Source organism: Gossypium hirsutum, chromosome A07, assembly GCF_007990345.1.
Source record: "Gossypium hirsutum isolate 1008001.06 chromosome A07, Gossypium_hirsutum_v2.1, whole genome shotgun sequence".
Lineage (NCBI taxonomy): Eukaryota > Viridiplantae > Streptophyta > Magnoliopsida > Malvales > Malvaceae > Gossypium > Gossypium hirsutum.
In genome coordinates, this window is record NC_053430.1 from 3,663,841 (window position 1) to 3,772,472 (window position 108,632).

General features: G+C 33.3%; 6 protein-coding genes and 3 long non-coding RNA genes across 12 annotated transcripts; 6 read left to right on the forward strand and 3 right to left on the reverse strand.

The window, feature by feature from the left end:
* The first annotated feature begins 27,246 nt into the window (after positions 1 to 27,246).
* Positions 27,247 to 30,715, forward strand: LOC107958571 (vesicle-associated membrane protein 711). The gene is made up of 4 exons (XM_016894381.2): positions 27,247 to 28,686; positions 29,486 to 29,676; positions 30,027 to 30,190; positions 30,332 to 30,715. The coding sequence occupies exons 1-4, from the start codon at positions 28,470 to 28,472 to the stop codon at positions 30,420 to 30,422; spliced, it is 663 nt and encodes a 220-aa protein (XP_016749870.1). The 5' UTR covers positions 27,247 to 28,469; the 3' UTR covers positions 30,423 to 30,715.
* A 5,497-nt stretch (positions 30,716 to 36,212) lies between these two features.
* Positions 36,213 to 39,085, forward strand: LOC107956583 (ACT domain-containing protein ACR2). Its single transcript, XM_016892194.2, has 8 exons — positions 36,213 to 36,462; positions 36,552 to 36,620; positions 36,723 to 36,774; positions 36,843 to 36,957; positions 37,040 to 37,107; positions 37,502 to 38,185; positions 38,269 to 38,373; positions 38,511 to 39,085. The coding sequence occupies exons 2-8, from the start codon at positions 36,553 to 36,555 to the stop codon at positions 38,883 to 38,885; spliced, it is 1,467 nt and encodes a 488-aa protein (XP_016747683.2). The 5' UTR covers positions 36,213 to 36,462; position 36,552; the 3' UTR covers positions 38,886 to 39,085.
* A 9,661-nt stretch (positions 39,086 to 48,746) lies between these two features.
* LOC107944654 (uncharacterized vacuolar membrane protein YML018C) lies at positions 48,747 to 52,659 on the forward strand. Its single transcript, XM_016878459.2, has 8 exons — positions 48,747 to 49,187; positions 50,093 to 50,482; positions 50,703 to 50,914; positions 51,575 to 51,645; positions 51,738 to 51,839; positions 51,983 to 52,100; positions 52,198 to 52,333; positions 52,432 to 52,659. Exons 1-8 carry the CDS (start codon positions 49,107 to 49,109, stop codon positions 52,492 to 52,494), a joined length of 1,173 nt encoding a protein of 390 aa, XP_016733948.1. The 5' UTR covers positions 48,747 to 49,106; the 3' UTR covers positions 52,495 to 52,659.
* Positions 52,660 to 54,752: 2,093 nt separating this feature from the next.
* On the reverse strand, positions 54,753 to 61,109 carry LOC121231977 (uncharacterized). Its single transcript, XR_005930207.1, has 2 exons — positions 59,809 to 61,109; positions 54,753 to 59,489 (listed from the first exon to the last, which is right to left on the reverse strand). It is a non-coding gene; the product is annotated as an uncharacterized lncRNA (long non-coding RNA).
* A 231-nt stretch (positions 61,110 to 61,340) lies between these two features.
* LOC121231978 (ER membrane protein complex subunit 7 homolog) lies at positions 61,341 to 64,004 on the forward strand. The gene is made up of 7 exons (XM_041117225.1): positions 61,341 to 61,499; positions 61,758 to 61,804; positions 62,301 to 62,409; positions 62,696 to 62,759; positions 62,857 to 62,973; positions 63,066 to 63,174; positions 63,581 to 64,004. Exons 1-7 carry the CDS (start codon positions 61,435 to 61,437, stop codon positions 63,670 to 63,672), a joined length of 603 nt encoding a protein of 200 aa, XP_040973159.1. The 5' UTR covers positions 61,341 to 61,434; the 3' UTR covers positions 63,673 to 64,004.
* A 701-nt stretch (positions 64,005 to 64,705) lies between these two features.
* Positions 64,706 to 65,736, reverse strand: LOC121231979 (uncharacterized). 2 transcript variants are annotated; one of them, XR_005930208.1, is made up of 2 exons: positions 65,334 to 65,736; positions 64,706 to 65,065 (listed from the first exon to the last, which is right to left on the reverse strand). It is a non-coding gene; the product is annotated as an uncharacterized lncRNA (long non-coding RNA). The 2 variants fall into 2 exon arrangements; XR_005930209.1 differs by having other exon boundaries at positions 64,821 to 65,076; positions 65,334 to 65,418.
* Positions 65,076 to 67,589, forward strand: LOC121231980 (uncharacterized). The gene is made up of 3 exons (XR_005930210.1): positions 65,076 to 65,209; positions 67,099 to 67,343; positions 67,459 to 67,589. It is a non-coding gene; the product is annotated as an uncharacterized lncRNA (long non-coding RNA).
* A 607-nt stretch (positions 67,590 to 68,196) lies between these two features.
* LOC107953763 (glutamic acid-rich protein) lies at positions 68,197 to 70,055 on the reverse strand. Its single transcript, XM_016889162.2, has 3 exons — positions 69,607 to 70,055; positions 68,838 to 68,896; positions 68,197 to 68,754 (listed from the first exon to the last, which is right to left on the reverse strand). The coding sequence occupies exons 1-3, from the start codon at positions 69,724 to 69,726 to the stop codon at positions 68,400 to 68,402; spliced, it is 534 nt and encodes a 177-aa protein (XP_016744651.2). The 5' UTR covers positions 69,727 to 70,055; the 3' UTR covers positions 68,197 to 68,399.
* Positions 70,056 to 88,871: 18,816 nt separating this feature from the next.
* On the forward strand, positions 88,872 to 104,628 carry LOC121231981 (uncharacterized). Of its 3 annotated transcripts, XM_041117227.1 has the most exons (22): positions 88,872 to 89,072; positions 89,278 to 89,423; positions 90,191 to 90,854; positions 90,948 to 91,036; positions 91,144 to 91,242; positions 91,792 to 91,940; positions 92,083 to 92,209; positions 95,852 to 96,128; positions 96,251 to 97,288; positions 97,387 to 97,501; positions 97,784 to 99,591; positions 100,438 to 100,576; positions 100,707 to 100,827; positions 100,902 to 100,985; positions 101,170 to 101,616; positions 101,898 to 101,993; positions 102,342 to 102,506; positions 102,597 to 102,776; positions 103,030 to 103,143; positions 103,222 to 103,404; positions 103,747 to 103,791; positions 104,149 to 104,628. In XM_041117227.1, the coding sequence occupies exons 2-22, from the start codon at positions 89,331 to 89,333 to the stop codon at positions 104,281 to 104,283; spliced, it is 6,168 nt and encodes a 2,055-aa protein (XP_040973161.1). In that variant the 5' UTR covers positions 88,872 to 89,072; positions 89,278 to 89,330; the 3' UTR covers positions 104,284 to 104,628. The 3 variants fall into 3 exon arrangements, with proteins under 3 accessions (XP_040973161.1, XP_040973162.1, XP_040973163.1); XM_041117228.1 differs by lacking the exon at positions 88,872 to 89,072 and having other exon boundaries at positions 89,080 to 89,423; positions 92,086 to 92,209; XM_041117229.1 differs by lacking the exons at positions 88,872 to 89,072; positions 89,278 to 89,423; positions 90,948 to 91,036 and having other exon boundaries at positions 90,702 to 90,854; positions 91,077 to 91,242.
* Positions 104,629 to 108,632: the final 4,004 nt, after the last annotated feature.

Consider the following 108,632-nt stretch of genomic DNA (forward strand, 5'->3'; position numbering starts at 1 on the left):
AACTCACCTCTCGCAATATGAGTTGATTTTTGAAACAGAAATTGAAAATACCTCACGTCTTGAGGCTCAACTCACCTCTCGCAATATGAGTTGATTTTTTGAAAAAAAATTGAAAATACCTAAAGTCCGACTCAACCTCTCGCAATATGAGTTGATTTTGAAAATTGAAATACCTCGCGTGTCTGAGGCTCAACTCACCTTCGCAATATGAGTTGATTTTTTGAAAAAAAATTTAAAAATACCTCATGTCGAGGCTCAACTCATCTCGCAATATGAGTTGATTTTTGAAAAAAGAAATTAAAAGGTTCAACTCACCTCTCGCAATATGAGTTGATTTTAAAAAAGAAAATTGAAATACCTCGGCGTGCCCCGAGGCTCAACTCATTCTCGCAATATGAGTTGATTTTTTTAAAACAGAAATTGAAATTACCTCACGTGTACTCACCTCTAGCAATATGATTGATTTTGAAAAACAAAAATTAAAAGCTTAACTCACCTCTTTGCAATTTAAATGCCTTGTCATGCCTAATGAGTTATGCAGTAGCTCCTAAGCATATTGGTGTAATTCTTCGCAACAGATTTTGAGGATCTGCGTCATAGGCTTTGAATCTCCACCTTCCTCTTGGCCTCATACCATGTCTTCGAGCTTTCACGAGTAATCGACGTTTCTCAGATATCACTTTGCCCTGTTAACTGTTCTGCTTTAGATCTTGCTTATCAAATTTACGGGTATGCTGACATTTCTTTGTTTAGGTATGTCATTCACTATTATCATAATAAACACATAATGAGATGCATGAAAATGGTCAGGTAGGGACACAAAGGATATTCATATTCTTTATTCAAGTGTGCAAACAAAAAAGTTAACAATGAGAGTAAAAATGTAAAAAGAAAGAAAAGGTCGTATTCAACGGATACAAATGCTCTAGATATTCAACACATGAACTCTTCCACGTTCCCAATCAATAATCTTTCGAGCATGGTTCTTCGTAGAAATTTCGAGCTTTCAGAAGTGTTCAAATACTGTAGTCTCATACTTGACCTATCGTTCGACCCCAGGTTTGTTTCATTAGGACGCCTCTCGGTTTCATCCTAATCTTTTGTACTAATCAAGACGCCTTTTCGGGTTTTCGTCCTTTTTTTTTTAAGATGCCTTTCGGTTTCATCTAAGCATAATATTTCTTCACCGCATCGAATTCACGGATTCGGTAACTCTTCCATCCATCTCGGTAAGGATTAAAGCTCCTCCTGAGAATGCCTTTTTACAACGTATGGTCCTTCCCAATTTGGTGCCCATTTTCCTCGCAGGTCTTTTGTATTGGGAGAATCTTTCTCAGAACAGTTCTCCTTCATGGAACTCTCTTGGTGTACCTTCTTGTCATGGCTGCGATCATTCTCTTTTGGTAATTGCCATGACAAATTGCCCTTAGACGTTTTTTTCAATGAGGTTCAATGATCATATCGAGCTCGAACCCATTCTTCTTAACTTGATTCCATCAATACTCGCAGAGAGGGGATCTCAACCTCGATAGGTAGCACAGCTTCCATTCCATAGACTAGAGAGAAAGGAGTTGCTCCCGTAGATGTTCGCACAAATGTGCGATATGCAAACAAAGCAAATGGAAGTTTCTCGTGCCAATCTTTATATGTCTCAATCATTTCCCAATGATCCTCTTAATGTTCTTGTTAGCGCTTCAACAGCCCGTTCATCTTTGGCGATAGGGCGAGGAATTATGATGCTTTATTTGGAACTACTCGACACTTCTTTCATCATCTTATTATTCAGATTCGTGGCATTATCTGAGATGATTCTTTCAGGCAAACCATATCGGCAAATGATTTCCTTTTTCAAAAACTTGCACACTGCAGTCTTCGTCACATTGGCAAACGAAGCGCTTCAATCCATTTTGTGAAGTAATCGATAACCACAAAAATGAATCGATGTCCATTTGAAGCTTTGGAGAAATTGGCCCTATGACATCCATGCCCCACATAGAAAAAGGCCACGGAGAAGTCATGACATGAAGGGGTGAAGGGGCTACATGAATTTTATCGCCGTAGATTTGACATTTGTGGCATTTCTAGCAAAATTGATGCAGTCACTTTCATTGTCAGCCAATAATAACCGATCTCATGATCTTCTGGCCATATTGAAACCATTGGCATGCGTTCCCAAATTCCCTCATGGACCTCTTCAAGTATTTTTCTGGTTTCAACATCATCCACACATCTCAAAAGCATCTGATCCTTTCCTCTTTTATACAGGATATCCCATCAAGAAAAATCCGCTGCATTCTTCTAATTGTTCTTTTATCGTTCTCATTGCTTGTTCGGATACTTTGATTCTTGATATATTCTAAAATATCATGGAACCAAGGCCGTCCGTCTACTTCTTTCTCAATGCTACAACAGTGTGCAGGGACTCGTATATGCTCATTTTGAGGGGCATTATTTCTGCTTCTCTACTTGCTTTGAACATTGAAGCCAAAGTGGCTAGGGCATCAGCCGTTGGTTCTCTTCTCGTGGGAAGTAATGAAAAGTTATTTCTTGAATTCCTTGATCAATCCAGCCACTAAATCGCTGTACTTAATCAATTTTGAGTCCCTCACTTCCCATTCTCCACGGATTTGGTAAATTACTAGGGCTGAGTCCCCGTACACCTCCAAGATCTCGATGTTTCATTCGATAGCTGGACGAAGCCCCATGATACAGGCCTCATATTCTGCGATATTATTGGTACAGAAGAAGTTCAGTCTTGCAGTGAACGGATACTGATTCCCGTCTGGTGATACCAGGATTGCTCCAATTTCATGCCCTAAAGCATTTGACGCACCATCAAAGCACATCTTCCATGACTTCTCTTTTGATGACTCGGATTTTATTTTGTGATGCACATTAAGTCTTCGTCTGGGAAATCGAATCTTAAAGGCTCATATTCCTCTGTCGTTCGAGTTGCTAAGAAGTCAGCTATTGCGCTCCCTTTTATCGACTTCTGACTTACATAGGCAATGTCATATTCCGAAAGGAGGATCTGCCATCGTGCCATTCTTCCTGATAGTGCCGGCGATTCCATCATGTATTTTATTGGGTCCAGCTTTGAAATTAGCCATGTCGTGTGATACAACATATATTGTCTGAGTCTCCGAGCTACCCAAACCAGAGCGCAACAATATTTCTCAATGGACGAATATTTTGCCTCATATTCAGTGAACTTTTGCTGAGGTAGTAGATCGCCTTTCTTTTCTCCCTGACTCATCATGTTGCCCCAGTACGCAACCCATGAGTTTTCAAACACGGTCAGGTACAAAATTAAGGGTTTTCTAGGGTCGGTGGTACTAGCACAGGTGGATTAGACAGATACCGTTTTATCTTATCGAAGGCCACTTGGCACTCCTCGTTCCATTCTCTCGGGTTATGTTTTCGAAGGAGTCGAAAAATTGGGTCGCATTGGTTGGTAAGTTGAGCAATGAATCGAGCAATGTAATTCAACCTCCTTAAAAATCCCTGACTTCCTTTGTGTGCGCGGGGGAGGTAATTCTTGGATGGCTTTTATTTTATCTAGATCAACTTCGATACCTCTTTCACTAACAATGAAGCCTAGCAATTTTCCAGAGGTAGCCCGAATGTACATTTGGCTGGATTAAGCTTTAGCTGAAACTTTCTCAGCCTTTCGAACAACTTCTTGAGGTTCATCACATGTTCTTCTTCTCCTCGAGATTTAGCAATCATATCATCGACGTAGACCTCTATTTCCTTATGCATCATGTCATGGAATAATGTCACCATAGCCCTCTGATATGTTGCCCCAGCATTTTTAACCCGAATGGCATCACCTGTAGCAGAACGTTCCCACATTGTTATGAAGGTAGTTTTCTCCATATCCTCAGGGGCCATCTTGATCTGATTATACCCCGAGAATCCATCCATGAAAGAAAACAATGAATGTTTTGCTGTGTTGTCCACCAACGTGTCAATATGTGGCAAGGGAAAATTATCTTTTGGGCTTGCTCGATTCAGGTCACGGTAATCCACGCACATTCGTACTTTTCCATCTTTCTTTGGTACCGGGACTATGTTAGCCACCCATTCTGGATATTTGGAGGCTTGTAGGAAGCTAGCGTCAAATTGCTTCTTGACTTCCTCTTTTATTTTCAACAGCATTTCGGGCCTCATCCGTCTTAATTTTTGCTAGATGGGCTTGCATTCTGGCTTTAATGGGAGCTTATGGACCACTAAATCTTCATCTAGCCCTGGCATGTCCTGGTATGACCACGCGAAAACATCTTTGTATTCGCGGAGTAAAGTGATCAAACTATGCCTGGTACTTTCTGCAATAGAAGTCCCAATATTCACTTCTTGTTTCCTCTTTTCAGTGCCCAAATTTATTGTTTCCACAGATTCTTCACGAGGCAGAACCTGTTTATCCTCTTGTTCCACCATTCTTAACAATTCAGGAGACGAGACATAATCTTCAGCATTTTCTTCGACTTCAAATTCTCCTAAGCAAACAGCCTTCTCAAAATCAATTTCAAGATTCGTAACGGGCTTATTCATGTCGTCAATATCTGAGCACCTGAAAGTTGAATGGAAAAAGGAAGCTATAGGGGGACATCCAAGTATTGGAAACAACAAACAAATGTTATGTCATGGCAATGAGGCAAATGTAAGGATAGGCTATGAAATGAGAAAATGATTATGAAATTAGTGATAATGCGAAAAATCGTGACAAAATGCATCTTTATTGATATTCATTTAAACGATAAAGAGCGAATGCAAACTCTTACAAAAGAATTCTATTATATCTAAGGACACAATAGAAGGTTGATGTTTAGCGTTACTCTGAAGGCTTATAAACTACAAGAAGCTCATCAGCAATCCAATTGTTCAACATGAAACCAGGAGGGCAAGGGCGTATCCTCGAGACATCTTTACTGGCACCAGCTTCATTGTCAATGACATTTATACTGACATTCTGAAAATCCCTTTCAATTAATCCCAGCATGTTTCGTGGATCATCTTGTCCAGGGTACATCATTCCCGCAGATGTAAATGTTTTTGACAAAGGAGGGTACTCTATTGGTTCCCATTCTGGTTCTCGGCCCAAAGTTCTTGCAATTCTTCTCTCTTGATCCTTCTTCCATTGTCTTCTTCTTTGGCGCATGTCAGGCTGGAACCCCAAACTGTATCGGGCCTTGTGGTGCATTGGCTTTAAAGCCCTCAGTATTCCTTGCAGATGTCTCCCTAAACCTCTTCTCGCACGAGCTCCCTTCCTACGGTCAACTTGACACCCATTCTGGTATTTCTCGACAGTTTTGGCATCGGAATTCTATTTTCCTCAGCGACGAAAATGGCATTGATGAATTCAAGGGATCGAAAGGAACATTCCACTGCGTCCTTGCTTACTTCCAGGTATGGCGTATCAGCAGAGATAGATGCGACGATGTCTTCTTCGCCCTCGACTGTGACCAAACAGCCATCCATGATGAATTTCACCTTTTGATGGAGGGATGATGGGACTGCTCCAGCAGAATGAATCCAAGGTCTTCCCAAAAGGCAGTTATAAGAGGGTGTAATGTCCATGACTTGGAATTCGACCTCATAGATGTAGGGGCCCACTTCCAAAGGGATTTCGATCTTTCCTATGACTTCGCGCTTCGTCCCGTCGAATGCCCTTACCATGGAATGACAGGGCTTTAAGTAGGACAAATCCATCGGTATTCTGGAAAGTGTAGCCAATGGCATAACATTTATCGCTGACCCATTATCGATGAGTACGTTCGGTATTATGTAGCCCTTGCAGCGGGTCGTGATATGCAGCTTTCACCGAGCCTCTACCGTTTGGCGGTATCTCATCATCACTAAAAGAGATGAAGTTGTCCGTATTCAGATTGTTTACCCACCTATCAAGCTTTTCGACAGATGTGTTGCTGGCCACGTAAGCTTGATTTAACACCTTCAATAAAGCGTTCCGGTGTGGCTCTGAATTTAATAGTAGAGATAGAACTGATATTCGTGCTGGCTGCTTGCTCAATTATTCCACCACACTATATTCGCTGTGCTTAATAAATTTCAAGAATTCTTGAGCTTCTTCCTCATTCACAGGCTTTTTAGTTTCTTGCACGGGTGGAATTTCTTGCTCGACTTCGACCTCGTACATCACTGCTTTCCCTTTTTGCTTCGAGTCGCTACTTTTCTTTACCGGTTCAATTTCTTTAGAATAGCATCGTCCACTTCGAGTAAAATGACCTACCTCCCCAACATCTTCAATTATGGCTTTGGACTTTTCAACTTCCGGTGTAACGATATTAACACCATATCTCCACGGTACTGTTTTGTTGTCCTTATACGGGAAAGGAGATGGTACTTCAATTACCATCTGTGGTTTCAATGGCTCTCTCATCGCGTCGTAATAAATTACCAACGGTCGATCAGCACTATAAGGGGGCCCTGATGATTGGCTATCAGAGACGCATACTTCTCTTTCGTTGGCATCTTCACTCTTGTTAAGGACCTTGATCTCCTTATTATCCATCCGGTCTTGAAGTAACCTTTTAAAGTCCTCACATGACTAAATGACATGTCCTACAATCCCATGAAAATTGCAAAAACTTTGACCTTCTTCTCCAAAAACTCTATCAGAGTGATAGAGCAATCATTTCTTAACCAATATCTCCCAGATTTTCTGCAGAGGCGTCCTTATTTCTGCCACACATCTTCTGACCTTCCATTCATCCTCTTTCCCCATTGTGCTCACATTTCCTTCGGTATGGTTAGGGAACGGGTTCCCCGTGGCGTTACTAGCACTATCGAATCGTAAGATACCTGCGTCAATGAGTCCTTGAACTCTCCTTTTGAAAGCGAGACAGTTCTCAGTAGAGTGCCCTGGGTTCCCTGCATGGTATGCACAACTAGCGTTTGGATCGTACCACTTTGGGTATGGAGGTTTAAGGGGTGCCATGTAATGGGGAGAAATTAGCTGTTTTTCTAAAAGTTTTGGGTACAATTCCCCATACGACACAGGGATGGGGGTAAGTTACGGTCTTTCGGGATTATGCCTTGATTGGCTTTGGGCAGGTACCGTGTTTTGTGGGAAAGTGGTGACGGGTCTTTGGTTGTTCGTGGCGTATACGGGGTAGGACGGATGTGGTGCTTGGTAGTAAGGGGTTTGAGGGGGATAATAGGAATTCAGGGGTGGATAATTTCGAGGTCGGGGTTGGTTAGGATACGAATTGGGAATGTAACGACTCCCAGTTCCCACCATGTGGGCTTCTGGCTCTTTCTTCCTTAAGGGTGCTGCTTTTCTTGAGCCTTCTGATCCTTCCATTCTACCGCTCTTGACGGCATTCTCTATGAGTTCACCGGATATTACAATATTCGCGAAATCTTTCGTGGCACTTCCCACTAATTTGTCATAAAACGGTGCCTTTAAAGTATTGATAAAGAGAACGGTTATCTCCGTTTTTGTTAGTGAGGGTTCCACTTGAGCTGAGACGTTTCTCCATCTCTGCGCATACTGTCTAAAGGTCTCTGATGGCTTTTTCTCCATCATTTGCAAGGTCATACGGTCTGGCACCATATCCGATACATGCTTGTACTGTTCGCAAAATGCTGACGCCAAGTCCTTCCAGGATCGAATCTTTTCTCTACTAAGTTGATTGTACCACCGAAGAGCTGACCCTGTTAAACTATCTTGAAAGCAATGTATGAGTAGTTTATCCTCGTTCACATAACCAGTCATTTTCCGACAGAACATAATGAGATGTACTTTCGGGCACCTTGTCCCATCATACTTATCAAAATCAGGCACTTTGAACTTCGGAGGCAAATTTAGGTCAGGTACCAAACTGAGTTCCTTGGCACCTAGTGCGGAGAAGACTTCAGTACCTTCTATTGCTTTGAGTCTTTCCTCTAGACTCCTATATTTTGCGTCATGGTTATCCAATTTCAACTTGGCTACCTCTACTGGGTCATCCAGATCTGGAACTAGTGGATTAGCAGAAGTAGCCCCTGGGTTCGATGCTAACATTCCTTGCCCCAAATTAGTGGGTGGAGCAGGTGGCATAGGTCGATGTTCCAAGCCAGTGGGTTCCTCTTGAGTATACCCTCTTTATATTGTACATGCGGGCGGTGGAGTGAATCCCGGGGGATAGAGTGGATCTTGATCGTGGTGAATTCTTGACCGAGGTTCCATAACATCGGGGTTCTGCATGGGCCATTTTCCTTTGACCAAAGTTGTCATCATCTCCATCATTTTAGCCATCTGATCTCTTTGCTCGAGAGATTCCTCTCGAGATCCCACCATTAGGTCTCTCGTCTCTTGTTGCGATTTGGCCAGTTGCTCTTGTAATTCCTTTTGAGCCCTTTCCATCCTTTCAATTCTCTCATTGAATTCATTCTCCATTACTCTAGCTTGTCGGCGCGTTTTATACGGATGACGTGGTTCCAGTCTTGAAGTCTTGCAACTGCGAATTGTACGTTTTAACCTCAGCGAACGAGTATGGGATATGCAATGAATGTATTGATGCATGAATGAATGCATGAATGTCAAATGAATGTCAGTTATGAATGAAATGCAAGAAATTGGTGTTGATTTCAAGATAGCCCCATATTTAGGCATTCCATTTATCAACATAGTCTATTACACAAAGTTCTCACTTTTTCAACAGTTACACAAATTTCCTAGCCACATTGCCTTGTTTCTTCACTTGCTCTAAAAACTCTGATATGCTCGATCTTTGGCTCGGAGGGAATTGGCAACTGAGAACTTCGGCTTCATCTAATAATTGAACAACTTGCATAGCCGCTTTACGAATTTCATTGATCAAGAAGTCAAGTTGCATTTCTTTTTCTTTGAGGGTTCCTTCATACGCGTGAATGTCCCTATCGTACTGCTCACTCTTTTCTTCTAGAACCTTCAAGAGGTTATCTAATTGTTGTTGACGAGATTGCAGCATATTTTCTAGATCTCGTGTTTTCCTTTTTAATTCTTGATGTTCAGACTGACTATTCGCCAATTTTGCAGCCACTATTTCATACTCGGCGTTCTTCCTTCTTAACTCTATCACAACGCGCAGCCTTTTCCTCCTCTTTCTTTGCTTTTCCCTTCCAAAACTCCATTCCTCCCTTGATATTACTAATTTCTTCCTTCCATTCTGCTGTCGACTTGCCCAACCCGCTATTCTTTATAGTGTTTCTTAATTTCTTGTTTTCCAAATAAAGGTCCCTTAAGTCGTTTCTCACAATCTCGGCTTCTCTTTGTACTTTTTCAGTCCTGGACCTTTCAACCTGAACTTCAATCTTCAGTTGATAGTTTTCTTCTTGAAGGGCACTAAGGTCCCAAGACATCTTGGCCTTTTCTCGTTCGAATTCTTGTCTTGCCATTTCTAGCTCAGACGGCGTTTCCTCCGAGAAAGGATTCTGGATGGTGTAGTTTGTTGATGAGATTTGCTGACTATTTACCCGTTGCTTCCTCCATATGTCGTAATATTGGGTAAGGGTATCAGCATACAAAGCTAATTCCATGAAATGAATTTCCTTCCAATACTTTGCAGTGTCTCGGACTCTCTTCATATATCCTTCACCCGCGAAAGTGAACTCGAACTGTGCTAATCCTCCAGTTGCGGGGAGGAATTGTCGCGAAGAAAACTGCCTTTGGACTAATAGCGGAGCATATCCAACTCCTCTCCATAACCCGAGTAAAGGTACCCAATCTTGGCTTCCACATTTGTATAGCAGAACTGAAGGACGGATCCAGGGTGCTCTCCATGTTATATTCTCGGTGCGAAGATTCTGAAAAACTGATACCCAATGTTGCTCGGTGACTTCCTTCAGCCATTCTTTATTGAGGTAAGCTTCTAGCGGGGAGAATGTTTTAGAAAACATATGGAACGGAGTGCGCTCTACCTTCCAGAAGTGACTCAAAATCCAAACATTGAGCAATTGCGCGCATCCGATAAATCGTCCCTCCCCTTTTCTTCGACAACTATTCAGGGACCTGAAGGTCTCGGCTAGGATGGTCGGGACAGGGTTGATTCTTTGTTTTAACCTTTCGAAGAAATCAACTACTGCAACTTCGAGATGTCCGAGAACTTTTGGGAAAATGACCAAACCGTAAATAGCCAAAGTGAATAGATTTACCCTTTTCAGCATGTTGGGATGGTTCAGAGCCAAATCTCGTAGGGAGGTCCATGGAATGCAAATGGTTTCATTCTTCTTATTTATCTGTTTTTCGGCCCATGCATCAGTCATGTCTGTCAGTCTCACTAACTTTTTCTTGAAGGTCATCGGCTTAGGCTCCTTCACATATATTTTGCCGAATTGTACATTGTCGATGCGGAGTAAAGCAGCATACTCTTCTATGGTTGGAGTCATGTCTTATTGATTGAAGGTGAAACACTGATAAGCTGGGTCCCAGAATCGAACCATGGCTTGAATCAACTGTTCGTCTACACGGATGGTGATCAGGTGAGCTATATCCCCATACCTCTCAGTGAAAATGTCTCTAGTGTCTGAATCCCACTGATTCCAAATTCGAACCAAATCCTCAAGGTTATTTTGGCGAACATTTACAGTTATATGTTCGGGCAAATTGGCAATACGCCCTTCCACTAGACTATCCCCCTTTTCTTTCTGAATTTTTAGAGACCAGTCCCGAACCACGGCACTTTTCTCGGTTATTTGTGTAATTGACTCCTCCATCAGAAACCCGTTTTTTGGCAACCAACTTTTAATCAACACCTTCTTAATATGATGCCTATGATGCATGATGAAAATAAAAGTAAAAACAAACAAACTTGGTTAGTAAACACGATAAATATAATTTGCAAAACAAATTAAACTACCCAATCCAATTATTTTGCATAAACAGTGTAAATGAAAGGCAAAAGGCATTTTCCCGTGTACTTATTTTGGTGACTATAAGCGGACAGAGGTTCGGCATGGCTCTAGTTAGGTGGCTCGTATGGTTCATTATATGCGGTTTTGGTTCTAGATAGGTACTCGAATTGCCCGTACTATCATCTGCTAAGATTAACACGGAGCCTCGGTCATAGCCTATCACAGGCTCACGAGTTCAATTCGAGGGGTTACATTTACTTATGCCTATGCGGAGGGACAAGTTAACTCACGAAAGCATAAGTCATATGTAACCCGAAAGTATTCACTAGCCTGTGCGGAGGGACGAGTTAACTCACGAAGGCGTAGCGTTTACTTTCACTTAAACGGACAGAGCCCGGGTAGAGAGCTCATGTTATGCGAAAATGCAAGTACACGGTGTGTGGGGAACAACTCATAAACCTTTACGTTTCACTTAAAGAAACTAAACCAAAATTAAAACCATAAAAATTGAAACACTGAAAAACAACCAAATAAGCAAGTTAGAAGAAATATTTACAGCACGATACAAATGCATGAATTTTGAAAATGATATTTTTGGATCATGACCAAATATTTACTTTGAACAAGGAAATTTGAAAATTTTGACAAAATGTGTTTAATTCCAGACACGACTCTCAACAAGGTGGTCCCCAGTGGAGTCGCCAGCTGTAGCGACGTAAAAATTTTGGTTTGGGGTCGCTAAATTGTGGTGATTTATTAGGAAATTGGAAATTGAAATTTGGTTTTAAAATAAACCGGGAGTCGCCACCGATCCTTTTTCCTAGGTGTGATCGGACACCTAATAAATTTATTTTTAAAACAAAAGAAGGCCGAGTTTAGGTCTACGTTAAAATCAGAGACAAAGTAGGGCTCGGGAGTCAGTTACGCGCGAGGAAGGTATTAGCACCCTCGCGACGCCCAAAATTGGTATCTTTTAAACATGTGTTGTCTTAATTTTCAAGAAGGCTAGTTCAATTTAAATTCCAATCGTGATCCGATTTAAAAGACGAGAACTTTCAATTTTTGATTTTTGAGAAGGATATACCGTTTTAACACGAGCCGACAAATTCCATCCAACATAGCGATGAAATTTACGACTTAATGTTAAATCGATATATTGCCTCGATTAGTAATTAAAACATAAAAGATATTCATGAAATAAGAATAAATCAAAGAAGCAAACAATGACATTATCAATGAAAAATGTTAACATAATACTAGAGCAGTAGCAAAACAGTAATAATAATATTTAAAAGAGAAATAAAACCAAACATGAATAAATATAAAGTACATTTAGTAATAATAATATAAGGTAACATATAAATATGCGAAAATATAATATGTGACATATATACATGATGTATGAAAATATAATGCCTAATAGACATATATGTGCAATATTACTAAATATATACGTACTAGATACAAGTACACATAGTATAATTGAACATATACAATAATATTAGGAATACTATGGACAAGGAAAATACACTTATACTAATAATAGTAAAAGATGTATGTACACCAAATAATAATATAATAAGTAGCAATAGGGAAAATAATAAATACAAAATCAATAATACGACATACACAAATGATACAAATAAGGAAGGTATATATATACGTATGATAAAATAAATGTATTAAAATTAATAACAAATACAATATGGGTAAAAATAACTATATACATGATATATACGTAATGTGGTACTAAGAAAATATATATATACAATATAATATTTAAAAATATATACATAAGATGGTATAGAAATATGTACTTGGAAATGTATAAGAACTATATATAAATACTATATGTAAAATATATTAAAATAGAGACATAATATACGTAGATAAATATATATATATATAAAACAAATATGTGTAATATAATTTTAGGATATATGCGTAAATGTATATATATTTAAAGAATGCATAGGTGATATACAAATATATTAACAAGATAATGATATTAAACCCTTAATAATACTAAATAACATATACAGGTTAGTATTAAGTAGAATAACAACAATAAAATACTAAAAATATAATAATAATAACATTAATAGAATATATTAGTATAAATAAAATTAAAATTAAAATAAAATAATGAGGAAAAGTAAAAAAGGATGAAAATCGAAATAAAAAAAGGTTAGGGGCAATTTTAAAAAGAAATATATAAAAGAGAAGGACCAAAATTAAAACAATAACGAAGTTATGGGGTCAATTTAAAAAGGAAATAAAGAGGAGGGACTTAATTACAACACGCGCGTAACTAGGAGGGTCAAAAGCACAATAAATCCAGATGTTAAAACGCTGCGCAGCGTGGGGGACCAGAACGAAATCGGGGCAAAACAGCAGGGCCGAATTTAAAATATAAAAAACTTGATTATAAAACGTTGAAAAAGCGGAGGGGCCAACTGCGCAAATAGCCCCTCCCTTAAAAAACACGCGGATCCCCTGGTCGGACGGGTCGGGTCGACCCGACCAGCATCAAAACAGCGTCGTTTTCTGCTTTAAAGGGGGGTCCAAAACGGTGCGTTTTGGACCCCTATATAAGCCAAATTTTTTTGTTTTTTTTTATTTGAAACAGAAGAAAGAAAAAAAAGACAGAAGAGGAGGGAGAGAAAAGAGGGAACGGGGAAAGAAGAGAGGAGAGGGGGGAGCTCCGGCCATGGGGGCCGGTCACCGAGCGGCCACCGGAGGCTCGCCGGTGCCGGCGTGCGGTGGCCGGAAAGGTAATTTTTTTTTATTTTTTTTGTTATTTATTCTTGGTCTTAGAATATATAGATTTTAGGTTTATATTAATTTAAAAAATGTATAGATATGTATATGGAAATCGAAAGAAAATGGATGAAAAAAGGTAACCTTTTCCGTTTGCCTTTCCTTTTTTCTCCGAATGCTTGCTATCTCAGTACTGAGATCTATGTATTTTTTTCTAAATTCTAGCTTCTGTTTTTTGTATTCAAATGCCGAAAAAACAAAAAAAAAACCCAAGAAAAACCCCCTTCCTTCCTTTACAAATTTTCCCTTTAGGCTTTATAGCCGAATGTTTCAAAGCAGAGTACAAAAAATATTGTTTCTTCCATTCGCTACTGCTCTGTTGCTGCTGTTGTTGTGTCTCGTTTTGCAGGCGGTGTCAGACGCATGGAGGAGAAGGGCATGCGCGGGGTGTGGTGGTGGTAGTGCGCAAGGTGGCCCATGGTTGGCCTAGCGTGCGGCGGCTGGAGGCTTGGGGAGCTGCTAAGGTTTCCCGATTCTGGTCTTGGGCTAGGGATTTGGTATTGGTTTGGGCTTGTTTTGTTTAATGGGCTTATTGGGTTAGGGGTTTTTGGATTAGGGCAGGTTAGTTTAGGCTATTGGGCTAATAGTATTTGGGTTTGTAAAAGTGTGAATGGGTTTGGGTTTTAAGGGGTTTAGTGTTTTGTAAATGGAGTTTTAATTTGTAAATGAGATTGGGCCGAAATTGGCCTAGTACAGACCTCTTTAAGTTTTCATAAAAGGGCGCAAAATAAATACCTAAAAATAATATCTTCACCGGTCGAAGAGACTACAAAGCTCACAATAAGGAAATTGGTATTAATTATGTAACTACAAAGCTCCCATATTTTAATATAATCTTTTTAAAATATCAGTTAATTGCAGGTTTTATCTTTATTTTTCCTCTATGCTAAGGGCGAAGCCAGAATAATTTTTTAGGGGTAAATATATTTTTAATTTTTTATAGTCTATATCTTTATAATTTTTAAAATATTAAATCAAAATTTTATAATTTTAGAGTGACAAAACGTAATTTTACCTTTACTAATTTAAAATTTTTAAAAAATTTAAAGGCCTAAATAACAATTTTCCATTTTAGGAGCTGGAGCCTTTGTCAACCCCTAGATTCCCCTCCGCTCTATGCTATAAAAGTTTTTTTTGTTTAGATATTGGTTTCCTTTGTTACTTTATATATTATTTAGAATTAGTTTAAAATAATTTTAATTAATTTAATTTGTTTTAATTATCAAAATATATTTAAATTTAATAATTAAAAATGCTTAATATTTAATTTAATTATTTAAATTTTAAATTAATATAAATTTATTAACTTTTATATTATATTAAAAAGAATATTTTTGAGTAATAAATTAAATATTGAACATACGATAGAAAATGAATTTTTAAAATGAGATGTAAAAATATTTAATGTGTAAAAGATATATTATAAAAAATTTCCTTGGAGATGTGTCTATATTAATAGTGTTATAAATATTTTATTATTATACAACTGAATTTTTTTTAGGATAAGAAATTTGGTAAATATCAAGACTCTAATGTTTATTAGAAATAGAATTTTATATTTTTTATATCCATAAATGTAGGTTTTGGAAAAGTATTGTAAATATGCTATTAATTAATAAAAATACGTATTTCCTTTTGCTCTCATATTTCTTGTTCTTTTACTTTTTTTATTATTTATTCCGTAACATGTTATCAACCCGATTCTTTTCTAAACTTTCTACTTAAATTGGTTCCCATAACTCAAACAACATTTTTGGAAGAAAAAAAATGTCTAAACTCATCAGACAAAATTTTGAAAACAAAAAATATTTTCTTAGCCAACTTAGGTCCCTTTCGGATGAACATTTACTTTCAGTACGGTACGTTTAACTTTCTTTTTGTCTCACGTTATAATATCGCTATAATATTTAATTCCATCACTACAATTATTTTTACACTAACAACAATCAAATGTACTACCCATCCAAAAGCTTTCATCCTTTTCCCTCAACAAACCACCTACCCTACAAACATTTGAGATTTATCCTCAAGTATTTATATAAATGATTGCTGCCAGAATAGAAAAGAATTTTGAACTTGCCAAAAGCAGAAATTGAACCTGTGTCCTATTAAACCTTTTCATTGTCTTCAACTATTCAATCATTCTAAACTTATAATCCATATGCCCCGAGACATTTACAAAAAAGTTTAGATCAGATCATATTTTTATATTTGAGGATGGAAGATTATATTTATTTTTCGCCATCTTAGATGCAAGATGCGGGGATTTGTAAGTAGGTTCTTTTAATATTTTATATTTCGATTTATTTTAATTTTATTTTGTGATTAACTATGATTTATTTGATTATTTTATTTTATTTTTATCTTTTCGAGAACGGTGAAAATTTTAATTTCAACATTGATTGCAGTTTTTGATCTTAAATTTTATCGACTAAGTTTAAATTGATAATGAGCTTCAACATATTTCATAAGGTTTATTAACGAGCCTTTATAGTATATTATTTTCAAATAGCTTTTTAATCTTGTATAATATTTGAAAAAAAATCTAAATATTATTTTCTTATTTAATATTTTAAAAGAATGAATTTTGGTAGAATATATTAATACCATGTTTGTTTATATTTGAGTACATATTCTTTTCTTATCAAATATTCTTTGTTTAAAAATATATATATATTGATTCTCGACTTAAATGTAAGTTTTTGTTATTTTGATTCTTTTTAAATAAAAAATCTATTGGAATGTTTAGAAATCTGGCCTACTAAATTTGTTGCATTCCACGGAGTGAATGTAAGCATAAAAAAAAATTTGGACGTAATAAGTGGCATGATAATAACCACTAGGAGTAGAAACATAGTAATAAATAAGAGAACAATGAGAATTTTTAAAATAACCTTTCAAAGGATAGAGATAATTTATGTTATCAATATTATATGAAATATCATTGGTCGCATACCCTGCTGTATGCCCAAATATTTTGTAATAATGAATACTATCATTACAAAATGAAAACATTTATCTTATTTAGTACTGAAACAAACTAATAATAATACTATATTTGATAGTACAAAATTAGCTGAAAGCTCCTGAAGAACTAATATATCAATATCTGAAATATCAAAATTTGTGATGGTTTATACATTTGTTTTAAAAGATATTCACTGTAGTGGATTTCATATTGATATTGTGGATGAGGAAAAGATTATATTCAGTATGAATCACTTTTGTTATGAATATTTAGCTTTTTTATTCTGAAAAGTATAAAGAAAGATTCGGTTATTGAATTATATTTATCACTCTTGTTATTAAATTGAATTTGTTGTGATTATCTCTGTGGTCTTCCTTAGTCATCATCTCATGAAGGGTCAAAAGCAGAGTATTTGACTATGAAAAATCCACTTGAATTATGGAATAATTTAAAAGAAATATATGAGTAATGAAAAATGATAATTCTATTTAAATCTCGTTATGATTGGATGCATCTGAAGTTGCAAGATTTTAAAACTATAAGTGAGGATAACTCTAGTGTTTAGGGTGATTTCTCATATAAAATTATGTGAGAATAATCTTACTAATGAGATCTTGTTAGAGAAAACATTTTCAACTCTTCATGCTTCAAATATGCCCCCGTAGTAGAAATATTGTGAAAAATGTTTTAAAATTTTTCTACTATCATGTTTACATGTGGTCGAATAAATAACAAGCTATTAAATAAAAAATAATAAAGCACGTCTCATTGAATCTACTCTATTCTCTTAAGAGAATATTGCAATACATAATAAATTCGAAAGACATAATCTTGGATGTGAATGTGGTAAGTTGCTCTATAATAATAAAAAGTGATAGTTATAATAATTATTCTCACCACCAGAAATGAAAAAATGAAGATAATAGGAAGATTGATAATAAGATTGATGTTGAAATTCAAAGTAATAGTTTCATTCTATATTACGACTTTAATTGTTGTGCATTTATGAAATGATTATGAACTTTGCTTAATTTTGCACATATATCTATGCAAAGGAAATATTCATTTGTGCAAATTTTAAAAATTGATATATTTTATTTGCAACAAATGCATGTGGTTTAGGCCATGATTTTAATTGATTGAGTTTAATGTTTTATATTTGGATGCTTCAAAGACTTATTAATTCGGTATTTTATTCAATACAGTGTTGTATATCTATCTATATGGTTAAATCACATGCGATGGTAGACTAGAAGTATACTTTAGTATTGTTGAATCACATCCACACTAAACTTTAAAGTTTACTAGTACAAATATATTAATTAGTTGGCATGGCCGATTAGATCATCCCGTCAATAATGACGCGATAAAATGAGAATTTACATGAAAATTTTTCATTTTTCAGGTGTTGCTTCTTCTCAAATAATATGAATTATTAAAACAATATCACTAACAAAAGTTGAGATTGAATCTCTTGTATTTTTTAAAGAAATAATGAATATTTTAAAATAATTTTAGTAAATGCATGTTGAAGAAGTAGAATTATCATCGGTCTCTGTGAATTCAACTCTACTTAATTTTATTTACAAGTTTATTTATAAAATGAAAAATTTTGTTTTTAGGTTTTGAAAATTTATAAAAAATTAAATTAATGTGAATATATCTTAATCATATATATATACATAGAATTAGGTTTCGTCCTCTACTTTTGGTGATAGTTCTCAGTAAAATAAGGTGGTGGTAAAAGGATAATAGGCATATTGGGTGGCTGTGGATTGAGACATGTGAACCATTTGAACCAAGGTATCTAAGGAACATATCTTCTTTTGCTTGCTTAAGGACCTAAGGACCATATCTAAGCACCAGTTCAACAACAACCTTTTTTTCCCTTTTATTATTCCTTTTTTTTTTCCTGAATGTGAATTTCTGATCCATAATACACTAACCTTCTCTTATATTCTATCGTCCAAATAAATAAAGCAAGAAAATGAATTTTTTTTTTTGTGAGGACCCAAACCATTTTACGTTAGTGGTGGTGCCTTCTTCTAAGCTGATCAATGTGAAGCCATTTTCAGACCCACGACTGTTAGATAACCAATGTATGTATGTATGTCGTATACGTACATGGATTCCACAATATTTATGGTATAATATGTCGTATACGTACATGGATTCCACAATCTTTATGGTATAATTATTCTTTAGGCCCTTATAGATTTTAAATTAAAAAGTAATTTAATCCATGTTAATTTCTAAAATGAGAAAATAAATATATCAATGTTAATTGTTTCTATTAATAGATGATCATGTCAAATTGTAATATATGATAGTGTGGAATTATGGTTGGTTGGTTTTTAAAAAACTAAAATAAGTTAATAAAATATAGGATTCAAAATTTTTCAAAAAGTTATTTTGAAAAATTCAGTAAAATTTTCCAAATATTTAAAAAAATTCAAAATAAAAAAATTGGATTTTCCAAATTTTTATTAAAAATTATGTTCAATAAGAATTCATCAAAAAAATATTTTTTTACATTTTATTGTAATTGGTATAATATCACTTTTAAATTTGAATAACAATCAAAAATATTTTTGTCTAAATATAAAAAATTAAATAAAAGAAATAATTTTTTAAATAAAGGATATTACAAAAAAAGAAAAATTTATAAATAGTTAAAATTTCAAACGTTTCAAAAAAAAAATTGAATTTTCAATTTTTTATTTCTATCAAAATTTTAATTACTTTAATAATTTTTAATATCTTTTTTTCAAAAACTTTATTCTTCTTTCTTCTTTTTTTGTCATTTTATAAAATTTCTATATATTGATTTTTTAATAAAATTTAAAAATGATATTATACTCTTTACATAAAATTTATCAAAAATCTTTCTTACATGGAATTTTAATGAATATGATTTATTGTTCTTTTAAATTTTTAAAGAATATAAATTTCATGTATTGTTATATTCCTCCATCCTTGAGACACGTGCCAACAGACCAAGCATCGTTGATCTTCTATTGACCTCGCTTGAGAAACTGTTTCTCTTAACCATCCACCTTGAAAAGTTTAATGTTGCAACAATGATCACAAAGTGCGTCCCTAATGCCCTAGCCATTCAAGTTTTTATGTTTGAAACCACCCATCAATTTCTCCCGTTTCACATCATTAGCAACCCTCAAGAGAAATTGTCACAGTTGTATAAGATAGTCCATTGCTTCACAGAGGGTGACTAGATGGACATGGATTAAGTTCAACCTTCAATTCTTGCAACCCATGTCTTAATTTTCCAAGCAATCATCCCCGCCGCACCAATACCAAGCTATTCCACATCAATATCAACCCCAGCATGGGACTCGTCCTCAAATAGGTGATGAACGGTTCTAGCAGTATAACCCCCTACAGCAAAGGGGTAGGTAGACGATTAATACTATAGGATCCCCAGTAGAGTCGCCCAATTCAACACCATCAGGATAGAGCCCTATATAATCGTCACCATTATAATGGCCAAATTTTCAGTGATACTGGAAAATACAGTTTCGGAATTTCATTTTTATAAATCGAGTCTGTAAATATTAAAAATAAATATTTACAGAGATAATATAAAAATATATTAAAGATTGGTCGAGTAATTTCGTCGAATTTATAATTAATTAAGCCACAGAGACTAAATTGTAAAGTCCAATTGCTAAAGATTTTTAATTGACAAAATAATTTAAGGATTCAAATAGCAATTAACTAAAGGTCCTAAAATAATAATTAAACCAATAATTAATGAATGTTAGTGGGAGATGATGGCCATCTCCAATTGAAGTTAAAATGGTGATTATGTTAATTAATTAAGAAAATAAGTTAATTAAGCCTTAAATTATCATCTAAATAGGTGGATGAGTGGAAGGAAAGAGAAAAATTATCAGCATTTCTTCCTCGCATGGTCGAATGCTCATAAGAAAGAAAAGGAGAAAAATCCTTCAAAGCTTTTGATATTCGGCTAAGCAGTCACATTAGCTATTTTAGACCATTAAAACAAAATCAAGAACTGTAACGCCCCTAACCCGAATCCGTCACCGGAATAGAGTTACGGAACATTACCGGAGTTACCGATTCATTTATCAGATATTTCATTAATCCGATATTTTTTTTTCCACGTTTAAGTCTCGTATTCAAGTCATCCGGATCTTTATAAAGAAATTTGATCGTCGTTTTCATTTATTTCATGTTATAATACATTCAACTAATGCTCTAAACAAAATTATCATTTCAACCCTAAACTTTTAATTAATGACGATTTCATCCTTAGGTTAAAATAAAATAAAATTATTGCAATTTAATCCTTATTTCCAGCCGTTATTCTCACACAAATTGGTAACAATCTATGAATTCTATAAAATGTCAGAATTTTCCATAATTTCAACACTTTTCAATATAATCCTTAAAACATGTTTTTCCCTGATCTTGAGCTAAATTAATAATTTCATTCAATTTTGTAATTTAAATAATAAAATAATCCATTTCATGCAAATTGTTTCATTTCTAACATTTTTTTTGCAAAATTGCCCATAAAATTTTACTTTTATTCAATTTAGTCCATGAGCCTAAAACATACAAATTAGCCATGCTAGCTGAATATTCATACATATTTTCCTCGTCCTCCTCTCCATTCCACATCCTTAATTTATATAACATGCAACAAGTAACATTATCAATAATTTCACTATTTACTCATGTATATTCAAAACTGTCCATTTGCGTCATAGTCACTAAATTATTTATATCTTAAGCTACAGAACTCAAAATTAAGATCCGCTAATTTTCCCTGAAACTATCCTTACTTATCTTATTACCATAAAATTTTCAGAATTTTTTGTTAAGCCAATAAGTACAGTTTATTCTTTAAAGTTGCCCCTATTCTGCTGTCTGACAGTTCCGACCCTTCTTCACTAAGAATTAATTATCTCATCGTACGAGATTCGGATGATGTTCCCACTTATTTCTATTGAAAATAGACTCTTTAAGGATTTTAAACATATAAATTTAATCCCTTTTATTTTTCTCCAATTTTTGATGATTTTCCAAAGTCAGAACGGGGGAACCCGAAATCATTCTGACATTGTCTCACAAAACTTATTATATCTCATGATTTACAATTCCATTGCTTACACCGTTTCTTCTATAAGAAACTAGACTCAATAAGCTTTAATTTCATATCTTATTCATCCTATAATTAGATTTATACAATTTTTGGAGATTTTTAAAAGTTAGACTATTGCTGCTGTCCAAAACTGTTTTAGTGCAAAATGTTGATTTTTATTTTGCCCCAAATTTCACAGTTCATACAATTCAGTCCTTACTTAATTAACCCCTCAATTAAACTAATTTTCTCAATTAATACTTTTCCTGGACATTATAAGTTATTTCATAACTATTGAAATTTAGAATTTCCACATAAAACTCTAACTTCAAACTCTTTTACAATTTAGGTCCCAAACATTCACTTTCTATTCAATTCTTTCAATAAAATCAGCATATAAACAATTTAAAGTTCTAATTATATATAAAATCATCATATAATTCCAGCACATATTCATAGAAACTTTCAATTTCTTTCATAGAATTAAGAACTAATGAATTCAACAAATGGACCTAGTTGTAAAAGTCACAAAAACACAAAAATTTCAAGAAATAATCAAGAATTGAACTTACTTGCAGTAAAAATATGAAAAACCAGCTTAAGGGAACTCTTCCATGGTGTTTTTGCTGATGAGAATGCAGAAAAATAAAGAGAAATCTAGATAATTCCACTTTAGTCCTAGCTTTATTAAGTAAATTTTGCAATTTTCCAATTTTGCCCTTATTTTCTTGGTGATTTCATGCTCTTGCCGTCCAGCCCAAATAGACCTTGGGTCTATTTGCCTTTTAAACCCTCTTTCTTTTATCATTTAAGCTATTTAATCATTTCCCACAATTTTGCATTTGATACAATTTAGTCCTTTTTGTTCAATTAGCTATCAGTACTTTAAAATTTCTTGACGAAACTTTAATACTAACTTAAAAACACTCCATAAATATTTATAAAAATATTTATGACTTGATTTAAAATTTCCGAGGTCTCGATACCTCGTTTTCAATTCTAATTATTTTAATATATATATTTTGTACATTTCAGTATTTCAAAATTTTTCCTAACTTCACATTTAACTTATACTCACTAAATTAATAATATTTCCTACTCATTTGTCGGATTTAGTGATCTCGAATCACTGTTCTGACACCACTGAAAATTAGGCTGTTACAAGAACCGTCTCCGGTGTTAGGGATGGAAAATCAAAGTACGGTATTAAAATCTGTCTTATGATGTACCCACCATAATATCGGAAAAAGTTTTTTCGCCTTCCTATTAAAGAAAAAACATCAAAAGAGTGGGTGGCGTTTAATTTTTTTGTCTCGCGTTTATAACATTTAATTTTACCGTCATTATTATTTTACATTAATCGTAAATAAACGCATCATCCATCTAAAAAAATCTTAAATATGCAACAAACACGTTATTCACATAAAACAGATGAAAAATGATACAGATGATGTAGTGTCACTGATTCATACAATCATTTCCCTAAATTACAAATGCATAAATAAAAAAATTAAGATATTCTATAACTTCCATGAAAGTTTTAGAAATTAAAAGGTTATCGATATAATTGTTTGGGGTTTTAGAAATTAAAAACTCATTCATATAATTATTTGAAGTCAATTTCAATAAAATCGAGATTATATTATTATCATAATACTAAATCCTGAACTACTTAATTAAGCCTCTATTTCAATTGAATTAAAGTTACAAAATTTATTAAAGGATGTCTTGGTTTGAAAACTTTAAATTTCAATTTCAACTATATTCATCACTAGAAAAACTAAATGCATTGATAAAACTAAAAAAGAGATTGTAGTGATAACAAAGATGAGAGAATAGTAACAATAAATATAAGAGAATATAAGAAAAGATGGGATGGAAACTTATGTATGTTGTTTATTTATAGGATTTTAACTATCATAAATTACAAATACATAAATAAGAAAATTAAGGTATTCCATAATTTTCATGAGAGTTTTAGGAATTGAAAGTTCATCGGCATAATTGTTTGAAATTTTAAAAATTGAAAGGTAATCCACATAATTTTTTGGGTTATGAAAATTGAAAGAACATTCACATGTGAAATATTTACAATATTTCTCTAGAATGTCTATCATTGAAATGTGTCTTATTAAAATTTTATTAGTTAAAACTATGTGGGATAAAAACCTTATAAATGAAAGAGAGCACATAATTTCTCACTACAAGCTGAGTCATTAAAAACTTTTACTAGGAAAACTCAATGGAACAAAACATTGACTAAAAGAAATGAGTATAACATTGTTTTAAACTCTCCCTAATGGCAACATCACATTACATCTTTGAGTCGACGAGTTTCGACATTGTATACCAGCCTTTCAAATGTTGTAGTTGGCGATGGCCTTTAATTGAGTTATTAATGTTGTATTATCTATTGAAAATTTTGAGAGATTTCAAAAGAACCAAATCCAAATTCTTAAAGAAAGATATTGAGATTTGTTTATAAGTCATTATACTTCATTTAGCTAGTAAGAACTAAGTTGAGGGGTATAGTTGCACATTAGGCCCAAAATACTAGTCTATATAAAGGTAACTTTATTATTCACAGGTCATTATTTTGATTTAATACAACTTTTTGAAATTTTGATGTAATTAACTAGTCCTACACTTCAAAAGTCTTCCCCTAGTTCCTGCAGCTTGTTGATAATCCGGAGTGCATCTCCTTCCAACAAATTCTTCGATACCTAGTTTGTAGAGTAGATTCAAGAGCCTTTTTTTTTTCTTTGCTGTCAAAGCCTCTGCTGACTCGAGGTTAGTGACCGTCCCATGCTTAACAAGTGCGCAAGCCAACACAAATCCATTACAGTCTCTTATCAAAATGCCGCCTCCACCAGCTTTTAGTTCACCATCAAAACTCCCATCGAAGTTCGCTTGAACGAAGTCCGGAGGAGGAGGCTTCCATTTTTGCATAGTAGAAGCCTATTTAAGCGCTGACCAATAGCTATTCACTTTTCTAAATTTATCCCAGTAGCTTTTGATGGAGTTCATTAGATTACCGACCGTTTGCTTCTTTAAACCATTAATCTCCTTGTTCCTTACATTCCATAAACCCCCAATCCATCATAAAAGAAGATGGAATTGCTCCTTGTCAATGCAGTTGGTCGTTGATTCCAGCCAATCCACGCCATTACTGGTTTCAGATTCCATAACCTCGGTAGGGAACCTACAAGCTAGCAATGCTAACTTAGCATTACTACAGTCCTTCAAAGCAAGCATCTCACGTTTACAGCTAGTGTCTGGACTATTTAAACGTCTCGCAATATTAGAAGTCGTAGGTAGAATGTCACAACAAAGACTCCAAGCAAAGTGACACACTCTCGGCAGTAAGGAGGACTTCCAGATTTTCTTATATGGGCCAAATCTCGAAATTCTTTCAGCCATGGCTCTATAAGCACCTTTAACGGAGTATCTACCATTACTACTTGGATGCCAAATTAGTTTATTCTCTCCATTACCATCAAAAAGCTTAATATTAAGAATTGCTTTGGCTTCATCCATGCAAAATCAAGGATTTTGGGGATTGAGAAAATTAGGGTAATTAATTTAGGCGGGTATATTAAAAGGGTTTGCGATTCCTTACATAGACGATTTCAATTACTATGGGGGGTTTTGCTATTTTTGCATCCATTGTTAAATTATATTTTATTATTTTTATTGGTTAAATTAATTTACTTAAAATTTAAGTTTCAGACTTATATATTTCAAGTAAATTCAAGATATGAAATATTTTCATTCCAAGGAAAATTAATTTTTCATCTTTCCTTTATTTTGTTTTGAATTATCAAATTTTGAAAATTTTTCAACAATTTCACATACCATCGTTTCTTTTTATTTATTTATGTTTATGCTTTCATCTATAACAAAGTTAAGTTGTCAAAAAATTTCTCAAGTTTTTAGGAGTTTCTTCCCTTTGAGAGCTTTTTTTGATACAATATTAAATGTGAAGTGAGGATCACACGATTTAAATTTGAATTAAACAAGTGTCAAGACTAGAGGCGAAATCAATAAAAAATTTTAAGGAGAGCTAAAATTAAATTGTAATTTTTACTATAGCAAAAATATAATTTCATCATTTTAATAATTTATATATTTATAATTTTTAAATGATTAAATCAAATTTTTATATTTTTAGGGAAGGTCAATGTGTAATTTTATCTTTATTAATTTAAAATTTTAAAAATTTTAAAAGACCTAAATAAAATTTTTTTTATTTTAGACAGATTGAGCCTTACCAGCCCTCTAATTTCACCTCTAATTAAGATAACACTATATAAACGTTTTTATATTATAATAATAATAATAATAATAATAATAATAATAATAATAAGGAACAAAGAAGTAAAAAAAGTCAATCTAAATTGAACATTAATGGGAATCAATATATAAAGTATAACTTTACACCCATGAGTGTCGAGTTCTTAAGTCAAACTTGTCAACTAACATTCTCTTTCATTATCCCCTCCTTGATCTCAAATAAATTCTCCTTAATCTCAAATAAATTCAATAATGAAAAACTTATACTAACACATACAAGTGTCGAGTTACTCCTCCAAAATATAAAATGTACTTTAGAAAATCTCTCTCTAAACCTATTTTAATAAATAATACTGAAATCTACAATGCTAAAATAAATAAATAAAACCCTAATTTTTAATTTTTTAATTATAGAGATAAAATTTAAAATTATATATGAATTTTGATCAAATATGCAATGCTATACATAAATTATGATTTTGTGCAATTTTACACATGAAAATTTGATTTGATTCTATTTTCACAAATTATTGAAATAATTATCGATATAACATCATTTTATGTATATATATTGTATACATAAATAATTATATTTATCTAATATGAAAAAAAGTGATATTTTTATTTCTTTAAATATATATATTTGAATCACAATTAAAATTTTATATATCTATTTGAACCACAATTAAAATTTTATGTATGTAATTACACCAAATCGATTCGATTAATTAATTTAATTTTAATCGAAATTTAAACACTTTAATGTTACCTATATTATTTAACATTATTTTAACCTTAAAAACATGCTTTTAAAAAGTCAAAAGCAACAAGGAGGGCCCTTACTCTGAAGATTAGACACCATAGTATGGTCACATATATTTAGATTGGAGCACTTCAATCAGCCTAGGCCCAACCTTCAGTTTAAATAGAGTGTGAATTTGACAACCCGACCACCCACCCTTTTATCTTGTTTAAATGATGACAATAGGAATGAGTAAGGTTTCCACGCTTAACATCTGTTTTTTGATAATTTAGCCATTTCAGTCTGCAACTCTTTCCACTTCTCCTCAACCCTAAGCCATAATAGCAGAAATACTAAGAAACATCTTATTAACATGTATATAGTTCAACTTAATAGATTCTATTTTCATCTGATGAATGATTGGTGATTTCGAGTTTAAGTTATCTGCTCGTTTTGCAGGTAAATTTTACTGGCCTTCGCCATGGAGAGCTATATAATGAATTAGGAGAGCCTTCCTCTATAGACCAAATTCCTCTTCAACATGGCTTTTTAGATTTTTTTTTAAATAATTTTTATCTAAAAATATTTTCCTTTTTTTTTTTACTTTTAGAATTAGAATTAAATTCACAATTTTTGTAAATTATTTGAGGTTAAATTTATTGATTTTTTTAGAATTAGAACTAATGATCAAATTTGTAAAACATTGAGAGTTAAAGTTTTTTTTAAAAAATAAATTTATTAATTCATTCAATAAATGGAATTATATAATTCAGAGAAAAATTCATTAAATTAGTTAAATTTTTAGATTTAAGATCAAAGTGATGAAATTTGTAAATTATTTCAGGATGACTTAAATTTTAAATTTTGAAAACGTTGGCGTTGAAATTGAAAGTTTTTGAGTTTTTAAGTTTAGTGACCAAAATAGAATGTACCCAAAAGTTGGGTGACCACCCCGGGAATTTACCCTTAATTTTATATGTTATTGTATAATTTAGAAAGGACAATAAAAGAAAGACAGGCGAAGAAAACAAATAATAAAGCGCCAAACGTGGGTTATTTCCTTCTCGTTGAAAAACCGAATCAGTCAAGTCAGTCTCCGTTTTCACCTTTTCTTTTTTCCGCCAAAAATTACAGCTTCAATTATTCAATGTAAAACCTTTACCCCAGCCCCCCACTTTAAACATATACTTTTAAAATTTTAATTTTTTATTTTAAAAACCAAAATCCAATTAATTTTTGTTAATTTTAAATATATATTATTAATTAAATTTTAATTTAAAATTAAGACTTTAAATATCATATATTCAAATTTTAAAAAAAAATATATCAAATGTTATCAATTAAATTTTAATTTTTAAATTAAATATATAAAAGTTAATTTTAAAAAATCAGTATTGGAGGCATATTTTAAACCTAAATTTTATCAGCCAGCTAATTAATTCGAAGTTTGAAAGACAACGAAAAAGAAAGCTTTTTTTATTATTTCTTTTAAGTTTTTTTAGGATTATCTAATTCCTAACAGCTCAATCATTATCAAAATCAATCAATTAAAAATAAAAAAAATAAGAATAAGAATAAGCAAGGAAGGAAGGAAGTTCATTCTTAGGTAGGAGGAGAAGAGCAGCTAGCTTGAAAAGAGCCGCTGTCTTTTTGATATATCAGCCAAGGTTTTGAATTTTTAGATGGCGATACTATACGCGCTGGTTGCGCGTGGATCGGTGGTGCTGGCGGAGTTTACGGCGGCGTCTACGAACGCTAGCGCGATTGCCAGGCAGATTCTAGAGAAAATACCTGGAGAAAACGACTCTCACGTTTCGTATTCACAAGATCGGTACATCTTCCACGTCAAACGCACCGATGGACTCACCGTTCTTTGTATGGCTGACGAAAGTGCCGGAAGTATGTCAATAACCTATCTCACTTCTTCTTTTTTTTTTCTAATGGAAATTATTGTGAAAGTTAGTTTCCATTCTTTTCTACTGAAAGTGAAGCTATATTAGATTGATGCGATGCGCTTGTGTTTCAGTTTCAATTACTTTTCTAAGTACTATTTGTTTGTTTCAAGTTCTGAAATAAAGGGAAATTGGAGATAAATACTATGTAATTCAGAAGAAAGTGAAGTTTAATGCTTGGTTGACGATCTAGGGTTTGATTTGAAGTTCAAAAGTGCAATCTAAATTTTCTAGAAGTTGAAAATTGGTAAAAAAAAAAAAACGGATTTTTCCTCCTGATCATGTCTTTTCAGCAATAATAGCAATGGATAATGCTATGTTCCAAGCAATTGTTGCTCATCTTCTGATTTTGAAGGATCCCTTCTGGTGTTTATTGCTGAGTTGCAAACAGAATATTTATGTTCTTCAGAACAGTCTTATGATTTTCTACTAATCATATGGAGAATTTTAGCTAGAATTTGTTTTGGTTTGTAAGCTAAGTTACTTAAACTGCTGTGAGTGCTGAATACAGATATATTCAAATTTTCTGTACTTTTCTTTTTATGTATTTGGAGTCTCATATCCCCTCATGTCTGGATATGACTTGGAACTAGTGTTCTAGTAAGTCAAGAAAATGAAAAGTCAGAGAAACATGGTTTGCGAGTGCTTTTCCATTTTTTCTCTTCTTGCTAAGAAATCTATGGTCCAAACTTTTCTGATAATAAATTGTTTGAATATGGCGGATGTGTTTATTTTATCTTTTGCAGGGCGCATTCCTTTTGCATTTCTTGAAGACATTCATCAGAGATTTGTGAGGACTTATGGCCGAGCTGTCTTTTCAGCCCTTCCTTATGGCATGAATGATGAATTTTCAAGGGTTTTGAGTCAACAAATGGAATACTACTCGAGTGACCCTAATGCTGATAGGATAAATCGACTAAAAGGTGAAATGAGTCAGGTAGGTTTTAAATTCTTTGAAGCTGGTTATCAATTCTTTTATTTCTAGATTCTCATTAAAAGGTTCTTTTTCGTGTTCAATCCGAGAACAGTGGTGTTCATTTGAATGCACAAGGATGAACTTTTACCTACTTCAAGGATTAACTATATTGTTGTTTGCATCACATGGAATATCAATTTTCCTTTTTGATCTCTATTACAGACCATTTAACATGTCACATTTAAGGTGATCCTTAGATTTAATTGTCACCTGCAGTTATTGCCTTTTCAATCAAGGGCATTCAACTTACATGTTTTGTTTTCTTTTTCTTTTGAGACCATGCTCTCATGATGTTTATTGTATTCTAATAGGTGAGAAACGTAATGATAGAGAATATTGATAAAGTTTTGGAGAGAGGTGATCGGTTAGAATTGCTGGTTGACAAAACTGCCAACATGCAAGGAAATACCTTTCGCTTCCGAAAGCAAACTCGCCGTTTTAGAAACACAGTATGGTGGAGAAACGTCAAACTTACGTATGCTTTCTGAACCATTTAACCTCACTTTTTTATGTCTACATGAACAGTTAGCATTCTTTGTAAATTTGCTCCTGGAAATAGAAGAGGTACTAGGATTAGATGAATTTATATCTCACTAACTTGCTTTGCACATTGCAGGGTTGCTCTAATAATCCTCCTCCTAATAATTATTTATGTTGTGCTGGCTTTTGTTTGCCGTGGGATCACACTACCTTCATGCCTAAAATGAGGTCAAGAGCTTGAGATTCAAACTCCTTCGGTACTTGCCCCCTTTCCTCTTGCTTATAGTTTTATTTGTTTGTTTTTAGTTATATATAATATTTATATTGAGTTGAGTTGAGTTGATTTTATTGTTTATTTATTCAATGTGAAGAGCTAGAAATGTTATGCTTGTTCCTGTGTTACCATGTTTCTTTAGGAATTCGAAATTGTTTGGTTTTGTTTTGAAGACATGGCTTGATTACTCGAACTTTATGGTGTGTGTGTGTTTACTTTTGGGTTAAAAGTCTATATTTTTCTTCATTGCTACTCCTGTTTTGTATGTTTTTGAAGTTTTTTTAGTTATACAAACAACATTAGACTGATGTGCAAGTTGTTTACAAATGTTTATGCGAACTCAACTGCTTGTTATCAAGGTATGCCCTTTGGTTACATGCATTACAAACATCATGGGAGCTCACTCAAAAAAGCTGTAGATTGTAAAAATGCAACAAGTTTGATATTTAAATTTTGACTTGTCCCTTTATTTTTCTTCATGATCTTTAAACATCCTTTCTCATGAAAGGGCAGCCGCGGTTTTTCAAATTATGAAAATGAATTATGAAATTACATGTCCAAGGGGTAAATGTGGTGTTTCTCAAAGTTTGACCGTCTCAAAGCTTCAAGCTTACCTGCAATCAATGATCAGTTGAATTAAAAAGGCTGTCTTGTTGACTAAATGGAGTGGCAAAAATATTTGAATTCAAGTTTTTTGTTGACATCAGCTTTGGTTTTGATTCCTAGATAATTCTTTACCCTCACCCTTTATATATTAAGGTTGTCTCCCTCCTTACAGAAATAACTTGTTTGAAAAGAGCTTCCCTAAACCAAACATTCTTCCTTGTATATAAGGACCTTGGCAAAAGTGTTATGGAGGTTCCTATACTATGAATCAGATTATATTTTGTTCTTTCTACTCCAAAAATAGATAAATTAATCTTTATATATTAGGTCAAAGTGCAAATTGGTTCTTTCTATTAAAATTTTCATCTATTTGTACTGTTAAAAATTGGCATGATTGACAGAATAACCGGACAAAGACATTTTACGTATAATATGTATTTTATGCCAACGTTCGTGAACCAATTTGTAATAATAGAAATGGAAGAAAATTTTAACAAAATGATTAGTTTACTTTTTGAATTTTTCTTATATTTCTAGAAGAATAATGCAATCTGACTTTTATTCAATAAATTTTAAGCGAGTACATTGAGACTCACAAGCTTTTAAGTGTTCCAAACAATAAACTGGGTTATACACATGAATGCCATTGGTCCGTCGGTCGACATGCCTGCGCTTGAAATCTTTACACTATTGGAGGTAGTATATATCGTGAGGGGATTTCTTTGATGTTAATCAAGAACAATCACCTCGAATTTACATCGTGTTTTCTGTTCAAAATGCACTGCAGCTTCCCTCAGGTGTTTCATGCGAAGAGCTAAACCATACTTATTTAAAAATTCCTTGAAATGGATTCAAGCTATCGTTATCTTGAATAGGAGTGATCATTCCACTGGAAAATGCATCCTATTAAGTAAACCAGAACCTTTTGAAAACCAACCTTAATGTAATTCATATTCTTTTAATTTCATTAAATTTTTTTATTACTAGCACATTCAATCTAATTTTGTGAAAGTGGATTTATTATGCAGATCTGATTTATTTTCTAAACAAAATTAGTTCTGGGTCACTTGCCAATTTTAAGTCAATTTTTTCATGAGAATTAATTAAAGTGGCTGAATTTATTAATACTAGATGTTCAATAATGTAATTTGATTAAACTAAAGGTTCAAATTGATACTAAATTAAGTAATCTAAAATGTAGGTTGCTCGACAACTTTGTTCTACTTCTTTTAATTTCTTCGGATCCTTCATTGCATGATTTACTACAAACAGAAACAATGACGAGCCGTAAGAAAAACCTCTGATACAGCAATTTGCAATGTTTTGCACTGATCTGTAACATTAACTTGTGGTGGGCTTCGTAGCTTGAATTTAAGCAATGCTCTACAAGTTATTAATGGACACGGAAGCCATTCAAATGAACAATGTCAAAGACAGAAGGAAAGTATTTTTGTAATAAATGTTAATCTTTAGTCACATATTGGACTTGTACAGTGAATGAGGGCTGAAATATGTAATAAGCATTTCCATTTCAACAACCATATCGGAAGCATATTCTTGACTAAGCAGATTCTTTAAATAATAGTTGGATTGCATTTTACTTTTCCTCTCATATTTCTTTTATATGAGATGAAAAATTGATATGATTTAGAGCTTATCCATTAAAAATGAAATGAATATACTTAAATTTGCTTCGACCAACTCAAGGATGCATTCCCTGCTTATTTTCGAATCTAACTTTGAATGATCTTACGATACATTTACAGCTGTAAAGGTGTGCAAATTGATATATTTACGAATTTTAAATATATGTTTCCTCTGTATATAAGATGTTTGGGTCTTCCAATTGCAACTGTCACCGAATTTTAAAAATTTAGTTGAATAAAAATTTTATATAGATTTGAGAACTTTATAACCCACTGACTCCTTGATTCTTCTAATTACAACCTTTTTCTTTAGAAATAATTGATGAATTGAGAACTACCCAGGAAATTCAACTTCAACATTTCATGGCTATATTTTGAAACATCATGCCAATAAATCATGAAGTTTAGGGTCTGATTATAGCTTGGGGATTGATATATAAGAAGATGGCGACTCAGTGGGATAACAATCGTGGGATTGTCTTCCGACTAAATATCACTGTGAGTTTCGACTACACTTGGACTTCTCGATCCAAATTAAATACCACCAACTTGACCTTTGATCATGGTGGAATTTGACCTGCGGTCCGCAAATTTTCACTTATTCTATTTCTATTTCTATGGTCCGTTAGTCAGTAATGTGGGTTGGCTTAGATTACTTAGTGTTGCGCGCCTAGGAGGGCAGTGCGCTTTGGGATGCGGAGGAGCTATTTTCGCCCAGCCCCCTAACCTAATGCGGCACCGGGTTCGGACCGCAGGGAACCGTAGCATGGGGGGACGTCTAATCCTTTTGTCGCCGCAAGGCTGGCTAATCGTACGCAGCAGGCTCGAAGACCTCTGGTTCTGGAAGGCACATGAGTCCGAACGCTATGTTGAATGTGCGACCGACACTACACTACGTAGGTACCTGTGCAGGTGAGGCGTCGGCCGGTCCTAGAAACGGCGGCAGCGGCGGGAGGAGTTAACGACCGGACATGCTGCAACCTAGGGATCACCAGGCAGCTCTTTCGCTTTATAGGGATTGGGGGGCATAGCACAATTCCTTTTGGAGGAGGGTTGGTTTGCCTGGGTGACTGATCCTTCGGGGAAGTCTATCATGCAATCAAAAGAATTAATCTTTTTGAGAAATCGATGTCTTACTCCATTACTTTGAAGGAACAAAACAAGAGAACAATAGCCTGACAAATGGTTCGGTCCGATTCGGGTGCCGTTTAGGCAAGATCCGAATCGAACCCATCATTGATTTGAGATATTGATAGGGTGAATACCCGGTCTATTCAATGCTAGGCATAATGAGTATAAGGACCTCAAAAATGCTCTTTTCGTCCTATGAATCTTAAGGTGTATGAAGTTTCATGTTTGATTTTTTAATCAGGATGGTAGAGACTCCATTTAACTTAGGTTGATCTAGGCCAGAAGCAGACCTACGTCAAGATAACCCTTCCCCTTTAGGAAGATCAATCTTGGCTTGGCGAGTGGCAAAATACTACCCCCTTCCTCCTAATGCTTAAGGTGCCTGTGTACGAGGCTGTTATGTCATTCTGGAGAGTAGTAATAAAGTGTTATTGATTCTATTTTCTTCCGATCTACGAATATGCTCTACACCATTTGTTGATGCTAAGATGGAGGGTTTGATACCATCTCGGCGTAGGCAAAACGACTTAAGAGTGCTAATGGTTTGACAAAAACCGCAGGATGGTTCCAATTCAAATTAGATAAAATATTTAAAAGATTTATATTTGATTTAGCCATGGGCGAAGCCAGTACGAATGAAATTTTAATTTTTTATAGTCTATATCTTTATCATTTTTAAAGGATTAAATCCAATTTTTATAATTTTAAGAGGTCAAAATGTAATTTTACCTTTACTAATTTAAAGTTTTAAAAAAATTAGAGAGCCTAAATGATAATTTTTTATTTTAGGGGGGTCGGGCCCCATGCCAGCCCCCCTTAAAATTGCCTCTGGATTTACCGATAATCTTCTATAATTCCACACACGATCACTCGTAAAATTATATTATGTCATATCATTAAAAATGAAGTTAAGGGGGTCAAGATTCATATAATTAAATCAAAATTGTATCATTTTAAAAGCTAAAATGTAATTTTACGATATATTAAAATATAAATTTATAACTTTTGAAGGGATTAAAACATAAATCTCCTATTTTAAGGGGTCAAGACTCTTAGTTACTCCAGGCATCGGGCTCACCAAAAATTTTTCAAATTCGAATGTAAAATTGACATCAACCGATATATCATTTATGATTCAATGAATAATAAATTGACTTAATTCACAATTTGGCCCCTAAAGTATACTTGTTTTCCCACTTTGATATTTAAACTTTTTTTGTCCCAATTTGATATCTAAAGTACACTCAATTTCTCAATTTGGTACCTAAAGTATGCTTCCATTATATTTTGTAGTCCATTTTTTGGAAGAGTCAATTTGCGTCTTTATGTAAAAAATATATATATATTTTCTTTTATTAAATATATATACACATTTAAAAATATAAAAAATTAAATAAATATATAAAACTTGATAAAAATATTTATAAAATCTAGAAAGAAATATAATTTATGAAAATAAAATTTACAAAAAATATAATAATTGAAAAGAAATTAGTTGAAACTAATAATATTATTACAAAACATGTAAAAAAATTGTAAAAAAACAATAAAAAGGTCTAAAAATATTTTTTATATAATTATAAAGCTCTAAAAAGGTAGTTAAATTTCAAGTTTTTTTTTTTTGCAATTACTTGAAATATAAATACATTGTTTTTAAATTTTTTATAACAATATTCATTTTTATATATTATTTTGATTTTTTAAAATTTAAAATTATATATTTTAGAATTTAAAAAAAATCTATTTTTAAATTTTTTTATATATTATATTTAATCTTTTTAATTTTTAATCAATATAATATATAATACTAAAAAATTTTAAAAATAACATGTGATATGTTCTAATAGCAACACGTTGATAATCGACAATGGATCAAATTTAAAAGTGCTTTTAATATTTAAATATTTAATGTTACACTTTTCTATTTTTATTTTTTAAAAGTGCTTTTAATATTTAAATATTTAATGTTACACTTTTCTATTTTTATTTTAAATAAATTTAATTATTACGTTACTTTTTCTTTATTAACCAAAAACGCTTTTTCATTAGTTAAAATTACCTACAAATTTTTTTAAAATATATATATTAACTATAAAATAACTATATATATATATACTTAAATGCTAAATCGTGAATTAAGATATTAAATTCTAACATTCCCTAATTGAGATTCCAATAAGATGGTGTTAAAACCACCAATGCATTTGACTTTCGTACGTGTCCCTTCTCAGACACACCCTTTTCCACAAAGCATTCATTCAAACCAATCTCCTCCACTCGGTTTTAAGGTTTCCACATTGTTTCTATTTAACCTAAGCTACTAATACCATAAGCCAATCACCACCCTCATAATAATAAAAACCCAACCCCTATTTCTCCTCCCTTCTATTTGGAACACCGAAGCTGTCTTTTCTCTCTTCTCGTGGTGTTCTTCTTCCTTGTTTCTTCTTCAAAGAGAAAGAGACAAGACAAAAAGAAAAAAGAAAAAAAAGACTGAAAGAAATCACCTTCGGTTCCTCTTCTCTGACCATCTGCGCCATTACTGGGTTGGTTTATCAGCTTGGTTTTTTTTTCCCTTTTCCACTGTCATTTATAAACTACATTTGTACTGTAAGTTGTTCTTGCTTTTCTTACAAGTTTGTTTGTTTGTTTGTGTCGACTGTTGTTTTTAGTTGTATATTTTTTTGATAAATTTGCAGCATGATGGTTTGTTGGCCTTACTTTGATCCTGAATTTGATAATCTCCCAGAGAAAATATATGGTCCCCCGTAAGCAATCTATACCTTTAATATAACCACTTTTACACTATTATTTGACTTATGGCCATCTTATGAACCTATATATATATATATACCTTGGCTGCCTTTCAGATGTAGAGTTTGCATTGACAATGACAGCATGGAGGAATGCACGGTGATAAAGGTAAGCATGCATGCATGCATGCATGCATGTATGTATGTATGTATTGTGATTATGGATGGTATGTGCAGGTAGATAGCGTGAACAAGCAAGGGATCCTCCTGGAAGTGGTGCAGGTGTTGACAAATATTAATCTTACCATCTTAAAAAGTTACATTTCCTCTGACGCTGGATGGTTCATGGATGGTATACATATATTAATCCTCTCACTGATTTAATTCATTTATACAATATATTGGGGGCTTATTTTGGTGTCTTTTATTTGCAGTCTTTCATGTTAAAGATGAGCACGGCGACAAAATCAGAGATCAAAATGTAATTAACTATATCCAGCAGGTGAATATGGAAGGAGTTCGATGCCTGCATGTTTATTAATTATTTCATAGGATTAATTCCAATAAACGTCCCTAAACTATAACTGAGATTTTAATTTGGTCCCAAACATCAAAATGTTCTAATTGACCTCGAAATATCATTATTGTATCAATGAGGTACTTCCGTCAGCCTAGTCAACAGTTTGCTAATTAAACTTTCTTTTAATGTTACATCTAAGTTGTTCTTATAATATAGTAGGTACACCCAAACTAACATCTAGGTTGATGGAAGAAATTTATTAGTACAATACTGATTATTTTAAAATTTTAATTATAACGAAGTTTAGGACTAATTTGAAAGGGCATGTATGCATGCTACCTAAAGAGAGTTTTCACTTAAAATTTTAATGACACAGGCCATAGGTACAGTTAGAGAGATCGAAAACACGGTGAAGGCCATGACCTATCGCAATGACGTATTCAACTCCGATCAACTGAGCGAGCACACCGCTATAGAAATGAAAGGAACCGATCGACCGGGTCTATTTTCGGAGATATCAGCAGCCTTAGCTGATCTCCACTGTAACATTGTCGAGGCACATGCATGGAGCCACAATGCTCGTTTGGCTTGCGTGGCCTACATTTCCGATCAATCCACCGACACCCCGATCGACGATCCCCACCGCCTTGCCACCATCGAGGGCCACCTCACCACTGTACTACGAGCCACAACTACACCTACCCAAAGTGAGTCGGAAATAGCCAGCCCACAAGAAGTCAAGACAGCTGAGTTTGGTGAAGGGACCAATATGACCGATGTGGAACGCAGGTTACACCAACTTATGCTATCAGCAGGTGATTTCCATAGGCCAGAATTTGTGGCAATGACGCCGCCACCATCACCAAGATCAGACGGTGATGAAGAAGGAAGAAAAACGGTTGTATCAATTGAGAACTGTCACGAAAAATGGTACTCCATCGTCAGCATTGAATGTAAAGATAGACCCAGGCTCATGTTTGATACAGTGTGTACGTTTACTGATATGCAATACGTGATTTTCCATGCATCAATCAGTTCCCGCGATGGCAGATCCTTGCAGGTATATTAATAGTTTTCTCTTCAACTTTTGCTTCATTTCTTTTAAACTCTCTTATTTGCATTACCATTTGTTATGAAATAAAGGAATACTTCATAAGACATGTAGACGGAAACGCTTTGAGTTCTGAAAGTGAGAAAGAGAAGGTTATAAAATGCTTGGAAGCAGCTATTGAGCGACGGGTTTGCGAGGTATAATGCTACAATCTTTTATTTTTGGTATAATCTGCCTCCAACTTTAAAATGATTTTTTTATAAAGTTTGGGACCAAAAAAGTAATTATGCATTTATTTTATTATTTTCTCTGATGGCAAATGAATCATAATCAGGGGGTTCGACTAGAACTGAGTGCAGAGAATCGGGTCGGGTTATTGTCGGACATAACTCGGGTTCTAAGGGAAAACGGCCTGAGTGTAGTAAGAGCAGATGTGAAAACCCAAGGAGAAAAGGCAGTGAATGCTTTCTACTTGAAAGACATTTTGGGGAATGAAGTCGACACAAATGTGGTGGAGTTGGTGAAGAAAGAGATGGACGACGTTATAGACTTTGAAGTGAAGAACGATGGTGGGGGTGGCAGCAGCAGTCAGCAAGGTTGGTGCCTGTCAAGCTCGCCACCGCAAAGGTCGCCGGGACTCTTCTCTCTTGGAGACGTTCTTAAGTCTCAAATCCAACGCTTTTCTCATAATTTTATCCCTACCAATTAGTGAAGTTCGTTTAAATAAAATCACTTGGATGGAGGGAGAGGGATTGTAAATAAAAAAATAAAAAAACAGGGTTCGTTTGTGAATAACCATAGAAATCGCTCCTAGGAATATGTAAATATATAAAGCTAAGGATTCAAATTTGTACATATAACATATGAAATGCTGTGTATAAAAATAAACTTTTATTTTTTTGGGTTAAAAAAATTCAGTAAAAAATCTTTTTAATCCCTTTCAATTTTGATATCAATTTTGATATCGAGTAAATTTGTCCCTATAAAAAAATCGAAGCAATTTAATTCATGTTAATTTTTAAGGTGAGTAACTAAAGACAACTAATCACTGTGTTAATGTCTTCAATTAATTACACATAATTTTGATTGATATAATAATAAAATTAGCCCTCGATGTTTATTATATTGTCAATTTGGTCTTGATTCTAAAAGATTCAACAAATTTTGTATCAACATTTACACAAACTTTGTGGGTTAAATTTGTTAAAGCAATACCAAATTGACAAAATGTGTAAACTTTGAAAGATATATTTGTTATTATACCAATCAAAATTAGATATAATTTATAGAAAACATTAATTCAATAAATAATTATCCTTAATTTGCTCACTCTCAAATTTGATAAAGATTAAATTATTTTAATTTTTTTAGAAAAATTAATTTATTTGATATCGATATCAAGAAGTACTAAAGGTATTTTTTTTTAAAAAAAATCACAACAGTCTAAAACATATAAGTAATCCCATACAATCTTTTAAGAGCTTATTCCCTAAACCCATAGGTGGGTAATCCAAAATGGTAGTCCATTGCCTCTTTTTAAGCTCATGTATACTTCTTGCTATGGAAAAATTGGAAGCCTCCTCTTCCCTACCATTAAGCATGTGGACAGTAGCGCTATTGTCATATTCGAGGACAACATTTGTATATCCTTTGTTCTAATTTAGATTGAAGGTGCTTTTGAATAAGTGGTATATTTATTTGTAATTAGTATAAAAATAATAATCACGATAAAATTAAATGTTATAAAATTAAACACGATAAACATCTATTTAAAGGAGCCTGAGTTTATCATAGCATGCCATCAACTTGACTAATCGTACAGACTCTCAAGTTTCTGTTAAATCTAGTAACCCATTGTCCATTTGAATCTCGAAGTGAACACACCTGCAGATGAAAAATGAGCTAGACTGAATGTACCAAAAGGAAACAAGACGCAAGCCGACAAGCTTCTTTCAAAAGCCCAAGAAGAGCAACATAACACAAAACCTCGGACTAGCCCACAAAACTCAGTTTTCACTATATCAAAAAATTGATTTTAAAAAAAAAAAGAAAGAAAGATCATTAATTCATTGAATGAGAAATAACCATCATTAATTCATTGGACGATGAAAAATAAATTTCATAACAATACATACAAAACCTTCAACCTCAACATTAATATAACATTAGAACAAATTAACAATCGATTTTGTCCCAACTCAAGTACAATATATTTGAATTGATTATAAGTACCTATCATGATAAGAAAATCAACTTGAATGGTCCAAAGCGGTGATAGAATTGACAAAAGAACTAAGTATCTATCAAACTCGAGAATATGACGACAAAATAATTTTTAAAATCACTTGTAAAAACAATACATGCATAAACAAAATTAAAAAATTTATACAAAACAAACACTTTCAAAAAAAAATTATTAAACAAGAAAAGCAATGAAGAATGAAAAAAATATTTATTCATGACCCATTTTTAGGATCGAATGTTACACATTCAGCAGACAACTTTGAACTAAAATGTCTGGCAAGCAAACCAATATACGTTGCTAGCTTCACTTCTTCCAAAAATATTATATTTTTAAAAGGTTTAATATATCTAAATTTGATTTTAATAATTAATTTAGTTTTATTATTAAACTTGGTATTAAAGTTTTTTTAATTTAATACTATTTAAGTTTTTTTTGTCTAATTTAAATATTTCAATTTAAATTTAACGTTCAATACATGTCAAATATTCATAAAACCACATGATATTGTTTGATCTGAGTGTCAAATTAAACATTAAAATTAAATTTAGATACCAAACAATATATTAACTATTTGTAAAATTTAAAATATGGTAAAAACAATATTAATATAAGACGAATATACAAATATTATATAAATAATTAGCTTATTAAAATTGAAGACACTATAAAACATACATGATCTTCACTATTTATGTAACGCATTTGTCTTTGGTTCTGAATGGAATTAGATAGGTCTAGAGTATACTTCACCTAATTGTTAAATCATGATAGATGTACCATCAACAAAAGCAAAAACAAAAGCTTATATCAAAGAATTATTTCAAGGTACGTTGTCTTTATTATGAGCTTTATCTGATCCATTATACGTGCCAAGAGGGAACAATTTTTCTATGTGAGTTTTTAAATATATATTAAAATTTTAAATATTTAAGCAGTGATTTTTTTAAATAATAATTATTGATAAAGTAATAAAAAATAACAAAATTAAATTGTTAATTAAATTTTCGTGTGTTGGTAATGTTAATAGTTTAAATTTTTGTGCCACTGAATTTTTTTTTATTTTTTAAATAAATTGACTTATTTTTTGTTTTAAAAAGTTAGTCATTTGTTAATTTTCTAATTAAGTTGGTGGTTAAATTAAGAGTGTTTAAATTTCAGTTAAAATTGAATTAATTGGTCGAATCGATTTAATTCGGTTAATCGATCAGTGATCGAATTTAGTGTGATCGAAGGTTGATTAATGGTCTTTTGAAATTTCAATTATCGGTTAATTTGGTTCGAAATTGGGTAATTAATTGAATTAACTGAACTTGATAATTAATATTATGTGTTAATTATCTATTAATTTCAAGATTTATGTATTGTTTCTGATTATGTATTGTTTCAAAACATAAAATTTTGATTAATTTGGTTAACTTTCAAGATAAAAATATATATTTCAATTAATTATATAGTGTTTTAAGATATAAAATTTCAGTTTATTCAGTTAACTTTCAAGACAAAAACATATATTATGTATTTTTTATATATTTTATAATTATTTTAATTAAAAATAAAAATATATAAAATTCAGTACAATTATTTTTTTAAATTTAATTCGGTTAACAGTTAAATAATTATATAATCCAGTTAATAGTCGAACCGACCGTTTGAATATCGTAACTCAAACAAAGCTTAACAAATAACATAAACAAGTAAATAATTGGAAGGGAAAATAGATTTACAAACATAGAATCCAACCCTAATTAATTTGAAAGCTACATAAGTTTTGCCATTAAATTAGTAGCGTGATTGACATGATTTTTTTTTCAACTTTGGCCAAAAACCATCAAATTTAATATGGTGAAAATACGTGACAAGTCATCTATTATAGGGACTGTACTAAAGTAGTCCTTTTACTATTAAATTAATTAATTTAATCTCTATATCATTAAAAAAATCAAATAAGACTAAATTTTAAGACAGATAATATTTTCTGTTTAAAAAATATCATTTATTATTTAATAGAGATAATATTTTGAAAGCTTTTATAGTTTTTACAAATGAAATCTTTTATCTAGAATTAAATTATAAATGAAAAATAATAATTTTCATGTCATTTTCTAAACAATAATTATTAATTCTATTAAAATATGATTTTATTTTATTATTTTTAATAGTATGGGAACTAAACTAATTCATTTAATATTATATGGACTAATTTGATTTAATCGTTATGATAGAGGAGCTTAACGGATACTTTGACCAATTTAATACTAATAGAGATGGGACAGGTTATCATATTATATATGATTAATTGTATCAAGCATTCCTAAACTATGAGTCAAATTTCAAAATGACTCCTGAACTTCAAAACTTTCCAATTGAATCCCCAAACTAAATTATCGTTCCAATTATATCCTTTAGTCAGGCCAGTTGTAATATTTAGCGTTAACTACCAATACGGATTTGACGTGATCTCCTTTTCAAACACATAAACAAAATATTTTTTAATTGCGTTATTAGCAATTAGAACCAAAGTTTACGACTAACTTGATAGGAGGATTTGATTCGAATGCCACTTTAAATTAAGGGTTCAATTGAAACATTTAAAATTTTAAAGACTAATTTAAAATTTTATTAATAATTTGAAGATGTTTTATGCAATTAACCTATATTGATCCCATAAAATAGGAATGCTAAAGAGAATTCTTTTGCAATTTCGTATAAAAGAATAATAAAATAATTGCAACTTGTAAGTGGAAAAGTTAATAGCCACCTACCATATTATGCATTGCCATTTGGTAACCACATTCCAGCTGAGTGGCCTTTGATGTAATATACCAACCATGAAGATAAGCAATTAACAATTTTTAAATACCATCCCATTACGCCATATAAAAAAAAGTATTACATAATTAAAATTTAATCCCTTTATTTTTTAAAATAAATTTATTTTATTAAATATAAGTTCAATCAAGATAAAGAAAGGAGTTGGCAGGAGACCCATCCTCTTTAAAGTGGGATATTTCTTTTTAAGTTCTTTTATAATTTATAAAATTTTAAATTAATAATAGTAAAATTTGACTTTGATCTCTTAATGATAAAAATTTAATTTAATTCTTTAAAAATTTATAAATAAATAATTTACTAAAAATGGTGATGTTGGATTTTTACTATCGTAAAAATATATAACTTAATTCCATCCCCAAATTATTTTTTTTTGGCTTTATCCCTAATTACAATGTTATTTTCTTTGTTGTTATATGGCTACTAGGCACGGGCGACATCGATGGGCTAGTAGGGACCCATCCCCCTAAAATGAAAAAATTACCCTTCAAACCCTTTGGAATTTATAAAGTTATAAGTTAATATATAGTAAAATTGTATTTTGGCCCCAATAATGATAAAATTAGGATTTAGTCCTTATAAAAATACTGATAAAATTGTATCTTAGTTCTCATAAAAAATTATAATTTAATTTTGTCCCTCCCCAAAAAGATTTTCTGACTTCACCCCACTATTAACTGAGTATTTTTCTTATTTTAAAATACCACAGTATCGAATTTAACAAAATTAACGGTTGAACTTATATTTTTAAATTTGAAAAGTGGAAAAATTAAATTCTTAAAAATATAAGTAAAGAGAGTGATTCCAGATACATAAAAAATATAAGGACTTGAAACATATTTTTTTATATAAATTAATTTTTTTATGCATATTACAAAACATCTATCATAATAAATCCTAATGAATTATCACAAAAAGAGAACAAGGAGGCATAGATTTGGAGAAAGGAGGGTCACACTTTCCATGATGCTTAAACAACAATCTCATCGTTGCCATAGTTTAGTTTTATTTTAGTTTCTTACTCCAAAAGAGCATGACTGAAATGTAGTTCCATAAAATACTCTAATAAATCAAATGAAATAAACAACTCTCTAGAATATGCCATGTACCGAGGAATATCAATAATTAATATATTCCATTTTAAATATTTTTTTAATATTATAGGTTCTTTTATCATATCTGCTTTTTTTTTATACAATACTTAAAGTTATTCATAGTCCCTCCCTAATCTATAAATAAAAAGATAATGCGCTTCAACACACTTGAATTTACGTCCTCTTGCACTGGCAACAATACCATACTAATTAAGTTAAGACTCATAAAAATAGGTGATCGGTTTTCTTATTTAATATAATGAAAACAAAAAAGCATCTATTTTTTCAAATAATATCTTTTTCTAAAAGATGAAAATATTTTTTTAAAAAAAGTAGTTCCAGTTTATATACTAATTTTAAACAAAAACCAAGCCAATGTACTAAGTTCCAGCACTAGTTTCATTGTTTTCAAAATCAGATTTGATCGGTTAATTAAATTGGTTGTATCAAGAATTAGTCGAGTAATATAGGCCAATCAAATCAAGTTTAAATATTCGGTTAAATAATTTTTTTCCTACCTTTTATTTTTATACCGTTTTTTATAATTTAATCAATTAAACTAAATAAATCGATCGAGAAAAATTGATGTGACCAATTGAATCCAATTTTGAAAAACTTGTCTAATTAAAATGAATTGTGGCAAGGAAAATGATGTAAATGTGAAACAATTTTTTTTTCTAGAAGGTAAAATTTTTGTAAATCATCCTTGTATTATTCAATTTGTGTTTTGTTTTATTTATTACTCAACCTAATACTTTCCGTCATCTCCGTTAATTATTATTATTTTTAGCTTAGCTGGTTGGTACAAATCATCAAAGCCGTTTGGCTCCTAAAAAAACAATTAAAAATAATCACGAGAGTTAAGTGAAATATAAGGATCTTACCTATTTTAATTCGTGGTCAAAAGTTTGATTTTTACTTTGGGTATAGAACAACTTTAAAACTCGTGGCCAACATTTACCTCTTAATAAACTTGTAGTAAAAGTGAAGTTATTGTGATGTTTTTTTTTGTCAAAGTGAAGTTATTGTGATGTTTTTTTTTTGTCAAATCTAATGATCGAGTTCGATTTCATATTATATAATTTTATTGTTTGTGAAATTTTATATTATTTTAAGGACGTTAGATTTTTGTTTATGTAGTATTAAATTTTAGATTATATAGTATGTAATATTTTTTTATTGGTGGAATCTGTTATTAGGAACCCTATCAACGTAAGCTTTTATCTATGAAGATAAAATTTATTTTTTACCAAAAAGAAAAATTCTTAGTTCTTATTAAGAAAATGGGTTTGACTTGTTTTTTTTTTAATACAAATGAATTAATACGAGTTCATAAATATATTTTTGTTGAAGGTTTATTTTTTTTAAAAGAAGTTTTTAAAATATCATTCGTTGAATAGTTGATTGATCCCCTAACAATCGAAGATATTGTCTTTTGGTGGGGTTTTGTCTCTCATGCTTTGTCGAGAGCTAATGAGATTTGAGCTAGCTCATGGAGGCAGGTTCATAGTGTTGGGAATGTGTTGGTTGTTGCTATCTACAATACTCAAATTATATGAGTTAATATAAGGTGTGAGTGTAATTATGTAAATTACTTGACCTATGCGCTAGGGGACTCAAACCATAAACTTGAGCCTATACGCCTTATCCCAAGGACGACGTTAAAGGGTAGGCAGGGGTCTTGCTCATCCAAATGATAAATTATTATTTTAATCCCTTAAAGTTTTTTAAATTATAAATTAGTTTAATAGTAAAAATTCATTTTGTCTCCCTCAAAGGTGAAATTTTTTAGTTTAATCCCTTTAAAATTCTAAATTAACAACTATATACAAAGATAACATTGTACTTTGACCTATTTAAAATTTTATAATTTAATTTTGGCCCCCAAAAATAACCTTATGACTTCGTCTCTGTCCTAGACTAACACCTATCCCCTATGTCTTACAGATGCCACCGATAGAGGTGCTCTTAACTCTATGAATCAATCTCCTCAAGTAATCGCTCACGACAAATTGGCTCTCAATAGAGTATGAGAAAAAATCCCACCAAAAGATTATACTTTTAAATGTTGTGGGGTGAATCAACTATCCAACAAATAATACTTTAAAAACTTCTCTAAAAAATATTGAGGTTGAATAATTTTCTTTCTCATTTTACGATAAAAGCTTCTATCAATGATGAATAGAAATCAAGTGAATGAGAAGATTTAATAGCGTTTCTTGAAGGGACCACTTAAAGAAGATGAAGCTTTCTCTTTCTCTCTCTTCTTTATGTTTATTTATGTTTCTCTGAAAAATGCAATGCAAATGAAATATATCTATCTTTTAAATGTTGGTAACATTCACTTTAATGCGATGTAAAAGGGTGTCATTGTATTAATGGATTACTTTCAAAATAGGGGAAAATATAAAATGTAAATTACATTTCAGCAATCTAGAATTTGATCTATAAGAATTAAGGGTTAGTTTTCATCATTGGATTCCTAGTATATTTTAGAATTTATGGGTTTTCCTTTTTCTTTTCAACATTAATAAAAAAAATTTAGTTTTCATCATTAAATTCATGCATTCCGAAAAGCTTCATATTAAGATTTGAGATTATTTCTCTCAGTAATATGGTTTTTAAATTTTTAATTTGTATTTTTTCGAATATGTCTTACCACTACATTAATGTTTATAGGTTGTAAAAAGATGAATTTTGATGAAGTAAATATAGATAAATTAAATATGCATAACGTGAAAAATAGAATATCGATAGTACAATGTATTGCAAAGAAAATAAAACACATTAAGTGTAAATTATTTTAAGAAAAACTACGGGCAGAGAAGAGAAAAATTTACTATTTCAAATTCGAATGATACAAGAGGAATATAAACTATGTCTATTTATAGATTTGTAAAATCACATTCTAATTAAATATTAAATAGAAGAAGTAAATTTTTATACAGATTTCACTTGTACAATCAAGTACTGTATTGTGAGGGCAGGATAAAAATTTTAAATTTAATTGCAAAATTTAACATTTCTATAACATTTTAGATTTAATTGCAAAGTTCAGATGAATTTATGGCTGACCTGAAGAGAGCAGTGTTTGACTCTTGACCTCAAAAGGGAAAACTTCGTGTATTTTTGAAACAGTAGATGATGTTGAATAAACACCAAAAACTTCATTCCGAATTTAATTTCGGAGATGACGTTATTAATCACTAAATAAATATTATTATGATTCCATTGATTTCAGAATTGAAGCGGTGACAAAGAAACAGAAAAGCATCAAACTGAAATTAATTGAAGACAAGACATTAAAATAAAAATAAACATCTAACTGAAAATGAAATGTTTTTTTGGCCATATCTAACATAAAATAAACCTCCTAACTGAAAAGAAATTAAAGGCAATAAAACAACTTATCCAATAAAAAAGAATTAATTCACCAGCTTTTAACTTTTTCAAATCGAATGGATTGAGTCTTAGTTCAATCGATCTGTATCTTATTATTGAAGTAGAAAGATATGAGTTTTAATGTGATAAAACGTGTTATCCTCTTATTAAATGAATAGAGAGGATATTTTTAACATTATATAAAAACATAGCAAATATAATAATAACTTATAATAAGGTTAATGTTTAAAAATTTTGAATCATATAGATTAGTGTATTTTATCTTTTTATGGACTGTAGATCAGGAAAAGTTATATTTGGGAAATTATTTTATTAATAAATTCTAATTATCTGGCTGGATTAAATAAAACAAAATTTTCAAATTAATATTCTTATTTTAGCATATTTCTAAATTTTATAACATTGGTATGGTTATTATGGAGTTTGTTGTACTAAGCGTGAGATTGCATTTTGCTCCTCTATTAAAAAAATGAGTAAATTAATTCATGTACGTTAGATTAATAAGTAAATTGATTATTTTTGTTAAATTTTTTATCAATTTCTATTATTAAAAGCTGCCATGGCTGATAGAATGACTAAACAGTGATACGTGATGTGTCACATGTATCTCATGCTAATATACAAGAACTCAGTTCTTAATAGTAAATATGAATGAAATTTGTAATTGAAAGACCAATTTACTATTTAATCTTACAGAGACTGATTTACTTATTTTTTAGTAAAATGAGCGAATTGCAATCTAACTCTTAAACAAAGATCTCCATAGTACTTTTACCCATAACAAACTAATCTTTATACTTTAATTTTTTCGAATCTAAAATTCACCTAATTAAGTAACAATTTGTATCTTTAAAATGTGTTTACCAATAACTGATTATCCTTAATTTTTGTAAATTACATCGATCATAAACTAAATATAAAGGGACTAAATTTAGAACAAGACCTTTTATTTTTAAATAATTATCATATGAGTCGTGTCATTTTGACCCACGAGCAAAACAAGAAAAGAAAAGTTAAATTGCCGCAAAGGAGAAATTGATTTACAATTTAATCCTTCTCTCTCTCTCTTGTTTTAGTTAATAAGACTTTTTGTTTTTGGGTAGTATTCGCGAGTCTTTCCTCCTCTTTTGGCTATACCATACCTGCCGCCTCCTACAATTCTATCTCCTTTTCCTTGAAGATTCAATATTGAAGCCTGCGCCATTTTGGATCTTACATTTACTTTGTCGGTGGCGGATCAAAAACCCCAAAATTTGCTTAAAGATCTAGCTGTAGCTGTTAGATCTTTGAAATCCCTGTGTTCTCTCTTTTTTTTCTTTTTCTTTTTTTTTTCTGAATCTTGGTCTTTCTCTGATCTGTAATGGGTTTGAGATATAAGGCTGGCTTGTTCTTGATAGGTACCGTTGTTGTTATTTGGGTAACTTCTGCAGAAGTAACCCAGGTTAGTTTTCTTTTCTTCTGTTTTTTATGAAAAAATTCTCCGAATTTCAGTTGTTAATTTTAATTGAATTATCCATAACTATGCATTTGTGGGCGTCCTTGATCAATTAGTTCATCTTCTATTTATGATTTGGTTTGTTTTAGGTTGCTGCAATTATTAACATTTCATGTACAATTCAACGTTTAAAAGTTCTTTCCTTATGCCAATGAGGCTTGGCTGTTTTGCCGGCCTGGGCGCTTGAGCCTCCAGTTTCAAGTCCCATCATGTGGGAATCATCTATGGCTTCTATTCGTGTTCTGTTCTAGTTTAAGTCTCATTATTTTTGCCTCCTGTAAGAATTTATTTGGTCTAGTTTCGAATATATTTCGATTTTCGTACCGGTTGTGTTTGTATTGATTAATTTTGGTTATAGTATTTCGATTTAATTTCATTAACCCATCGTATGTTTTCATATTGATTATTAATTAATTAATTGGGTTTTATTTCATTTCTAATTCGCCTTAGTCATATGTTTGCATAATTCATTCTTGATTGGCTGTCTTTTTATTTATTTAATTTTTAAATGGTGGAATACGTTTCTTAATTGCTTTTCAGGAAAGAATAGCATTTAATGGTATTTCACGATGTCAGCTATTCCAAGCTCATAGATGCAATTATTACTTAATGCCAATGAATGATTGAAACCTGTTAAAATTTAGTTCTATTTAGCTATCAAAATGAAGAATCCATGCATTTATAATATCTAAGTGCAATTTTGAGGGCTTTATATGGTTGTTGATTAGAACATTTTTGGGGCTTTGTGTTCTTTTTCGAACTCCAAATTCTTGCATGTTATCATGTTTCTGGAATGCATTACACAGTTTCAAAGCCAAGTCAATTCAGACTAACTGATATCTTGCATACAGGATATCTTTGCTGACTATAAGCAGCCATTTGCGGTTACATATCTTGGAGCTTCTCTTATGGTAATTTACCTTCCAATAGCGTTTATAAAGGATTGGGTATGTAACTTGCTAAGACGTCGTTCTTCTAAAACTGTTAAAGATATAGAAAGCACAGATGAGACTTCCAACGAACTCAATTCTCCTCTAAGGCACAAAATATATGAAATGGAACTTCAAGGGACTTTGGTTAGGAAGGACAGTGATGCAGATTTTTCACCTCACATAGAGGGTAAGCCGTTGGTTTCTAAACAAAAAGATGAAGTGCAGTTTCTGAAACAGGACAAACAGCTTACTACAAGTGAGATTGCTACCATTGGATTTTATATTGCTCCTATCTGGTTTGTAACAGAGGTAATAATTGCAAAGCAATTTTTTTGTATCTGTCTTTTCTTTTTCACGTTTTTTTTTTGTTAAAGTTTAGCCTCAAGTTAAGTTTGGCGCTGTATCTTTGGAAATTAAGCAAAGGATTCTCCAGAGTTGTACCGGGAAAGATTCTGCAGTAATTTTGGATATGAATCATATGAAGAAAGGAACTAAAAGAGTTATTGATAATGGTGTTTGGTTGTTGCAGTATTTATCAAATGCTGCTCTTGCACGTACAAGTGTTGCAAGTACAACAGTGCTGTCCTCTACTTCAGGACTTTTTACACTTTTTATTGGTGCTTTTCTGGGTCAAGATTCATTAAATGTTGCAAAGGTGGTTGCTGTATTTGTCAGCATGGCTGGTGTTGTCATGACCACTCTGGGAAAAACTTGGGCTGCTGATGATTCTATAGGTTCTGTGTAAGTTCCTTGCATCTTTAATTTCTTAGCATGTATAACCTTGGTGCTTGTTATTCAGGATTTATGCTGTCTTGCTAAAACTCTATGCCATTTATCATAAATATCCATTCATGTATACCTGATATACCTGCTATATGCTTATGCAAAGCCACTATATTTTGAACAAGAGAGTTAGTGGATTATATACAGCCTCAGAAGTTCTTTTTGCAAGTGTAGCTTTGGTTTCTTTTAAAGCAGTTTAGTTAATCATTACATCTTTCTGCAACAGTATTCTCGATTGTGGTAAAGAAAAGCTTTTTAGTGATTGGGATGGCTTTCTTCTATAATTGAAATATTTCTTGCTTGCTTTGATGAACTGCAGGGCTTTTGTTATTATCAAATGAAAAGTGATAATTAAGTTTCATCCTGTAGAAGATCTCTTTCACTTGGCCAAAAAGTCAGCTGAAAGTAAATTACTTTGACTAAAAGCATTTCGATATTGTAATTAATGGTACTTCCATTTGGCTATAACTGTAGCAGCATCATGCATGTTGTTTGAGTGTTCAGTTCGGTTGTTATATGTTTCATTGGATATGCTATTAGTGCTTAGGGGTTTTTTATTTATTAGCTTGCTCTTTGTGATGTATGTTTTTAACATTGACAGTTAATGTTTGTGTTTAGCAATGGGAAACGCTCTCTTGTTGGCGATCTTTTTGGCCTCCTATCAGCCATGTCATATGGCTTATTTACAGGTCTGGCTGAGTATCTTATTTTAATTCATTCACTATTATCCATTCTAAAGGCAAATTGTGATATTCTCTTCCATTTCTCCAATATGTTGCAGTTCTGCTTAAGAAGTTTGCAGGCGAGGAAGGAGAAAGGGTTGATGTTCAAAAATTGTTTGGATATATTGGACTCTTTACACTTGTAGCACTATGGTGGCTTGGTAAGAGTTGTTTGATTTGGTAATCTATGTCATTGTCGGTTTCTAAATTATTGTAAAAATCAGTGGACTTTCTACTCAAGAGTGTATCCCGCTTTCCCGAGGTTTAATCACCATACTAATCATTCCTATAAATACTGTTTCAGTTTGGCCTTTGACAGCCTTGGGAATAGAACCCAAATTTACAATTCCACACTCTGCTAAATTGGATGAAGTAGTCCTCGCAAACGGCTTTGTTGGAAGTGTCCTCTCTGACTATTTTTGGTACGCACCCTTTTCCCAATTGCTTCCAGCTCCAAACTGTCACGGTTTTCTTGTTTGACACATTCTTAATCTTTGTTCGAATTCGTCTCTTCTCTAGGGCCTTATGTGTTGTGTGGACGACTCCTCTAGTAGCCACATTAGGCATGTCACTTACCATCCCTCTTGCAATGGTGGCTGATATGCTCATTCACAGCCGTCATTACTCGGCAATTTACATTCTTGGCTCAGCTCAGGTAAATTCCACTGATGAAGACAATGTCGGTATATTAGATTTTTGTAAGAAAACTTTGTTGCTATCTTTTTACTGTATTTTTATGATGGTGAAATGCAGGTGTTTGCTGGATTTGTAATAGCAAATCTTTCAGATTGGATGTCAAGAAAGTTGGGATTGTAGCATTTGGGGAAATCAAATCATCAAAACCATATAGCTTAATTAGAACACAACACATCTTCATTCTTTGTAAGGAGCTCCTCATTATCTCCTTCATTTGTTGTATAAACTTTACTGAACTATGGTTTGTTTGCGAAATTGATGAAAGTAATCTTATCCTGTGCTCAATCTTGTAAATGATATCTTTCTTTTTTCTTGCTTTTGAAAAAAAAAAAAAAGTCTCAAATTTTTTTCTTTTAATTTTGGATTTGTTTTTTCATTGAGCCTTAATTGTAAGATATTTTCTCTTTAATGAAAAGATGTGTTTTCTCCCTTCATGTGGTGGATTCGAAACGGCGTTCTACAGTTTTCTTTAGACGAATTGATTTATCTGCTCTATACTATTATTTCAACTTACTCCGGATTGATGTCATGTTGAGAAATGATAAAAAGTTAATTAAAATTTTATATTAAGTTAGATGTCATAAATTAATTAAACATTAATTTAGTTGAGAAATAATTTAAAGATAGTTATTTTTATAAAATAAAGGAAATAATTTAAAAATTATTGTTTTTATAAAGTAAATTATATTATTGTGATGGTTAATTTGAAGGGTAATCTACAAAAATAGTCACTTTTATTTGCCTCAGGTTACATTTTAGTCACTTATGTTTGAAATGTTACGTTTTAGTTACTTATGATACTATTTTGTTACGAAGTGATCACTCTACTGTTAAGTTCCGTTATCTCTCTAACTGTAATCCTACGTGGCAGTCCAATTAGATTTTAGATGTCAACTTGGATTTTAAATGGGATGAAAATAGATTTTTAATTAAAAAAATCTGTTCATCTCTTCTTTTTAATTTTTCTTCAGTCTCTTCTTTTTTTCAATAGTTTTTTTTCATTTGATTGGAAAAACTATTATTAAAATCAAAATAGTTGAAATCAAATTGACTGCTTCATAAAAATGGATTCAATGGAGGGTTCGGGTATGTCTTCTTTCCATTCCTCTATCTCTTTTATTCAATACTAAAAAACAAAAGATTAGATTTTTTATTGTTTAATGAAAACCCTAAATTAAAATTCTTGATATGAATATTAAGAACTAAAAGAATTTCAAATCAGAAAAAAGGGATACCCATAAAGGGATTGTGAACAAATAAGCCGATTTAGATCAGAAAAAATCGGATTGAGAAACTAATTATTCAAGAACGTGAAGAATTGAAAAATAAAATGATTAGGAACAAAAACGATTATCATCTTCTTATTTATCGATAACCACTTCATTTTAAGTTTTAGAACATAAATTTGTCGGTGAAGAAGACATACATGGACCCTCCATTGAATCCTCTTTTGTTTTTGTACGTGAATAAAAAATTTTGATGATAATAGTTTTTTTAGTCAATTGAAAAAAAAAACTAAAAAAAAGGGGAGATGGAGGGTTTTTAAACTAAGATTTAGGGTTTAAAATTTTTAATTAATCAAATTTATTTAATGAAAAATCTATTCTCATTCCATTAGGAAATCTAAGTTGGCACTTAAAATCTAGTTGGACTGTCACGCAGGATTACCATTAGGGAGATAACGGAACTTAACGGAAGAGTGATTACTTCGTGACAAAATAATAACATAAGTGACTAAAACGTAACATTTCAAACATAAGTGACTAAAATGTAACTTGAAACAAACAAAAGTGACTATTTTTGTAGTTTACCCTAATTTGAATGATTTATTTATTTAAAGCTTTTTATGCATTGTTAGTAATTGACAAGTATTTTATAAGAGTATAGTAAAATTGTAAAAATAAATCTTTAAAAAAATAAAACACGTGTGTGGAATAAAAAAAGGGTAAAAATTCACCCTTATAAAATTGAAAAAAATTATAACATCTCATTCTAATTAGATAATAGATTGGAATTTATCTTTTAATTAATAAAGTATTTCATTTAAGTTTAAATTAAAATATATAACTAGAATATAAAAGTTTAAAAAAAAATAGTTTGAAATAATAATAAACCTATATTCACGTGCAGGTGATGGCGAAAGCTAATCTACATAAAGTGATAAAATTTAACAACTTATTTAGTTTAATATATTTTATTAATTATTTAATGTTAAAATAATTTGCTAATAATGAAAGAGAGTAATAGTTAAACCTTTTGTTTGCATCCCCAAAATTAAGTTGAAACTGTGAGGTTGGTATCTTATCTGCATTTTTTATTCTAATTTTAATCACGTGATCCTATTATTAAAGATTAAAAATAGAACATTTTACTATTAATTCAGTTAATATTGATGTTATTGCAACAAAAACGTAAGTTTGAACATTTTTTTTTCCAAAAGACGGAACACCTGTATCTGTATTGCTATAATGTGTAACATTTACACAGTTTGTAAATGGCAGCTCGTAAGAGAAGAAACCAACCCTTCACAAAGCAGAGAAGTTAGTGGTTGTTGAATCCAACCTTCACAAAGCATCTCCTGTTTGGCATGGGTAGCAATCCAGTCTGCTGCTTGATTAGCTCCTCGTTTGATTGACAGAATACCGATTGAGTTTTCCAACCTACTCAAGATGGGCCTCAACTTTCATCTACGATTATACTCTTGTTTTTTAGCATCAGTGACAACAGCTTTTGAGTCAGTCTCTAAAATCACTCTCTCTCATTTGTTTCACACAGCCAACTCTGCCCCTTTGCAAACTGCAATAGCTTCTAGCAATTCTGGTGAGTCAACAAATACTTTTTCTCCAATACCAGCAAGTACTTTGCCCTCCCCATTTCTAAAAAATGACACCAATCCCAACACTTTTTGGTCTTATGATCAAATGCACCATCGCAATTGATCTTGATCCAGCTCTCTGGGGGCTTTTTCCAAATCATATCGGATGAGTTAAGATCTTTCCTAGTGTCCCTAGAGAGAGGTTCCTGTGAATCCAAATATTCTTTAGAAACAGATTCAATTTCTCCAACAGTAGTAGCAATATCTAAAGCCTTTCCCTCCAAAAGTACCTCACATCTAGCTTTCCAAATAGTTCAACATGAAAACACAATTTTAATCAGCAATGAATCATTCTCGCCAATATGCTACACAATAGCCACAAGCTATCTATCAAAAGAAATTATTTCCTCGACTATTCTCAATTCATTTCCGGCAACAAACCAAACTCCCCAAACCCATTCACAACCCAGAATTAAATGCTCAACAGTCTCATCTTCATTATGACAAATTCTACAAATTGGGCTTTGACAACACTTTCTTCCGAAGAGATTCACAAAGGTTGGCAGAGCATTTTCACTTATTTTCCGTAGAAAGATTTTAATTTTACTTGGAACCTTTAGACTCAAAATCACCCTCCAGACTCTCCCATCAACAACATGAGAAGAAGAGAGTGTCAGACCTACGATATTCATCTTCCCCTGTTTTAGCTCCTTGTAACCTAAGTTAACTGTGTATACGGCCAGACCAGTTTATCTCTTTCATCAAAATTATAAAGTGGAACTCCAAGAATGGCCTTTTTAACCTCCTCAGTCAACCAGCTTTCAATACTAGAAAGGTCCCAGCTTCCTTCCTCTTTGTTCATTAGTTCCACCACTCTAATAGGCATGGAAGAAGCAATAGGTTCAGGGATTAACGACCTTCCTTCCTTGCAATCCACTAACCATCTATCTTCCCAAATACGCACACTCTCTTCGTTCCAAACTTGCCACAACAAAGTTTTATTCAAAAATTCTTTGCCTTCCAACAAACTGCTCCACACCCAAGAGGCTCGATATCCCATCTTAGATTAAAGGAAATTATCACTTGGGAAATATAAACTCTTGAGAGTCCTAACCCAAAGAGAATTAGGCCCCTGCAATAATCTTCAACACTGTTTCGATGGGAGCACCAAATTGAACAATTTCAAGTCCTGAAAACCGAGGCCACCTTGATTTTTCCCTTCAGTAAGCTTATGCCATGACCTCTTATGAATTCTATTTCCCATTCTCTTTTTGTCCACGCCAAAAATGAGCCATAGCAAAGTTCATTTGAACACACTTCTTCTTTGGAAACTTAAATTAGGACATTGTATATGTAGGTATCGCCATAGCAACAACCCTAATCAAGATCTCTTTTCCCCTTGGTGAAAGTGTCATCTTTATCCACTCTTTGAGCTTACTTATTACTCTATCTCTCATACATCCCATGGCATTAGTTTTAGAGTTTCCCTATAAGGCAGGCACACCCAAGTAAACTCCTGGATCAGTAGCAACTGAAATATGCATTATACTAGAAATTTGTTATTGTAAGCAAGCAAGGGAATTGGCACTAAAAATCATCGAAGACTTCTCAAAGTTTATCCTCTGACCCGAAGTAGAGAAATATTCCTACAAAATTACTTTTATTCACTTGCAATTCACGGGGTTAGCTTCCAAGAATAGTAGTGAATCATCTGCAAATAAAAGGTGTGAAACAATTGGACACGACTTGCTAAGACTGATCCCATGGGCCGACCTAGACTCCACTTCTTTAGATATTAACCTAGATAAAACATCGACAACAAAAAGAAAAAGATAGGGAGACAAGAGGTGCCTTTATCTCAAACCTCTAGAGGGACTGATTCTTCTACTTGGTTTACCATTTGATTAGCGAAGTGTAAGAAACACTGCTCACACTCCATGATCCATCCAATCCAAGTTGAATCAAACCTCATTTCTTCCAAGACAGCCCAAAGAATCATTTAACCCAGTCACATGCTTTGTTCATATCCAGTTTAAACGCCACCAAAGATTTCTTCCATTTTTTCCTTAGCCTCAAATGATGAAATATTTTCTGAGCCACCATAATGTTATCATGGATCATCCTCCTCCCTACAAAAGCGCTTTCATTTTTCAGCTGTCTATAATCCACACATAACCTCTAGCTGCCATTTTTTTCTTAACCATCACAATGGGAGAAGCAAAGGAACTATTGTTGTCCCTGATGATGCCAGCCTACAACATCTCCTGGATCAGCTTCTCCATTTCATTATTTTGTACAATAGGGTACCTATAGGGCTTAATTTTGACCCCTGCAGTCTCATCTTTCAGTGGTATCCTGTTATCCTGTAGGCGGGGTGGAGGAAGCACTTTAGGTGTCTTGAAGACATCAGCATAATCTTCCAGTAATGCTTGCAATTCAGCAAGAATGGAAACAGTGACCACTCACAAAAATTCTTGTATAGGTGCAGCATCACTATTGCACAAGGTCCCCTAAGATGACCAACTAGGGAAAAACACTTGGTGGAGTGAGTATCCTCCTACAACTGGATGGTCCCTAGTATAATTCCTTGCAGCATACAAGGTACCCCTTCATAGGTGTGTTGCATTGTCAGAGAGCTAAAGTCCCACACAATAGTCCTTAAAGAAAGCAGCCATTGAATGTCTAACACCATGTCACAGCCTTTCAAGGGTAACACAAAAAAGGCAGTGACAAAACTGGTGCTCTGAGTCCTCCAAGTCACCCCTCGACATATACCACAAGATGATAGTCTACCCCCATCAACAATTGTAACTTTCAATTTGTTCATCTGATTGACTGGTAAAGAGAGTTGACTAACCAACTTGGCACTAATAAAATTGTGGGTGCTACCGAAATCCAACAATATGATGACCTTAGTAGCCCCAATACATGCTGCAATCCTCATTGTATTGCGTCCCTAGGACCCCTGGATAGCATGCAATGACAGGATTGGTCCTTTAGCAGCATCTTCAACAGGTGTGATGTCCTCGAGCTGATCAGGGCATTCTTGGAATTCTTCTCCTTTCCCATCTGAACAGGGATCCAACAGCTGTTGGTAGAGATGGGACTTCACACATTTGTGGCCTAAACTGTACTTAGCTCCACACCAGAACTATAATCCTTTCCTCTTTCTATCCTCAATCTTAGCTGAAGATAAGGATCAAATTGGTCCCTTGACTGGACCACTGGACCCCATGGTTCCATTATTTTGTGCCGTATGAAATGTTGCCACATTAGCCTTGGTCACAAAAGAGTTCGAGGGCATCAATGAGGGTACACTAGAAAAAGTTCCCCATCCTGCTAAGAGATCACGTTTGGAGGAACGCTCTCCACCTGCCGTGCTATCCAGAACCCTTCCACCAAGGACTTCGGTTTAAACAACTGCAAGTATTGGTCAATCTCAGCCTTCAGGTTATTGATAAAAATACTCAAGGCATAAGTCTCTGAAAGTGGAGCTGATTCAGTAAACTGACAAAACTGTCATGGTACTAGTCCACTAATCCTTGCTGCTTCAAAGACACGAGATCAGCCATAGGATCCTGGAAGGAACTCAAGCCAAAGCGCTTTCGCAGACTGTGAGCATAGGAGTCCGAGGTCATCATGTGAAACCCTCCCTGCCTTTGAGTGTAGAAATGATGCCAATCCAAGCCCTTTCCCTCCAAATGCAGCATTACCGTTCTGACTCTGACATTAGCAGTAATGCCTCAGCCTCAAAGTATTGCTCCAGCTTGGTCCACCATCCTCTGAAGTCTGTTCTATCAAATCGGGGACATTCTAACGTATAGGATTTTTGAACTGATTCCATCCTACCCGAACAGTGAGAAGTGTTCATACTGCCCAAATCCACCATAGGAGAGATTGGTAGTCTCCTTGGGGGGAAACCCCGGTGGAGGGCCCCCTAAGATCCCTTTTCCTTTATCTGGAAACTGCCCCAACAGGGGAAGTACAAGTTAGAGTGCCCAAATACCGCTCAAACAACCCTTGCAGCTCCAGCTTGAGCTCCCCCCGAAAATCATCTTTCAGCTCCTTCAAGCGCCATCCAACTTGGTGTCCCATTGAGAAGGGAGTTCCATTTGAAGCTTAGCAACCTCCTATTGAAGGTGGCCAAACTCCTTTTGCAGTCGAGTTGTAATCCCATCTCCGGCCATTGAGAAAGAGTTGAGAGAAGAGAACAGAGAGTAAGGAAAGGAAGGAAACAGTATTTTCATTCAATAAACAAATCCATAACTATTTTTCCTCCCTGCCCTCACTACTAAAAAGCCTAGAGAGATGTTACAGACAAAATTAAAATTGATAATCAAAACTTCTTTTTCAATCAATAACATGATACAATAAACAAAGCAATCAAAAACAGCCAATTAAAAGAAACTCAAATCAGAAAATTAGCAGGGAATAAAAAAGAAAAACAAACCCACATCAGAAAATAATAAGAAGAACCAATAAATAGAATATCAAAACATTAATTCAATGAATTAAAAAAGAAAACCCATATCAGAAAATGAAGAAAAACTGAAAGACAGTACTGAAAATCAAGTCATCTACAAGGATCCATTCAAAAAACCCGGTCCAAAAAGACTTACCAGAAGGGAAAAAGAAGCTCAAAGACGCCATTTAGGCAACACTGAGAAGACTATGAGAAGAAGAAAAGCATAGACATAGAGAGAGAATAATGGATGAATAAAGAAAAAAATTGGAGAAAAAGAGGAAGGAGGTGGCTGCTTTAGCTTGCTTCCCCTGTTGATGATTTTGAAAAGACAAATGAGATGGAAAGTGGGAGAAACTATTGGGGATTCGTATATAAAATAAAATAATTATTAGTATGTAATAGAACCGAAGTTTGGAGGGGTAAAGGGATATTGGATTAGTCTTTGTTTTGGCCCCAAAATTCAAATTGGCGTTATTTGTTTAAACTTGCAGTCTTGAGGATTTGAATGAAATTGTGATGGCTGAAGTGGCTGTGAGTTTGGATATGGAGAAATTAACAAGTTTGCTCAGTAAAGATGTAGAATTGCTAAGAGGTATCCATGAAGAAGTTGAGGACATTAGTTACAACGATGGAGAGCTAACATAAAAATCTGAACATAAACCACAATGACAATGTATTGAACTCCACAAAAGATAATAACTTATAATGTATTTTTTGAAATTTGGCTCAAACATAAACCTAACATAAAATTTTGAAATGATATTGCAATTACAGAAGCTATAATTGACATACTTGCATATTATCTTTATAGTGTTCAAGTACCAAAATTGATATGAAGCAGAGGCAACCATTTCCTAACATTGAAATATCATCAACACCAAAACCCTGACTTGATAGTATAAATGGGCAAACATTTCCAAAAACAACAAGCACAAGAATCAAGCACATTTTACAAACAAAACTGGCACCAGATTACATTTTCATTGCCCTGAATCGATAGAATTACAAACAAAACATGTATATTACACATTAGAAATCAAAAGGGAGAAGAGTAATAAGATTTGCTAATGTATATTACACACTATAATCATATCGGAAATATTCTTATATCAAAACCCCTTTGATTGCTGCAAACTTATCTCTTTTCAACTTTCAAGCTACTGACACTAGGTTTATGAAAATTTCCCTTGACAGACGATTTGATTTCAATTTTAACATATTCCAAACTAAGACAAACTAAAATAAGTTATCATACAATTTCATTTCATATCAATGTTATAAAAAAATACCCTATCCTTAATAATGACAAACCATCTTATGAAAAAAGTTGAGAGAAATAAAATCTGGTCATCCAAAAGTAACTTAAAAATCGAAGAAATAAAAAAGAAATTTACCTATTTGACCAAGAAGTGTGGGTTTGCAGGAGTTGAGAGGAATTTACCCTATCCAAGGAATTATGTCAATAGTTGTACTCGTGAAACGCTTCATTTCACTTAACGGCTATTACCCATCCCCACTCATCAAAACGCACCGTATTGTCCTCTACCCAAAACTCACCGTTTTAGTTAAAATTTAAACACTAAAACGCCGCGTTTTATTAACAGAAAATAAGACAGCCCGTAACCAAAAAAGCCCAATTCAAGGCCCACTGATCGTTGATGAAAGGCCCAGATTCAAGTGAGAAGCATACAAAAAAAACTTCAACAAATTCTAAAAAGCCAAGAACTCTGTACTCTTTCTAGTTTTCATCAATTGTGGAAGCTCTCAAATCTCAGCTGCTATGGCACCCATCGCACGGTTACTTTTGCTCGCGCTTCTCTCAACTGCACTCACGATTTCATCAGGGTCAACTCCCTTCTCTTTCATACTCTCTAATTTTCTTTTTAGATCGCTTTGAAAAAAAAAACCCACCACCATTGAGTTCTTTTGAAGTTTAGATTTTTTGATTTAATTTAGAAATTCAGTTATTGACTTTATCACTGTAGTCACCTGGTTCATCTCAACCGAACGTCAAGTAAATTTGTTTCGTTTCTTAATTAATTGCTCTATCGTATTTGGGTCTTTTATTAGGTTTTCAACTTGTTTATTTACCTGTTTTGTCAGGTCTGGGGATGGGTACACCATCAATGGTCGAGTGAAGATCCCCCAAGGTAATTCCCCCCTCCCCTCTTTTTTTAGTTTTTGTATTTGATTAGATTTGTACTGGTATTTTGCAAATTATACTGTTATCTAGTGATTTCGGTTGTTTTGGATCTTTGCTACATTCTAATTTAGTGTTTTTATGTGACAGTTTTTATCTCAGTTTTAAAATTGAAGTATATACTATTGGTCTTTATGCTGATTTCCATTGTGTAAATATACGGTGGTTTATTAAGCAAAGCTGTCTTCGTATAAATTATTAGATATTTGTGAATTTGTTTTTTGAATTTTGATTAGGGCTACTTGTGTAAGACTTTTGACAAGCAAGATCTTTAAATCATTACACAATCCCATTATAGGTTTTGGGAAAACATGAATTCATCTAATAGAATCTTTAAACATCAGTGCAGAATATACATTTGAGAAATTAACATAGGCTCATGTTCTTTTGTGTTATTTTATCTTTTATTTAATTTGATGTAGATGATTGATCACTTTATTTGGCAGGTCTGGGTACAAAAGGGTTTGCTTTGCCTGGAAAAACGTCAAATGTCAAAGTTATACTCAATGGTGGCCAAATTGTTACTTATCTGAGACCTGATGGATATTTTTCATTGTATCCTACTATTTATCAATTGTTAAAAAAAATTGAGGGTAGGGTTGCTAAGGTTTGAATCCGAAGCTTCCATTCTTCACAAACCTCCGGCCATTTAGGCCAAGAAGTTGTTGGCAATTCTTATGCATAGCTCTGGTTGAAAATCCAAATATTTAAGTTATTTATCCTTTTCTTTTGTTCTTTGTAGACTGTTTTTCTGTTAATAAATAATGTGATACTTTATAAAATGGGTGGTAGTAAACCTCACACTGGAGTATTAGAATTCCTTAATATAAATTGCCTACAGTCAGAACATACCAGCAGGGACTCATTTGATTGAAGTGGCTGCTATTGGCTATTTCTTTTCTCCTGTAAGATTTTTATTTCTTGCCTGAGTCTCTCGACTTGTAGTCATTAAATGAATTTGACTTTTTGTAATTAAGGATAATGACTTTCGAACTTGCTTAGGTTAGAGTTGATGTTAGTGCTAGAAACCCAGGCAAGGTACAGGCTGCATTGACAGAGAACAGGAGGGGTCTCAGTGAATTGGTTTTAGAGCCGTTGAGAGATGAACAATATTACGAGGTTAAGGAACATTATTCTATTTGTGTTTATGTTTCCTTTTGTTTTCAGTTATTATCTTTCTTTTGCTTCATGTTTATCCTACTTTATTGCAGATTAGGGAACCTTTCTCCATAATGTCGGTTGTGAAAAGCCCAATGGGTCTCATGGTGGGATTTATGCTGGTGGTGGTGTTTTTAATGCCCAAATTAGTGGAAAACATGGGTAAAGTACTCTACTATTAGTTCATAACTTGGTAGTTTTCTCGAAGTTCCGACTTGCAGTAGATTTTAAAGAGTTGATTTTTGTGGACATTACGCTATTTAATTACTTGCTTGCAATTGTTCTTTCTCGATCAGGATAAAATCTTCTATGTTACCTATTCTTTTAATCGCATGCATAATATTTGAGCTGCTATTCTTTTTTCCCAAAACATTACATTTTTAACAATTTATTCTTTTCTAATTCTACAATTTTGGCAACCTTTTATCCTTAGTTTTACAGATACAACTTTCTCTTTCATGTGCTTCTACATGCTCTTGCCCCTCTCCACATATGAGATGATATATATAAAGGATGGCTAGGAATTTCGTTTTTGCTAATTTCATCAATCTGCTGTCTGTTGCAACAGATCCTGAAGAAATGAGACGAGCACAAGAAGAAATGAGAAACCAGGGAGTTCCCTCCTTAGCTAGTTTGTTACCAGGAGGTGGGAGGAATTAAGTGTTCGATTGAGGAGCAGGAACTTCGAGATAATGGTTTGGCAAAATCAAGGGGCAGTTCAAACGTCGAGCTCGATTGGTCTTCTACCCTGATATTCATCTTTTGATTGCAGAAAGAAGGGATGATACCTTTTGAATTCCTGGGGGCATCTCAAAGGTTATGTAGTGTTTTACTTGATAGTTGCAGATTTTCAGAACTTATTATGGGATTCAACTTCTCATAACATCTATTCATTGTTGTGATGCTTTGATGTCATAAACAAAGAAGAGTTGAAAATTTATTGTTAAGACATTATCCATCTATTAACAAGTCCGCTTATAAGCCTTTTGTTATAACACGAGTTCCATCATCCCATTAAACAAATAGTGCACTCTTTGCAAATGTTATGATCACGTAACCTTTCCTTTCACTATTTTTGCCAATTTCTCTCATTACTTGCAAGTGTAACTCTTCTCCCTATTCGAAAAAATCAATTTGTTTCTTAAATTTTGAGTTAATTAAATTAAATTATCCAATTTTTTGAGTCTATTTGAATAAGTAATTTGATTTTTCGAATTTGAGTTAAATTGAATTTACAATTTATGTAATTAGTGTAAATATTTTTTTTGTCATCAATTTCAAAATTGAAAATGAGTACATTACAAAAAAAAAATTATAAAATTTCATAAAAAAATTAAAAATTATAAAAAAAATTCTAAGCAAACTTGCAAAGAATATATAAGAAGGAAAAGGATAATTTTTTAAAAAAATCCTAAATAATGATTTTGAGAATATAAACAATATTCGACTAAAATTTTATTTCACTTAACTTTATTGAAAAAAATGAAATATGAGATAGAATGATAAAATACAACTCATTCACTCAACTAACTTGAAATTTTTCACTCAATTGAATCACTCACCCTTACTCCTACCATATCAATTTACATGCAGCACATTCACCACAGTCGTCTTCTTCAAGACTACTTTGATTTTCCTTTTTCACGGTCTCTCAATAACGCCCAAATTTACTAATTTGTAGTGTCTCTCACTATACAAGGTACCTTCTAATTTTTATATTAATTTAGAACATAATGACAAATATATGTGTAGACCCAATTTTCAGCCCGGCTTAAACCACCAGGAACTCAAAACCAAATACAAGCCAATTAAAGTCCAAATACTTACATTTAAGTCCAAATCACAGCCCAAATCAAACACCTAAAACAAAATTACAGACCAAGCCCAATTACATAAACCCCAAGCAAACCCTAACAGCCCAAAAAAAAATAAAAACAAAAACACCATCAGCCGCCACAACCCAGGGCAGTCTCTCGGCACCGTACGTCTCGCGCTTCCTCCACGTCGTGCGCTGCTCCACCATGCCACATCAGTGATGCACTCACGCACGTACCTGCAAACAAGCTAAAGAGGTTGTAAAAATCAGCTATAAAGCCAAATCGAACAAAGTGTAAAGGGGATCTTTTTTCTTTTGGAGAAAATAGCAGAATACACACAAAAGAGGAATCAATAAAAAATCAAACTCAAAGTTCTAAAGGTCACTTTACTTCTTCTTCTCTGGGTTTTTTTCTTTATATTTACGTTTCTTTTTTTTCTTTCTTATTTATTTATTGGGTTTTATGCAAATATATTTGAAACAAGAATCAAATAGAAGGTTTTACCTGGGTCTTAGTCATTTAGAACCCGAATGCCTGGGAAATGTGAAGGTTCGGGCAGGGGATTTGGTCCACGGCTATAACAGTGGCCTTCTTTCTCGTCGAATCAGTGCGCCTTTTGGCCTGGACCCACGCGCATTTTACCTTTCAATGGGTAATTTGCGCAATCAGGCCCCTCCTTTGCACTAGTCTTCAATCAGGCCATGTTTAAGTTTCTTAAATTATTTTAATTTATCCCTGTAACCTGCGCGCTATTTCAATTTGGCCCTCCGCTTTAGTGCAGTGTTTTAAGATTTGGGGCATTTTCAATTTTAGACCTCTAATATTTATGCGCATTTAATTTTAGCCCACAATTCTGTTTTAATAATTTATTTTACTTATAAATTATCCCTTGGATTTTGTTTTTTCCTCTCAATTAAGTTTCAGTTATTCTTTTTTAGAATAATCATGTTTCAACATATTATTTTGATTTCATACTTTTGTGATTAATTTTTTTCATGGGCGTACCTGTTTATGTGAAATACTTTTATATATTATTATTACTACTATATGTATTATTTATATTAAGCTTTTCCTGTGTATATATTACTTTATATATTACTTACTTTTAATCTTTTATGCATATTATTTATTTTAGAATTTTATTTACGCTACATATATATTATTTTTCTTCTTTTTATTTTGATACAATTCAAGCTTTCGTTCAAATTATTTACTTTAGAATATTTTTTTTTTAAAATTCATTTGTACATTACTATTTGATATATTATTTCTTTTATTTTTTCCCTATTTATTTTTTTAAATTCTTATATTTATTACCTATTTAAAATTTTCTTATAGTTTATATAGTTATATTTCCAAATTTTATTTTTCCTTTTATTTTTTTTATTTTATTTTAAAAAATTTGTTATATTTTTTTGTGTGATTTATTTGAAACTTCTTTTAAAATTGGTTTCTTATTCATTGACCATCGGATATAAATGGTGGTATTTTTATAATATATGATGTGTTGTTATTGCATGTATTCTAAGTTGTTTCTTTGCATTTCTCTATTATTTTAGATTATTCATGAGATGTTATTGCCACGTGTTTTATTCCTTATGTTATTTTTTAATAAAAATACATTTAATTTATTTATTACATTTCATTTGAAATTTTAAACAAGGCAATGTTCAGTATTTAAAGAATTCAAAAGATCGTGCCCTAACGTACTGGGTTTCGCTTTCTTTGTTTGTTTTGAATATTCGAATATCCTCTTAAAGCTAAAACGCACGTTTTAAAGGCAAGATCACATTTGAGGATAAAAAATGTTCTGTCCTAACGCACTGGATGTAATGTTTTACCTCAATGTGAGATGGTCTTTAATACACACTTGACTTACCTGAATGTTTTAAAAGCCAATAAAAGGAGGATCGCTTTTTGAACTCTATCCAAATTTTTAATTTTCGACATTTAAGACACTAATTAATTGATTAAGTACCAATTTTGAGCGTGTCGAGGGTGCTAATCCTTCCTCGTACGTAACCGACTCCCAAACCCGTTTTCTTAAAATTCGTGGACCAAAATGTTTTATAAGGTGACCCAATTACACTTCAAATAAAGATTGGTGGCGACTCCTAATTTTCCTAATTTTCGTTTTCAAAAGTCGATTTCCGTTTTCAAAAATGGTTTCAACAATATGTATATATATAAAAGATGCCACAAAATCTCAAATTAAATGGCTTTCAATGTGCAATTTCTGCTCTTAATACTGGTCGACTTATCTTTACAGATTGAAGATTGCAAAATCTTCCCATCTTAACAAAGTTTGAACAATTGGTCCAATTGTTTAAAAAGAAAAAAAAAACCATTAAATAGAAGATGCATCGCCAAGGAATGAAATTTAAAGCCATGGCTTGCTCCAAAATTATATTAGTCGACACAGATGTACCCCTACCAACATCACAAACCTTAATCAAAACAATGGCTTCTTCCAGTAGGGTTTTGTAGCAATTCTTGTTCTGGGTCTTGGCCAAGGTAAGCTACCTTGTCTTCTATAGTTACCAAGATTTTGTTCATGTAGCGGTCAAGATTGTTTCAGACTAGTTGGTCTCAAGGGTGTTCATTTTTTTCTTTGGTAATATAAATGCAGGGTTTTGTGTTTGCTCCTTGAACGACATCATTGTTGGTACAGTGAGAACAGGAGTAGAGGCAGAGGCGGAAAGGGGGGGGGGGGGCTGGCAGTGGCCCAGGCTCCCCCAAAATGGAAAATTTATATTTAAACCCTTAAATTTTTTTTTAATTTTAAATTAGTAAAGGTAAAATTATATTTTGAGCCCCCTAAAATTATAAAAATTCGATTTAATCTTTTAAAAATTATAAAGATATAGACTATAAAAAATTAAATTTTCATTCGTCCCCCTAAAAATTTATTCTGACTTCGCCCCTGATCAGAGGTACCAGGTATGGCTGAATGGAAAGTGACAATTACCAACAACTGCAAATGCGCTCAACATAAACTAACGCTTTCTTGCGAGGGATTCCAATCTCGAGAAACTGTGGATCCTAATATTTTTCAGAAACAAGACAACAATTGCCAAGTTATCGACGGCAATGCTTTGAACGGTTTTGCTTCAGTCAGTTTCGCCTATGCCTGGGATCCTCCCTTTATTATGTTTCCTTCTGGATCCATAGTTGACCCCTGTTGAAAACAATTCCATTTAGTTTGTAGTTGGAACAATAAATGCTTAAATATGAGGCTCTTATATCCTACCTGAGTTTAATCAATAAAGCTTAAAAGATTGCATTTCAGTCCCTCTACATGAACAAAAACCCAGATTACGGTTTTCAAACTAATCCAAAACCTCAAAGGAGAAAGAGCAGAGCAATCTGTTTTAAAGGTTGTGATACATTAACCCTCAAAGGAGAAAGTCATACAAAGGAGTAGATGAGTGAAGAGTGAAGCAGAAGTTATATAATGATACAATGAGTGTATGTTAGGAAATACCAAACATGTCTGATTTCCAAATTGTCACAATCTCTAACATCCATAACCCCCAAACTCAGCAAAGACTAAACAAGAAACATCTTAGCTCATTTTCGCTTTTTAGCCGGTGGCTGAAGCTCTTCCTCTTCCTCATCTTCTTCCTCTTCTTCCTCTTCTTCTTCACCTTCCTCGCCATCACCATCATCATCATCGTCATCGTCGTCGTCGTCATCATCTTCGTCCTCTTCTCCACTGGCCCCATCTCCATTGGCATCAGGTTCATCTTCTGGATCCCCTTCATCTTCACCGTCTTCACCTGATCCATCTTCCTCCTCACCTGCATCTTCATCTTGATCACCTGCTGCTTCATCTTCCTCATCATCATTGTCATCATCCTCGGTGTCACCAGCATCCTTGTTCTCCAGACCAGGCTTTCTCACTGCAAGAAGAGCAAGCAGAAACCTGCAAAAGCAAATCGAACGGTTTTCCCCATTCCATGGAAGAAGAACAAGAACAAGTTAGGCAAAATGATTTATGCAACTAACCCTGCATATGCTTCGGGCTCTTTGATGAGGACATCAATTCCATTAGGCATAGTTCCCATCTGGAAAAACACCAAACTCATGCTGAGGATAAAACAAGTGTTCTTCCAAGTGCAGTTTGTGAGCAATGTGTAACAAATAAATAAGCAAGCATTTCGCCAAATCAGACGACGCAACTTTAGGACAAGGAGAACTCAAAATTATTTGGTTGTCACGTGAGTGAAAAATAGTATTTTAGAGCAAAGAACAAAGAAACAAACAAGCATTTACAGCTAATCACATAGAAAAATAAGACAATCAACAAAATAAAACTGTTCTTAAATCCTAAAAGTAAGGGGTTGAATCAAACAATGCAACCAAACATCTTAATTAAGTTCTTCCTTGACATCCTACTACTACTAGTACTCGGACTCCTCATTTTTCTTTAAATACTCGTGTACGACACATGGATTCGAGGATGCATACTCTATCCCACAATCTTACCCAAGTCTGAGTAACTTAGTCCTACTAAATTCTATCAAAATTAAATATTCTAGACAACCTATTAGGCAAAGCAACAAAATCCCCAGCATAAAAAAATAGGAACAAAAATTTAGCAAAATTTCGAACTTCGAGATTTTAGAACAATGGAATCCAATCTTCACAGAAAAATTGTCAATTTCACATTAAATTAAAGAGAGAGAGAGAGAGGGAGAACCCTCATAAAACAAAGAGCAGAAGAAACCAGTGGCCCAAGGAGAACTAAAAGGCAAAAAAGGAAAGAAAATTATACCATCATCAGCAACCAAGCGACTGAATTTGTAACAACAATGGCGGTCTCGACAACCATAGCTTGCAGTGCAAAGCCCACGGAACTGTCCAACACGACACCGTTTGGAAGTGGAATTTCCATTTTCGTTGCGTATGACAGAGCTTAGACAGGAAAGGAGCGGAAAATGAAAGAGGGGTAAGTAGCAAAAGGAAAAGAACCCAATTGAAAGAGAATGTTAAAGATTGAGAATTAGGGTTTTATGTTAGGTTTTGAAGATGCTATAATCAGTAGGTATCGCTGAAGCACTTTGGTCGTAGAAGAAAATATGTCAGAGATAATGTGACAGTCGGTTTTGGGGGAACGGATGACAGTTAGAATTCACACCGTCTGATTTATTAGGTTTGTCTTTATCCATGATCTATGTGATTTCTAATGAAAAGAATATTTACTCAATGGCTTAATGCTAAATTTGGCCTCTCAACTATACATGTTTTGTCATTTTGATACCTAAACTTTTTTTAATCTCAGAATCAGGGGCGAAGCCAGAATAAATTTTTAAGAGGGCCGAGTGAAAATTTAATTTTTTATAGTCTATATTTTTATAATTTTTAAAAGAGTAAATTGAATTTTTATAATTTTAGGGGGTGAAAGTATAATTTTACCTTTTTTAATTTAAAATTTAAAAAAAATTTAAGGGTTTAAATATAAATTTTCCATTTTGGGGGGGCCTGATCAGAATATATTAAATTATCTTCCATTATTTAAATTGACCCACTATGTTAAAAAGATAAAATCAATGTTGTCAAGTGATATTATTAAAACACATCAAGTCAATTTTTTTTTTTTAGAAACAAATTCAGCGATAGTACAGTAGTTAATTAGGGTACCTAATCCTGTGCAAGTTGTCTCGTGGTCACCTGTCTTGCCAATCTATGTGTTGTATGAGTGAGATGGTGTGGATGTTGCACAACAGAAATTTATAGTGCAGCACCCAACTTCTGAATGTTTGCAAGGATAGGTGCTAGTTTCCAGTGGACCCTGGCCTTGCTTGCTAGGATTGAGTTCCATTGTTGATTATGTTATATGAAGCAAGCATGTTGCATTCGTAAGGAGTGCAGTTTACGTAAGATCGAGCGAGTTAAGAGTTTTTTGCTATGGGTTGTGGAAAGGCTTTTGTAGTGTGTGATCTTAAAGACGAGTTAGTTGATGTAACCCTCCGGAGCCACTGCAGCCCCTCAAATTTCAATTTCGTTGTTGTATGCTAGGGCCATGAGGATTATGAAAGGAGTGGGGAGAGAAGTAGTGAAGATGTGGTTATGGGTTGAGTAGTTGAGACTTGACTGGGCCAATCTGTGTGATTTTGGCGTAATGGACGTGTGCATTTTATCAATTGTGAGACTATTTGCGATGGGAATATAGTATTTTTTGGGCTACTGCAATGGGGTTTGGGGAAGCTTCGGTGAATAGGATTTCGTTTCTATGCTTCCATATCTACCAGAGTGTGATGAACCACCCAAACATGGTAGTTTTGTAATCTGGGGGAGCATTAGGGAAGTTTTGTATCCAGGCTGTAATTCATGCATGTATGTTCGCATTGGCCCTTATTTCCAAACGTAATGCCCGTGGGATGGCAAACCACACTGCCCTGGTGATGGAGCGCGAGCGGAATAGGTGATTTGAGGTTTCTTGCGCTTCCTCACTTATGGGACACATCAGTTGTATAAGAATATGACTAGTGGCGGAGTCAGAAAATTTATTTTGCGGGCTAAAATTAAATTTATGCTTTTACGATAATAAATAGATAATTTCATCATTTTAATAGCGTATATTTTTATAAATTTTAAAAATTTAAATAAAAATTTTATCATTTTTAGAGGGTAAAGTATAATTTTATTATTACTAATTTAAAATTTTATAAATTATAAAAGAACTAAATTAAAAATCTATCATTTTAAGAGGGGCATGGCCCCTGGGTCTCTTAGTGGCTCCGCCACTGAATATATCTAATCTGGAGTTTGACTCAGAATGGCAATGCGTTGGAATATAACTTCCATAAGAAAATGAGAATCTTAGAGGGAAGAGGTATTTTCCACTAGATTGTTATTTTTTGAGAGAAAGAGGCTTGGTGTTGCTGTTGACGGAGCAGTAGCATTTGGTATACCCCTTTAACCGATAATCTCCCTAAAAAGTCATGTTTCCATACATATTTGTCGAATCCTGTATTTATGGAAAAGTCTCGAGTACTCAGCTCCCTTGTCCAGACATTGCCCAATTGGTTCTGGATGACTTCCCCTTTCCACTATCCACATGTCTAGTCAGCAACATCTTAGGCTTTAATCCCCAGTAGTTGTTGGTCTGGGTGGTGTCGAAGTGGTAATTTGTTATTAACTATTGAAACATTGTGCCCATCCAAATCTGAACGTCAAGGCCCTCTGTAGGTAGATGACCCGTCAAATTGAGAATGCTCTTCCATACTCATGAATCATTTGAGCATGCCTGAACCTATAATAAATTTGTGGTCGACCAATATTTTGTTAGTAACAGTGAGTGTGCTAGTGTGTGAGGTTGTGTAAGGATCTTCCACAGTTGTTTGCAAAGTAGAGCTTTGTTCAATAATTGTGCTTGTCGGATAGCAAACTTGTCTTTAGATTTAGGCCAGACAAAAAAATAAATTTCAAGTATTTATCATATGTAAAATAAAAAAATTGAATTTTAAAATTGAAGTTTTGATTGTTTTAGTTTTATTTATTTAAATTTAAAATGGTTAAAAATTATAATTTATAAACCCGTATAAGATTCTATCTTCTTTATTATTTTTTAAATCAATTTTACATAAAAAAAACTAATTTCACATATTAATAAATTAGATAGTCCATGCAGTAATAAAATATACAATTCACGTTGGTTGTAAGTTTGAAATTTTGTAATATTATTGTTAGGAGCGACCCGATTAAGCAAAGTAAAAAAAAAATAGAGGAATAAATAGAAAAATTGAACACATAAATTTAACGTGAAAAACCCCTCTAAATAGGATAAAAAACCACGGGTAAAGATAATTTTACTATAATGGCAAAATAACGAAGAGTACAAAATATTGAGATAAAAAACTAAATCCCGAAAACCCGAAAACAAAGAACCCTTAAAACATAAACACAATTCTCTAAATGTATTATGAGTTTTAATATATTGTAATATCTCGAAAATTTTTACAGTAATATATTATTCTTGATATAGTAAAATAAGGAAATAAAGTAACAAAAATGGAAAATTCTGAGTTATGTCAACATTGGGAAGTATATTATGATATCTTAATTCAAGAAATGATTAAATTGTAAAAGTGAGAAAAGTTTTGTTGCACAAAAGTAAATACTCAAAATTTGAGGGGCTAAAGTGTAAATATAAAAAATTAAAAGACTAATAGTGTAAATATTTTAAGGGTGGAATGATCTAGAAACTAAGGAAAATGGATGAATTAGGACTAAATTGAATAGGAAAAGAATTATGAGGGACTAAATCGTAATTTTACCAAATTATGTGATAATTCAATTATGGAATTTTAAAATATCACAAAGGGCAAAATGGTCAATTGGAAGAGACAGAAATCTAGAAAGTAATGATGATGTTGATGATATTTTATAATTATTAATTAGATAAATATTATTTTATTAATAATTTAATAAGATACTTTAATAAGATATTTTATTATTTTATTATTTATTAAGTGTAAAAAGAAGGAGAGATGAATAATTTTCATCATATTTCCCATGCAAACCAATGTGAGAATAAGAGAGAAAGAAAGAAATAAAGTTTTGCTTTCTTTACAATTTGGTCCTTTTGCTAAAAATTCACCATTTTCACCTAAAAATCGAATGAATTTCCATAGCCATCAAGAGAGAAAGATCACAATGAGACTATGGGGAGCTAGAATATGAAGTTAGATTTAAGAAATAGAAGCTGGAGGAGAGAGAGAAACAAGTTAAAGATTGAAATCAATGAGACAAGGTAAGAACATTTAGATTTCAATATATTTTTAAGATTGATATTATTGAAAAAGCATGGAATTGATGTTAATGTAGAGCTTTCTTATATATGGTCTTATGTTCTTGATATGTAATGAACCGAAAGTTACGGTATCGGAAATTGAGTCTTGAGTACTGTTTCCGTGAAATTTATTCATGAATATTTATTAGAAATATTTATGAATTATAGTTGAATAGTTATTTAGTGTTTAATTGAGTGAAGTAGCTTGAATTTAGTTTAAAGGGCTAAATTGCATAAGAAATAAAAATTTAATTATAGATTAAATAAGTAAAAGGGACTAATCTAGTAATTAGACCCTAAGTGCCATGTGTGTGTTAATATTGAATAACGTGTGTAATAGTTGGTATATGTGTGTAATAGCTATAAGATATTTTATGTTATAGCTATTACACATGTTAGTTTTATATTTATTATAGGTTAATAATAGTATAATAAGTAAAATTGATAAAATAGAAAAAGAAGATAGAAAGACTAACAGAGAGCAAACGTGAAAGAAATAAGAAAGAAAGAAAGAAATAAAAAAGGGAAATTTGAGGATTAAGGCCCTAAAGTTTGATTGGTAAGTTGTTTTAGCTCATTTTCTTATGATTTTTATGTTTATGGATGCCTAATTCAAAGTTCTACATGTATGAGGTTAAAATGAAGAAAAATAGAGAATTTTTAGATATTTATTTAGTTGAATAAATTGAGGTTTTATGGGTTAAATTGATAGAAATTGAAGTTAGAAGTGATTAGTTAAAGGAATTTCTAAGTTAGGTTTAAATAGGGACTAAGTTGAATAGAGCTCAAAATTTATGTTTTATAATGAATTTTATGAGTTAGAAATTGTTAATGAGTTGATTAAAAGAGAATATGAAGCTTAAGTTAAAGAAAAAAAGATAAGTAATGGAAAAAGGATGAAATTGAAATTTTTGTAAAAGTTTGGTAGAAAGTGAAAATGTGTTTTGTGAATTAATATATTGATGATTTTTAATTGTATGATTGTTAGTAGCAAACGTAGCACCGGATACGTCATCAAAGAAGGGAAAAGAGAAAGTGAACGAAGATATCGATTAAATTCGATAAATAGTGGTTTGTATTTCTATAAACCGAGCTTAATCGTTATTGCTATATTTGGTATTTATATTGTATGAAAATGTGAATGAGGTAAGTATTTTTACCATATTGAAATGAATGTGATTTTGAATACCCTATTAACAGTGTCAGACTAGTCGGATATAGTTGACATGTCATAGGAATTGGAAGTATTGGGATATTCCGACATTGAGTCGATGAGACACTATGTGTCGACTACTGTTAAAGTTTCGGATTTGTTCCGATGAAGTACTTTGTGTACTATAATGTTAAAGTTCCGGATTTATTCCGATGAAGCACTATGTGCTTATCCCGGAGTGTGGGTTGGATCCGTGTATCCGTCAGTGTCCGAGTTATGTTAATAAGGGTAAATAAAGTAAAGATTATTAAAGTACTGATTGATATTTAATAATAGCAATAATGTGTTTGAATTACCATGTTTTAAAGTTGATTAAGCTATTGTTTATAGAAATACCGCTGAGAGTATTCTCAGCGTACGGTTTGTTTTCGTGCGCAGGCTAGGTACGAAAGTATAAGGACTTAGCATACAAGCCGATCCCCGAACTCAAATTGGTGCAGTTTCTATCTTTTTGGAAAATGGCATTGTACCTAGGATGTCTTTTTGGTCATTTTGAAAGTATCTAAGTTGTTAAGTGATATTTTGGTATGTTTTGTAAATGTTACCAAATCCTTAAGTATGGTATGTTTTGATATGTTAGTGAAGAGTAATAAGAGGAAGTGTTGGTAAATATTGTAGAGAGAAGAAATGAAGATGTTATAAATTTAGTTGTCAACATTTTATACTAAAACAGATTTGGACAGTAACAGTAGTCCAACTTTGAAAATATACCAAAAATAGTAAAAAGTGAATTAGATGATGAATAAAACATGTAATTGAAGCTTAATGAATCTATTTTTATATGGAAGAAACAAAATAGGTAAAAGAGTTGTATTTTATGAGATATTTACTTTTTAGTGAAACAGGGTTAGAGCAATTTCTGGATTTCCTGTTTTGAATTTAGAAATTCACCATAAATTGTGTATTAAGAATTAGGACTCAAAATTTATTTGTATGGAATCCTTATTAAGTCTATTTTTAATTGAAACAAATGGCATAGTCATTGGATTTCTGTACAGGAAGCAATTTGATTCGTAGTGCACAAGGGTCAGAGTAGCCGAACCCTGAAACAGGGGAGACTTTTTCTAATAAACTGTACTAATTGGCCTGACCAAAAATTCTAGAAAAAAATTAATAAGTATATATGTGAGTCTAGTTTCAGGAAAAATTTACGGAATTAGATTTTGAGTTTCGTAACTCGAGATATGATTTTTTTAGCGACCGTGACGCAGATGGATAGTTTACTACAAAAACTGTTTAAGTGCTAAGATAAGTTTTGTAATGTCTCCTGCTCGACTCCGGCGACGGTCTCGGGTAGGGGACGTTACAAGCTTGATTGGTATCAGAGCTAATTAGGTTTAGTCGGTTCTAGGACTGAATCGAATGTCAATGTGAATCTAGAGGTATATGCATTACTAAGTCAAATTTGAGTTGGGATTGGATGCTGATATGTTTACTGAATATTTTTGTTTTATAGCATTAAGAATGTCTGATAAAAGCATTGAGGATACTGATTAAGAGATGTATAGTGAGGATGATGAACCGTATAATGTGAATGAATCGGGGTCTGCAACTCCAAGTGTGAATCCAGTAGGAAATCAACCGAATATTGGAAGTGATAATACTGAAGTCTTTAGAATAATCGCCGATGCCCTTCAAAAAGCGGTAAGAACTATGCCTGCTACGTCCTCTATTCCTATTACCCGAAGAGCTCCAATTAAAGAATTGAGAAAATATGGAGCTACAGAATTTTTGGGTGCGAAGGGAATTGATTCGACTATTGCTGAAAATTGGTTAAAGACTACAAAGAGAGTTCTGAAGCAACTTGAATGTACACCACAAGAAAGCTTAGTGTGTGTTGTCTCATTACTGCAAGATGAAGCTTTCGTATGGTGGGAATCAGTGATTCAGAATGTACTTGAGGAACACATAAGTTGGGACTTCTTTCAAAAAGAGTTTCAAAAGAAGTATTTGGGAGAAATGTACATAGAGGACAAAAGATAAGAGTTCTTAACACTGAAACAAGGTGAGATGCTCATAGTGGATTATGAACGAGAATTTCTGAGATTGAGCAGATATGCCACTGAGTTTGTACCGACTGAAGCCAACCGATGTAAAAGATTTTTAAGAGGATTACGTGATGAATTTAGACTACAGTTGATGCCTCTTAGAATCACTGAGTTTGTGGATTTAATAGAAAGAGCTAAGATGATTGAACAAATTCTCGGAAGGGATAAAAAGTCTGAAATTGCTCGTTCGATTGAAAAACGTCCCGGAATGGTTAGTTTAAGTCCGCAGCCTAAGCGGTCAAAGGAATCACGAGGTAATTGGATATTTAGTTCTCGATCGGAAAGGAATGATCGAGGTCGAAAAAGACAGACTACTGTGTCTATTGGCAGTATCCGAAGTCCAGTTAAGAATACTAAAATTCCAATATGTGAGCATTGTGGAAACCGACACAAAGAGGAGTGTAGAAAGTTGACTGGAAGTTGTTTCTGTTGTGGAGCTTCCGACCACTTTATTAAAGATTGCCCAAAGATATCTGGAACAACACCGACAGTAGTGCAAAGATCTAAATTTGCTTCCAGGGGCCAGGGATCAGGCCGAAGTAGTTCGTTTGCTAGAGGTGGTACTAGAAGAACTAGTGAGAGTGCTACACAACAATCTGAAGCTAGAGCTCCAGCTCGAGCGTATGTTGTGAGGACTCGAAAAGAGAAAGATGCTCACGATGTGGTGACAGGTATATTCTTATTGAATTCAGCACCCGTTTATGCTTTAATAGACCCTGGGTCATCACATTCATATGTTAATACGAAAGTAGTTGAGACAAAAAAATTAGAGTCTGAATTGTCTAAAGTTATGATAGAAGTGTCTAGTCCACTGGGACAAACTAATTTAGTGAACCATAGATGTCGAAGATGTTCGTTAATGATTCAAGATAGAATATTCCCTGTTGATCTGTTGATTATGCCATTTGGCGACTTTGATGTTATTTTGGGAATGGACTGGTTATCAGAACATGGAGTGATTTTAGACTGTTATAAGAAGAAGTTTATTGTTCAGAATGAAAGTGAAGATAGAATTGAAGTAAATGGTATTCGGACTAGTGGATCAATTCGTATTGTTTCGGCCATTAAAGCTAGCAAGCTTATTCATCGAGGTTGTAATGCTTTCTTAGCATATGTGATTAATTCAGATTCAGTTGAAAGTCAGTGTAGTAAAATTTGGACTGTATATGAATTTTCTGATGTATTCCCTGAGGAATTACCTGGATTACCCCCTGATCAAGAGGTAGAATTTGTGATTGAAGTCTACCCAGGTACAGATCCGGTATCGATACCTCCGTACCGTATGGCACCTACTGAGCTAAAGGAATTAAAAGTACAGTTGCAAGACTTATTGGACAGATGTTTTATACGACCTAGTACATCACCATGGGGAGCTCCAATGTTATTTGTTAAGAAGAAAGATGGGTCGATGCGGTTGTGCATTGATTATCGACAACTCAACAAAGTGACTGTCAAGAAAAAGTATCCACTTCCCCGAATAGATAATTTGTTTGATCAACTGAAAGGAGCTTCCGTATTTTCAAAGATTGATCTGAGATCGGGATACTATCAGTTGAAAGTAAAAGAGTGCGACATATTGAAGACGACATTCCGTACGAGGTATGGGCATTATGAATTTTTAGTGATGCCATTTGGACTGACAAATGCTCCTGCTGCTTTTATGGATCTTATGAATCGGATTTTTCAGCCATACTTGGATCAGTTCGTAGTAGTTTTTATCGATGATATTTTGGTGTATTCCAAGTCAGAAAAAGACCATAGCAATATCTCTAGATTGTTTTGCAAATACTACGAGAAAAGTAATTGTATGGAAAATTGAGTAAGTGTGAATTCTGGTTATCAGAAGTTGTGTTTCTTGGTCATGTCGTATCAGCAGGTGGAATTAGAGTGGATCCAAAGAAGATTGAAGCAGTTATTCAGTGGAAAGTTACTAAGAATATATCAGAGGTACGAAGTTTTCTCGGATTGGCTGGTTACTATCGAAGATTCATCAACGGATTTTCAAAGATAGCCTTACCGATGACCAAGCTACTACAGAAGAATATTCCATTTGTTTGGAATGAGCAATGTCAGAAAAGTTTTGAAGCATTAAAACGAATGTTAACAGAGGCACCGGTGTTGACTTTACCAGAATCAGAAAGAGATTTTGTAGTGTACAGTGATGCTTCATTGAGTGAACTGGGATGTGTACTGATGCAGAAAGGGAAAGTCATTGCTTATGCTTCACGGTAACTGAAACCGCATGAACGTAACTATCCAACTCATGATTTAGAATTAGCAGCTGTAATTTTTGCCTTGAAGATTTGGAGGCACTATCTTTATGGTGAAAAATGCTATGTTTGTACGGATCATAAAAATTTGAAGTATCTACTTTCGCAAAAAGAATTGAATCTAAGACAAAGGCGTTGGATAGAGATTCTAAAAGACTATGATTGTGTCATAGACTATCATCTAGGGAAGACTAATGTAGTAGCTGACGCACTGAGTAGAAAAGCTGCGATTGAATTACAAGCAATGTTTGCACAACTTAGTATCACTGAAGATGGAAGCCTTTTGACTGAATTAAGAATAAAGCCAGTAATGTTTGATCGAATCAGATCAGCACAGTTAGAAGATGATAAGTTGTTAAAGAAAAGAGAGATGATTTGGAACGGTACAATAGAAAATTTTAGCATTTATGGAAATGGCTGTCTAAGATTTCAGAATCGACTTTACATTCCGAATAATTCTGAGTTGAAAGAGTTAATTCTTCGAGAAGCTCTTAATAGTCCATTTGCATTTCATCCTAGAGGTATAAAAATGTATCGTGATTTGCGTGAATTGTATTGGTGGTCGGGAATGAAAAATGATATAACTGAATATGTGGCAAAGTGTTTGACTTGTCAACGAGTGAAGGCAGAACATCAAGTTCCATCAGGATTACTTCAACCCATCAATATTCCTGAATGAAAATGGGACCGAATAACGATGGACTTTGTGACGGGATTACCGACTTCTACAAGTAAAAAGAATGTTATTTGGGTAATAGTTGATCGACTTACGAAGTCAGCTCATTTCTTAGCCGTGAGAACCGATTGGTCGTTAAAGAAACTTGCTGAGGTTTATGTTCGGAAAATCATTAGATTACATGGTATTCCAAAATCAATAATTTCTGACAGAGATCCAAGGTTTACGTCAAGGTTTTGGAAGCAATTACATGAATCTTTCGGTACTCGACTTCACTTTAGTACAGCTTTTCATCCACAGACTGATGGTCAATCTGAACGGGTAATACAATTTTAGAAGATATGCTTCGAGCCTGTATGATTAATTTTGAGTCTAACTGGGAATATTATTTGTCATTAGCCGAATTTGTGTATAATAATAGTTTCCAATCAAGTATACAGATGGCACCGTATGAGGCTTTGTATGGACGAAGATGCCGATCACCCATATGTTGGATAGAACTGAATGAGAAGAAGATGATTGGACCTGAATTGGTTCAAGAAACGGAAAGTACAGTTAAGAAAATTCGGGAAAGATTGAAAACTGCTTTTGATAAACAGAAATCGTATACAGATTTGAAACGACGGGATATTGAATACTCAGTCGGGGATAAAGTATTTTTAAAGGTTTCACCTTGGAAGAAAATTCTAAGATTTGGTCAAAAAGGAAAATTAAGTCCTCGTTTTATTGGGCCTTACGAAGTTATTGAGAGAATTGGACCAGTAGCGTATCGATTGGCCTTACCTCCTGAACTACAGAAAATGCACGATGTCTTCCATGTTTCTATGCTAAGAAGATATCGATCGGATCCTTCACATGTTATTACGACCGAGAATGTAGAGATTCGACCTGACTTATCGTATGAAGAAGAACCAATTGAGATTCTAGCACGAGAGGTAAAAGAATTACGTAATAAACGTATTCCTTTAGTAAAAGTACTATGGCGAAGTCACATTGTTGAAGAAGCTACGTGGGAACCGGAAGAAACGATGAGATCTCAATACCCCCATCTCTTTTCAGGTAAATTTCGAGGATGAATTTTATTAAGGGGGAGAGAATTGTAATAAACCGGAAGTTACGGTATTGAAAATTGAGTCTTGAGTACTGTTTCCGTGAAATTTATTCATGAATATTTATTAGAAATATTTATGAATTATAGTTGAATGGTTATTTAGTGTTTAATTAAGTGAAGTAGCTTGAATTTAGTTTAAAGGGCTAAATTGCATAAGAAATAAAAGTTTAATTATAGATTAAAGAAGTAAAAGGGACTAATTTAGTAATTAGACCCTAAGTGCCATGTGTGTGTTAATATTGAATAACGTGTGTAATAGTTGGTATATATGTGTAATAGCTATAATATATTTTATGTTATAGCTATTACACATGTTAGTTTTATATTTATTATAGGTTAATAATAGTATAATAAGTAAAATTAATAAAATAGAAAAAGAAGATAGAAAGACTAACAGAGAGCAAACGTGAAAGAAATAAGAAAGAAAGAAAGAAATAAAAAAGGGAAATTTGAGGATTAAGGCCCTAAAGTTTGATTGGTAAGTTATTTTAGCTCATTTTCTTATGATTTTTATGTTTATGGATGCCTAATTCAAAGTTTTACATGTATGAGGTTAAAATGGAGAAAAATAGAGAATTTTTAGATATTGATTTAGTTGAATAAATTGAGGTTTTATGGGTTAAATTGATAGAAATTGAAGTTAGAAGTGATTAGTTAAAGGAATTTCTAAGTTAGGTTTAAATAGGGACTAAGTTGAATAGAGCTCAAAATTTATGTTTTATAATGAATTTTATGAGTTAGAAATTGTTAATGAGTTGATTAAAAGAGAATATGAAGCTTAAGTTAAAGAAAAAAAGATTAGTAATGGAAAAAGGACGAAATTGGAATTTTTGTAAAAGCTTGGTGGAAAGTGAAAATGTGTTTTATGAATTAATATATTGATGATTTTTAATTGTATGATTGTTAGTAGCAAACGTAGCACTGGATACGTCATCAACGAAGGGAAAAGAGAAAGTGAACGAAGATATCGATTAAATTCGATAAATAGTGGTTTGTATTTCTATAAACCGAGCTTAATCGTTTTTGTTATATTTGATATTTATATTGTATGAAAATGTGAATGAGGTAAGTATTTTTACCACATTGAAATGAATGTGATTTTGAATACCCTATTAACAGTGTCGGGCTAGTCGGATATAGTTGACATGTCATAGGAATTGGAAGTATTGGGATATCCCGACATTGAGTCGATGAGACACTATGTGTCGACTACTGTTAAAGTTTCGGATTTGTTCCGATGAAGTACTTTGTGTACTATAATGTTAAAGTTCCGGATTTATTCCGATGAAGCACTATGTGCTTATCCCGAAGTGTGGGCTGGATCCGTGTATCCGTCAGTGTCCGAGTTATGTTAATAAGGGTAAATAAAGTAAAGATTATTAAAGTACTGATTGATATTGAATAATAGCAATAATGTGTTTGAATTACCATGTTTTAAAGTTGATTAAGCTATTGTTTATAGAAATACCATTGAGAGGCGCAGGCTAGGTACGAAAGTATAAGGACTCAGCATACAAGCCGATCCCCGAACTCAAATTGGTGCAGTTTCTATCTTTTTGGAAAATGGCATTGCACCTAGGATGTCTTTTTGGTCATTTTGAAAGTATCTAAGTTGTTAAGTGATATTTTGGTATGTTTTGTAAATGTTACCAAATCCTTAAGTATGGTATGTTTTGATATGTTAGTGAAGAGTAATAAGAGGAAGTGTTGGTAAATATTGTAGAGAGAAGAAATGAAGATGTTATAAACTTAGTTATCAACATTTTATACTAAAACAGATTTGGACAGTAACAGTAGTCCAACTTTGAAAATATACCAAAAATAGTAAAAAGTGAATTAGATGATGAATAAAATATGTAATTTAAGCTTAATGAATCTATTTTTATATGGAAGAAACAAAATAGGTAAAAGAATTGTATTTTATGAGATATTTACGGTTTGGTGAAACAGGGTTAGAGCAATTTCTGGATTCCCTATTTTGACTTTAGAAATTCACCATAAATTGTGTATTAAGAATTAGGACTCAAACTTTATTTGTATGGATTCCTTACTGAGTCTATTTTTAATTGAAACAAATGGCATAGTCATTGGATTTCTGTACAGGAAGAAATTTGATTCGTAGTGCACAAGGGTCAGAGTATCCGAACCCTGAAATAGGGGAGAATTTTTCTACTAAACTGTATTAATTGGCCTGACCAAAAATTATAGAAAAAAATTAGTAAGTAGATATATGAGTCTAGTTTCAGGGAAAATTTACGGAATTAGATTTTGAGTTTTGTAACTCGAGATATGATTTTTTTAGCGACCGTGACGCAGATGGATAGTTTACTACGAAAACTGTTTAAGTGCTAAGATAAGTTTTGTAATGTCTCCTGCTCGACTCCGGTGATGGTCTCGGGTAGGGGGACGTTACATGATATGTTAGTGAAGAAAAAATAAGTGAAAGTAATGAGAAATAATGTAGAGAAAGAAAATTAGCAGATCTTAATTTGAAGTTCTGTATCTTAAGATAAAAATAATTTAGTGACTATGACACGGATGGATAGCTTTGAATATACATATAAGTCAATTGTGAAATTATAGCCAATGTTACTTATAAGCATGATATATACATCAAGGATGTGGAATGGAGAGGAGGAGGAGGAAAATATATATGAATATTCAGTTAGCATGGCTAATTTGCATGTTTTAGGCTCAGGGAATAAATTGAATAAAAGTAAAAATTTATGAGCAATTTTGTAAAAATGTCAGAAGTGATCAAATTGCATGAAATCAATTATCTTATTATTTAAATTACAAAGTTGAATGAAATTACTAATTTAGATCAAGATCGGGGGAAAAAATATTTTAGGGATTAAATTAAAAAGTATAGAAATTATGGAAAATTTTGTTATTTTATAGAATTCATTGGCTGTTATCAATATATAAGAATAATTAGGCTTGAAACAAGGATTAAATTACAAGAACTTTATTTTTCTGAGCCTAAGGATAAAATCGTCATTAATCAAAAGTTCTAGGGTAAAGTGGTAATCTTGCCTAGAGCATTAATTGAACGTATCAGAATATGAAATAAATAAAAATGATAATCAAATTTATTTATAAAGATTCGGGCGGCTCAAATATGAGACTTGAATGTGGAAAAGAAAAGTTTTCGGATTAGTGAAATTATAAACACGAACAAGCAACGAAGAAAGTTCGTGCAGCTTGAATTGAATTATTGAATGTTTGAATTGTATATTTATGTAACATGAATGTAAATTGAATGTTTAATGCATGCTTTGGGCTTTGAGGGCCCAATTGAAAGACGTTATGATTATTTTCAAATATATGAATAATAAATGATTCAGAATTATCTGAAAATGTTCAATAAACTCTGGTAATGCCTCACACCTTATTCTGGCAACGGATACGGGTAGGAGGTGTTACATATATAATGGGTGTATTTTATAATGTTATAAAAGAGCCTACTTATATTCATAGGTCAAATAATAATAAAATAATCTAAACTAATCAGTGTTTGATTGAAACAAATAAACAGAGTTTAACTAGAAAATTATTTCTAAATTTTGACTAAAATATGAGTCATACTTAACAAATCTTCACATTGACTCATATTTCCACACCGCCATCTTTGCCAAAGCCGAGCCTATCTTGAACTATGCAGGGAATTAACTGAGTCAAATCTATCATTAAAAACTGGAAGACTTCTAGCCTTCGACTTTTATATTGTCAAATCAAAACTAACCTGGGTTTGATTTTCGCGAACACAGTGCCCTAACTTTTCAAAACTTGCATCCAAAATAAAACCTCTCTTTAACGAAACAGTCATACCTTTTTCCCTACTATGATCAAGTTGCCTCCGCTCCAAACGAGTTAACTTCAACTTCGTAACGGAAGAGGGACGTCCGATTTCACCAGTTACTATAGAACCTTCCAGAATATTAAAACTGCGGTTCTTTCACCTTTTAACAAAACGAGAGCTCCACGAGATACTTAAATGTAGTTCGACTCAATATTGATTCTGCATCTTTTCAAGTCTAAAATACTTAAGGAGATGAGATTCTTTCGTAAATCAGGTACATACCTGACATCTGAGAGTGTTCTAATTGTCCCATCATGTATCATAATTTTAATAGTACCAATACCAATTACCTTACTAGATGAATCGTTTCCCATACGCATAACTCCACATTCAACTGAACTGTATGTGGAGAACCATTCTCTATTGAGACACATGTGGAAAGAACATCCCGAATCTAGGATTCACTCGGACGTGAGCTTGGAGTTATCGCTCATTAACACTAACAATTAATTATCACTGCTTTCATTGGCCAAATTAAAACCAGCGACATTTTCCTCGTTACTCTTAATAGCTATTTTATTTTGCAATTTATAATAATCTGCTTTGACGTGATCTAACTTTTTTTATAATAGCGACACATTTTGTCTCTTTTCTTTGATGCTACCAAAACGAAAGCTTGCTTATCTGCCTTACTATCCAAACCAAACTCATTGTCGAGTTTGTCTATACTCAACAAATGACCCTTCACATCTTCGAACGAGAGTTTGTCACTGCCATAAATCAGGGTCTCCTTGAAAGACTTGTATGAAGGGGGTAAAGAGCACAATAATAGCATAGCCTGATCTTCGTCGTCAATATGAACCTCAACATTCTTTAAATCACTTCAAAGAGTAATGAATTTACTGATGTGATCTCTAAGAAGTTCACATTCGTTCATGCGAAACGTAAATAGACGTTGTCATAAAGTCGCATAAAGAGTTTCTAACCTTTTCCATAAGGCGGATGAGATTTTCTCCATCAATACCTCCTGCAATACCGTATTCGCGAGTCACAACTAGATTCCAGATAATGTCTTTTCATCAAGCTCTTCTCATTCTGTTTGATTTAGATTCTTAGGCTTTTTCTCGGTAACAACTTTTTTCAAGCTAGTTTGAACTAGAATTGTCATCATCCGAACTTGCTATAAATTAAAATTTGTCTCACCATCGAACTTTTCAATTCCAAACCTTGTTGTTTCCATATCTGAATGGGCTGATCTATGAAAATTAAACTAGCTTTAATACCACTTGTTAAGATTGACCCGATTAAGCAACAAGTAAAAAAAAAGTAGAATAAATTGAGAAATTGCACACACAAAATTAACGTGGAAAAACCCTCCAAAGAGGATAAAAAAACCACAGGGTAAAAATAATTTTACTATAATGGCAAAAGAACGAAGAGGGCGAAAGATGGAGATAAAAAACTAAACCTCAAAAACTCGAAAATAAAGAACTCTCAAAACATAAACACAAAATTCTCTAAATGTGTTAGAACTATATTTTCTAATGTTGTAAAAGAGCCTATTTATAGACTAAATTCATAGGTCAAATAGTAATAAAATAATCTAAACTAATCAGTGTTTGATTGAAACAAATAAACATAGTCCAACTAAAAGATTATTTATCAGATTTGATTGAAATAGGAGTCATTTGGCTGAAATAAGAGTCATACTTAACAAATTATAATATACATGATATAATATGATTAATAAAAAAAATATTTTAGTCATATTTATAAAAGTATAACAATATATTTTTATTTATAATTTTGGACTAAAAAGGAAAAAATAAAACCCATAAAAGTGGCATTCATCAAACAAGGAAAAGGTTCACTTCTCCACCACAAAGGTTGGATAATGGATTATTTATTGTAATTTAGTATAGAAAGCGATTTTGAAGCCATAAGTAATATTAAACAGAAGTGTTTTTTAACTTGAAAGTAACAGTTTTTTCTAGTTTCTGTTTTTAACAAAAGTATTTTTAAGAACAAATGACAATTTTAATTTTTATAAAATATTCTATATAATATTTATATTAGATATATTCCTTTTGAAATTTATTTTAAATATATAATATATAATATTTATTTTTTTATATTTTTATATTTTAAATATAATTTATATATTGAATTAAATTTTATAAATAGTTAATATTAATTGCTTAAAAATATTTAAAATTATATTTCATATATTAAAATATTAACAAAAAATTATAATAGGTTATTTATTATATTCTTATTAAAACATCAAAATATTAACTAATTTGGACATTTTATTTTTTAAAAGTATTTTTTTGACAAATATTAAAAACTATCTTAAATTAAACTTTTCAAAAATACTTCTCAAAATAACTTTTTTCATAACACTTTTTAAAAACATTTTTCAAAACTAATGCTCTCCTTCCTCACTCTCCCATCCTCCTTTCTCACAAGTGAGACTGATAACTGTTTTGATTAACATCCATTTTAGAAAAAAAATGATTCTTATATATTGATTTTAAAAAGATCTAATTGCTAAATTCCATTCCTCTAAATCAATTTGATTTATGAGTTTTAAACTTTTTATTTATTTCTATAATTAACACATAAAAATTTCATTTTTATATTATTAATTATTATAAATTAAATAATAAAATTTGAATTGCATTTATTTCTTATTTTTCAAGTTAAAAACCATACTAAATCAATATTATTTGAATTGGATCATATTGATGAAATATCAATTTAGTGAGAGGCAAAAATAAATCAACTTATTTATTACTATGAACCGATTCAACTTTTGATTAAACTAATTTTTATATTTTTGTTAATTCTTTCGGAAATAGATTGTTTAATCAATTCACCCAAGATGGAAGATAATCCAACTAAATTTTAACAAAATTAAATAAAGGTAAAGTACATTAACAGTTACTTAACTTTGATATCTATAATAAAATAATCATTCAATTATCAAAAAATAACAAATCAATCTTATTAACCAATTTTCATTATAGACTTAACAAAAAAATGACTTATCATTTAACCGGTCACGTTAGAATCTTTGTTTGTCGTTTAATAGCCCTAGCTGAATAGTAGAAGAAGAATAATATAAAAATGAGAAGAAGAAGAAAAGCCAGGTCTTTTAATTATACCAATGAGGTGAAAAAAAAATTAGTACTAACTACTAACTATTAGAGATTGAAGAACAAAGATGAGCATTTACATCCATATCACAAGTAAGGCTGTCATTTTGTACACAATTTTTTTTTGCTAAAAATCATGTAAAAGAAGTCAAGACATAAAAACATAGAGCAACAAAAAAATCAGAGGCAACTAATTGAAACCCAGGAAAGGAAAAAGAAGATCTTACATAGATGAGATAAAACAAAAGAAAAGCTAAATAAGTGAGGAGGCAATATGAAGGCACGCGAACGGAAAGAAAGCAAAAGGAAAGAAAGAAGCTTAGGCCTTATTCTCTTGTAATAACCAGGGTTCCCTTGCCTCTTCATCTCCACTTTTTTTTTAACTGATTGTAATGACTCAACCTAAAAACAGAAATAATAAATCTATAAAAGCCTTAATTCCCAATAGAACCTAACGCCATTTATAGAAAATTGTTAAGAAAATCTATAAAATTGAGGTTGGTTCATAAACAAAATATCGTGTTTGGATTTCTGATCCTTTTTTTGTTTTGTTTCGGTATCCTTATTTTTTATATTCTTATTTTATTATTTTGTTTGGTTCTTAAATTAAGTTTTCACCGTAACAAGTTAATTGGTCATTTCACCTCTCTCATTTGGCCTGTAATAGATAATATTAATGATAATTAATTTATTATTTTTTGATAATATTAATAACTGATTTATTATTTTTTGAAAATTAAATGACTCAACTAAAAATTAAGTCACTATTTTATTATTAAAATCAAAGTAAAACTATAATTTTCACTGTTTTTATGTCAGCCCTATCCTCCTCCGTACTGGCCCCACAGTTTCTTTTCCATCTCTTATCCCATTGGCGCAATATTTAGGGGGGTCCCACTCCAAACTTTGGCGCGCATGCCCTAAATTCCCATCATAACAGTCTCTCCCTCTCCTTCCCAATCAACAAATCCCAACCCAGCTGTATTCTCAATCGACGGCCTACAATCTCCCATCTGCACCGCCTATCAACCATCCAATCACAAACTCGAATATCCGACGGTTCATATTCATTTCACGCGTTACACGCGTCACTATGCAAGTGTCCAGTCAACCTTGTCTCGAACGAATACATTTCAGATGCGTCTCCCCCTGTTGCTCTATATGTAAAGTAAACCCTCTTTTTCCCTGTTCTTTCTCAGTTTCTGAGCTCCATTAATACTCTCTTCGTTTAGGTTTTATTATTATTGTTGGTTTTTTTTATTGTGCATGTGATTGTCGTTCGCTTTATACTGTTTGGTTGCTGTAAAGCTGTTTTAAGAAGGAACATTATAGACTTCTTCGGCCGCTGACAGTCGTTTCTACTGTTCTTTTAGGGTTTTCTTGATGATTTTGATGTAGGAGGGTTAGGATAATAGAGTATTGAGAGATGGATAACCCTTGGCGGATCAAATTTGATTCTACATTGCAGTCATCGATGCTTTCAATGGCTTCATCGGCATCGCAGGAGCCTCGAGATCAGGTGATTAACGCTTATATTTATATATGTTTCAAAATCAAGCTTAAGAGCCGTAGTTTTTTTCTTTTTTGCCCGTAAAAAAGATCTGTTGTGAAGGTAATCTTGATGTTAGTTGTTTTTTCCTCTGCTTGGGGTTTGAGCGTTTCTATTAGGTGTGTGAGACGATTATACAGCGGGATAGGATACTTTAATCCGGAATATGACATTCCTGAAGGGCTAGTAGTTCTTTTTGATGTTTTAAGCTCTGTCATTGAAACGTATGGTGGTTGTGCAACAATTTCTGAGGTCTGTCTGTGTGTGGAAATCAGTGGAGAGGGGAAAATAATAAGTATTTGGAAGGAACACTCTATCAATCGCACGTTGCTGCTCTGAAGTATTTCAAAGTTTTCCTCTGGTAGAAAACTTTAAGGAGTCTTATTAAGCACCTTGTCACAACCTAAGGGTATGAGAGAAGCAGGGATGCTCCCAGAGTCCAATTTTGTTGGGAGGGGGATATGTTGAATGGATGGATGTACAATGTAGAGTAGGAAAATGGCACGCTGAATACTGCAACCTTGTTTATTTCTAGAAGAATGATTTCTTATATTTTCCTTTTTTTGGGTATTATATATTCAAAACATATGGTTTGCAAAATTATCAAATGTCATTTCTGATTTTACTTTCTGATTCAGTCATCATTGATAAAGGGAACTAACCTATGTGTTGTTACTTTTGTGTTGTGCGTTTGGATGCTTCCCTCACTTCCTACTTCTTGTTTTAATTAAATACAGATGGAGATGAATTATGGCCAGTATTTTCGCCAACATACTACACAGGATTTAAGTTCTACATTGCATGAAAGAGTGCAGGATCCCATGCGTCCAAACAATTCAAACTTATTTTCCCATAAGTCAAGTCAATCTGAGCTGGCAAATTCGTTTCTAGCTCTTCTATCTGGGCCACCATCACTTCTACAGTGTGATTTTCAGGAACTGTCAAGTCGAAAAGTGTTCAATGCCTCTAGATATGGTAATATTAATGATTTTGCAAGTGAAACTCCACTAGCCTATGGGACATTGCTGTCAGAAAACTGGAGCAAACAAAACACAGAAAATGGTGGAAATTGTTCTGCTGTTCCATCTAGATTGGAATTGAGTTCCAGCAGTAGTGGTGTTTCGGTTTTGCCTTGTAACTTTCATGCGTCTAACGTAAATATTCAGACTTCAGATCTGGCTGAAGTAGTCAATCATCACATGGTTCCCAGTACTGAGAAAGTAATGGACTTTGCTACCCTGAAAGGGGATTGCTACGGTACTGGCTCTGCAAAAGCTGGTAATCCCCATAGCAAAAATATACGGATGTCAATGAAGATACCTGAGGAATTAAACTCTTCTATATCTGATCAGTCATCAACTATTTTAAGTGGGTGTCCTCGCGTATTCTGTTTGGGTACAGGTGAGTGCATGATTGTAATTCTTGCTTTTGGTTAATTGTCATCCATATTGGATGTGGCCTCACATGTTTTAAGTTTTTACTTTGACGGAAAAGGTGGGTATCTGCTTCTCAGCAATACAGGACTTCTCAGTATTGTTTGCTCCTGTCATTTTTTTCACACATCTGTTTCCAAATTTTGCGAGGTAACTTGCTCATGTCTATTATGTTCTCTGTGTTTTGTAGCCCTAATGCATGTTTGCATTACCCATTTGGAGTTGGTTCATGCTTAGAACTTGCTGTCATGTTGCAGCATGCAGGATTATGCGATATGAACCCTGGGGATGCTGTTCACATGGAAAGTGGAGGGACCATTGCACGATGGCGGAAACTCTACTTTGAGAAGTTTGGGGTAAGAGTTACATTGCCCTTATTCCCAATGCTTACTTCAAATGATTTCCTGAATTTTTGCTTCATTATCACAGATATGCGTGTCTCATGCTTACATTTCCATATATGAATAGTTTGTTATTTAGAATTTAAGCTATTCCTTGTCCTTTGAGGACTATTTGATATTTACAAAATATGACTAATTTAAAAAATCAATAGGACCTCCATAAGATGATTAATCAAACTTCTTGATAGTGTGGCCCATAGGCCATAGGAGGTTATGCTTCATGGCTTCCATGTATTAGCTTTCATGCTTTTCTGCAAATCTTGTGCTATTATGTTGTGAAAGTTGCATGCTTCTGGAAAAGGGGGAAAGGGGGGTCAAGGCACATAAAAGCAAACGCATACTGGGTTTCTTATTGCAATGGTATTATAGACCTTACTGCCACAATTATCAATTATCTTGTTGATTTCCACATTCTTAACCTTTGGGATTGAAAACTTTATTTCTTATTGGCATGTCTTTGAAGCAACGAGAACACTGGATGGTGATGTTTTTATGATGCTTTAGATCAGGGTTCCTGAAGATCAGAGTGGATGGGACTGGCCTGAAGGATTGTTACCAACTACTGGTTTGGTGAAATCTAGTTCAACCGTGCCCAAAATATCTATTACTTCTCACGTGGCTAATCCAATTGGTTCATCGCAAGCTTTGTCAAGGTGCGTGGATAATAATTCCATGATTCTGAGTAATGTTCACACAACAAAATTCTGCTATCAGTCTCTTGTATAACAAACAAGAGCGAAAGAATGAAGGTAATATTAACTTTCTTCTCAAGCGCTTTTTTGGTGCTTCCTAAAGCAGTTTGCTTGATGTTGCTGATGGCCGGAGAATGGAGTGTGCTTTCTCTAAGAGTTCAACGATGTCAACATTTGGTGGTAGGGATTCAGCTAATGGTTGTCAGTCTGTGTCCACCTGGATTGATTCTATATTGTGTTGAATATTGGCAATATCCCACATTAGGAAAAGATAGAAATGGAGGGGGTTTGGTTTGTTATATATAGAACCCCTCCCCCTTTGGTTGTATCATCCCAAAATCTTCTCCTTTGTAATATTTCTAGAGGAAATATTAATTTGGTAGTGTCCGAGGACGTAAGCTAAATTGGCCGAACCTCGTTAAAACTCTGGTATTTTATTTCTTATTTGTTTGCTTTTATTTAATAGCTTTATGTTGGTTATATTTATTTAGTTATTATTGCTATAAATATCTAAGTGAGTTCTGTCTAGTTGTTGGGTTTTAAGCGGGACCATTGTGACCCCTCCAATTTAACTGGGAATTTTCTTAGTATAATTGTTGGCATAATAATTATCTAAATATTTCTGATAATATTGTTATTAATATTATCGTCGCTTCCGCAACAATTGGTATCCGAGCCAAGGTTTTGTAGTATGCTCTGTGTTTGCAGCTTAGTCTGATCTTACACATCAGAAACATTTCCTAAAGCTTGTGGGTATTCTGCATTTGGTGGCTATTAAGTAGAAGCTATGGCAAAAATGACAGAAGAAAAACCATCCATATCAACAACTTCCACTTCGTACATTTTGCCGAGGATTGGAACTGCAAATACGAGATTTGTAGTGGAAATTTTTGATGGAACAGGTCATTTCGGCATGTGGCAAAGTGAGCTTCTAGATGCCCTCTTTCAACAGGGTCTAGATATTGCCATTGAGGAAGAAAAACCAGAAGGGGTTGATGATAAAGAATGGAAGACCATCAACCGATTGGCATGTGGTACAATTCGATCATGTCTTTCCAGAGAGCAGAAGTATACATTCAGTAAAGAGACTTCTGCAAGTAAATTGTGGAAAGCATTGGAGGAGAAATTTCTGAAGAAGAACAGTCAAAATAAGTTACATATGAAGAAAAGACTGTTTCGTTTCAGTTATGTTCCTGGTACCACGATGAACGAGCACATTACCAATTTTAATCAGCTGGTGGCTGATTTGTTGAATTTGGATGTGACTTTTGAAGACGAAGACTTGGCGTTAATGTTGTTGGGATCGCTTCCTGAGGAGTTTGAGTACCTTGAAACTACTCTACTTCATGGAAAATCGGAAGTAACTTTCAATGAAGTAACTGCTGCATTGTATAGCTATGAACTACGCCGAAAGGATAAGTTGAAAGGTTCAGGTGAAGCAGCAGTGGAAGCATTGGTAACAAGAGGTCGTCAGCAAAGTCAGTCTAAGGGGAAGAGAAGAAAGTCCAAAGGTCGAGCTGTTGCCAAAGATGAATGTTCTTTTTGCAAAGAAAAAGGACATTGGAAGAAAGATTGTCCAAAATTGAAGAAAAAAGGGAAGACTCCGCAAGATGCAAATGTTGCAGAATGCAATAGTGAAGCAGAGTCAGACTTTTCTCTTAGTATGACATCTTCAACATTATATGCAGATGAGTGGATCATGGATTCTGGTTGTTCCTATCATATGTGTCCCATTCGGGAATGGTTCTTTGAATTTCAAAAACTAGATGAAGGGGTTGTTTACATGGGTAATGATAACACATGTAAAATAGCCGAGATAGGTTCAATTAAACTGAGGAGTCATGATGGATCTACTAGAATTTTGCGGGATGTACGATATGTCCCAAAGTTGAAGAAGAATCTCATCTCTTTGGGGTCGTTAGAATCTAAAGGCCTAGTTGTGACAATACGAGATGGAGTTCTTAAAGCAACTTCAGGAGCATTGGTGATGTTGAAAGGCATAAGAAAGAACAATCTGTATTACTACCAAGGTAGTACAGTGGTCGGGACAACAGCAGCAGCAATTACGAGTACCAAGAAGGACGCTGAGGCAACACAGCTGTGGCATATGCGTTTGGGCCATGCTGGTGAAAAATCCTTGCAAACTCTAGCCAAGCAAGGATTATTGAAAGGTACAAAGACTTGCAAACTTGAATTTTGCGAGCATTGTGTTCTGGGAAAACAACGAAGGGTGAAATTTGGCACTGGGATTCACAATACTAAAGGTATTCTGGATTATGTGCATTCTGATGTATGGGGACCGTCCAAGACTCCATCACTTGGAGGAAGACGTTATTTTGTCACCTTTATTGATGATTTTTCCAGACGAGTTTGGGTGTTTCCTATGAAGAACAAAGATGAGGTGCTTGAAGTTTTCCTTAAGTGGAAAACTAAAGTTGAAAATCAGACAGGAAGGAAGATTAAGGTTCTCCGATCAGACAACGGTGGAGAATATAAAAGCGATCCTTTCCTGAAGATATGCCAAGATTGTGGCATAGTAAGGCACTTCACCGTAGGTGGAACACCGCAACAGAATGGGGTGGCAGAGCGTATGAATCGAACGCTTGTGGAGAAAGTTCGATGTATGTTATCTAATGCTGGATTAGATAGAAAGTTTTGGACTGAGGCTGTGACGTACGCTCAACATCTCATCAATCATTTGCCATCATCTGCTATAAATGGCAAGACTCCTTTGGAGAAATGGTATGGAAAACCTGCTACTGATTATGACACCTTGCGCATTTTTGGTTCTATTGCATATTATCATGTGAAAGAATCAAAGTTAGATCCAAGAGCAAAGAAGGCTCTATTCATGGGCTTCAATGCTGGTGTTAAGGGATATCGTTTGTGGTGTCTAGAGGCAAAGAAGACGATAATCAGTAGGGATGTTACCTTTCATGAATCTGCCATGGTGAATAAGGTAAATCCAGAAGGAGTGAGTAGTACTTCGCTGCAGGTGGAGTGTACTCCGCAGCAGGTGGAGTTTGAGCAGAGTGTGGTAATTCCAGCAAAAGGTACCACTAGTGATTCTTCATTGGCAGATGCAGAGTCAGATGAGGAAGAGGTTTCTACCCAAGAACCTCAACAGCAATCAGAGCCAATTGCAGTCAGAAGGCAGAGACGAGAAATTCAGAAACCTGCTCGTTTCACTGACATGGTAGCTTATGCACTTCCAGTTGTTGATAATATTCCATCCACTTACACCGAAGCCATTCAGAGTTTAGAGAATTATAGATGGTTAGGTGCAATGGAAGAGGAGATGCAATCTCTAGAGAAAAACAAGATGTGGAAGCTGGCACAACTACCAAAAGGGAAGAAGGCGATTGGTTGCAAAATTTGAAGACACTATTGAAGTTTGTGTTATGAGAAGATGTTCGAAGATGTGGAATATCGCCAAGGTGGAGATTTGTTGAATATTGGCAATATCCCACATTAGGAAAAGATAGAAATGGAGGGGGTTTGGTTTGTTATATATAGAACCCCTCCCCCTTTGGTTGTATCATCCCAAAATCTTCTCCTTTGTAATATTTCTAGAGGAAATATTAATTTGGTAGTGTCCGAGGACGTAAGCTAAATTGGCCGAACCTCGTTAAAACTCTGGTATTTTATTTCTTATTTGTTTGCTTTTATTTAATAGCTTTATGTTGGTTATATTTATTTAGTTATTATTGCTATAAATATCTAAGTGAGTTCTGTCTAGTTGTTGGGTTTTAAGCGGGACCATTGTGACCCCTCCAATTTAACTGGGAATTTTCTTAGTATAATTGTTGGCATAATAATTATCTAAATATTTCTGATAATATTGTTATTAATATTATCGTCGCTTCCGCAACATATTGAAGACTAGAAACCCATCCCTTGCCTACTCTAGTTTGCAAAATTTAAGAACCCTGGGTCGAAATTATGATGCAACTGCAGCTAAAATCACAGGTGATATTGTAATTTCTGACCGAGATGCTGCTTCCTCTAATGTGGAGTTAAAGCTCGGGCAACCTTATCAGCCAAGTCAGCCTATAGGAAATTCTGCTCTACCAGTTGTTGCACCCAAACATTTTAAGACAGTTGTTGGTCCTCCAAAGTCATACCATTCTGAGAAGATGGTTGATCGAGGTGGGTAGATCTGTCTGCTCTTTTCTCATTGCATACATGTTATAGGTTTTTTTGTTTGTATATTTTTGGGTTTTTGTACCGTGGCTAAGAATTGTATTATGATTGATTCTGGAATAATGCAGCTATGTTTTGCGGGAAGGAGGAAGCTAGGCAATATTGTCTTCAGGAGGCAGACTCTTCTAACACTATGGCAAGAAGTCAACAGAGCCTATTGAACTTTTGTAAGCATGCATTTGCAGCCAGCAGTTTTGTGGATGCTACCAAACCTGAAAGCCGACTTGATGCCACAAAAAATATAGTAGTTCCTGCACGTTCACCGCTACCACTGGAAGGGAGTGCATGCTCTAAAGGTACTAATAATACGGTCAGTGAATTTAGCATGCCAAAGATATTTCATTGTGGATCTAGTACTACCAAGTGTGACCCACTAAATGCTCCCCTGAAAATTGGAAATAGTTTAGGGAGGCAGTTGAATATGCCTGAGTTGGGTTTCTGCAGATTGACAGAAAAGGGCAAAGATGCATGTCTGGGATGTCTTCCTGCTGGCTTTTCCGATGCAATTGATCCAGCATTGAGAATCCGTAAGCAGGTGGAAAGTTCTAGAATTGCCATTGGCATGATGCCTGGTTTTTCATCAGTGCACGACATGAACTCGCGTCAGTCCTCTAATATATCTTCAGGTAGACTTGATGAGAGAAGCTGTCTGAACCTTCCTGGGAACTCTTCCTTTGTTGGAAATAATGCACATACTGATCAAGCTTTTCTTACAATGAGTAGTTCATATTTGGGCTCTCGACATATTTCTCAACCCTCTGCTGCTACAACGGGCTTTGTGTTAGCTACTTCAACTTTTGTTCCAGGTTCAACTTCTACCACCTCAAAACAAGAGGGCCCTTTTTTGCTTGATGATAGTATGAGACTGCTTGCGTTGAGCCAGATTTCAGAGTTGTCAAAGCGACATGCAATTTCTTCAGTTGGAATGAGCCATGAGCTAGGAAGATTAGATAGAACTTCTAATCCTAATATACAGCATTCTCTTCTTGAATCATCAAAATCCAGGGAAGGAAGGTGTGGATCTATTCTTCCCAGCAGGCAAGATGTTTTTGAAGTTGCTTCATCATCATTTCCATCTGCTGCTGAAAAATCAATCCCCATGACAGGCAAGTGATAATGTTGAAGAATTTCCATGTGACTTGCTCATGTTTCCTGGTTTTCCTCTAGATTATATATTTTAATGCTTTTTATTTTCGTCATCCAGGTTTAAGCAGTTGCTGTGATTTCTCACAATTGACACAAGGGCATCCACTACATTCTAGAATTGACATGCCATGCCAATTTTCTAATGACCGTTTTTGTGATCAGTCTACATCGAGGTTAGTTTTTAATATGCTAGATGAATATAAAACTTGCAGTATTTGAAGCTTTCAAGTTTAATTAATGACTAATGAGGTGTTATATCCCTTTCCTAGCCCTATTCTTTTGCTCCTCTTCTTTCCCTTACTAATTAATGAATCTGCTCACTACTACACAAACATCTTAATATATCATATTTAGTACATGTTGGTTGGTTAGATGTGTATTGTAACGAAGTCAGTGGTGAATTTAGTTCTTGATGTTATCCTTCTGAGCTTTATTTTCATCATTCAATGTTTTAGGTTCATCAGAGGTGAGAGCATCACACAATCGAGTGGGCATGCGAAATGCTGTCAGAGAGTACCTTGCACATATTCTCGGGGTGACTGCATCTGCTCAGTCCATGCAAAGTGCTTAGAAGGATATACCAAGTGTAGGTTTGAAGGATCTTGTGTTGTCTCCAAGGAACAAGATGGTGTATGTTGTGAAGCACATAATCCAGCTGCTTCCGAATTTGTTAAAGAGCATATCAATCTGAATGACAGAACTAATTTATTAGATCAAGGGGGGACAGTGAATGGGCAACTTCCTATGAGAATTGCCTGTCATGCTTCCCAGTGGAGAGATGTTCCAAGCAAGCAAAAGGAGGCTTGTAAAATGACACAAATTAATTCATCAGCTGAGTTGTTAGATGCTAGTGGATGTGCTGGAGACCAGTTTGGAGCTGCTGCAGGTGTGCATGGTATTGGTTCTGCTATAAATGAAGCTGACTCACTTAAATGGCAGGGCATGTCAAATATTTCTTCTGGATGTTCTGGGGCTGCTGTCACCCAGGCATCAACTGAGGTTAACAATGTGGATTCTTCTACCATTGATGCTGGAGACAATGAATATAGAAATGATCTTGTAGTTGACGAGGGATCTGGTATTGATAAATGTTCATCAAATGATGAACTTGAAAGTGAAAGAAGTGCTGAGTTTATTGGTGTTTCTTGCAGGAATAAGATAAGGAATAACAGATCAGCCAAAATTCCGAATGGGCAGTCATCTCTTAGTCTGCTTGATGAGCTTAAACTCCTAGATTCATTGACATGGAAAAAAGGTGAAAATCAAAGTTATATGAGCCTTTCTGGTATTGAGAGGATCAATCATGGGAAGAAAATAAGGAAAGGCTTGAAAGGTGGCAAGAGAAAGAGAGCAACTAAATTTAGGATGCTGGATATGTCCTTTGCTCCTAAACTTTCCTTACAACATTGCCCCGAAGGTAATGGCAGTCATCACATGTCCTCTCGTTCTTCCAAGGATTGGCAGACCCTCATTCCATCAGTTTTAGAATCATATGAACCCACTCATCTGATTCAACCAGGAGAGCTGGCTTCAGCTAAAATAGTATGTCGGAAAAGAGATTTGTCTGATGTGTACAATGATCAGGATGGTGAAAATTATCAGGTTAAACTGAAAGGTGATGATAGGTTTGACAATATCCATGACGTTTCAGGTAGAAAAAGGTTAAAGCAGAATTTGGCTTATAATTCCTTCGAGAAGTTAGGGTCACCAAAGCCTTTTAGAACCGTTGAAAAAACTTCTAATAGTGATTCTGTATATTGCACAAATGCATTTTCATGTTCTGAGACTGTTTGTGATAAGAAAGTTAGGCCCATTGTATGTGGAGAATATGGTGAAATATGCAGTTGCAAGTCTGCCGCAGCTGAATTTAAGACTCCAAAAATTGTTCCTCTGAGCAGGGTTATTAAAAGCTTGGACCAACGTAACCTTCGAAAGAGCTGTAAACCCAAAATTACTTCGATGTCAAATAATAAAAGAACAGCCAGCACCACAGGGTACTTATATTCTGATTTGAAAAAAGAGGAAGAAAATGGAGCACATCATGTTTCATTCTTTGATGAAGCAAGTGTTTGTCTTGTTGAAGAAGGCAAGAAGACATGTCTGGGAGAAAGTAAACAATTCCATAACAAGTCATTCATCTTGGAAAAAGGGAATGCTGACGGAAGTGAGAAAAGTTGTGTTCCTGATGCCATTACTTGTAATTGGTCAAATGCAAGGTGTAAGGAAAGTCGTAAGCGTAGCCTTTCTGAGCTAACAGGAAAAGGTAAATTTTAATAATTATTTTGTAATAGTTGCAACAAATTAATATATTTTTCCCTATATTTTGATGCAAAGGATATCATGGGTGTTAATAAGGATGGGGCCAAACATGTCTTTAAAATGTGAACTTGATTAGTGTATTTTTTAATGCAAGGCATTTTTAGGAAAGCAAAAACTTTCAGCTAGAACTAATACATTTATCTTGGCCTGCATGCTGATAACACCTAGCTCTCAGCATACATGTACACTTGTTACACCTATTGTGGTGGTTTTGCATTTTCTTTATATTTCAATTTAGATGCAATTTGCAATTGACTTATTTATATTGTTTTGATGGAATTATAACTTACCTGGATCTATCCTGTCCTTTCTTCCTTTTCCTTCTCTCCTTGCTTTTTCACTGTGGTTACATCTCTATGTCTACCATCTTTACAAAGAAAATTGAGTGAACTTATTCGATTTCTTCCTTGTTTGTGGACACTGCAATTGGTGTTGTTTCTGTCACTCATAACAGTTCACAATCATGGAAACACCTTAAAATTTGAACTTCTAGCTGGAGAGGCCAAGTTCACATGTCTATGTGTCATGTGATGGAGTCATGATGTGCTCCCTCCTTCATGATATGTAGTATGTTACATTTGGTGTGCTTAATAAAATTTGCATATGCTACTAGTGGTAAATCTTCATGGAGCATCTTATAATCTCTATTTAGCATTTAAGTGAATAATATTGGATATGCTGCAAGTGAATATGCTGCAATGAATCTGGTTTATCTACATGCCTGGCAGCATTTTTACTTGTGATGTTTGATTTTGTCGAGGATCATTGATTTCCCCCCTTTAATTATCAGGTAAAGAGTCTCGTTCTGACAGTTATCCCCTTGTGGAGATCTCAAAGTGCATGCCTAGGATAAAAGCGAGGAAAGGTTTAAACAAAGCTGATGATGTTGAATGTCGTGGACAAAGATCATGCGACATTAATCCTGTAAAGTAAGCTTGTGAATTAGTTCTTACTTTCTATGGATAATTTCACTAATTTTTTTATAGATGCTTGTACAGCTTTAAAATTACAACAATTCGGTTAAGGCTAACTGCAACGGTATTATAAATTATGTTACAGAGCTATCGACGAGCTTAGGTGCTCTTCCAGTGCTGATTCAGATGCATTCTGCTGTGTTTGTGGAAGCTCAAACAAGGATGAATTCAATTGCCTATTGGAGTGTAGTCAATGTTCAATCAGAGTATTTTACTCATCTCAAGTTTGTGGTTGACTTGCTAAAGTATCATTCTGTAACTCTGTTTTCATAATACACAGGTGCATCAAGCCTGCTATGGTGTTTCAAAAGTCCCGAAGGGCCAGTGGTATTGCAGACCATGCAGAACAAATTCTAAAGATATTGTAAGAAGTTTTGACTAAGTATTTAACATATGAGGCTATTTCATTTCAGTTTCAACATTGTTTAGTTGCTAATCTTTCTTCTTTGTGTTTTAATGTGTCATGTACTTCTTGTGTGCATTCTTCTTGTTCCATATCTCTCTTGTGGTTCGGTTTGTTATACTCACTCGTTCTTATCATCTCTTAGGTGTGTGTTCTCTGTGGATATGGCGGTGGTGCCATGACTCGGGCTTTACAAAGTCATACATTTGTAAAAGGCCTTCTAAAAGCTTGGAACATTGAATCAGAGTGTAGGCCTAAGGACACAGTTTCGTCTGCAGGAACTATGGTTGATGACCAAAGTCTAGTTGTTGGTAAGGAATTATGTAACTTGCAATGTAAAGATCTCGGGCTGTCAAGAACTGCTGTTTGGAAAATGGATATGCAGAATAGTTTAAACAATATTCAAAACTCGCCTTGCTCTGTTGGCAAGTTAAATGTGTACAATAGTGTAATAGCAGGAGTGCTTGATCCATCTGAAAAACAGTGGGTTCATATGGTCTGTGGGCTCTGGACTCCTGGAACTCGTTGCCCAAATGTCAACACCATGAGTGCTTTTGATGTATCTGGTGTTTCTCGTGGAAGAGAAAATGTGGTAAGTTTAATGATTTAGCAAATATAGAATATCCTGGACAGGCCTGAACTTGCAAATTTGACGTGTATCTTTGGTCATGCATGTCCCATGGAAGATTTGTTTCTTGTTTTCTAGATGTTCTGTAACTGTTTTTGTTTCCGTTTGCATATTTACCTTTTATTTTTTCTAAAAAAAAGAGGTTCTTGCGTACCTTTTCATCCAAAGATGATTTTGTGTGAAGAGGCTTACATTATTTTTGGATAAACTTCTCCTTTAAGTGACCATAAATTTATTTCTTCCAGGTTTGCACTATATGTAACCGTACTGGTGGTTCATGCATACAATGCAGGGTTGTGGATTGTTCAGTTCGGTTTCATCCTTGGTGTGCTCACCAAAAGGTTTCTACTCAAGAACCTGAATTTAATTGCACTACTGTTATATTCTACGGGCAATCTGTTTTTATCTTAGGTTTAATTTCTGCTGTTTCTGAAGCAATCAAAATTTCCCCTTCTATATTCTAAGCTTTGAGCACTTCACAACCTTATATTTTCAAAATGTCTTGAATGCCATAATTCGTTGTGCGTATAAGTAATAACACTTCTCATAGGACTTTTCCAAACTCTATCTCTATGTGTTTCCTCAATTAAATATGTAAAGGGAAGGTTGCTGATCATGGTTATGGATTTTGGCTGATTGTCTGATAGCGGTTTTGGTTTTTCCTACTTACTTTGTTATATTGCCTGCAGGGTCTGTTACAAAGTGAGGTTGAGGGGCTTGATAATGAAAGTGTTGGTTTCTATGGAAGATGTATGCTTCACGCCTTACACCCCATATGTGAGTCTGATAGTGATCCCACCAATGGTAAACTGAGTTTTCCTAGGAAAGGGGAATCAACCTGTGCTCGAACAGAGGTACTTTTTCTATATTCTGTGTGGGGGTGAATTAATTGAGTTATCTCAGCATGGGACACTCATATTATGATCTGATTGCAACTCTGGTAGGGTTTCAAAGGCCGCAAACAAGATGGCTTTTGGCACAATCCCTATGGTCAGTCAAGAAGAAAGAACGGATGCCTTGTTCCTCAAGAGCAGTTAAACGCTTGGATTCACATTAATGGGCAGAAGCCATACATGCAGAGGCTTCCAAAGCTGTCAAAATCAGATATTGAAAATGATTGCCGGGTACATTAAAGTTGCTTATTCAACAGTTGCCTTCATTTGGATTCAGTTTGCGCTACTCTGTTGGGTTCTAGTAATTAGCACGATCATATTTTTCTTTAACAAGCAGTGGACGGATTACTTCTGTTTTTCCCAGTGCCCATGACATCTATTCGTAGTACTTTTTCCATATGCTAGCTTAACTGTATAATTGTAGATGTTTATACCATAATTAGTCCTTGTAAGCCTAACTGCTCTGCCTTCCCATTACATACAGAAAGAATATGCTCGCTACAAACAAGCAAAGGGTTGGAAGCATTTGGTAGTTTATAAATCTGGCATACATGCTCTTGGTCTTTACACATCTAGATTCATTTCCCGTGGTGAAATGGTTTGTTCTTCTCACCTATCAGGTAAACCTAATTCTCTTCATAATTGCAAAACCTGACATTAATCATGGCGTTACTAGGTGGTTGAGTATGTCGGTGAGATTGTGGGGCAACATGTGGCTGATAAAAGGGAACTTGAATACATGTCTGGCAGAAAAGTTCAGTACAAAAGCGCATGCTACTTCTTCAGGATAGATAAAGAGCATATCATTGACGCTACTCCCAAAGGGGGGATTGCCCGTTTTGTCAACCATTCATGTCTGGTAATTATATCTCCTAGAGTTCTGCTTAAATTCGTTTAAATGTTATTTCTTTTAAGAACTGGGGTCACTTTCATTATTAAAATTGATGGAACCCTTCTGGAGGACTATTGAATGTTGGGGAAAAATGTATTTGACTTTGTGATTCAATTGCAGTTAGTGAAAAGCTTAGAAACAAAATATGAATGCGTTAAGTCATTACACATGTCTGACATTACTGTATTTCTTTTCTGGTTACCCCTATGGCACTTGAGCTTACTGGATATTTTCCCAACCTTTTCTTTTTCTAATGTCGTTCTATTTTATTATCCACGTTTCTGACATGAGACTTAATGTCTTTGACAGCCTAATTGTGTTGCCAAAGTGATTTCTGTGAAGAATGAAAAGAAGGTAATTCCAAATTCTGATTCTGAGTACATGCAAATAAGATTCAAACACACGTGACATGACACCACGTGCGTGCACGGATACATATGTATAGATATGTAAGTATATGCACTGCATAAAATAGAGTGTCGGTAATATCATTTAGGTTGTGATGGCATTAGTAATCTCAAACACAAGCTGCTGCATTACTTGCATCGAATGTTTGAAAAACATGGTTGATCTAAATAATTTTGTTGACAAGGAATCAACTTGCATTTATTGCAAGTTAAAACATGGGGGCTTAGAGTTTGTCCAAAAAGTTATAGGTAATATAACTGCGATGGAAATGGCGAATTGATTGAGTGTTGTTGTGGGTGGCAGGTAGTGTTTTTTGCAGAGAGAGACATATATCCAGGAGAAGAGATAACATATGACTACCATTTTAACCATGAGGATGAAGGTAAGAAGATCCCTTGCTTTTGTAATTCAAAAAATTGTAAGCGTTTCCTCAACTGATTCTATCACACTAGCCTCACTCCCTTCTTATTGTAATACTAATTTAATTATATTATATTAGTCATTCCCAATGGGTTTCCTCTAATACTGTCCTCTTTGTTCAAGTTTTTTCATTTTTTAGTATGGGAGAGAATAAGGTTGCAAGTGTGATAGGATGTATTTTTAGTGGTGATTGTACAGATTACCTGTGCTAATGTTTGGTGTCTTTCATATGTTTTGATACATCTAAGGCTATTTCTAGCTCTTGACAACAACAAAAGAAAAACCGTTGAAGGAAGCACAAAATGTAGAATGCACAAATCTTATACATGAATTAATTGAAGGGTTACAGAGATTTGCCCCTTTCATGGTGATTTGAAAATCACTCAGTTCTCATGAGATTTTATTTACTAAATGAATTTTATATAATAATAATTATTATACTCATGTAATTTTTGTATTTTTTAATCTTTTATTATGAAACAAGGGAAGTTTAATTAGGGTTAGCGCATTTTTTCTCAAGTTTCAATATTTCTCGAAAGAAATGACAAGTTTAATCTTTTATTACAAAACATTTATTAGAAGTTCATGGGTTGGGCTTGACTTATGGCTCAAATCCTAAAAGCCTTTCAAGCTCAAGCATGGCTGATCCGTAGCTATTTAAAAAAATAATATAATATTTTATTTTATTTTAATTATAAAAATTTATAATTTTTTTATTTTTATTTTAAATTGTAAAAACAAATTAAGTTGGGTCAGCCAAAAACTTGAATCTACGCGAGCTTGTGCCATGAACACTTTTGTCAGTTGCATGTTTGGAGTTGAGATCCACATGACAATTACGTGTGGTGGAATTTGAACTTAAACAGTCAGTATTAAAGTCTCAATCTTTGTTATCAATGTAAAAAATTCAGCGGTGTTAATTTTTATATTTTTTAATACAATGCATAAAATTATGAATAATCTTTAGGCTTTCTTTGTATTTTTGAAAATAGTGTTCAGAAAATAATTTGTAGAAAATAACTTGTTTTTCTTGAAAGGTTAATAATTTCTAGTGTTTGGATGAATTTATGTAAAATATTTTTTGTTTATTAGATTTTTTAAAAATATTTCATAAAAATTGTATTCATTGAAACAAACATATATTTAATATTTTATTATATTTTCATTGTTTAGTAAAACAACAAAAATTTGTTTTGCAAAACTATAGAAAACGAGGTTTAAGAATGAACTGTAAATAAGAAAAATTGTTTTTGAGAAACTAAATTGTAGAATAGTAAAATTTTGGATTTTAGGTATTAAATCATAAAAAAATATATAAAATTAGAATGTAAAGGACTGTTTTCTTCGACAATTGAAGAGAGTTTCTCCTTTGTTGCTTTGAAAGTTTTCGCTTTTTGTCTCTTAGATATTAAAGATGATGAACGAAGCTTTAAAAACCGATTGAATGAACCGTTCAGAACCAGTTAAGTTGGGGTTTCCGATTGAATTATTATTATTTTTTTAATTTTTTATGACTTTTAAATAATTAATTTAATTAGAACAAAATCGATCAATTGAATCGGAACCAATAATTTAAATGATTCGACAACTACAGTTGCAAAAAAACTTGATTTCTTTTAGGGATTGAGATCTTCTCCATTACTCTTTCACCAAATGGGAAATGATTGACCATTTTTAATTATTAAATATAAACATCTTTTTTTGAAATTATTATATATAAAATTGTTATTTAATCACATATTAATAAATATAAACTTTTTTTTTGGAAAGCAACAAATATAAACATATTAAAAGTTATTTACTCAAAAAATTATAATTATAAAAGTAACTCAAAAAAAATAATATAAATAAATATTAAATGAAAAAATATCACCCAAATTTTAATATAAAATCATAAACTACGTAGATTCCTCGTATTTCTTTCTCTCGTATGAAACAAGGTGATCTTCAAAACGTGGAGAATTCTACTTGAATAATGAGATTTTGAGTTATTTGCTCGACTTTCATATTTGACTTTTTGTTTTCGTCCTTGCTGCTTGTAACTTTCTCTCTTTGTGGTTACTTAGTTCAAGAGTAAACTTTTTCTTATCGTTGGTTACTCCATCGCCATTTGAAACCTTAAATGGTGTTTTTGGGGTTTTGTGTAAATATTTTTCTACCTTAAGTTGATTGGAGTTCTTGTTGTTTTCGCTTTCATATAACTATTGATTTGTGATAATCTGAATGAGTGAATATATGATACTTTTGATAATATTTACTTGTGTAGAATTCTGATTGTATCAAATCAAAATTTCCTTTATAAAATTACACATTAGACTAAAGTTAATGTATAGTTTTGAGATTTATCCCTTTAATAGAAATTTATATACTACAAATATAATATATACTTGTAATGAGATGAATGGGCCAATATATATTTGAACCTGATTTTGAATGAACTGTTCAAAACCAATTAAGTTGGACTAAAAACTGATTTAATTAAATCTCTATTTTTTAATTTTTATGACTTAAATATTAACTTAATTAGAATTAGAACCAATAATTTAAATGATTTGACGACTATCGTTATAAAAAAACTTGATTTCTTTTACGGATTGAGATCCTCTCCATTACTTTTTTACCCAAAAATAAATGATGACCATTTTTATTTATTAAATATAATTTTTTTCTTGAAATTATTAAATATAAAATTATTATTGAATCACATATTAACATTCATATTAAACTATAAAAAACATTTACATTATTATTTAATTATATAAAAAATATTTATTAAAAAGTTATAATTACAAAAGTAACCTCATAAAAATAATATAAATAAATATTAAATGAAAGAAATATGACACCAAATTTTAGTATAAAATCCTAATCTACATAAATTTAATTTAACTAGCCTCATATTTCTCTCCCTCATAATTTTTCCTTCCCTTGTAAAGAAGTTGATCTTCGAAACACTAAACATAGCTCGAAGATTTTTACTTGAATAATGAGATTTCGAACTATCTACTTCACTTTCACATTTAATTTTTTATTTTCGTTCTTACTCTACCGCCATTTGAAACCCTAAATGATATTTTTGGGATTTTATGTAAAATTTCATATACTTTAAGTTAATTGGGATTTCTGTTGTTTTCATTTTTATCTAATTCCCAATTTGCAATAATCTGAATGAATGAATATCAAATACTTTTGGTAATATTCACTTGGGTGGAATTCTAATTGGAAATAAGGAGTCTTGCAACTAGGGTTGCAAGTTGTGGGTGAGATGATTACTAATACATCGCTTCGCTTGGGATTGAGAATGTCAAATTCGGCATATTATGATCCAACTGTGGCTAAAGACGAATCTAGGGGGCTGGCAAGGGCCCTAAAATGTAAAATTACTATTTAGACCCTTAAATAATTTTTTCTAAATTTTAAATTTATAATCGTAAAATTGCATTTGACTCCCCTAAAATTATAAAAAATTAATTTAATCATTTAAAAATTATAAAATTACTATAAAAAATTAAAATTTCATTATTCCCTTCAAAAATTGTTCTGGCTTTGCTGCTGTCTGTGGCTGATGCTAGATTTCCTTTCGCCGGACAGAATCTATCATTTTGTCCCGTAAATGAACAAGCTGCGAGTCATGGTTATCTTCCTCCGCTTTTTTTACAAGAATCGCAGGCAGTTGCTAATAATCGGTTGAATCGAGCTATCCAACGGAAGGTTTTACTTGCTTATATCAAGTGCAAGAATTCAGCGGCATTTTCGGCGAATGATGCTCCGGCTTATTTTGCAAACTATTTGCATTCGACTGTCTGCTGTCGATATGCCTGTAGATGCACCAAATTCTTCTCACTTGCATCCCATTATGACGGCTGTCATGATGCTAGATGTGACATTTGCAACACTGTTCGGTATAATACTGTCGTTGATACATTTCATCCTGACTTTGAACATGTAAAAGGAGGTCTTCTAAGAGTTACTGGTAGTGGAGACTATGGCCAGCCCAGATATGGTAGTTCAGAAGCCATGCAACTTTTGCCGAAGCGTTTGAAGCTGGGAAATCCTACTGCTCCCAGCTTTCCTTATCATGGTATGTTTTATACAATGGCTCCACTGAATGTTCAACCAAGTTATGCCGAGCTTCCACCCTTGGTGCAGTTGTCAGAATCTCCTGTATCTTATAATTCTGAGGTGGGCGTTGAATTGCTACCAAAGCTTTTAGATGGTTCTACAGTTGCCAACGGGATGGGTATGATGTATGAATATGGAGGTGAACACTGAGTTGCTACCATATCTTATAGAAGATTCTAGAAGTGCTAAAGAGATGGGTAAGACTAAGGAGATGAACATTGAATTGTCACCAAAGCTTATAGAAG

Coding starts and splice junctions, on each gene's coding strand:
- LOC107958571 (XM_016894381.2), top strand. CDS start 28,470: ATGGCGATACTATACGCGCTGGTTGCGCGTGGATCGGTGGTGCTGGCG. Junction 28,687..29,485: donor GGCTGACGAAAGTGCCGGAA/GTATGTCAATAA, acceptor TATCTTTTGCAG/GGCGCATTCCTTTTGCATTT. Junction 30,191..30,331: donor TGGAGAAACGTCAAACTTAC/GTATGCTTTCTG, acceptor TGCACATTGCAG/GGTTGCTCTAATAATCCTCC.
- LOC107956583 (XM_016892194.2), top strand. CDS start 36,553: ATGATGGTTTGTTGGCCTTACTTTGATCCTGAATTTGATAATCTCCCA. Junction 36,958..37,039: donor CGCTGGATGGTTCATGGATG/GTATACATATAT, acceptor TTTTATTTGCAG/TCTTTCATGTTAAAGATGAG. Junction 38,374..38,510: donor TTGAGCGACGGGTTTGCGAG/GTATAATGCTAC, acceptor AATCATAATCAG/GGGGTTCGACTAGAACTGAG.
- LOC107944654 (XM_016878459.2), top strand. CDS start 49,107: ATGGGTTTGAGATATAAGGCTGGCTTGTTCTTGATAGGTACCGTTGTT. Junction 50,915..51,574: donor GATGATTCTATAGGTTCTGT/GTAAGTTCCTTG, acceptor GTTTGTGTTTAG/CAATGGGAAACGCTCTCTTG. Junction 52,334..52,431: donor ACATTCTTGGCTCAGCTCAG/GTAAATTCCACT, acceptor GGTGAAATGCAG/GTGTTTGCTGGATTTGTAAT.
- LOC121231978 (XM_041117225.1), top strand. CDS start 61,435: ATGGCACCCATCGCACGGTTACTTTTGCTCGCGCTTCTCTCAACTGCA. Junction 62,974..63,065: donor GAGATGAACAATATTACGAG/GTTAAGGAACAT, acceptor ACTTTATTGCAG/ATTAGGGAACCTTTCTCCAT. Junction 63,175..63,580: donor CAAATTAGTGGAAAACATGG/GTAAAGTACTCT, acceptor CTGTTGCAACAG/ATCCTGAAGAAATGAGACGA.
- LOC107953763 (XM_016889162.2), bottom strand. CDS start 69,726: ATGGAAATTCCACTTCCAAACGGTGTCGTGTTGGACAGTTCCGTGGGC. Junction 68,897..69,606: donor TCGCTTGGTTGCTGATGATG/GTATAATTTTCT, acceptor GTGTTTTTCCAG/ATGGGAACTATGCCTAATGG. Junction 68,755..68,837: donor GAGCCCGAAGCATATGCAGG/GTTAGTTGCATA, acceptor TTGCTTTTGCAG/GTTTCTGCTTGCTCTTCTTG.
- LOC121231981 (XM_041117227.1), top strand. CDS start 89,331: ATGGATAACCCTTGGCGGATCAAATTTGATTCTACATTGCAGTCATCG. Junction 89,424..90,190: donor CGCAGGAGCCTCGAGATCAG/GTGATTAACGCT, acceptor AATTAAATACAG/ATGGAGATGAATTATGGCCA. Junction 103,405..103,746: donor TTGTCAACCATTCATGTCTG/GTAATTATATCT, acceptor TGTCTTTGACAG/CCTAATTGTGTTGCCAAAGT.